This window comes from Caloenas nicobarica, chromosome 13 (assembly GCF_036013445.1).
Source record: "Caloenas nicobarica isolate bCalNic1 chromosome 13, bCalNic1.hap1, whole genome shotgun sequence".
NCBI lineage: Eukaryota > Metazoa > Chordata > Aves > Columbiformes > Columbidae > Caloenas > Caloenas nicobarica.
The window spans coordinates 9,488,048-9,630,870 of NC_088257.1; the positions used below are offsets into that span (position 1 = coordinate 9,488,048).

At 40.6% G+C, this 142,823-nt stretch overlaps 2 protein-coding genes across 2 annotated transcripts; both read left to right on the plus strand.

The window, feature by feature from the left end:
* Nucleotides 1-18,673: 18,673 nt before the first annotated feature.
* Nucleotides 18,674-88,374, plus strand: TRPC7 (transient receptor potential cation channel subfamily C member 7). The gene is made up of 11 exons (XM_065643976.1): nt 18,674-19,447; nt 41,856-42,038; nt 57,295-57,459; nt 63,014-63,230; nt 68,607-68,840; nt 70,555-70,819; nt 76,767-76,962; nt 79,751-79,972; nt 82,938-83,018; nt 87,419-87,494; nt 88,232-88,374. The coding sequence occupies exons 1-11, from the start codon at nt 18,695-18,697 to the stop codon at nt 88,372-88,374; spliced, it is 2,535 nt and encodes an 844-aa protein (XP_065500048.1). The 5' UTR covers nt 18,674-18,694.
* A 48,599-nt stretch (nt 88,375-136,973) lies between these two features.
* On the plus strand, nt 136,974-137,294 carry SMIM32 (small integral membrane protein 32). The gene has a single exon (XM_065644442.1). It carries the CDS (start codon nt 136,974-136,976, stop codon nt 137,292-137,294), a length of 321 nt encoding a protein of 106 aa, XP_065500514.1.
* The last annotated feature ends 5,529 nt before the right edge of the window (nt 137,295-142,823 follow it).

Below are 142,823 nucleotides of genomic sequence, written 5' to 3' on the forward strand. Positions count from 1 at the left end.
GCCACCATCAACTCAGTGGTCTTTCTCCCTACTGGGTTTAGGTTTATTTTAGAACTTGGGTCATATCATGGTGCCACTGAGCCGGAAATACTGTTAAATAGTCTCCTGGGCTTCCTATGTACTGCAATAGATGGACAAATTGACACATTATCCATTGAGTGTTCTCTTAAAATTCTGAACTGGGGGAGGAAATAATGTTAGATTTCCACTAGAATTTTGAAAAAGAAAGATTTCTCTCCTCTCCTATTATCACCTTGATAAATCTCTTTAAGATGTGCCTTCTTGCCAATCCAAGTTTCTGGGAAGAACAGTATAAGACAAATGGCTTTCATGAATCATCTCTTATTGACAGGACTGTCTATCTGTGTTTTGGGGAGATAAGGTCTTTCTACCTGGCTTTAGAAATTGGTTGAGGACTGAATGCATATAGCAAAAATTTACAGGATATTATTTTTCTACTGCTTTAAGATGCACATATACAAATAAATAAAACTAATCATAGATTATTTACTTAATGCTGTAGTTTGAGTCTCAGCCACAGACTTTATCTTAATACCATGAAGCCTCTCCTACAGACTGGGGTGAGCCCTAGTTGCCTCATCCAAATTACAGCACTGATGAAAACAGCCTTTTCAGTGATGTTGTTGACATAGTTGACATTGTTTTCCAAATGATGGGTCATTCCAAGATAAGGATGACTCCAAGAGCCATACAGGTCCACTTTGTGTCCTCCAGAAAACGTTGGCTCCTTTTTGCACACTGGTCATGTTAGGGTGTGCTAAAGTGAAAGCTGTGTTATACCATCAGGTAAATCTGTGCCACTCTCATAATGCTCAGTTGTTTAGTGTTTCTGAGAAGATATGAAAAAAATTATCTGGCTTCATTTGAAAATTTACTGATTTTTGGTGACTTTGTCACAAAGCTTTCACTGATTCCAGACAGCAAAAACAAGCCTTGTAAAGATCAGGAGAATGAGACCTGTCTCTTTGTTTAAATGATCACTGGAAAGAGGATTTCCATTTAATAATCTTTATTCCAGTCACCACCATAATAATAGATAAAACATCAGCAACCATGAATTATTCATTAAGCAATGAAAACCCACAATCTATTGCTAACCACAAGTCCAGAATCCACAGTAATTAGATTTGGGTAATTTTTTCAGGAAATACTTTTCCACAGCAGAGATCTACCCAGACAATTGTTTTGCAAAATACTGACTTGTCACTGGTTGGGATAAAAGGAGAGTTAGAATATCACGGTTTCCTGCTCATACAGTTAGTTGAGTCTCACTGTTCTAGAACTGAGACATCAATTTTTCTGGCTCAGCTTGAAAGAGAAACTTAAAAGTGACGTGTCAATGACTGTTGGCTTTAACAAGAACTGAGAGCAATTTGGGGTTTAAAGGTAAATGTCAGGACAGAGAAAGAAAGATTTAGGGTAAGATTATGATTACTACATTTCAGGGAAAAGCTTCTAAAGTTTTGGAACAAAAGCCAAGGCAAAAAGGAGCTGTCAGGCTTGTTTTGGGTCAAGAAGACAATAGGATGTGTAGACTGAATTATCTTGTGCTTATTTTGAAAGAAATTTGGAAGTGATCCAAATCCCTAAATGTTGGATTCTGGAGTTATCAAAGATGAGAGGTATATCTACACCTGGTGAATAAATTTGTTTCTAATCTTAGGCAGCAATTGTTAACTCTAACCCCTGAAGTTAAGTAAGATGAATCCCAGCCCTAGATGGCCTAGAAAGCAGGTAGAGGCTTCCTTCAGGGCTATGATGATGAGGGGTCTGAAACATCTTTCTTATGAGGAAAGGCTGAGAGAGCTGGGTCTGTTCAGCCAGGAGAAGAGAAGCTGAAAGGGGATCTTATCAATGTTTATAAATATCTCAAGGGTGGATGTTAAGAGAATGGGACCAGACTCTTTTCAGCGATGTCTGGTGACAGAATGAGGGGCAACAGGCAGAGACTGTTCCATGTAAACATGAGGAGAAACTTCTTTACTTTGAGGTGCCAGAGCCCTGGAACAGGCTGCCCAGAGAGGTTGTGGAGTCTCCTTCTCTGGAGACATTCAAAACCTGCATGGATGCATTCCTGCACAATCTGTTCTGGGTGAACCTGCTTTAGCAGGTGGAGTAGATGATCTCCAGAGATAATTTCCAACCCCAACCGTTCTGTGATTCTCCGATTCCAGCAGCAAGCTTCTTGGGCAGAAAGAAATGATGGAAAGGCAAAGCTCAAGATGAGTTGTGGGGATCAATGGCAGCTCCTTTCATTAGGTGGAAAAAACAGAAAGAAGGGTGACCTGCTGTGGGTGAAGGATTGCTGGGTAATTCCTGGAGGATCTCAGTTAATGGAGTTGCAGCTTAATTAAACCTCATCATCCATAGCTTGTCTTGAACAGTAAATAGAGGAGAGAGGCAAATAGTACAAACTCTATCCAGTAAGTGGCCTGTTCACATTAATGAGCGTGAACTGTGCAGTGACACGGTCAGCAGCGGGGTCAGGCTGGGCAGGAAAGGGGGATTCTTACCATGGCTGTTCTACCCAAGAAACAGGAATGGGCTGGTCAGGAGAGCTTTTTACAAGTACAAAGGAAAGAGCCCAAACCTGCTTAAAAAGTAATCTAAAGGGTTTTAGAAATAATACATGGCATAAGGACGGTCCCAGGCTAGAGCACTGTGGGTATGTAGTCCATGCGAAACTAGAAATTTCACTCTTTGGGCTCATTGCTTTAGTTTGGGGAGAAATTAAAACCTGGGGTCTGCTGAGAAGGCTCATATATAGTCACAACAAAGCAGGTTAGAAGAGCACAAACCAAACTGGCTAAAAGCAATAACTGAAATTTTAAAACCTGCCATTTCCAAAGTTTGCACTGTAAAACCAATGCATACACTGCCAGACTTTCATCTGCCCGACCTATGCTCGAGCAAAAAGAAATCTTTCATTTTTTTCCCACTCTTGTCACATATGCATTAGTCTGTGAACCTGCTTGTGTAGTTCCGGGACTCTTTGAAGAATAAGTAGTGTATCTGATCTCTGAGTCCAAGCCAAATGGCATAAGAAAAAAAAATAAGTAGGGACAGTTTTCACCACTGTTTCAATGATCAAATTTTTTTCCCCAAATAAATGTCTAGTTAAAAAAGAAGAAAATGTTCTCGTACCTATGTACTTAATCTGGTACTATCCCTTTCTGAAGGGCAGGGAAGGCTGTATGTAGCAGAGATATTAAATAACCACAGATGTGTTCTGGAAATAATTACTGATCTGGGATAAGTGTGTAGTATTTCATGTTACCTCATACTCAGCATGCAATACACTTTAGTAATGATGTTTGTTTGTTTTGTTGTTTTTGTTTGATTGTTTTTTAGTGTGATAGTCAATCCTCTTTCACTCAAAGTATTTGCATACTTTTAACCTATCAACAATGGAGACAAAGTTACTGAAAGCTCAGTCACCTCCTTCAGGATTCTTAAATGTTATAGTTGATTATTACACAGATTAAAAATCAAAGTCTGAAGTATTTATAACATCAATTAGGTTCACAAAAGATATGACATGAAATCCAGGATGTGAAAGGCCAGAGAGATTTCCAAATCTTTCAGCATTGTTTGAAAGATACGTAATGTTTTTACCATTTTCTTATGGTAATGTCGCATGAATGGTCTGTCTCTGTTCATAAATCTGATTTTCTTGCATCCTTCCTTGAAAAGTGGGAGCATGGCAAGTATAACTTTAAGTGAATTACAGCCGTGCTTGACATGGTGGAATGAAAGACCTATTTTCCCTGACTCTCAAAGGTGACAGTATTGACATTTTGTTTTTATCATGAAGAAAAGCATGAAGTTTCAAGGATGCTCAAATGCTGCTGCCTTTAAAATAAAGTGCATTTCAAATGCTCTGAGGGGTTCATTCAAAAAGCTCATTTTCCAGAATAGTAAACGGCAAGAAATATGTGCTCTAGGCACATGGAGAAAATAAAGTACATCGGAGGTAGTTTAATGCAATGGGATTCAAACTTATTTGAAGTCAATTGGCATACACACTGATTTACTGCAATGCATGCCCTGGTCTGGCAATATTACTTGGATTATATTGGTCCCCTGTTGAATGTTGAAGGAATTTGCACAGTAGTTAACCCCTTCATCCCCAAATTGCTAAATAAATGCTGAGAGACTGTTCTGGTTTTGATTTACTTGAGTACCAAACAGGAACCCTAGCAACAATACGAATGTCTAGCTGATCGTGACATTTTAGAATTGTAAAATTTCACACCTAATATTCCTGAGTAGAGAGGTGCAACATAGCTTCTGAACTGTTGCGTTATGGCAGAGTTAAATAACTCCCTGTGCTGAATCTGACACTTCCTATCTCTGACAATATCCTGTGGCACACTGGGATGTGTGCTTCAAGTTCATTCTGCATGTCGCCTCTCTTGAATCCATGATGAAACCATGAATGATGAGAGAGAAATTGTATCAGTACTGCAGGGCATGGCATTGCTGGGTGCAGTCCTGGTTCACAACAGATAGGGGAAAGGTGCTCTGATTTCCAAATATCGAAACTCATTGTGAGCTTAAAACTACTATATTTGAGCTCACTTCATTTAGCAGGGACTGCATTGAGAGTGATAAGGAAGATCTTACATAGTTTAAGTATTGGTGTACAGTACAGAAGATGAGGTAAAGGAAGAAGCGTAGCTCTATGCCTTTCCTGAGTTCCTCTTATCCAAGACAGAGGAAGCAAAGGCAATAGCCCAACTAGAAATGGATGCTTAAGAAAGGCAAGTAATTGACTGTTAGCCTTCAAAAAGAGATCTGATGTGAATTTAATTATCTGTAGTATTTCACTTACAGCACATAACAGAATTTAATGATGGAAGCTGGGTATCGGGTATCATGTATCTACTAATAATACTGATATCTATTCAAATTAGTCTCCAGATTGTTTATGTAATGCCTTCATTATGTGGGTGATTTTCAGACAGATATGAGGTTATTTTACTGGACAAATAAACTTGTCCTTAGAAGAAAAATAGACTTTGCTGATTTAGGAAATACACCCAGAAAGAGATCTATCAATTGTAAATTGTCTCTCAGGTTGATTTTTTTTTTTTTTTTTTTTTTGTTTTTTTTTGGAATGACTGAAAGTAAGGGCTTTGTTAGGCACATTTGAAGTTCACAGTCTAGCTGTCATGACATGGATATTCTTTATTAAAGTATTTTAGAAGGCCTGGCAATTGTCTATTTTCTGCAAACAATTTCTGACCATTGACAAAAGAAGATGCCTCAACACTTACCTTTTGTTCAATCAATGAGTAGATGTATCATGTCAAACACTTCAGAAAATGTATGGGATTTCTCCAGGCTAAATTTCGTGTACTTAATATATCTTTCTGTCATGAGCTTTCAGTGCTGGATCTGCCTACCCAAGATCTGAATCTTTTTACCTCCTCCAATGATTCTAGAGGCTACTGAGGGGGACTTTAGTCTCCTGTACAAAATTGTTAGCTATTTCAGGGCTTGTTTCCTTCGCATAAAGAGATTGAAGTGTGTATGAGCTAGTCTTTCATCATTGTCACTGTCTTAAAGCCAAAGAAGGCTATTGTACAGCCTTGCCCTCAAATACTGCTGATCACACTGTGCTATTTCCAAGAGTAACTGCTTTTGACCAATTACTGACTGTTCTGGAAAAGTTTCTAACAGCTTTGTCATTTCCGAAATATCTTAAATGGTTATTTCTGGGGTTTGGTTTGGTGTTGTGGTTTTTTTAGATTAACAGGTTTTTTAAGCACTGCTGGAAAGTTCACCTTCAGCTAGCTTGCTTTAGCTGATAACTGAGAGCACTGGCATCACATCAGCATCCATAAGCAGATGTGCTTTAGACAAGCTTGGTCTGGTGATAACACTGTTTACAATAACGCTTCAGAGAGGAAGAAAGGCCAAAATCAAGTCAGATTCAGAATAATATTTTCAGATGTTGTCTTTCAGGCCCGGGACACATAGTAGGATGCTTTAGGACACACAGGTTGCTAACTACAAAAGTCCACAGCATTGGTGCTAAAGTGTTCCAGCTCAGCTTTCACCAATGCAGTCTGAACCCTCTGCGTTTGCAAGTACTGAAGGGAAAATTTAATGGAAACCCTGATTTCAAGGACTAAGCTTTTCTGATTTGTAGCTTGGGGTATTGCTAAAGGCCTGTCTGAATCAGGGTAAGATTGAGTGAAGGAGATCATAATTCATCCTACATTGTGTATGCTTTCAAGTGCACAACATTTAAGTGGAAAATCTTTAAGATAAACACAGTTAATCTTGATTCTGTTTCTCAGCTTCTTCAAACACTTGAAGAAATTGAAAAGCTATCCCAAAGTGTTATCTAATTTCCCCTGTGAAAGATAGAAATTGTGAAGTGTAGCATCCTCTGGGCTCTCAGGACCTTGTCTCTGCACAAGAGGCTCATAAGGACCACACTGGCCATAAGGAGGACTTGTGTCCTCATGCTCTCTGGCCTTGATGATGGTCCGTGTGGAGTTCAAACCTACTGTTAATTACTCTACAACACTAAGCTACTCTAAATGACCATTGATGAAAAGTGGGTGAAGAGAAAGCCAGCTTTGATGGTATGCCTGTTTAAGTATTCATTTTTTGTGTTGGAGACAGATATTCTCCCATTTCTCCTCAGTTTCTATATCTTCCTCAAGAAAAACTTTGCTTAACTAAATCCTTCCGGATTTGACCTGTTACATGATACTTCTGGACAAAGTAATATTTGAGATATAAATACTTCAGGACACATCAGAGAAATATTAAGATGGGACATCATTGTTAGAGTAAGGCATATGCTCTGACTTTTAAATGCAATTAGAGTAGAACCCAGAAAGAGAAGGTATCATGGGGAAAAATGGCCATGGGGTTTGTAACCAAACATACTTGGGAAGCATGCAGGAAGTGTTGCATAAAATCTGATTAAAAATGACAGCAGAGGGAAAGAATTCAGAAGGGAAATGAGAAAAGTTCAAGGCTAAATTAATAGATGCCCAAGTGTAAGAGTGGCCATCTGGCAACTCATCCCTAACCTGTACCCTCAGGAGGAAGGAAGCAATGGTTTAGATGCAGAAAAGATGAGCAAAAATAATCAAACACTAAACAAATAGAAATAGAATAAAGAAAATTAGAAAAGTTCTGGAAAGCTTTGGTAAAGTTTGGGAAGAAGCAATGAAAATGGAGGAGAATAAAAAGGTTGTTTCACAGACTTCTGTCCAGAAACCTTTAACAAAGCTGCAAGGCAATCTGTCCAGCTGCTGTGGTATGAAAAGAAAATAAAGGACAGGGTGATGTATAGTGTTTTTTCAGACCCCAATGTGATCCTGACCTGCAGAATCACCAGGAATTAAGAGTATAAAGAATTTATGTTAATACAGAGGAAAGCTCTGTTCTTCATATTTGTGGTAGTCACAAGCATGCATCTGTGTGGCTTTGAACATAAGCTCCAAGTAGAAGAGTAGGTGAATACAGATTTGAGCGGGTACTTAGAGTTAAGTGTTCATTCAGTTGTTGTGTTGAATGAGAGTCTAAGTAAACATGGAGAAATTGAAACTTTTTTTTTTGTAAAGTGTTGTCTGAGGTTTGCAGAGGTTCAACATCATACTGGTTGGTGGCAAACAGCAGCAAAAACTCAAATATATGCACATGCACTTCTATTAGCAGCAAAGGATATACAGTAGGTAGTTTCACACAGAGAATGAAGAACAATCACTGCTGTTAAAATAAACATCAAAAAGATATAGGTACAATGCTCTGTGTAGCCATATCTACCAAGATATGTGCAGAAATATCACTGTCTATGATGTGACCTTTACAAAACCTAGTCATAACTTTTAGAAAAAAAATGAGTCTGTAATAAAAGGAAGGGCACAGGTTATGTTTATTAAAAGAAAGGAATAGAATTTCTGTCTTTCCACCTTTAAATCTCCCTAGCTTTTGAACTTATAAATAAATATTTTTTCTATATTTATAACTTTAATCTATAATGGGAATGAGATTCTATAAGAAACACATTTATTTGTATTCCAGGGTTTCTTCTAATTCAAATGTTAACTGTCCAATTTATTAACTGAAGACTTTTTTTTGTACGTAAAGATCATTTACTTTTAATGGGAAAAAATGCACCAGATCTGATTATCATATAAATTGTTCTTGAAATAAAATGGGTTAAAAGAAATAGGCACTTGTCAGACCAGTCTTATTACTGTTGGTATCTTAAATCAATCCCTCACTTCTGTTCCCCTGCTGCTTCTCTTACCTGAGGGGTATCACTTACTTATGATCAAATTTATCTTTGTTTGGAGTAGATTGCTGATGGTCCTGGTAAAGTTATCCTGAAATAGTTAGGTCAGTAAGGGAAGTAGTTAAAACGGAAAAAAAAAGTGTCACTGTAGTGAATAAAACCATCTCTTAAATACAATGCTTCACAGCTGGACAGGGAGTAATCAGAATGTATTCCATTTATTATCTTTTCTAATATGAGGACAGTTTGGCATTTATTTCACTTTTTTCATATGGAAGGATATTAGATGAGATTGTACAGCCAACAGGGTTACTATTCATAGACATCCTTGTAAGCTGCCAGTCATCACCACCAATAGCTCTGGAGAATGGAAAATTCATAAGATGGTAAAAATAACATGAAGAGGTAAAGCAATATTTTGCCTTTTGTACCTGGGTCAAAGCGGGTTCAGGTGGGTACCATTCCAGAAATAATTAGAAATACACTCTATATGTGTCGTAATTATCTTCTTGAATTTTTAAAGAGTATGCAAGACAGGCCTATGTGCTAGTATCTGGTGATGAGTAGTAGAACATTGGTACAACTAGTTCTATGTGTGTTTGGTAGGAAACAATATATGCTTTTGGTTGCCCGCATCTCTCACAGGTTATAAGTAGCGGCCAGTTTCAGCCCTTCCTCCTTCCCCACCTTGCTTGCATTGGCTTCTCCAAAAGCACAGCAGAACTCTGCTGCTTTTTTCCTGATCCTTTGCTTGTCAGGTCAGGTCTGGGGAACAGGAGCAGGGAGCAGTGCAAAAATGGAAAAAGGATGGAACCCTATCAAGCTTGTTTGAGTTGTTAATGCTTTTGCTTGGTTGTTTACATTTTAGTGGAGGCACTTAGTTTGAAAAGTTGATGCTTAATACATACATGTGTTTGAAGGAAGGATCAAGTCAAGGTTATCAGTGACTAGATGAAATAATAGTCTCTGGGCAAAGGGATTTTGTAATGAAAAAGTCTTTATCAGTGGAAGCAAAAATTCTTCTCCCAAATCATTGCTGAACTTCTACTTGTGCTCTGGTTGTGATAGCAGTAAAGTGGTCAAACAGTGGAAATGATTAAGAGAAAGCAGAGAGGACTCTGATGAATAACCAGAGAATTAACTATGTTAAAAATTAATCAGAAGTTCAATACCATGATTTGAGTCTTGTTGTTCCATTTCATTTAAGCTTTTCCCAAACAAAAAAATCTTTCTTCAGTCTTTTTTGGTGGCATATGGATAACTGTCTGAAACATCAGACCTGAGCAAACAAAAGTAAAGATTTACATTCATTTTAAAGCCTTCTCATGCAATTCCCTTTCTGCAATATGCCTGGGAACACAATAATATTTGAGGATAAAGAACTCAAAAGCTTTCAAGACTACAAACGTTGAGAAGAATTGGAAGTCTCCATATTTCGTTCAATGTCATGACATAGCTAGACAATTCCATGACTTCTAAAATTGATTGTTTCCACATTTTTGTTCCTGCAGAGAAATGTGTGCTTGCTTGGTTTTGGTAGGATGCAACATTTACTATGTGTTTCATTTAGTTTTAAAGATGTGGGTGAGGTGAAGCAAAAAACAACTCAATTCTTACATACAAGAGCTGTTCTTGCTCCCAATGAGTTAAGGACATTCTTGGTACAGCCAACAACAATGCAAATAGTTGATGATATGCAGGAAAAAAAACCCCTACATTTTCTATATTCTTTTAGTCAATAAGACTTTAGTCAGAAAGGTTTTGTATAATATTAGAAATAAATTTCTCAGCACACTCTCTTAATGTGAAACTATTGCAATACCAAAATGCAAAGCTAATAAAGATGAAAAGCCACTTGCAGAAGTTCAGAACCTTGTCATAAATGCCTTCTAAGAGAGACAGGTGTAAGAGTTTTTGGTTCTGTATCTATGGGTTTCCACTAATTCTGAGATATGCCTTAACTGAAACATACAACAGTAGTTTGAATATTTTTCATCTGCATTGATAATAACAGACTATCGACTTCCTCAGTCCCTTTTTTCCCCTCTCACTTTTTTGCTTCACATGTGGTAATCTGACATAATTAATTGCAATTGGGAGTACTGTCAGTATTTTATCAGCTGCAGTTTTATGGAGTGGGTAAGCTGTTGATTATTAAGGTTATTAAGAATGTCCTCCTGATGACTCTGAGTGGTAGACATTGCTGAGGCTTGAGTAGTTTTTGTTTAGGAAAAAAAAAATGAAAAAAGATACGCATGAAAATATAAGTGGTGACTATTTTCCAGTGGAGTTAGAACTAAGAAGCACCAGGAGACATAATTGCAGCTGTACAAACACATGGAATAGTAACTCAGAATGTTGATTCCATACCTGAAAATTCTATATGGGAGAAAGATTACATATGTTTAGTCAAATCGATCACATGTTCAACCCTAAACTGACTCTTTTTTTGGATAACCTAGCAATACTGTCTATGAATAAAATAAATTTTAAAATGCTGATTTTGTCTAATCTTCAGTGTCCACCTACCCAATTAAAAAAAAAAAAAAAAGTGAATTAATAGACCTTTTGCAAGTATTCCTAAGCCTTAGAAAATAAATAAATTCTTTTAATGCAAGACCCTGTAAATTTATTTGATTTTTCATTAGTTTGTTATTGTGACACGCAAGTATTGAATGGCAGAGAATAAAACTCTGAAGGGGGAAGGTCCAGACAAATACCACAGTAGTTGGAGGGCTATTTTTTTGCTTAGAAAAAGTTGTTCAAAAGCAAAAGAGAGGGGTTGCTCTTACCCTCTATCTGTGTTAGCTACCTAAAGCAGAGATTTGTGTGTTTGCAGCAATACATCATTTCAAGTTTATTTCATCAGCACAAGTGAGTGGAGTCTGCACTGACGGACTATTTTGCATGTTGATTTCACTTACCCCCCTCCACTCCCACCACACACGCACACCCCTTCTCAGCCACCCCCTAAGAGACGATCTCTCTTTGCGAAGGCAGAGAACGATCTCAACCTAGGCACGGCAGCCGAGGAGAAGCGAGAGTAACCACTCCCAGCAGAGGGGCGGCACAGCCGGATGAGGCAGACGTGCGACGTGTGAGAGGGAAAGCCCCCGACGGAGCCCCCCGCCCCGCTGGGCAGCCTGCAGGCAGCCCTGCCCTCTCCGGGAGCGCTCTCTCGCCACGCCTGCTTTGGGGCAGCTCTGGGGAGGGCGCAGGGGCACTCGCCCAGCTCCGGCCGAGAAGGGGGCGCACCGAAACAAACATCAAATCCACACCTCCAGGAGGACAACGGCGTGGGAAGAGGGGGAGGGAAGACGGGGAGGACAACGCAACTCACATGCCAACCTCGCAGCAGGCTCTTCCTCCAGGAAGCGAAGCCCCGGCGCTCCCGGGGAGCTCTGCCCCAGCGGCACCGAGGGGATGAGGATGAGGCGCCGCCTCGACCGAACCGGCGACGGCTGCAGCATCGCGGACAGCGCCCGCCCCGACCGGCCGCGCTGAGCGGCGTTTCAGCACCGCGGACAGCGGCAGCGCCATGGGGGGCCGCGCCCGCGCCGCGCCTCGGCACTGAAGCGGAGCCGGCCCCGCCGCGCACATGTAAGCTGGTGGGCAGCCCTTGGGGCTCTGCCTCTTCCAGAGCCGGCTCTCAGCTCCTCCGAGAAGCGCCTTGGCTCTAATGCTGGTCTCCCGTTATGCACTGGGAAGTTTTGTTGGGGTTAGAGGTGTCTCGGTGCGACTCAGTCTCCTAGAAGCCTGAGTATGGGCTGGCGTGAGTGAGGTGGGTGGTTGCGTGTGAAATTGGTTCGGCTTTCTGTGCTTTCAATTTGTGCAAACATGCTAGGTCTCGGTGTACCTCAAAGGGGTTGTTATTTATTACCAGCCACATGGTTTGGAGCCATGCTCTTGTCTTGTCTTGTAGCGGGGTGAATTTTTTAAGGGTTTACTTTTCCTGGAAACAGTGTGGCCAAATGCAAAATTAGGAAAAATGAGGTGTAAATAAGGAAAACTATATAATGCCTGTTGCAGCTTGTTGCATCTAGTGGTTGTCAGGAGTCGTTCTCTCCACGTTTTTTCTTGTCCTGAAATAAGTATGAAGTAAGCAATGAAAAGGGTGCAGCAATAGGGAAAAACGAAATACAGCCAGAACCGAGGTCAGTTCTTTTCAGAGCTTTTTCTTCTTCTTTTTAATAGAACTGTTCGTTGAAAATCGGCATTGCACTGCCCCCTGCTTGCACAATTAGAAAAAATTTTCGTTGCTCTCATCAGTAGTAAAAATTTATGAATGAACAGTTATTCGTCTCTTGTGTTTTCAGTATGATCTGAGCCTGAGTTTTGAAGTGCTTCAACAGTGAAGGGTGAATTATTCTTAGTTCCCAAAGCCAGAGGGGGAAAAAAAAAAAAAGAAAAAAGAAAAAAAAATAGTAGGACCGATTCTTGTCATGGCAGTTCATTTGATGGCCAAATATGTTAATGAATGACAATGGGAGAGAATATAAGAATAGTCTTGATTTTAGTATATCTATCTCAAATGTGTTCTATGATGCCTTTGCAATCATCAGTCATCTTCACAACTATATATTAAGGGGAACCAAAGAAGGAAGGAAAAAAACCCAACCCAGTACATACATTGTAAAACAAGAAGAAATGGAATACTAGAACCAAGGTGATTATCTTATAATCTCTCCTGCTGTAATGTCTTGTATTGATGCATTACATTGCTTTGGAATGGGAAAGAAAATTCTGATGCTTAGGTTGTAAGAAGGGAAAGGGTGAGGTGACTGAGAAGCAGTGGATGGGGTTTTGTGAAAGATAGCTGGTAGAAAGCCAAATTCTATTTCCTTTTTTCGAACCACAGGGCAGAGCTGCCTCCTTTCTAACAGGGATCAGGGAAGATGTGAAAATTCAGATGCTGATAAAGATTTGGTTGTCTGTCTTCAATGTTTCTGGGTTATTGACCTCAGATCTCATGCTTCATGACAAGAAGACCACGGGAGTGTCAGTGTGTATTATTCATCAGCATCCTTTAACGACATGAGAACCCTGAGAGACATTCCTGAATGTATCTCACCTGCTATTACTTAAAGAGATTTGAGAAGGTGTGGCTTTGCTGTCTGCACCTGCACTTCCACAAGGAGAGAGGCGTCTCTTCAAATTCTGACCTTGAAATATCATTTTCTTTTATGAGCAGTGGGAATGATGAGGAGGGGATATTACTTCCTGCAACTGCCTTGTCAGACTACTCTATGAGTGAAAGAGTATCTGCCTGAATAGAGCTAAAAATTGTATTAATTGTCTATAGATACGTATGCAACTATTCATGTAGGAGAAGGGCCATGCTGCTAATGGTACTGAATTAGTACAAAATCCCACTTAAAAATTTCAAAGCATAGAAAACTTTGGAATAAGCTGCTGTAAGTCAACAGCAATGCTCAAAATGATACTGAGCTTTTATACATAGCAAGTCAGTGAAAAATTACACTTAAAACTTTTGTCTTAAAGGATACCATCTTGAGGTAAGATTTAGAAGGCTATTTAAGATATTGGAGAGAGAGTGTCAGAGATCTCTGGTGATATATGCCTATGAACCACTGGGAACACCACAGTAAACTATTGCATATAGGGTAGTAAATGTGTCCAATTGTATTCAGTGTTCCTGACCTGACATCTGGAGTCTGCTACAAAATATGTTGTAAAATTTTAACTAAAAGATGCAACATCCTATTACTTTTGCTCTGAAAAATTTGACTTACTCTTTTAAATGGATTCATTTCTGTCTCAATTGTTTATGGTTGTAGAATTTCATTTCCTCAATTTTTATTAATGTTTATAGCATGTCTTGGATCATCAGGTTTTCTTTGTGGAAGCAAGGGTTAACAGAGGAAAATGGCCTATTTGATATATAGGAGCTGTGGCAATTCCAAAGAGGCCTCAGGGAGTCTGCAGCCTTTGTGTGCCTTGATTCTTTTTAGAAATACTGGTGTAAGTAGAAAGAAAAATAAGTGAAGTGTCAATCTGACGTTTTCTGAGGCTCTGCAGGAACCAAGAGAAATGTTTTCAAAACGGCTTTCAGAAACTTGAATTTCCCTTTTAACAAGACAGAGCCAATGTCTCTTCAAAGCCTATTCTGATGGTCGCTTTACCCAACATGGGGCATAGTAACGGTTACTTATCCTAAGTTTCTTCTGTAGTTTCTGGACAAAGGGGACTGTTGAAAGGGCACAGGGAGACTGCTGCCAAACTCTCTCTGCTGTGTGTAAGCAAACCCAAAGAGTAGGCAGAGACCGTAAGTTCTTAAGACTTCCTTTGTAAATGTTCTGCTCAATTTTTAGGTTTTAAGACAAGTAAAGGTTGACATCACCCGGGAACTCAAGAATTCTCACAGTACCTAATACCTATTGATTTCAATACCTATTCAGACTTCAGATTTTTAAAAACTTAAGTAGATACTATTCAACCTGTCCTACGTGCTTTTAAAGTTCTGCTTCAAAGCCATGTGTAAAAACTCTAATTTAGCCTCCAAGCCTTAGCTCTGTGTGGTAGCCCTGCCCTTCCATAGGTTCTTGTGTGGAACTAGAGAGCCAGCAGAAGGTCCTGTGTGGTGTAGTCTGAAGCACTGTGGAAAGGAGGATCAAGAAGAAAGGACGTTTTCTGGGATATGCTCAATCTGAAGCAGGACAGTTTTCTTCCTATGTCTACCTTGCCCTACATATCTGGCACTCAGACCAGATAAGAGAGTATGGCTGCAAAACCAGAGAGCTTTGATTTCAAGTGTTTTCAGTGACACCACATTAAAAATAAATCTTAAGTTACACCATGTTCCCCCTTCAGATGCTGAGTGTCTCAGTGCCTAATACTATCAGTGCAAGTTGCCAGGCCCTACTCTTAGCCACTTTAATTAGAAGCTGAGATGCTCCCAGAGGATGATTTGCTAAGAGCTAAATCACCTTTCAGAAATTGCTCTTCTTCTGCACTCACCACAGGAGTCCAGACGTCTTTTGGCTTCCTCAGCTGTGTAAAGCTAGATGCGCTTTGTTGGTTTTCTTTTCACAGAACATTTTCTTGCCAACAACATTTCATACATTGGCGGGCTTTCCTAGAAAAACACAGTATTTAATTGCAGTGCCTGATGAGTTTGATCACTAGCTGTCTCAATAAAATATGCAAATACAGAGTAATTTCAATGCAAAGCACCTTTAAACTGAAAAGCAGAATAGAAAAAGGTGCTGAGTACAGTCATGACGTTACAGTAGGGTTCAGTTTCCAAGATCTTCAACTATTGTGTATATTACTTTTTGCACTACCACGTCTCTATCATGCATCAGTGCTCAGGTCAAACATACTATAACTTTCTTTTCAGAACAAGAGTTGATAGCTGAGCATTTCTCATGAAATCATTCAAAGTTGAAAGTATAATTTTTAATTCATCTCCAGTTCTCTATAAAGATGACAAAGTGCAATGGTTGAGATATTGATCTTCCCTGCTTATGAGCAAGACTGGGGGTCATAATTCATCAAAGGTGAAGACCTCTGAATTATGGTGTCCTTGCCCTCACCTGCAGGCAGTGGAGATCAACTCTGTGCTGCAGGGACATCCCTGCAGAACATTTATTTTAAGATAAATGTTATGTAGTAATTATCCTTCTAGAGGGCAGATATTATTTCTATTTCCTCTTTTTCTGATGTAATTTCTGTTGGTAGAAACAGTGTATGAAACCAGTGTTCTCTCTGAACTGAAGAAAGTTAAATGAAGGTCTTTTTTTGGCATGTTATTGCAAATACAACAAACCAGTGTTAATTAGCTCTAGGCCAAACTCTAGCCTCCTTTCTCAGGCAAAAATCTTAGAACTGGGTAAATGGTAATATTTTATGTAGTTTTATGTGTACTTTGAGTGTCACTACAAGCTTATCTGTCCCACCTATCTGGGCTCTCCTTTAGAGGTAATAAAACTTCCTCAACACATCTCATGAGAGAAAAACTTTCTAAGAAAAAAAGAGTAAAGTATCAAGAATTATACTTGGACATCAGGCAAAATATCTCATAGATTCCTCATTGCTGGAAGCAATCCATATTTCTGAGTTGCTTCCAGTACTGACCATTAAATATAACAACAAATATAAGGTTGCCAAATATCTTACCATATATGGTTCCTGAACATCAAAAAAGCCCAGTGGAATTCCTTCACCTTGAAGCAGCTATTGCAATTAACTGCCCTAAAATATTTAGGTATTTGCAATCCTGGCACACTCATGGGTCATCACTGAGCAGCTCCAAGAGCTGGATTGGTTTTCATTTGATACCATCAACACTTGCTTAAGCTATGACCAGCTCATCATTTTGAGTTGCTTAACATTTTAAGAGGTTTCATTTAACATCCAGGAAATCCCAAGCCTGCAAATGTGTAAAGTGCTTTCTGGTACTATAATTCCCCGTTTAACAAAGTCACAGTTTAGAAGTATTAATTTGTATATATATATATAATTGTATATATAAGTACAAGTCCTTACTTGTAGTCAATAAGACTTCAGTGCAAGTTTAAAACTTAAATGCTGTCCTAAATAATTAAGGACATGGGCTCCATTTTAGGTAAGCACTTTTGCATATGGTTAAATACTTCATTTTAGGCACGTGTTAGTTCTCTTGGCCTCACTGGGACTGCTTCTGAGATGAAAGTTAATTGCTGGGGACGTTGAGTGTGTGTGCGTGCACCTGCATACGTGTTTGCAAAATTTGGACTCCACTGAAATCAATGGAACTTGTACTGTTGACTTCAAAGGTGCTCCAATTTTCCCCCAGGCATTTCACTGCTTTAGAGACCTCTGTCTCCCTGTCAGTATTAGCTATGTTAGTGGTATATTTTTTTAGCTGTTTTTGCTTTCTCGCAGAAAACTTCATGCAGTCTTGGGAATTAATTTACTTAACCATATCTCCTTCCTTATTCTTACATCCCTCATCTCTGTGTGCTTCTTCAACTTTCAATCAAGAAGGAAGGGATTAGATTTAAGATTGATATATCACTTTATCTCAGTGGAGCATGGGATGATATGTTCAGTTTCTTCCAGCTTTTATTACCTTGTTATACTGATGCATCAAAGCTTAGGGGAGGGAGATTCTTAATTGTGAACCACTCTTTCAACTGTGTATGATCAGAAAATTGCTTTCTTAGGATTTGTTTAAATTTTAATGTAGCTGCTAAAATTTTGCTGTCAAGTTTTTTGCAGCTCTTCAGTACTAGCTTTCTGTTCTAGATCAGTAAAAAAGTGATGAATTAAAATGGCAGGTGCATATATATGTGTTAGTTCCATAAGAATAGCTACCTTGAGAATTTCTGTGTCCTGGCACTTTAGGTATTTTGGGTGTTTCATATACCCTCTGTTTTCCCAGGTTTTCGCTTCATTGCCTTATTCTTGTATTGTCCTGAAGAACACATTATTGAAGGCAATGTATCTACTCTGCTTTGTGTCCTGGCACCTTTCCCTCTTGTCATTCATGACAGCACTTTCAAACTCCAGTAGTATTTTTTCAGAGCAACACATGAATTTTTCATTGACCGAAGGTCAAAACTGACTTGGAGAACAGATGGAGCATGGAAAGATGAACTTTTGCCACCCACTGAGCATTAACACCTGCTTATTTGTTACATCTGCCCACTGCAGCTTAGAGGCTCCTGAAAATTTTACCCGAGTGATTTAGGACTTGCTACTGGACCGAATGCAAATGCTTTTTGTGAAAGAGGTGTTGTTTTTACCTTTTCACTCAGGCTGAACATTCTGTGGGCCTAGGCACTCCACATGCTTAAACTCTAGATGTGGGACTATGATTTTGTTGGGATGCTACTGCAATAAAATGAAAAAAGAAGAGCAACATCAAAATGGCACTGAATTCAAAGTGTGAATGTTTCAAAAAGACAAATTTAAGACTTCAGTTCATACACTGGAGTGTTTCTTCCCCCTTGAGCCCAGTTCCACATAGCGAAGTTTTCTTTGGGGGTTCCAGAGAAGGTAGAAAAAGAATAATTTTTCTCCATCCCACCAACTTCAAGTGAAGACACTTCAGCCACATAATCAGCTGGGAAACTAACGATCATTTCTGATCTGCCTTCTGTTTGTGGTCAGATACCTCTGTTCTTGTTGTTTTGCAGTAGCTGTCTGAGAGATGCTTACTGGGGAGGGATGTGACACTAAATCAGGAATTATTGTTGTGTTTTACAAGACTAGCCTCTGGATTTGGTTACTTGTATTTAGAGTATCTACCAGCTGTATTTCCCTAAGAAAAGGTAGCAAGATCAGATCATAATGAGACATTTCTAGCTTTATTTCAGGTTATGTGAGGTTATGACTCTCTGAGAGTATAACCAACCTTCCTTTCTGGTTTTCTGCAGGTTGAGAAACAGCAATTACAAAACCATGCATCGAAGGCACACAACCCTTCGGGAGAAGGGCCGGAGGCAGGCCATCCGGGGCCCAGCCTACATGTTCAATGAGAAAGGCACCAGCCTGACTGCAGAAGAGGAACGCTTTCTCGATTCTGCAGAATATGGCAACATTCCCGTTGTGCGAAAAATGCTGGAGGAATCCAAAACCTTGAACTTTAATTGTGTCGATTATATGGGACAAAATGCCTTACAGTTAGCTGTAGGGAATGAGCATCTGGAAGTGACGGAGCTCCTCCTCAAAAAGGAGAATCTCGCTCGAGTTGGAGATGCGCTTTTGTTAGCCATCAGCAAGGGATATGTGCGCATTGTAGAAGCAATATTGAACCATCCAGCCTTTGCACAGGGACAGCGTCTCACACTCAGCCCCCTCGAGCAGGAACTGAGAGATGATGATTTTTATGCCTACGATGAAGATGGAACTCGGTTCTCCCATGACATTACCCCTATCATACTTGCTGCCCACTGCCAGGAGTATGAAATTGTTCACATCTTACTTCTAAAAGGCGCGCGGATTGAAAGGCCACATGACTATTTTTGCAAATGCAATGAATGCATTGAGAAGCAGAGGAAAGATTCCTTTAGTCACTCTCGATCGAGAATGAATGCCTACAAAGGATTAGCCAGTGCTGCTTATTTGTCTCTTTCCAGTGAAGACCCTGTCCTTACCGCTCTAGAGCTAAGCAATGAACTGGCCAGACTAGCCAACATTGAAACAGAATTTAAGGTAATTCACCACTGTGCCTTTTCCTTGGGCTGAATGTGTTCAGGGTACTGTATTTTTACATGTTTGATCAAGTCTTGGTTTGCCATTTGAGGGGGTGGGGGAGGAGACAGGAGCTACAGAAACTGTCAGATTTGTTAACTACACGTAGATTCAGACCACTGTGCATTCTCCACTTAATAAATATTTGGAACTGAATATTGTGTATTATAGCAGATCCATCCTTACTCAGAGTTTCTATGTTGCATGCTGTGATTGCTTAGAATCTCTAGTTTGCAGCAGGAATAAAAATCAGATTATTACAAAAATGGGACTCATTTTTTTGGTAAGAAAGGTAAGTCTTTTCATTTGAGCAATCTATTCCAGAGGCAGAGCTCTAGAGGTTGGTTTAATGACTTAAGAATCCAGTGCTTCTAAGTCTGTTACAGTGATAAAAAGTATAAATTAAACAATTTGGGTTCTCTGTTTAACGATTTAAATTGCATTGCATCTTAATGTTTTAGTACTGCATCTGTATATGATGAATTTCATGAAAAAGGAGATAAATGATCAAGAGATTTTTATGAAGTTTATCATCATGCCAAACAAAATATTGGAACTTGCAGAACTCTCTTACAAGTTATTCAAGATTTCTATTACCATAATGAGTTTGTAAATGTCCGATGCCATTTGCATTATTTTTCTAAGTCATTTGCATGACATAAATAGCATTGTCTCCCTTTCTAAAATAAATTAGTCATGAAAAAACTCATTTTCAGTGGCTCAGTCATCAACATAAGACTGTTTTCTGACTTATGACTATTGTGCAGCCACAACCACGATCAGTGATGCTAGGGTAATAAAATCTATGTTATGAGTAAACTGGGGTAGGATGCCTGCCAGGAATCCATTATTTTTAATTTAGAAAACTATTCAAGTGTTAAAGTATCCATTTCAGGATTCGTAGCTATACTCTCTCCAATTTAAAAGTGACAAGAAAGCATGTTCTCAAGTTGTTGCCTTTGAAACTCTGTAATAAGTCTCTTAACGAGGAAAAAAATACCCAAACCACTGACCACCTTTGGCAATAAAATTAGGGCAAAACCTTGCAGAGTCTTTTTCCCCATGTGAATCAGAATTGGAAGGACACAACAATTTAAAAGGGAGTTTTTATTTACATGGTATTCAGTCCTATTGAAGCAACCTCATTGGGTTCAATGAGTGTCTTGCTCATGTGAGGGTTATTCTAGTGCAAAAGCACTGTGGACTCACACCTACAATTAACAACATTAATATCTCATTAATCTCCCAGCTTCTTTTCAGTAGAAAAATATATGTTGTGTGCAGCATGAGCTGCCTCAGTATTGCATGCCTGTCAGTTCTGATAAGTGTCTTGCTGCAGAAAAGTGAATCTGTTTCTACCAGAATCCCTTCTTTTGTTCCTAGAGCTGCCAGCATGGTCTAGACTGGCACTGGCAGGTTCATGAATCCTCCAGGATCAAACAAGCAATGAAATGTTAAATAGCTTTGTGGTGGTTATATCTCACCAGCATTGACAAATATATGCGTGTAAATCAATACTGGAAAAATCATTAGAAACCCTTTGCCAAATTACTGTATTTCCAGGAGGGCTTTCCAATTTCATTGCCTTGTTGGAAGGTTCTGTGCAAGCCACGTTTACCTGCGTTAGTGAAGTACCTCAGAATTACACATACCACTACTTTACTTCAAATTTGTAACTTTCCTTTGTTATATTAATGCTTGCAGAAATAAGAAACATCTCAAGATTATAATGTATTCTCACTGTAGAAAAAAGTCAGATGTATGTATAAATGCAAAAATATTTATTCTTATTAACACAATCAGTGTGATGTAGAACAGGCTATTAGTAAGAGTAGGGTTGTTTCACAGAACATGACATTTTGAGAATGTATTTCTAGAAAAGAATACAGTTGTTGAAAATGTATATAAGTAATCCACAAATGATGAAAATTTATGAAATCAAACAAGCTTCACAGGAATTTTTTTGCTGACTTAAAATAATACTTTCCCAGACTTTTAAATTTTTATTGCCAAAGTTCTGTAATTACAATTAGTGGTCAACAGATTTACAAAATTATTACTTGGGATTATATCAAAATAGTTATTTATATACAATCTTAGCAATACAGTTTTCAGAAGGTACAAAAAGTCCTTGAAACGGAAGAACATGAGTAAGATTTTAATGATGTAGGTGGATGAAGAGTAATTAAGGGTTAGATAACCTACCTCTGAAGAAACTCCTAGCAAGAGCTAATTAAAATATAAATGTAGCGCCTCTCACCTGCTGCTTGCTGCCCTAAAACTCTTATGCAATAGCACTGTTCGGCACCTGTGACTGAGGAGCCAGCACATGCACTATGTTTTAAGAGAACATGAAATTTTTTTAGGAGAGTTGCCTCTTTGTACAGGTATGAAAGGTGGAACAAAACAGCCACATGAACCACTTTAGAGAAAAGTTGCATTAACTGTGGTTGGCCGCAGTTTGAGAGAAACTCCAATGATGATTAGTAGGTGAAAATAATTTTAGCAATTCTTTTTTACAGCTGCAGAAGCTGAATAGATTGTTCTCACTCTAAATTGGTAAGATTCTGTCATACACTGCAGTTCTTATAAAATGCTTTTGCACAAGCATTGCACATCACAGTAGTATGGGATTGTTCTTAACGTGAAGATGGGAGTCTGGACATATGTTTGATCACACTGCTGGCCTTCAGCAGCCTTTCTGTTCACTGATCAATAGGTCTTTAATAGCAAGAGTAGATGTTCTGGCTGCCAGTCTTGAGTGGATATACTGCCCAGCTGAACTCCTTTCTTGATGTGTTGATTTTGGCTCAAAAGCAAGGCCAAGATAGGCAGCTAGTATATGGCTTCCCACATGCTGAAAAGAATAATAACAGTGGAGACTTGGAGCTGGGAGAAAGAGGGAAGCTGTCAGAGCCAATCAATACTGACAGTTTTACCGGAGCAGATACTCCGCAAGGGTGAATCAGTGCTTTTTCACTAGAGCTTAGGTGAGGCCACAGAATATGAGGTTCTGTCCCAGTATTCAGAACAAATATATAATGTGGAACAACTGTCCCAGTATTCAGAACAAATATATAATGTGGAACAATGTTGCTGTGCCATGATTTCAAGCAAATTCAGCTTTTGCAATGCTTATTGAAGAGAAAAAAAAAAGTGTAATAATGTTACATTCACATAGAAATAATTTCATTTTTTTTCCCTTAAATCGTCTAGCATCAAGCTCTTGCAAAAAAAAGTTTTCTTATTAATGGGAGAAAATAAATTGTTTTAAAAGGTGTAGTCCTTGAGTCTAGAAATAATCAGCCTTCCTTCCCCAAAATAAGATGGAAAATATTGAACTGGTTGTTTCTACTGAAAATACTACCAATGTGATTGTATTAAATGTTGTGGCAATCAGCCTAGAAATGGAACAGACAGGAAACCCCTCAGAGGTGGATCTTTGAAATTTCAGAAAAGAAGTAAATGTCAGAGTCACTATGCATGTTTGCAGGTCTTTATGCAATGATATCGTTCCGTGGTGGGGGAAGCCCAAGTTGAAAAAACAACCGTGATTCAGTCCTTTGCTGTTTGAAAAATCAAAATTAAGAACCAGTTTATGACTTTCTTATTCTTTTCAGTTTTCATTTTGTGTTTAGAAAAAAAGGCAACACAGATTGGAGAAAGGGCAGTACAGATTGGGAGCCTGATTTAGTCCAGTGGAGTGGGCCCTTGGTCTGTATGACTGTTGGAAAGCGAGGGGAACTGTCCTCCCTGTGTGGGCTAGACAGATTCTAGCTCTGCTAGGCTGACATTATATGTTTTATTCCTCAAAACAGCTTCATATTTTAATCACTGGCCTAATACTGTTTTCCACGCTCCATGAAAAACTACAAAGCACACTTACTTTGTCCTATATTTCTGTTTAAATTTTACTTTTGATTTTTAATTGAAATAAATTCAGTTTCCCACCCCGTTGTGCCTACAGTCTGCAGAAGCATGGTCGCTAACGAAATGCCATCTTGGAATTTAGCGAAATTATAGCTTAATACTTCCCAATCAGTTTGTGTATAGAATCATATTGTGTTAAGATATTTTACAGCTTCTAAGAAGAGCTGAGTGCTGAACACAGCTAACTATAGAAGGAGATGTTGAGCATATGAAGCTATTGCCCAATTTACTCAAATTGAAAAAAATCTGTGTATGCTACACTTTCTTTCAAAGCTGGCAGACCTTGAGCCTGAATCATAGAGCAAATAATCCTTCTCTCATTTTCCAGTGTATTGTGTGTATTTCGGTCGCGCAAGTAAGCTTGAATTCACTTCCAGAGTGAATAACATTGGCAGGAATTGTTCACATGAAGAAGTCATCACCCCTGAGCCAGGCCAATGAGAGCTGCCCTCCTCTTTATTTGAGAGAAATTGATCTTCTTCATGTCACTTTGCTGTGAAACCATATGCAGATGTCTTCCCAGGTACCAGCTGTCCCCAGCCAGGTCACTTATTTCTAAGACTGGAATATTAAAAGTAGAGTCAACAGAATAATTTTTATATGTCCATTGAATCCCTTAGGAAATTACATTTCTAGGAAACAGTCTTCAGGAAATGCCCTTGCAACTGTCTTTAACAGCTATATGAGATTTAATATTACAATACATGTCCTGGAAATAGTGAGTAAAATGCAGAATAATAGCTCTGTTTATTCTTTTTTAAAGCTGTGACTGTGCACTCCTGTGTCTGATGAGATCCCACTCTACACACAGGTCTATTTTACAGACTTGCACGCTCTCAAATTAGACTACATGCTTGCATATGTCAGGAAACGTCCTTGTGATTAAGACAATCAGCCAATTCATTCCATTTAGCAATCCAGACAAATTAAATTATAGAATTGCAAAGAAGGCTATGAAAAGATCGCACCAACCATAAGTGGTAAATAAGATCTTGACTCCTGTTGATTAAAATGTTACTGAAGGCATGACCAAAACCACCACCTGGAAGACACATCATGTATAGTCTTTGTTTATCAATCCTACCAACATGTTTAGTTCATTTACTACAGCATAACATATTTTTATTTTGAAATTATATGCCTCTTGCTGTCACTTTTCTTGTAACTGATGTGCTTTCTCTAAAAAATGTTGGGATCCAGAAGCAGATCCTAGCTGTGATCCTGCTTTTTAGTGCAGGTGAGATCATCTCCAGGCTCAGCTGGCTGATGGGCCACAACTGGCTATTTGTGGGGAGTGATGGCTTATGTGGAGACGCCTACAGAGATACGTCTGCTAGGAACTGCTTCTTGTTTCACTGGGGCTGCAGTAATGTAAAGCAGCTGGGCACAAATCCCTAAATTCTCATGATGCTGAAAGGGTGGCAAAACAGCCCTGGAGACTCCACGACTTCTGTTAGGGATGATCTGACATTTCTGCAGCACAGCTCTTACTTCAGTAAGTCAGCTCCATCTTTTTTCTACCCATATATAAATGGTTAACTTCACAGGACATGCTTGCCCCAAATTTCTTAAGAGAAATGACCTTGTAAATTTTCTCAGTATTTCTGGCTTTATCTCTGTAAATAAGAAATTGGGATCAGATCCTGCACTTTGAGGATGACGTTGTACTGCTCTTGCAAAGTAACAAGCACTGGCAGATCTGGTTATATCTTGCTGAGAAGCTGCAGCTTTTTAGAGTTTGTGGCTCTGCAGCATTGAAGATGATCTCCTAACCTCTTCATTTCTCAGGCCATCTGCAAACCATGGGTGTTGCTGAGGATAAATATATCAGAGGTTCCAAACTGCTTACTTTACCCATACTGATTGCTAAACTTGGTAAAATTTGGTTTAATGAATAAAGTATAACACTTCAAATACAAAATAAATAGGAGGTTTTATTTTAAAATATGTAAGAAAATAACAGGGGATGGTAATAAATATAGATGAAATAAAATATAAATATTATGTTGAAGGTCTAAGAAAACCTAGAAAGATGAGCTGACTGCGAAAGTTGAACTCTGCGGTCCTATCTGGGAGACACTTTGGCATGAGAAATACATGCTGCATGGAGTTAAAACAAACATACAAAACATTATTAGAATATTGCTTTATGAAATGAGTCATAAGAAAGTTGGAAAGGGCAGAAAACATTGGGAGGCAAAATAGTAGGAAGGGGAAATATTTCGTGAAAATGGAGGATAGCGGTGAACTTGGAAAGAGAAAACTCTTGAAAACTGTCAGGCTGTACACCAGTAAGACTGCATTTAAAAACTCTGCTTCCTACCCAAATTGAACAAACTCTTAGACTTGTTTGATCTCAGGACTGAGTGATTGGAGACAGCTCCTGGAACTCTTCTTCCATTAAAAAAAAAAATTTTTGTGGGAACCTCCTTAATTAGTCTCAAGAACACTCTTGTAAATCGATCACTTAATTTTTCTTCTCTGACCCACTCTTCCTTGAGTAATCCTTTTATCCCTTCATAATCTCTTGTCTCAACATCCTCTCTGGTAGACTTCTTGCTTCTGATATGTTTGGGAACACCTTTTACGAGCCATATTTATTATTTCAGCAAGATGCTCTTCGAGACTTTTGTGTTTTTATCTGGCCTTGCTTTAGATTTTAATTTAAATTTACAGTTTTTCTGCTCTTTTTTATTATTTTCTTCCAGACAGGACTTGTGCTTTTTTAAAAAAAGTTGTCTTTTTACTTGTACAACCTCCTTTTATTCTGCTGTTTCACTTTGCTGAATTTCAGGAAGAGAAGACAGAAGGGAACTTCATAAATCTGGCCTGGTAGGCAGAATATATTAACTCCCTTTTACTACTGTTTTTATTTTCTCCTGCACATGTATCATCAGTCTTACCTAATTCCACCTCTGAAAACTAAGCCTCAGCATTATAGCTACTTTTGAGTATATGGATGGTCGCTATTTCCAAGTGATTGTCTCTTGTACTGGGATCTGTACCCTGTTGTGAAGCAACTGCTATCCCTTTCCTGTGAGATTTTTGACAATCACTTCAAAAAGCAGCTGCTTGGGAGTGAAAACCACCTCTTCCCACTGCATCCCTTTCCCCTGCCACCCCTTGTGACCCTCAGTGCTGAATTTCTAATTAAGAGAGCAGGCCAGTGGGTTACTTATCTTTATTCCAAACTAATGCCTGGTGACACCGGGCTTTGATGTGGCTGGGCAAGAACATCCCTTTCAGACCTTTTTGTGTTGCAGTCTATGTTCTGATTCGCTTATTCGCTTTTTCTCCTCCTGGCTCTATGCTATTTCAGTACTTTCAGCTTCTCTAAGGGAAATCTTTACTGCTTTTGAAGCCGTGTTGAATCTCAAAGTCAAAAGGATGACTCGCTTTACAATATGTAAAATTACAGATTTAATTAAATATGCATGATACCTGAGAAAGAATAAAAATGTATACATTGCTAAATGCACTTACGCTGTTAGTCCACAGCCAAAAGAGCTCTGCATTTATTTAGAACATGATGAAAACTAATATTTCTAAAAATATGCTGGTAATCAATAATATTCTTTTCAGGTTTTTTTTGGATATGAACTTTCCAGGTCAGTCTTTAATGAGAACATTATTTTTTCTAATAGGTGGTGTCAGTGATGTGGTTTAAGGTTTTTAGCCTTAAAAAAGAACTCTTTGTTCTTTTTTTTGTCTCCCTCTTGACTGAATGTCAGTTTTCTCTACTGCCTTGAAAACGTGCGCTTAAAAAGCTTTTTTTTTTTTTAATTTTCACTTGTGCAAAGCAAATGCACAAGAAGGTACAATCAAATCTCCAACTCATAATACAGGAAAGAGTCAAGTACCAATCAACTAAGAAAACAAATTTCTTATTATTAAAAGTTTTACCTGTTGTTGGAACAAATTAGGTGTTAAAATAGGAGAGGAAATTAAAAATTACCATAGAAATAGCCTGAGAGAAGGAGAATATATTCAAGCCTTGTAGTGAAGTTTGTGTTTAGCTGAGTGAGACTCACTCCGTACATGAGGAACTCATTCCCCATGCTTTTCTTTTTCAGAGACAAATCCACTAATATTAGATGCTACATTGGGTTTGTCTTGTGAGTTAAATTAAATGCAGATATGTTTTGCATGGATGTGTAGTAGAGACTGTGGAAAATGGATGTAGAGAACCCTCCCGATCTAAAAAAAAAATCTCAACTTTGTGACTCTTGTATTGTTCTCTTTAATATTTATAAATTAAGAAATATCCTCTATATTTTGATAGCTATTAATATTATTGCAAATGCTCTTTCTATGTCTGTTCGGTGATTAAATCATTTTCTGCCTGGCACATTGCCCAAGAAAAATAGTTTTAAAATGTTGTACAAGAAGAAAATCTCCAAAGCTTTCCAGAGTGGTTTAGAACCGATGCCAAAGCTGTGATGCCGGGAGCTGTATTGAAAATAATATACTTGTATCTGTGAATGTGAAGGTATGTTAACATCTGTCCGTGTTTATTCAGAATAAAGCAGAGTAGTAGATGCCGTGATTCATAGTGAAGGGTATAACTCAGCCATCTACAACCCACATCTGCACCTGGAAAAAATAAGACCATTATTCATGGAAGTTGTAACTCTAGTGACAGTACCAGCTGCTGAAGAGTCACATAAAACTGGATCCTGGCAACCGCCTACAAGGACATTTAACCTACTTTATGGATGATTGAGTGATATTGTTATTAAAATCTCCCAGCTAACTTTGGTCAAAAAAGAAAAAGAAAACCTCTTTAAAAGTTGACTAAATACTTTCTGCAGGAAAATGTTCTCTTCGCTTTCCCAGAGGAACAAGCCCAAGTCTCTCTTTTGAAAGACTGGAGGAAAAAAAGGATTATTTCAACACATCAAAACAGAGACAATGTGTCAGTGTAAGAAAATTTAATATTTTAATTAATGCCTTAATGGTTTCGCTCCCCTCAAAAATTGATGGGAGGGAGCTTTGGCGTTTGGCCTGGCAAGATAGAAGCAACCCTGGAAATATTTGAATGTCCCAGAGAGTGCAGCTGTGATACTTTTGCTTCCCTTGGTGCTACTGCAAGTGAGGCTTTTGGCAGTGCCAGTTTGCACACCATCAGTGCAAGGTTTATTACCCTTTATGGCTCCTTGGGAAGTACTTTCTCGTCCTAATCAGTTAAGGATGAACAGCGTTGCCACTGTGGCACTTACAGCTTGCTGCTTCCAGTTTGATTGCACATAACAGCCCTAATACTACAGCAGGATTCCAGTTTAGGAGAGCAACAAATATGATCATAAAAAAATAAAATAACATGGAATCCCCTTAGAATCATTAGTGAAAGACACCAGGTTGACTCACAAGCTGGGAGGGAAAGGGAGAGCAATGGAAACGGTTCACATAACTAAGCAGCACAGCAGCTGCTCACCACTGTCAAGCATTTCCGAAGCATTTTTGTGTAGTTTTAAGATGAACAATGTGACATTTTAGCCAGGTAGAAAGATAAGTGCAAAATCTGGAACCAGTTGGAGTTATGCATATTTCAGTTGCTTTAAGGTCAGTTTGCTCCTGGGATTTCAGTGTTTCCTTACAAATGAAGGAAATGCACTCCATCAAGAGTGCACTTCTGTCAAGTCGCAAAATGCCTATTAATGGACACGTTTTTAAGGCACCTAGAGGGCAGGAATGGAAAGGATGGTGAGCAGAGTTAATTCCCTTACACATAAATAATCCTGGGAGGAATCTGCAACAAAAGAGGGAAAAAACAAGCAATATTAATGTGTTTGTTCCTCCCCTGCCAGAAATGTCTGATACTAAATTTATTATTCTGAAGCTTCACCATTTCAGTAAATGGATTGCACTTGGGCTGTCAGTCCGCATAAATGGCTGGTGATTCTTATTTTTCTTCATCTTGCAGCCTGCTGTAGTGATTACATTAAGTTCAGATTTTCTGTATAGTTCTTAAACCCTAGATATGATAGAGGAATTGAGAAATTATTTTGTGTTATGTAAAGTGATTTTTAGAAATTATTCTGAACTGCCAAGGCCTATTGGCATCTAATATTACCAAGCAATGATCTTCAGGAAATATACGTGTGTGTGTGTGACAACTTACATAAAGTATCTCGGATAATATTTAGAAAAAAAGGAGTTTATAGTTGAGGGATCTCCTTTTCTTCATTCTTGAACCTCAACTTTTGATAGTGAATATAAGGGGATTTTTTTGTTTGTTTTATCATTTACCTTATATGCAGACAGGCTCTGGATATCTTGTAGTCAGGGTAAAGCATAATAAAGCTTGTAATATGTTAATAAGGAATGTAAAGTATCTCAACTAAGTAGAAGGAAAAAAAAACCTGACATTTTGAGATAATTTGTTGTATGTGGAAGGGATTTTTATGAAAGCAAGGTTAAACACAGGGTTATATTAAGTTAAAGTTACTGTGATGTAAAAGCAAGTGAAATAAGATTACATTTAATTAATATAGTGCCCACATGTGTTGTGGAGTCATATACACCTCATATAGCTGAGAAAAGGTCAGTGGTTAGCTAGTGTAAGATTTAAGTGGTATTTAACTGGCTTTTGGGAGCTCTTTTAGTGAAAGTGATGCTGTGATACCTGTTCCTTACCCTATTTCTGCTTCTTGGAGACAGGGAGTTAAGAAAATTGTTGGTTTTAGTGATGACTTTGATTTTAGGAATGAAGATTATTTGCTTTCATTGTGTTAGTCTTTTGTGTGCAAGCACTACTCCTCTACAACAGCTTTTTGAGTACAGATGCTCAGAAGGATGAACCTAACAGACAGAATGACTGTCACAAACCCAGCAGACAACAACAAATGGTTTAGAAATACTTTCAAAATGTAGTTAAACATAAACACTTCAGCTTACCAAAATGTTATTACTTTCACATTTTGTATTTTCTAGCAGCTTTAACACGGGAGAAAAGCCCCAGCAGACAGCAAAATCATGGCTCACTTGACCATCATATCATCTTCTGATTTGTTGAAACTATGATTTCATCTTCACCCCTTGAAAGAAATATGTACAGTGAAGCTGTACATATGTACAGTGGATCTGATCCGAGGCTCACCACTGCTTATGGGTTCCTCTCTTTATATAAATGAGGGACGATGGATCAGATGTTGGATTAAGAGATCCATCACAGCAAACTAATCCATCAGCAGTTGTGTTGGTAGGTAGGATTTATGCTCTACCACAACCTTTCCCAACAATCTGGCCAATCCCACAGAAATGTACCTTTGTTTCTGCAGTGTCTAAGCAATAAAGAGGAGACAAACTCCTCTGTGCCACCTCTTGCTGTGCTGCCAATGTCCCAGCCCAGGTGACAGGAGACTTTTGGTGTGTGCAGGCAGACAGAGGCTGCTACGACAGAGCCAAACCGCCCGGGGCTGGGCTCAGCCGTGCTCCTCGCTGCCGCTCCGGAGGGAAGCAGCTCACGTTTCTCTGCCAGGTTTGCTGCCAGCTGCTGGGAGCACTGTGATAAGTAGGGGAAGTAATTTGGCCAGTTGCCTGTGTTTAGCTAGCAGTGATAGAGAGTTTTCCTTTCTTACCCACTGAGCATGCAAGACAAAATTAGTCCAGGTATTCAGAGTGGTGCACCTCCTCCATGGGAAGGCAGAGAGGGCTCCTGCTACCTGCAGCTGGCCGCTTTGGAAGGAAAGACGTGTTGGCCGTTTCCATCCTCGTCACTGGATCCTCTGAAAGTACAGAGCTTGTGTGACATTGAGCTTGCCCTTACTAGCACGCTCACCTTTCATCTTAGAGAGTTTTCTCAGAGCACTTAGTGATATAAAATCACACGGTAATATAATTATCAAGAGGGGGTATATGCTAGAGCACCAAAGACAAAGACTTTTTTCCAGAAAGATGAAATAAAATTATTGGTGAGGAAAACAGATGGAAAATGATGCTATTGCAATATCAGCCAAATACAATATTGGTAAGCTTTGTGTTTAATTAGTAACACCAAGTGCCCAAGCGTTCAGCTAATCCCAGCATTGGTTTTTAGGGAATAGTTAGGAGAGAGGCAGTTTATTAGGAGCAAGATGACTGGTTTCCAAAGACTGCTGCTCACTATTCACATTGGGCAAGGATATCTACTGGAACTATAAACGAGCATAATTAGGACTATTGCTCTGAATAGAAAAGTAATACTAGATCAGCAGATGGGAGAATGGAGTCAGGTACATTTATCCAAGGCACTGTAGGGAATTAATATCATAATAATGAATGTAAATGAAGTAATACATTCTGAGGAGCTCAAGTCCAACATTAAAGAGGATGCAGATGGGAAGTGACTTAGTTTATCCCTCATTGTGTTGTTAATTGTTGTTATTGTAGATAATTATAATGAACCCATCCTCACTGTGTCTAGGCAGACTATACACAGGATTGTGGATAAACAGGAATGATATACAAATAATTTTACATTGCCACAAAATGGTGCTAGGTGCTTTAGTGTCTCTAGTTTTTGGCATTTACATGGTAAAAAATGACAATTTCCTGGAATATAATATGTTGCAGAGAACTTTATGTCAGTGCAGCATTGAAATTGCTCATTGCCAAGTGTGTCATTTCATTGTCAGTATCCAAGCCTCGGGATCTGGACTAATTTCAGAACAGAGAAATGTAATGATACAGTTTTAATATTCATATTTCTGCTTAAGAAAGTGCTACAGTATCACTTCTAAGTCTTTTCTTAGAGAGAGGATAATGTCTATCTGATCAAGAGTGCTCAGTGCCAGGACTCTGTAATTGGGATCATATTTTTCTGAAGTGCTCAGTTGCTGCTTGAGTGATGTGGGGATGGGAATTTCATCCCCTCTGGTGCTTGTGACTAGTTTTCCAAGGAGCTGTTTTTGCTGGACATTGAGAAGCTGGCTGTGGTAGTTGGCTGTTTGAGACCTGGAAGACATATGGGCTTTTTTAGTTGTCAATGTAGTTGCATCATGGCTCTCAGTTAAACCAGCAGTCACTTGCAGGTTGGATTTAGAAGGAATCTTTCCTGATATACAGGTGCAGTTTGCAGCCAAAAGTCCCATGGGAGATGGGACTCGTAGCACCTTTGAACATATAAATGTTTTCCTCAAGCAAGCTGAAAGTGCCAGATTTAGTTCAGCTTTAGGGGGAAAATGTAGCTGTGTTAAGCAAACAATTGCTTTACATTTAAATCCATTATTTTCTCCCTATTCTTCCCATCTGGTTTTCAGGTTTCAAGCAGCTGAGCTGCTGAAAAAAGCCACACAGTTGGAGGACAGTAGCTAATGCATTTAGCACAAGGAGACTATTCAGTCGCAAATTGTATAGGGAATGTGGCTCTTCCCCAGTGGAACTTCTAACAGACAGGTCAGGAATGTCATAAACATGGGAAAATGCCAGAGAAAAAAAGTGTGGATGGCATGTAAAATGAAAAGCTTGGCCCAGAGGTAACTTCTGTGCTTTAATAGGTCTAGCACATCAGAACTGCAGATTTGCTGTCCATTGTCTTGTAAGTGCTCTATTGTAAACAGAATGGGTGACGAACAAAAAGAATTTACCCTAACATTACATATGCTTTGTGAAATGCATTTGGGGGTAAAAGAGGAATTCTTTCTGCATGACAGTAAAAGTAAGGTTGAAATAAAGGTTCCGCTAATGCAAGGAGCATTTTCATTTTCAACAATAAGAAAAGCAGTTTCTCAGTGTCGCGTTCCCACACAAGGAGAAAGCCAATATTTGAAAATAATGGAGAGAGATTGGGAGCTTTGCACTGCATCCACATGGGCTTGATTTTACTGCTGAAATTAACAGATCCTAAACTCTTCTTCATCAAGAGAATTACCAGAGTATTATTTTGAAATATGTAGTTTGTATTTAATAAAGAGAAGCTGTTGACAGGACACAGGGAGACAGACGTTCTCCTTCACTGAAGGTGTGTTTCCTGCATTTTACATGCCAAAGCATTTAGTTAATACCTCTGTCCCTGTTAATACCTGTCCTGTTTATGTGACATCCAGGGACTTGACAGTTTATCTTCTGAAAACAGGTGTTTCAGCGTAAACATTCAAATGAGCTTGGGAAAATCTGCAAGAAGGCAAAACCCCCACCTTTTAATTAGTTGAGGAATGAAAAGCATGTGGCTTATTTGTGACATGAGTTTGAAAACCAGCTGAGATGATATGAAAGAGAAGTACCTCAAGTATCAAATGCCATCTTATGCTGAAAAGCTGCTATGCCAACCTTGATATTTAAATACTCTATTTTAAAAAACTTACTGTCAAACAACATAATTTCTGTTCTATATATATTTAAATGACTTCAGAGACTTGGAATAGGGTGATAGTTATACACTGAATAGCACTGGTGTTTCTGCACACACGTGTGCTACGCAGATGCTCAGTAATGGTACTTGTCAGGAAGAAGGTGACATTGTGGGAAAGGAGTAGAAGAGACGGAGATGTTCTTATGGCAAATTCTTAGACCCACATTTAAAAAAAGGTTGTACTCTGTTCAGAGTGAGAACTTTAAATAAGTCAAGTGATCCACTAATTTCAGTGTAGAGAAGAGTTCACACGTACAGGAAACTTTTTAAAAGTTTCAAACAGAAAAAAAATCAATATATGTAATAAAATAATTGAGAGTGAACTGATTCTGAAGTTTCTTGTGCTAGGGAATCTAAAACTTTGGCTAAAAAGTCAGGAATGTTGTTAAATCTCAGTCCTTAGCTTTCTCCTTGGATTTTGTGAATGGATTCCTGGCTTAACTTCCCCAAATAGTCCATCCATTAATTTTAGATTAAAAAAGAAAAAAACCGAAAAAACCCAAAATAAACCCAAAACATTTTAAAGAATTGTTTCAAGGGGATATCAAAGTGAAGTATGTTGCATTTTTCAAAGTTTTTATTGATGGAAAGAGCTTGCAAAATTTATTCTTTGGTTTTGGTCCCACAGAAGTTGTGTTTATCACAAAACCAAATAATTTCCCAGAAGCAATTATTGGTAGATACATAACAACTAGAGTGCAAAAGAGTAGAAACCAAACAGGGAGGTGCAAACCTATCCTTTCTGCTGCTTTTACAGTTCCCACTTTAAAGTTCTTAGAACATTAGTACTGAAGGTTACACGTATGCCTGGAGCTGTGAAAGATGCTATAAAAGTACAGTAACAAATGTTAAGGGCTTTTCTAACTCCACCATAGATCATTAACACCATCTTGGCTAGCTTCTTTAATGATTTGATATATCTCCCAGAGAATAGGTAGAAGTTGAAATCCAAAGTTGAGGGTTTGATTGATTTCTTACTGCTCTATCCTCTTGTTGGAGGATATGCTGTCTCAGAGATCAGCTTCTGTGGTACATATGACGAGATGAATTGCAGCTAGAAAGTTCAACCTATTGAACAGAAAAAAGGCACACAGAAAAATTCTTATGGTAAATTAGTCAGTGCAACTGGCATTGAAATCTCTGTAATGAGGCAAGCGATGTTATTTTCAGGGCTCATTGGAAGCCACACAATGTTTGGTCCTCGGTCAAAGCATATGGCTGTTTTCTGGACTTCTTTGGCCAAAAATAATGTAAACACAGGCAGCACTGTCTGCTTTGTCCTTGGCCTCTTTCATTGGACACATTTCTTGGTGTCTCTGGACAAAACACCCTTTGCCTGGAGGCATTGCCCCTCTGCACCACCATGCTGCAGCCTGGCACTCTTCAGACAGCAAACGCTTGCCACGTTTATCCTGGCTTTGTTTAGAAAGGTCCAAATTGCTTGGGAAGCAAGACAGACACACTTCTGAAATGTCAAACTCTTGTATTTAAACAAGTTGCTTGTATCATGCTTGCTGGGGGTGAAAAAGTCAAGGTCTGGATCATTGAAAAAATGAACCAGCAGCATCTGTTGTGACCTCCAGATATACTTAGCAACATGCATCTGAGTAGGGAAATGTTTTAAATGAACACTTGGCTTTATTTCAGAGACATGCACACTCAATATGACACAGTACACCTAGAGCTCCAAAAAAATCACTGATGTGCTGCCACTTAAGAAGCAAGAGAACATAAACTGACTGGATGTTGTGCTTTCTGGAAAATTAACTGTACAGGCTTGGCATAGTCTATGCATGTAGGCATTTAGTCTGGAAACAATAGAAATGCACTCAGCTGTGTTCAAACATATCAGCAGTTATACGCACCGTCGACAGAGCACTTTGGAAGGAATGTTCAGTGCACTTCAGATGATAACGTGATTACAAGAGCAGGATCAGTGCAGGGCCCTTTCTCAGCATCTTGTCTCATCGCCGTCGCTCCCACAGGCCTTGTGCTTTTTGTCATTCCTAAACATATGGCCAGTCACAGACAGTGTAAATACCCAGAAGGAAATCTGTCCTACAACTTCAAAACTGGCTTGTGCATATTTCATGTGAAATCTAATTGGTAAATATTTATAAGCACTTTGAATATTTGACATGATTGTTTATTTAAAAAATTCATTTCAAATCTAGCATGTAATATCACTGGCTTTCTGCCCCTCTTCTTTCTCTCACCTTTGTTTTCTTCCTACAAACTTTTTAATTTGGGGGAGTTTTCATTTTTACAGAATTACTTTTCTGTTTTCTTTTTTTTCTGCTGCTTCTCTTCAAATCATAAACTAATCTATGCAATATTTCTCTCCATGATATGTGCATGTGTGATGTAGAGTTATATACAAAGAGCCAAGAACTTCAAGGAAACAGAAAGTGAGGCTCTGTGCAACATGCCTACAGCTTCCATTTGCACAGCAAATATAATGCTGCCTAGAAATGCCAGATTTTCTGCTGAATATGCAGCTCCTGCATTGCTCAGAGACAGGAGGTTGGATGCAGCAGATTGTGCTGTGCAGTTTCTGAGAATGCTCTGACAGCACACAGAGGCTTTCTGGTGCTGTGATAGCCCCACTCACAGATGCTGGACATTCATGTCCGTTAGTTCCAGAAGTCTTGGACTGGTGTGGAAGCCCTCAAATTCCAGTGAAGCAGATTTATAAGACAATATACAATGGACAGAACTACTGAAAAATAGTGGCTTTAATACCTAGTTCAACCATCACATGCCTGCTCCTCTTTTCCTCCTTATATTTGGCAAAAAAATATGTGTATTGGTAAGCAGCATTAGGCTACTCTTTTTTTTTTTTTTCTCCTAGAAGAAGTCTGTAAGTTAAATAATTCTGAGCCAGATACGTGGCTATATATTCAAAGGCAAACTCCTCTGTGACAGTAACTTTTCTGATCAGAAGTCTGACCCTGAAGCTTCTTTACAGGCTAACAGAAGAATTAGTTGTATACAGGAGAGCAGTAAAAACAGTGAATCTTGGAATTACCTCTGGTTAGAATATCTAGTGATGGGCTGTGATTTCTGCACTGCTCTTTATGGATGTTATTTGGAAGGAATTATTAGAGTGGATTTAATTAAATTTCCTAAATGCTGATGTATGTAGTGATTTTCATAAACAGTGCACTTCTATAGGTTGTTGGGTAGTTGTGTGTCATGCACCATCCTGTGGGTCTGTAGGCCCATTTCCAGGAACAACTGTGCAGTGAATAATCTACAACAATTATAACCAAAAACCTGCAGGTTGACAAACTCATCCCACTTTGAAATCCCTGAAGCCTGGAAGAAGATTGCTTCAGTGCTTCACTGATACAACTCTTGCAAGTATTTCATCAGCATCAGCACGGCTTAAACATAAACCCAAGTGTGTTCCTGAATGTGTGACTGGGAAGGTAGTTTTTAATTGCATATAAAGTGGTTTAATGCTCTTAGTTTCTGAACTGTTGGCTCCACTGCATTTTCTGGTGAAAGCTCATCTGCACTGAGGGGTTCAGCAAATCTCAGACCTGCTCACTATATGTTGCAACATCAAGGTCAGACTTTGTCCAAAATGCACCTGCAGCGCTCGCATTTCAGAGCTAGGCTCCCATGGTTGACGTTCTTTTTCAATTCTTGACTCTGATTGCTTTTTGAATAGTTTTTTGTCTGTTTGGTTGGGTTGTTTTGTTTTCTTTCATTATCTAGCCAAGATAGGTCCTGGTCTTACTTTTTCTCGTTTCACTTCTTACTCAGACTGCATCCCTCTGACCTGAAACAGCTCTTTTCTGAAGAAAACTGGGTGGTTGTGAACAGATGTGGAGACATGACAGAGTTCATTTAGAACATAATCAACAGATAATAATAGGGTACTCAGAGAAATTGCAGTGAATGACAAGTACCATCAGCCTTTTCAAAACAGCAAAATTAGACATTTTTAACTCCATATGTGCAACAGTGCTAGAAGAAGCAGGAAATGACTAATTTGGAATCCTTTTATTATGTTCTAGTTTTTAAAAAATGATATTGTAACATTCTCAAGCATTATCCTGATGCTTCTCTACTTGCTGTCTCTAAAGGAAATAAAATACTGTTCCATGTGTTATTTGAAGCAGGCTAGCTCTCTTGTGTAATTAGTCATATCCTTCACCTTCCTCCCTGAGGCCTGACGATGTTCAGCTTGTAAGGATGATGCCCTGGCAGCCCTCATGTATGATTTGCAGTTTTCGTTACTGTAAAGATCCATCTGTTTTATGAAACCCATACTCCTCAGACTTGTATAAAGTGATAGCTGATCAGAGCACACAGGAAGGTGTGGGTTGTTGTTATTGCCTGTGTCTGTTTCTGCTGAGAGGACTGAGCTGGATTTCGTGTCTCCAGACATGAGTTTCTGGTTGCGGTGGGAGGCAGGACCTCTGCCTGGCACACCTGCAGCCCACCGCCTGGCCAGGCTTGCAACCAGGGTGGTTCCTCCAGAAACATGTCTAGACAGGGAAGGCCATGAAGTGCCTGGTTTGGGGGTCAAACCCGGCTGGCAGAGGCCATGGGGAATTGAGGCCTGGCCCATTGCACCCCCAAGACACAGCGGCCAGCTGTGCCTGGCAGAGTCACCAGGAGTCTTCAGGGCTCTGATCTTCCAAAACCTTGACGTAACAAAAAATAACTGGAAATGTGTTCTGGTTCTTCTTCACCTCTTCCTCTTGACTCTTCCACCTCTCAGTAACCCTTGCCCTGGGGCTGCAGCCTTCTGTCCTATACAAGAACAAGCCCCACCACTGTCACAGCTCTCCTTTGTGCAGGCTCTGCAGGGTCTCAGGTGCTTCCAAATGTATGAAATCCAGGGAGTTTATACAATATTGGCACGTACACCAATATAGCTTGCATGCCACTTGCAAATCTTGGCTTCCTTGAGTGTTTTACTGTGTCATGACTCGCAATCCAATGTTTTATATGCAGGTAGATCATTTCTGCGTGCATCACCAAAGCTACATGATGCAAGCCAGAGTCAGGAGAAGCTTGGCTGTCAGCATGCTGATAATCTCAGGTTTTAGTAAAGATGCCTTCAGTAACTTGTGCTTGCAAAGGGAGAGACACTGACATTAGGACAGTCACCGAGCGGCTGTGTTCTCACCATCAGACTGAACAGGATTTTCTATGCTGAATATGAGCATTAAGGAAGCCAGAAAAAAGATGACAAATGCTTTTGTAAGAGGGATCATCAGAAGATACAGCAGGTTCAGTGATCATTGAGGCTTGTCTTAACACATGAGCAACATCTCCTGAGAGCAGTAAGCTGCTCTCCTGTCTGGATGAAGACTGGCTGGGAGGCTTTTTTTTTTTTTTTTTTAATACAGCCTATATCTTGGGTAGATTGTGTTGCTGCTTGTGTCTACTTAAAAGCTGGAGTAAATAATTTTGAACAGAAAAATCATTCATAGGCTCTGCAAATGTACAGAACCAGTAAAAATATTAGGCTTGAAGATGTGAATAAGGTTGGATCTTGAAGGAGTTTGCCAGCTGGGAGCCTGCCATTTACATATGCTTTAGAAGTGCTTTACTAGTTGCTAACTAAACTGCTTGCTTTTAAGAAAGCCGAAGAGGGAAAGTAATCGGAGCTAATATATACTAGTTCTTCAGATGATGTGGAAATGATGATGAGAATTACCTAAAATGTGCTGGCTAAGAGATAAACTTGCAAACTCTGCAAACCCTACATAGAGAATGGTATTAAAGCTTAACAGAGTTCTCATCCTTGGTTTTATTTTGGGGTGTGTGTGTTAGTCATTGTTTCTTTGTTGGTTTTTGGTTGGTTGGTTGGTTTTGTTGTTTTTTGGGGAGGGGTTTTGTTTGTTTTTTAAACCTGCTGGGCTAATTAAGTGTCTCCATTACCTATGGCAGCTCAGCATTTCATTCCCAGGCTACATCTATTTTCAGATCTATCTATATTTGCTTCACAAGTCCTGTAGTTACTTCCAGGCTATTTTTGTTTGGGCATCTATTCTCTCAGTGAACAGACAAGCCTTCTATTTATTGAAATTCTTCTTGGTACAGTGAAGATTAAAGCATAGAATTGATTAAAGAGGAGCACTTTGAATCTATAAAGTACAATCTGTCTTTCATTTACATTTCAGACTATACTTCACCCCATATTTGATAACATTCACTCTACAAATCCTGCCTCCACAAAATACTTAGGTACTAGATTTAGATGCAGACGTATGATCATTTTCTTCCTGAACCTTGAGGACATCTTAAATCTCAGTGCACTAAATTGGCACATTTATAGAAGCTCCAGTTTTCTGCAAAGAAACTGGTGCCCCACTTTCTGCAATGGGGCATGAAACTGCTCCACAAGAGATAAACACCTCTTTGCTGTTATGGTCTCCTTTTGATGAAGATTTGAATTTCTTGCTGACCTCTGCTCATGAACACCCCAATTAGAACATGAGGTCCGATTACAGCTCTTGAGGAAGATAGGGGAAACACAGATTTCAAACTTTTTTGGAAGATATAAGAGGATGTAAACACAGAAGCTTCACCTTGCAGAAAGTCTTACCACTAAAACACAGGCTATATCCCAGCTTTCCTCCTCAGCCACTTCTCATGAACACCTACCAGAAATGGCATCTTCCCATTGCTGCGAGAATGGTCAATCCCAGCCCTGAAGGGCTTTCTGATTCCCTGTGACTATTGAATTTTTCTGTGCTCAGTGAAACAGCTCCTCATAGCTCTCAGCATGCAGGACGGCACAGTAAGCAAAGTTGGAATACACCGACATTAGAAGTAACCTCAAATCTGTGCCAAAGTCATTAAACCAACTTAATTAAAAAAAAAAAAAAAATCATTATCAAGAGCATCTCAATTCTGAAGGGGAAAAACCGTCCAAAGAAATTCAACGACCTCTAATAACACTGTATTTTATACTGTGCTCTTCTGCCTAATTAATGAATGTTTGCACAGTGCTTTGAGATCTTTGCCTAACAAGGAAGGCTAATATGTTGCTATGTGTAAATGTTAGAATTAATAATTTAGAAAATATAGGAGTAGAAAAACAGGTTACTCTTATCATTTCATCAAAGCCAGGTTTAACCATCATCTTTTTTTGGTTGCTTGCTTAATTAGATAAGCTGCTGAATTTAATTAACTCATCAAACCTAATTTGAAAAGATCTCTCGAGTCAGTAAGAGCTTGTCTTATACTTATTATTTCTATTTGTTGCATCGAGTCTTTAATATCACCATTTTATTAGGATATTAATGGTAGACTTAATTGTGTTCTAATTTACTGCATTTACTCAGGTGGTGGCATTTTCCTCATTTTTTTGGTATCTGCATGTGAAAATCAATCAGTTTAATTTAGGGCAGTGAAATTGCTCTTCTAGCCCTCTATCAAGTCAGGTACATGCTATCTCTTTTCCCATAAGCGTAATTCGGGTTTGCAAGGTGAAATTATTTCATAGGAAATCATGCTGAGTTTCTGAAGTCCCATTTACTGAAAAAGTGTTATGACAAAAATTATCTTCTGGATGCTCTTTTGGGACTGTTTAACCAAATTGTTAGGTAATACATTTGAAACTGAAATTGGTATTACGACTTTATAATTAATTTGGACACATCTGTGTGTGATGCTCCAGCCTGTCATACTGGACTGAAATTCCTTGAAAGTTACTAAAGAAAGAATTGCTAGCAAAGACTCTAAATGGTAAAATTTGCTGTAAATTCTAAACCATTAGCAGGATCTTTGGCCATTTCTTCACATTCCTTGAAGATTTGTCATAGAGAGAGAGAGAAGAGGTCAAGCAATTGCTTAAAATGAAAATTTCTCTGTAAATTATTCTTCTTCTGTAAAGCACATTCTACTGTAATATTAACTATGTAGCTGATAGAAAGATTACTATTAATTCTGGAGGAGTTAATGTATATTTGTGAAAAGCTAGCTACATCCTTCGTGAAATCAAATGCTTTCTTACAACTCTAGCCAGTAGTTTTGCACCAGTAACTTTGCTCACGATTTTCTCTCTTGCTTTTTTTGTCTGTTTGAGGTGTGCTTTCAAGTGCATAATTAACTAACTCATATTTCTCTGTTTTCCCTTAGAACGACTATCGGAAGCTGTCTATGCAATGCAAGGACTTTGTCGTGGGTGTGCTGGACTTGTGCAGAGACACTGAAGAAGTAGAGGCAATTCTCAACGGAGATGTGAACATCCATCTGTGCCCTGAGCATCACCGGCCAAGTCTGAGCAGGATTAAACTTGCTATTAAATATGAAGTCAAAAAGGTAAGCTATTTTTTTGGTTCCCTGGTGGATACATCTTCACATCTAAATTACGCTTCCTTGATGTCACCTGGAAAATAATAAATGAGAGATTTCAGCGGGACCAGGACTATCCCTAGGATTTTAACATTTTATGGCCTGATTTACATTTTCTTACATGCTTCAATGTGGAGAAGGATATTTTCAAAGGACGTTACAGAAGGTGTAGCATTTATTTTGAAGTTATAGGCTTGAATGTATAGATGACCCAAGGAACTGCCCATAGCGCACGGCGCTTCTTGTGTGGGTCATGACTATGAATCTCTGAAGACTTCAGCAGGAGTGAAAAGTTGTTACTATACCAAACTTAGAATCTTCCGTCCTTCACTTATGATTCACATGAAGTTGAGGGATGAACCTAGCAGATGTTGTGGTATCTTTGGCCACAAACTATAAAAGCAGATAATATAGTCCAGATCTTCAGCATTCCCAAACCATCTGTCTTTCCTCCAAACTAGATCTTCTGCTTAGGCTGAGAAAAGAGCTGGATGCTGCAGCCTAAACTGAAGTCAGCAGACCAAGTCTCCAGTCTCACCTGTGTGCTCTCAAATGCTGCCTGACCTTTTAGCTCAGATCCACATCTTGTGTTAGTCTCCAGAAACACTTGCAACCATCAAAAATGTTATATTTTTCTGTAATGATATAGAAATAACATATAAAAAGTAGCAATTTTGTCGTAAACAAGAACTTTTACTGCAGCGCAATGGAAAGTGGAATTCAAAATTTAAAAAAAAAAAAAATCATTCAGAGTGAGATCGAGACCTCAAAAATCAACTTCTGATAAACTTGGAATTTTTTTGAAAGCATGTGTAAATAGATAAACATTGATACAAATGTTTATCCTATATTCCCAGCTTCCAGTCTCATAAAGCTCAATTCTCTAAGAATTCAGATTTCTAACCAATCTATAAAACAGAAGGAATATACATATTTTAAGGAAAACCATGAAGACTGAATTACTTTTGGAAGTATCTGAAACAAGCATTCAGCTTTGCGAAAGTATGTTCTGTGAATGGAAAATTTGATTCTGGCAAATCCCAGGCCTGGGTGGTCGCAATTAATTGTTCCTACAATATGCATTGATGGAAACTGGGCTCATGCTATGAGATTTGAAGAGTGTTCCAAATTTTCAAGCTAACATCTGCTCTTTTTCCCCTCCCAAACCCACCACCTGCTTCGGTTTACCTCTTGACTGTGCTGCTGTGCTGGCCAGAGAAGGTCTTTTCCTGTTATGAAAGCCATTAATTAAAGCAAATCTTAAAACTATTACATGAAATGAATTGCTTTCGTGCAGGAGCACTTGGTACGGAGCCAAATATTTCCTCCTAGGATATCGTGTCTCTGCATTGTTCTGTCACCAAAACTGAGGATAACATTTCGGTTCACTCTTATTTAGATGCCTTTCAACAAGCTGGATCAAGTTTATTTATTGAAGCTGTTGCTTTAGTAACAGGAGGCCAAACTTGCTGTGGTGCTCTTTCAGAAAACGAACTCCTCTAAAAGACACTGACAGCACATAATCAAGGAGTAGCCCTCAGTGACTCATGGTCTGAAAATTATCTTTAAGTTGGCCAGAACATCAAGCCTTTTTAATGTATGAAGCCTTCTGCACTATTTTGTGTGTTTATTCTTCTAAATATTTGTGTCATCCTTTAGATACCAAGACCATTAACCAGAGCTGAATTGCTGTTAGTTATTGTGCTTTTTTGAGTCCATTCATCCTAGCTTAGTCGGTTGCAGGGGAGGATTTCCTCCATTTCTTACATTTTATACGTATTACTTCATAATGCATGAATGCTGACCCAAAGTGTCTGTGGCAGGTCATATACAGTTGATCTTTTTCTGTATAAATATCTTCCTGTGCCCAGGAAAGCTGAGTACCCTTTCTGGATCACAGCAACCTGTTGCTCACTGATGGTAACTGTTTAATTACAGAGCATAAACATGAGCATTTGTCAGCCTCATGTTGACTCTCAGGTTAGCACTTTTCAGAATATTCTTTTCAGTAGACCATATATGTCTATGTGTAAGATGAGGATTTAACTGCTAACTGGAAAGTAAGCTAGTTTCATTTGTGGGAGGCAGAGACACATTCAGATAAATGGCTTTGGTTATTGGCAGTGACTTATGATAATAGACTGATATTTATCACACTGGCTGAACAAAGAGATTCTGTTATGGTAACACAGTAATGATTTCCTTAAGAGGCAATAGATTTCAGGTACAAGTTTTTTATCCAGATGAGAGGTGTTTAGGCTTATGTATACAAACCCTGTGCTTCGAAATCTATTTTCATTTTAATAAAATACTATCATAGAGAGGGGTGAGATGGAGGGTGAAGCACTTTAGATATTTAATAAATCAATTCTTGGGCAGATTCTGTAAATTTCAAGGCACTTTTTCAAAGCTGATGCAATGACTTGCGGGCATACGCGAGATCACGTTTGGCGGTCCAAGTGTGAAAGGCAGACGAGGCAGGTGCCCAAAGTGACTTCCCACCCACAGCACCCAAAAGCCCATCACTTGGTCTGACAGTGCTCCCTGCCCAGGCCAAGTCCAAGTGCTGAGACATGGGTGGCTCTAACTCACCCAGAAACAGCTCCAGCGATGCGGAGACCTTTCCAGCTTTTTAACTGCACTCTAGAACTGGAATAATGCACAAATAGTTGTGTTTGCCACTTCTTTTTGTCCTGGAAGTTTAGTTGGCAGGGTAGGAATAATGAAGGGACTACAGCTGTGCCTTCCACCTCTGCTACCAGAACCTCCCCACCTTTATCATTAGCATCAGTGTTCAGATGTTTGATTTTGTATTATCGGCAAGCTCTAGATGAACCAAAGAAATAAAGGCGTGCTTCCTTGAATGAGTATGGAGCTCCTAAAGTATTTTATACTGGTTCTTCTCCATAAACTGCAAGAGGAATCTTAGACAAGACAGTTTCAGGGACTTCATAATGGTCTGAGAAAACAAAAAAACAAAACAAAACTGGTGTTAGTTTTTATGTCATTTTGTTTTGGTTTTTAATTAAGTTAGTATTCAGATTAAATATTTGCATTTGCATCTGAAATTTTAGGAAATATTTGATTTTTAAAAAAAAATATCAAGTTCTGTCATTAGCTTCTTAATACACGCTTCCATATTAGTAATTTAAGTGCCTGCGGTAGGCTTTTTTGATGAAAATTTGCAGAGAACAATTTATACTGTGTTCTACACAGTAAATCTGCAACTGGTACCTACAACAGGATTTTGCCCAGGCCGTAAATGATCTTTCTCTGCACTTTTTCATTTGTGCTTCCCATTAGGATTCTCTGTTACTTTGCCCCTTCGCTACTCCAAAAAAGCAGTTCAACTGAAAGGCCACTAAGGCCACTGCTTCGTTGATCACTACCTTTTTTTCTAATTTACAAAACTGGGGATGAATCTTGGAAAGTCATTCAAGAATGCATCAAAAGTTGTAGACTTCACTTGCCTGTCTCTCTTTTTTTTTTTCCCTTTTTATTTTTTCTTTTTTTTTTCCTTCTTTTTTCCTTTTTTTTTTTTTTCCTGCAAAGCGTGCTGCTAGCACATACGAGATGCTGGTGAAAAAGCAAGTTTAAAGCTCTAATATAATTGAAGATTAGAGAAGGTCGTATAGAAGGTCACTGAAGAATTAAGAAACTCTGCTTGTACATATTTCGCAGCAAGGAGAAAGCTAAAATTACAGTAGTTTACAAAGTGGTCTTTAAAAACACCTTATTACTATAATTCTCTACCCTTCCTGAAAGAACTAAATAATCACTCTGTACCCTAGGATTCTTGGAAAACTGTACTCAAATGTCCTCCATTCAAGTTTTCCAGAGTAATTTCTCACCTCAAATTAACCATCTTAATGATTCACAATTCCTCGAAAATTATTACAGTAGGAACAGTTTGTCAAGAGCAAAACAAACAATTTGCAAACATTTGAGCATTTACCAAGTCCTGGATGCCTTCCAAGAAATGGACTTTTAGCCCTTGTTATGGGATGGTTGCAAATTTACTATTGTCTCCCCTGATATTATTTAGCTGTGGTTCACATTTGCATATTCGAGTCAAGAACTGATTTCTTTCTTCTCCAGATGTGTAGGGTCTTGGGCAAAGGGAGGAGAAAGGTTGGGTGCAGGAAGAGCATCAGAGCACCCTGCTGATGCTGGAGCGAGGCTGTTCAGGGAGTTTCTTCAGAGATTGTAGGAGAGTGCAGGGGAATCATCACAGTGTGAGAACAAACACTGTGGTGGAGTCCAGCAGCTACTCATGGAAATGGCAAAATTAAAAGTAGCATTAAGGCGAAACAGGAATTATTTAGGTTGGGTGTTTCTCATGGATTGTAACCAAAAGTGGCTTGAGTCACTGAATTGGAGTTCTGGTCCCAAGAAAATAAAATTCATTTTGAGCTTCTTGAGCCAAAGATACTCTCAGCTGGTTTTTGTGCAGGCTCACAACATCTAAGTGTTCTTGATTGAAATTTGCAGAATATTTTTTTTTCTTTTTCTTGAAATATTTAAGTAATTTTGTTTTATATCAGATACTGGAAATAGAGGGATAGTACAAGTTTTCCCTGTGTGTGAACTCATTTCTAATTAATCCAGGGTGTGATTTCTAGCTGTGACAGGCATAGGTACAGGGTCTGGGACAACTCTGTCTTGGATTCTTCCTTTGGACGACCAACAGCGAGAAAATGCAAGTTTTGATGTACCACAACAAAACTATTTACTGGTGTATATTTGCTTTACATTTTTGTCTGTGCTGCTATGCTCCGTATTGTCACCCTCTAATGCTAGCAGGGGGCTTATATGTCAACATTTACCGTTAGATCTAAAGCTGTTGCTTCTCTGTGGGAGGTGACATTCATTCTCCTTCTTTCACAATGTCAGAATTACAGTTGCTGTATTCTCTCAATTGCAAATGTTGAGTGTCCACCTTTGTTTTCTCAGCAGCTCAGTTCATAGCTATCACAAAGGCAGGGCACCTTTCTCTTTCACGAGTTTTAATTTAATTAACAGTAAGACATACAAATTGGGTTTGAAAAAAAAATTAATAAGAATTAAACAGAACACCAGATGGCTGTGTAAATCCTATTTAATAGAGAGCTGGAACAGGAACTTTTCTCATAACTATATTATTAATAATTAACATATGGAGGATGCTCCGGACAGAATACTCATGGCTGCATTAGATTATAATTTTTCACTGCATTCGTCACACAACTCAGGCGCTCAAGGGCATGAGAAGTCCCAGCTCTCGTCATCTGCTGCAACAACCTGTGCTCCCCATTCATTTGCTCGGAGGATGTGGTTTTACCCTGTACAATAGCTCATGCATGAAATGCCTTCCAGGGTGCTTCTCACCATTGAATGGGGCTCCAGCTGCAGCATTTCCACCCCTAATGGGAGCTAGAGAGGTTAGTCCCTGGATGGGCCAAAGAACCAGCCCTGCTCCTGCTGAGGAGACAGCTCTGCCCCTCAAAATGTGCAGTAGCAGACACTGCCCCGAACACAGGCTGGGGCAGAGCTCAGCTAACACACCCCGAGGAAGGTTAAGTGGAAAAGCTTGGTGTTTGCAAGAGAAGCGTGAGAAAATAAGCTGGAGAACAGAGGGCAGGAGAAGACAAGAAGTTGTGAATCTCCTCCCTTTGGAGAGCAAGGAGTATATCTATGCCACATGCCATGTGGTTAGCTATGGCTCTGCAAGCTCTCTGTGCTCTCAGTTTGCAGCTATTCTGCAAATTCCTGCAAATTCCAGCAATGCCATGCCCTGGGGAGGGACCGCTGTAGAGGTTGCACTGGGACACACCACCCACCGCCTCACACACAATCTGTGCAGGAGCCTTTGCTGGAAAACTACATTTCAGTAACCCAACTGAAATGTTTGAGTTCCGCAGCTTTCAGAGCTGTCTAGATCACAAAAAGTCTCTCTTGTGGCTGTTTGTCCTTCTTTGGAACAAAACTAAGTTTAGGAATTTCCCATGAGCACTGATCTTTCTGTACCCCAGTGGTTGTAGCATGCACAGATATGGTTTGAAGCAGGACAGGGTTATGTTTCACCATCTAAACACGAAGGCTCAAGGAGGTGAACTCCTCAAGAAAAAAGGCTTTCAGGATGTTGGCTTTTGGGTTTTGTTTCTGTAATCCGTGGTTAATTTTTTTCTGCTCTTTAGTTTCAGGAATATTTAACTGAGTTTGGTGGAATCATTGATGGCTTGGACTGTGGTGGCGGGATGAAAGGTGTCTCTTCCGTCCATTGCTGGAGAGCCAGTTGATACTGTACAAATGTAGTTTAATTTCTGTGTAAACAGTGTAAACTCTGTGGTCCATATATTATCCATATAATTTTTCTTTTGCATTTTTAATTGCATATTACAGACATTTTGTCAGAGATTGGAAAGGAAAGGAATTACTTCTCTTCCTCACAGAAAGTGTTTCTATGTCTCTAAGTATTTCATTAGCAAGGTTCCTTCCTCCCACTAAAATCTGTAGTTCTGGTGATTTCCTTCTGCCCAGATGTTTTAATTTCTTTTCCAAGATGAATCTAATTTTGCTGTTTCCTGCCCATACATCCATCCTTTCAAGGCTTGAATGAATCATTTCTCCATCCTGAGTGGTGTTTGTAATATTCCCAATTTACAGTAATATGCAGACTTCATTATTTTCATTTGCAAAGTGCCACAGGGTCTTAGATGTCCATCAAGACACTGACAAGAGAGCAGAAGAACATATCAAATCCATTGCATGGATGCCCGTCACAGATGAAAGGACTTAAAATTACCTTTATTAATAATAACATTCTCTTAGAGCAATTAATATGTCCTACTATAAGACTGACCTTAGTTGCCTTCAATTTTTACTTCAGCTATTCTCTCTGTAGGCAGCTGACCTGCTAATGTGCATTTTGGGTGGAAAGTCAGATGGGGTTGAGTACAACCGTTCAAAAAAAATAACAACATTCAGTATTTCAAGTTACTGGTGTTCAAATTTGGATATCTGCATGGGTACTGACTCAGGGTGCAGCTCTCCTACATGGGGTTCTTGTCAGACACCTGTAGATGTCTACATTAGAGTACATTTTTGGGACTCGATATGTCATGGTGAGAGTCCCATCCTATGAGGGAGTATTTCTACCCACCAGCTCTGCTGGCGGTGAAGCCATCTATAGAAGAGGCCTCTGAGTTTGAGCACCAGCCCAGCCTTTCCTCACCACACAGCCAAAGGGAAAATAGTCTACTGATTCTCCTGGGGGAGGAAGAGGCTATAGCATTTTAAATTTCTCCTTCTGTGCCCACTGTGGTTATTTTTTTATAGATATCAAAGGGAGCTTTTTTTGTGTTATATTTTCAGGTGAATGATTAAATAATAAGGATTTCCACATGGTTCTGCTCATGGAATGTTAGAGGCTTGGACTTCCAATTCATTTGCTTTTTGTCAGATAAATAATTCAGTGATAAGATTTATTCATACATGTAAAAAGAGAAGACAGACATTAGCAACAAATCTCTTCAGAAACCATGCAGCTCACTAGAATATGAAACTGAAGTTTGCTCAAGAGCCAATCGCCTTGTTTACTATGCTATAGGAGAATGCTGAGCACAAAAAAGAGCCTCTATCCTTGTCCCAGAGAAGTAAAATTGTAAAGAAACTTTAGGTAGAACAAGGTTTAAATTGAACCAATTTAAGAATTTGTGTGAACTCTACATTTTCTAATTATACACCTCCAATATATCAGACTTAATTTTACATAACATGAATTGAAAATGTAACAGAGCAACAAAAAATCCCCCTCCATTCCCTCCACTACTAAGAGGATTATTAATTTTGTGTTTTCGCTCAGCAACGGAGAGCATTTCTGCCAATAGGTGAATTGCATTTGAAATGGTCCTGGCAGTTTTATTCATCCCATTACTTTTGTTTTCTATTAGACTAATTTGTTTTTATTTTGTTTTATTTTGTGCCTGCTCACCATTCTGATGCCTGATCAAATTGTATTTCCATCCACACTGCTTATTCTGATGGGACCACACCATCTCCTTACAGAGCTGTACCACACGGGTGGTTTGGGGCAATTACACAGGAATTGGGACACTGGGATGACCTTCACTGTCTTGGTTCTGTCTTCTCATCACCCTGCAAAGTGACGCCTTGATCCTGTTAATGTTCTCACAGATTCAGCAGGGAGCAGAAGAGCTATCCCAAACAACACGCTTGCTTTTATAGGGCAGACTGAGTCACAGGAAAGAGATGTGGTTGTAAATTGTAGCTATGATAAGGTTTTCAGTGTTCAAAATCAGATTTTAGATAACTCAGGCCAACCAGCAAGTGGATCCAGATACTGGATTTCCATAAAATTGGGGAATATGTGAGTGTCTTTGGATTTGGTGCAAGCAAGTATTTCCCCACTGCCAAATGGCTCTAATATGAAAGATACTTTGGTTCAGAAACGTGTACGTGAAAGATTTTACAAAAGGTATAATTTATTATTAAAACCATAATAAGTACTTCTGGGTTTATGCCTTAGAAGTAACTCAGAGACTGAGGCTGCACAATTTTGTTTAGTTTTGTTTTTTCTTCCCCTAATAATTACAGCTAATCTGGGTTCTACCTACAAATACAAACCTTTTGCCTTTGCTACCAGGTTTATAAAGGCTGACGTTAGACTCCGGATATCAGGTCTGAATATTCAGCATGACTGTCACAAAACTCATCTACAGGATGAGCAAGAACCTCATGAATATGTGTGTGATGCCATTAGACAGTCAAATGAGCCCCAGGGATGGGGGAAATCTGCAGAAATCCCCAGGGCAGGAACGTTTCCTTGATTCATGTTATCTATGTGTGTCTGCAGCAACACAAATATCATGTAGTGTTTATTTTTATGCAATGGTCAAATAATATTGAAAGGAGTCTTGAACAGTCAAATTTTCTTTCACCTAAGTTGAACGGGGTTCCATGAAATTACTTTTTTTTGCCTCTGATTGAAGGAATTTGGACCTGCTGATTTATTCTCCTTTGTAAGGTTACTCTGGTGCAAAGCGTTTTAAAAACTGGGCCTGTAGCCATGGATAGAATTTAACTATAATTATACCAGGTCTATTTTGTGAAAAGGTCAGAGTCTCAAAACATGGATATTTGGATTGGAACTTCACTTATTATTTTTAATTCATAAATAGTAGGGCAAGTAGTTTTCTCTTTCTTTCTGAGACTTTCTACAGTTTTATGTGCACCCCTTATCAGGCACAACAGCAAACAGTGAGCCACATTCCAGCTATATTTACTCTCTGATAACCTCATTTGTCATAGTTTAATGGCACAAGAACTTGCTAAAGGCAACTTTTTTTTCCTCATTCCGGATCATGAAATAAAAGTATTATATCCCATCTGCTTCTGTTAAGGTCTCTCAGAATAGTTTCTTCAAAACAAAGGGCCCTTTGTTCACTTGGAGGATCACAGAACAGAGTACAAGGTGAAGATAAGAACAGTAATACGCATATATTGGCCTTTTCCTATACTTTGTATTTCCTAGCAAGCTTCAGTAATTTCCACTGAGCTTTGCCATCTCCTGTTCTGCATCAGGTGAAACAATTCTATAAGTAGAAGGGTCTTTTATGGGATCAAAAAACTGTTCTGACATATTTTTCAATTTTTTCAAGTTTTTGTTTTGTTTTTCAAAAAAAAGTATGTTTTGATTCAAGCAAATTATTTTATTTAGATTCTTTGTTTGGGTTTTGAGACTTAAAAATACTTAAAATATCAAAGGAATCTTCAAAAATGAGAAGTGGTTTGAAAGCAAAGTAGTTATGTTTCCGTTTAATATTTTCATTGCCTTTTTCTTCTGTCTTGTGCATGTGGGCATGTTTTTACCCTTTAATTCATCTGAACCTCTTTGGTGAAATGGCAGTATAGCTTTTATCCTTCGGGGCACAGCAGTAATATCCTGCTTCCACATTTCCCTAAGTTTCTTCCACCTTTGTCAATGTTGGCTGGTACTCCCAATGTATCTTCAGCAACCCACTAAAAAGGGATAATTTCATATCTCCTTTGAAGATTTCACTGGCAGAAACGCGACATTGGTTTTGCCCAAGCGCAGCACCCACCGCTGCACAGCAAATTCCAGCCCACCTTCCCAACCAGGGCTGGCTTTGGTCCTGCTGGAAACACCCGCCCAGAGACCTCAGTTCTGCCTATGTTTGTCCATGAGGTGTGTCATTAGGTCTTCTTAATCATACTTAGGTACTTTCATCTTTACAGAGGACAAATGTGTGATTCAGATGCCGCTATGGATGGCTCCTTGCAGAAGCGCTGCTCATATGCTACTTGGAGACACCCCCGGCAAAATGGGAGAAGCCACACGTACAATCCCTTTAACCCCCCCTGCATTTTCCCATGTAATTCAGCAGCACGGGGTGACAATTGACTCAAAAATGTCATTAAAACAGTTTCAGCCTTTTCACTAGGATCTCCGGCATTTGAAGCATTATGCACCCAAACAGGGGTTCCTGCAAGCAGGTGCTGCATCTTATTAATAAAATGTGTTAATCAATATAGGCTTGCAGAAGCAGTGAGCTACATCAAAAGACAAATGTTTAATAATGAACCCTGAAAGGTTGTTCAAAGGGCACGTGCACAGCTACATGATGGAAAGAAAAATGGCTCATCCCTGCCCCGCCAGTGTCTCTTGACATTACCAACGTTCTCCTGAAAATATATTTATGTAGCTCCTTTTCTAGCTCTCACTCACTGATTACACACACTGCTGCTCATCTGAATTGCAGCTTTTGTTTGCTGAGGTTTGACAGTGTTATAAGGATTACAGCAAAGGGACAGGCTGGAAAGGACCCAACGGGAGTATCTCTGTGAAAGCAGGGAAGTTAAAGTCACAAGTTTGCGTCGTTAGTTCTGACATGCAAGTTTTTAAAGCGTTTTTCACTGGTTTACTGATAAGATTTTCCTTCCTACCTCAGCCTCTCGTTATTTTGTGTAGGGTGCATTAGCAAAGCAAGATGATCCTGTCTGAGTGGTTATTTTGCCTTGATGGTAGATTTCTGCACTCACAAGAGAATTAGAATTATTTCAGTAATAAAAAGGATACTGGTTTTTTTCTGCATGATTAATTCCAGCCCTCTGAGGCTGACCTCTGCCTTTTACCTGTCTTGCAGTAAGTGTCCTTATTTCTGTTGAGACCATTTTTCTGTCCAAGATAGATTTTTTTCTTTGATTTTTTTTTTTTCCCCTGTTTAATATCTGTGCATTGTCTGATACTCTAAGGAAATTCTTGGATTTTTTTCACCTGGCTATAGCTTATCTTTTATGTGCCACGGGATAAGAGAGATGCCCTTCAGGTAGGGACCATGGGGTGTTTTGCACAGAGGATTTAAACAGTGCTTAACCACTGACAACTTAGGCATCCACAGTGCTAATGCTGAACAGCACCAGTAACCAGGGTGCTCATCACAGACTCTTTCTCTGTCTGATATAACAGAAACTAAATAATGAAAGTCTCTCTATTAGTGTTTTCTGTCAGAAGTAACTTTCTATACAGTTATAGAACTATAAAGGTACTTTATTGTATGTATAGTGGAACTCATGCATTTTTGAACAAGTATACTAAGGAAAAAAATCTCACTCTGTCATGAGAGCTGTAAAGTGTTTTCCCACAATGCACATGCATGATAAGCTACAAGGAAGAGCTGTCATACATCAAATTAGACAGCAATGTGGAAAAGTTGTTGTTCAACATGGTATCCACAGTAGTCTTTAAAACATTCTCTTTATTTCTATGTGTAAAACAATTCACTTGGGCGCTTTGAATTACCACTGAAGGTTTTGAAAGATTTTTTCCATATTCTGGGCAAATATTCATCTCATTTATTTAATTCTCTGTAGCACAGAACAGTGGCTTCCGGAGGTGTTAATGCTTTCCTGTGTCTTTTGGTGGCTCTCAAAAGTGCCACTTTAGCAGCTTTGTTATTTGACCTGCCTCTTCAGATTGATGTCTGATTTTTTAAAAAATTTTTGTTAGCCTTTTTTAACTTATTAAAAAAGTGTGCAACTGATAGGCCGGAAGGAAGTGCAATTTTCTTCCTAAATCACAGAGGTATATGCATGGTATAAGGAAAACCCACAGCCATTTACTGGGGTCCCTGTGCCGTGGGACCAGAAAAGCTGCCGCTGCGGTTTCCGAATGCAGAAGCATCACAAAGCATTTTGCTTGAGCTCCCAGATTCTGATGCATTTACCTTTATCAGCTTGGAAAGGGGTCACTCTGAATGAGATAAAGCACTTAATGCTTTTAAATAGCTCTTTTTGGACCCACACAACCCCCTCCACTGCCAGTGCTTCCATTTCAATTAGCGATATCTTGCCCTTCTGCACAGCCCCAGCCACACCAATCTGCTTGTAACACCTTCTGCCTTTCTCTTCTTCTGGGATGCAGCACAGGAGCAGCCACATTTGCCCATAAAAGCCTTCCAGCCTCCTTTTCCAGCAGTGAAGAAAAGGGAAATAACATCTAATCAGAACTTTGAGAACACATTGCAACGTTTAGGCCTCTGAAATGGAATATGCCACACCACCATTTTTCATTACACTTTGAAGTATTCTGCCTTGAAGCTTTTATCTCAAACTCCGTTCTCTTCTGTGTCTACAACACTAAGCAAAACATTAGCGTAATCTTTAACTTGGTGTCGGTGCCCATTCCCAGAGAAGAAAGTTAAATGGTTCTGTAACATCTCTGACGAGACCTAAGACCAATTACTGAAATTTTGGTAGAGAGAGGGTTGGCGTTGTCCAAGGGTCGCTGTGTATTTCATTAATATCTCATGGAGCAAACATGATGAAAAACTGTGCTGCTTGCTGTAAGCAAATAACAGATCAAAACTCATTCACGCTCTTAATTTTCTTATCCTGATCTTATTTTTCCCTCATTTTTGTAATAATCAGAGTAAGGTGAACACCATCAATGCTCTATGGTATGCTGCCAATCTTTATTGCCTTAAACAAAATAAGTTGTTCCAATGAACTGGGTTTTATGGCAATTCCTTCTCAATTTTCCTATATTTGCAGTTTTATTGTAGCTGTTCCCAGACTGAGTGAAACAATGAACAGATTAAAATGTCTGATGAAGTCTCTGAAATGCCAACCAGCGAAAGTCTTTGACAGTCTCATTGCCAAGGACAACTGAATTTCTTTGTCTGAACCAATTCCCATAATGTGGTGAACAAATACAAGAGCAGGAGGAGGCCTGGCTGTTGCTTTTGCCCTTCATCTCAGAAGTCTGCAAATCTACCAGTGTAATTTTCCTTTCCACGAGTTGCTACAATTGCTGTCGAATTCATCATATCTGAAAGTAAAATTTACAAAAGGATTCAATTCTCTGTCTAGCTTCCTTCTATTTCATCCTTCTGTCCCTTTGCCACAAAGATAATAAGCCCTGGCAACATTAGCACAAACGTAAACACTGAGCATTAGGAAATCCCTCCTTGCAATACTGCTGTCATCACCTTAAGCCTAAACTTGAAATGCTCAGAATGACTAGGATTGACAATTTATAGATTATCTTTTTTGAAAGCAGCATAAAAGCAAGCTTATTAAAATGTTAATATTTCCAGGAAAAAAACTATAAATACAAAAGAGGTTAAAAGTACTAATCAAAGCTCTTCACTGTGATTGATTTATTCAGTGGAAGGGGTAAAGTCTTATTTTCTATTTTTCCTTTTTGAGAAATGCAGTCCCCAAAGCCTAATTCATCTGAAGAAACACAGTTTAAATAGCTGCTAATGTGCTGTTAAAGAAGAAAATGCACTATTCCACAGCAATCCTAATTACTGTGCAACTGTATTTCATTCTGCCCTAGCAATAAACTAATCATTGAAACTCACAGTAACGGCTTTGTTATTATGCAAACATCTAGAAGAGTCCATTAAATTCCCGATTTGACCGTCATTTCATAGACAGTGAAGATGAAAGAACAGTTTGAGTTTTCTCTACTTTTCAGTCCCAGTAGAACTCCAGATGACAGCCAGAATTCCCCCAGCTGCTGAAGCTGAAGCAGGGACACAGGGCAGCTGCCAGATGTGGTCCATGTCCACCCTGCCAGGCCGGGGCCACCACAGCCACCAAAACCCCCAGTACCCTCTGCTTTCCTCCTCTTTACCCTCTCCATCCTCCCCCTTGCCTCCAGAAAGTTCAGCTTTTTGTAACAGTGGAGGGTTTTCCATTTCCCTCCTAAGAATATTTATTCAGCCACAGAACTAATAAATGAAACACTCAGTTCTGCTAATGCAATCAGCTACATTAGCAACGTATTTATTTTTCATCTTTTCTTTCAGTTATTTTACCTTTTAATTATCTTCCTTTGTGATTAAAGATAGTCACATGCTAAATTCAATCACCCTGAAGAACAATATGAAATAAAGAAGTTTAAGCTTTTATTATAAATCTCTTCTGTGGGATCCAGTGGTGCTGTAATTTTACCATTAAGAATTTGCCCTTTTCAGTTGTCTGCTGCTCACCTTTTTTTTTTTCCTCTGAACAATAAACTGAAGAAGAGTCTCAGTTACAGGATACAAAACACGTACTTTCTGTACCAGAGCACCACAGCTTTTCCTCCTGCTTTTAGATACGTCTTTTTGTCCGATCAGTAAAGAATGAGCTGTCACTTTTGGAAGGTACTCTGAGATAAAGCATTTAAAGTAGCAAAATACCAGCCAGACCTCTTATAGTTTACAGGAGGAGAAGCATGAAGAATGGTTCACTTTGGCTCCATATGCAGTGAATAGAGCAATATAATATTAGTGCTGTGGTGAGCTACCATTTCAAGGGCCTATGTCTTTAGGAAGTTATCAGAGTTTTGGAGTTTTTTCAGCTTGACATCAAATTGCCTCTCTGTTTCTTTTCTGAATCTCAGTGTAGCTTGTCTTACCTTAGGAGGCTCTTTGTCAGTGCTGGCCACTGATGGATGTTGGGGTTTGGCCCGGATGGTCTGCTGTCTAACAAAACTCTTTTCTAGAGAAGATGAGAAGCAGAACACATTCTGCCACCACCTGGGGATTTTGGGTGACTAGTTTGTAGTTTTCTGTTTGTGACACCATAAGCTGCGTTGGACAACAAAGATGAGCTCTGTCTTGTTCTACTGGCAAATTCAGCAGGTTATTCACTGAAATCTCGTCCTCTTCAGACAATGCTACTGATACTTCTATTTCTGTTTCTCTTACAGTTTGTTGCTCACCCCAACTGCCAGCAGCAATTGCTCACCATGTGGTATGAAAACCTCTCAGGCTTACGGCAGCAATCTATAGCTGTGAAGTTCTTGGCTGTCTTTGGGGTCTCCATTGGCCTGCCCTTCCTTGCCATAGCCTACTGGATCGCTCCCTGCAGCAAGGTACAAACTCATGAAGGTTTTTATGGTCATTTCTATCCAGGGCCTGGAGTGAAGTCCCAAGTTTTTCTGTAATGCTGTTGGGAAGTGATTCATGCCTTCCTCTAAGATTGCCCCAGAGGACAGCAAGCTTGAGGTGTTGCTTGATATACACAAATGGAGTTATTAGATATGGTCTGACATTCATCTTTAGAGGTAAAAAAGGAAGTGGCGTAGAAAAGGGTGAGACAGTGCATGGCAAGAAAATAATAGGAACAGGAAATGAATTGGAAATAACAACATGGGAGTGGGGTGAAGAAAGAAGGATGACCAAAATGGGAAATAACTAAAGGAAATTATCTTTGTTGCCCTTTTAGTTAACTCTGATGTTTAAACTCTCATTCAATTTAGGTACATTTTGTTGCAGGTTCCTCCCTTCTTCAGGGCTCCTTTCTTCATTTGCTTCTTCTTTTCGATCTCTTATTTTTAGTCAGTGGAGCATTTTTATTGCACATGTGCCTGAAACTCTGGCAAACCCCAGCTTCGTGCTGCAGAGAAGACTAGACTTAATTGTACAATCTTTATGGTTTTGAGGGAAAAGATTATGAAACTTGGAAAAATGCTACGTACCTGAATACGGCTGTGTTATGTCTCACAGCATCAGATGAAGTGGGAGAGTTTTTACGAGACCTAGAGGTCAAAGGACCAGAGCCAACCATTAGCTTAGGTAAATGCTTGAATTCTCTGTGGTATGAAATCTGTAGTGAGGTTTCCATCCTGAAAGAGTCTGCTCAAGCAAGTGGAGATAAATAGGCGTGTGGATGAGTGATAAATAGCTTTTTCACTACTCTTGCCACAGAAGAAAGGGGCGGCAGGGGAGGAGATCATTTCACATTCAGCAATAGCCAGCAACATCATTCATTACAAGGTAGAGATCTTCAGAAAGAGGCTTATTAGAGGTACTTAAATTTGATCAAAACGACCCGTGGCACTGGTAACATATTCAGTCTTGAAAGCATCTTCTCCCGCTTCCTTTAAAAGCCAGTGAGGAATCCCTTCTAAATTTGTCAAGCCCAGGAAATTATAGATCCATGGATGGGTATTAAGGAAAGACTATAATTTGAAAATATTTATGTTAGTGCAATCAGACAAACCGTTTGAAAACAGTCTTCCAGAACATCTGAGATAATAAAACATGTTTAATGCTTGATGTTCTCCAAAATGCCTCTGAGAAAAGTACTTTCTCTTGGAGCAATTGAGAATGTAACTTCATTTTCTCAAGGTTTACATCAACACAAAACCCCACAGCTTTTATGAATCCTGGACAGGACTCTGGAGTTCTACACAGAGGAGTCCATGTGAAAGCTGGGCTGTGTCGCGGGTGGTTTTAGTTAGGTCATAGTGGGAATTCAGGTGTGGAATTATCGCGTTGACTCTGTTATGTCAGACTTCAGCCTAGCAGGAATTTATGAAGCTGTTTAATTTCTTTCACCTCTGTTGAATGTGCTGGGAGTTGGCAGGTCAGCCAACAGCAATATTTGTGGGGTATTCTCTGATTTACTGAGGTTGCATTTGAATATAGCAATAGGTGGGGAGAACAATTAGATGAGAAATAAGTGGAGAAACTGAGAAGCCCAAAAACTAAGGGGAAGAAAACTGAGACAAAAAATTCAAAATAAATCAGTTTTAAAGCAGAAATTAGAAATTATTGAGAAAGTTATTTGGTTTTAATTTCATTTAAAAAATGGAGGGAAGGGGACTTTTCGTGGACTGTGATTTCATTACACTAAACCTTTCGTGCATTCTCATTTTTCGATGTTGCTTTCTTTCCACCCCACTTTAGACTCTGAAAAACCACATATAACCTTCTATCATAAAGTCAAATGTAAAGTTATTTCAGATGGAATTGTCTTTTAATGCATGAGTTTGCATTGATCAGAACAATGTAGTCTTGATTTTTGATTGGGGCCTGTGACAGAAATAACTGAATCATGAATGCATTTTTCCTCCGTGAATTGGTACCTCACCCAAAATCATCATTATTAGGTTCAAGGGCTGAGGACTGATGCGTGTATCCTCTCATAGTGGTACTGCAGACAATTTTACACAGGCAGCAGGATGGTGATGTTAACAGAAGATTTGTGTGTGATGCTCTGAGCAGCCCAGGTTTGTTCTGGTCAATTTTACAAGTGTTTTGTTTGGGTTTAAGTCATGGAAACAATCTTGATGCTACACAACTGGGTAATGAAATAATTTTACCATAGTAATAATCAGCTAAGATATTTAACTTAAATCAAATCAAATCAGGGCTTACTTAAAAGACACTCGGATGCCCAGGCATGAGTTAGGGACTCATGTCTGGGCTAAGACAGTGAGAAAAATGAAGGAAATCTCTGTAATGTGGAATACTGCTTATAGGAGTTGTTCTGGCCAATAGTATTGTGTATCACATTCTTGAGATGTATTGGTCAAATTTTGCAGTTTCACATAGGGTAATAGAGTAATTCATACCTCAAAATAATTCCATCATTGATGTATCATAGCAAGGCAAATCTTTTCAAGCCTTTAGCCTGTGTTTCCTAACAGAAAATTTTCTTCAATCAGGCTCTGCGGGGTTAGAATGTACCATACCAAATACCACCCTTGAAAATTTAGTAAATAGTATAACTAGTGTTTACAACTGAATACTTAAGTCTTATCTTGCATTCAGTTGCACACAGCCATCTTTATTAAAAGCAGTTTTAGTGTCAGTTGTTCATTCACCTCTTGATGCACAAACTGTTGATAAGACCCGTGAAGTGTAAGTCCATCTTATTCTGAAATATCTCTGTTGACTCATCTATCTCATGGAGGCTGTGACTCTGAAATGAAATGTTGGTGCCCAAAATTGTTTTGCCAGTGATCAAAAGAGAAGATAAGAGATAGAATGGAAGAACTGCATAGTCTGCTGCCCAAAAATATAATGACAGGAGCAAGCAGGACTCTTTGGACTGTCTGCAGAACTCCGAGAAGTATTTTCTTTCTTCTCTGGGAGGCTGAAGTACACATTCAAATGTTACATCACTAACAGAGATCATTTATACCCAGCTCTCATCGCCTGGGTTGTTCTCTGGCTTTCATGTAGCCATGCTGGGGATTTATGGACCGTAGCTCCCGCTGGGACACAGCCAGCATCATTTAAGCACTGGAACTTTAATGGTTCACTCCACCTAAAGCTGTACCTGTACCTTTTTACTCTGGGTATTTTCCTCCCTAGTTAAGCTACATACAATTTCTATAACGATATTTTTCATGCTTTCTACCATGAGCATTGTACTGAAAATAGTAATGTTTTTTTCGTTATGATATTTCTAAATTCATTTGTTGATGTCTCTTACAGTCGAGATTAACCTGCATTTAGAAACTTTGATTCACTGTCACATATTATATATTTTCTTTTTGACATCTCTGTATGCTTCATTAAGTTCGTATAATACAGATAAGATACTAAGTCATGAAATGAGCTATTGTCTTAAGAATGAACCTTTATATTCACACTCTATCAAGGTTTCTGTTTTAACAGTGACAGTCAGGCACTTCCCTGTGATCCTGGTTTGATGAAACACAATATTTTGATTTGAAAAAGTAATTGAGAAATTGATACATCCAAGTAGTTACACATGTTGAGTTTAACTGTACCATCTTGCTTGAAAAATATATCTTATTTTCATAAAGCATCAGGGTGACTGGAGGAACTGATGCTTGATTAATTTTTTACAGAATGTTCTAGTCAACACTTTCATCTCCTGTAGCTCTTAGCTGAAAATCAGGTTTCTGAGAAGATATGAAAAGTATCAGCTCAAGAAAGTTTTACACAGTAATAAAAAGGATAACATACTGGTGTAACACTGACTAAATGCAGACTTTTGTTAAATCAGTAGAGAATTAAGTGAAATTACCCACAGAATTCATTTGGTTCTGTAATGCATGGGATTATTCCTCTGATAACCAAGGCTGTGCTACTTTAATCTCAGATCTCTTCTTTTTTCTTTTTTTTTTTAATTTCTATAGACAGCAGAAAAGGTCTAATTATTCGGAGAGAATTCATGGTTCAATAGAAAGTACTTTTTCTCTTTTAGTGAATTCAGGTTAGAAATGAGTCTTGTACAGACTGCAAATGCACTTTCTTAAAACTTTATTGGTAAGGTCCCATATGCCAATAGTTTTTGTTATAATTTGCTCTTGCTCTTTGAGCTCTCTTAGACAGGTCACGTGAGGAAAATATCTGAGATTATTCCTGTATGGGACATTGTTCAAACTTATCCCATCACCCCATCAGCTCTGTACTGAAAACGTAAGTTCTGCTACAAAATGTAAATCTACCCAACACCAGCCATAAAAAGCTGTTGAGAACTAACACTACACCAAGGTTTGCAGCAAAGGAGTGAACCAGCATCACAAGTGTTGGGATTGGTTCACTCCTTTGTTAGACCTAAAGACCCCTCCTGTTAAAATATTTCTTGCTTTGCAATAATCAGAGACCTGGGCTCCTTTAAACAAAGCTGCTATTGGAAATAAGTAAGAAAACAGAAGATTTCCTTTTTCAGTCCCTTTTCATAATTCTTATGAAGCTTTATGATCAAGTAGGTTGATATTAAGACAATTTTGAGGATACCTAGTCATCAAGGTAAGTTAATCAGTGAGTAATATGCTGCAAAAAAAACTCCAAAATACCCATTGCTTTGACGAGGTTTCGGGAAGGGCACATGTGGGATGCGCTTTCATTGCTGTCTGTTGTATCCAATGCAACTGGCATTGATCCTTGCACTCCTAAAAATGCTTCTACTCTGACACCTTTCTGTACTAATGTTTTCTTAAATCACAGAAAATGTAAAAGGAAAATAGTGTTATTTTAACTAATTAACAGACAGAGATTTCAAGAAGAACGGAACAAATATTAGCTCTAGTGAAGAGACCTGCTGCTCTGACTCTTGGCTTAATGTATTGAAATAAATCCTTGTATTCTGGGGAGTGAATCTCCAGCTTTTGTAGTAATTATGAGAGAAGACTATCATACCGAAGCACATTAAAAGCATTACTAAAGAAACTTTAAACAGGCTGTTTCCTACACAGCGTTAATGAACCAAGAATTCAACATTAATAAAATATTCTAATATATAACGATGGTGTACAGAAGAGAAGTAAGCCCATCTTCAGGATTTATATTGACACACATGAGTACATTCATAAAACGCATATACACACAAACATGTCTCTTATATAAATGTCCTGTCTCTTCATTTTCCACTTACCATATGGCCAGGACAATTAGATAGTATATGTGGCTAGAAAGGAGAAATATAAGACGCTGCCATGCATAGAAAATTATCCAAAGGGCATAATTTGAACTGTAAAGCATAATGTCTAGTAATAGCAAAGAACAACTTGAACAAATCCAAGCCCCATTTATTTCATGATCTAGAATTCATTTCTGAATTCTTTTCACCTTGGGCAAATGGTTCAAACTTTTATAGGAAAAAAACATCCAGGAGATGAATGAGGGAAAAAAATCTTATGTCTCGTATATGTTCTGTTGCAGTTGGGACGGACCCTTCGAAGTCCTTTCATGAAGTTTGTGGCACACGCAGTTTCTTTCACAATCTTCCTTGGACTGCTAGTAGTGAATGCTTCAGATCGGTTTGAAGGAGTAAAAAATCTCCCCAACGAGACCATCACGGATCATCCAAAACAAATATTTCGAGTCAAAACAACTCAGTTCTCATGGACAGAATTGCTGATCATGAAATGGGTATTGGGTAAGCAAAAAAAAATTGTCTACAGTTCCTCCAGGGAAATTCAACATGACTAGGAATAGTATGACAGGCAGTTATAAGACAGATTTAAAAAAAAAAAAAAAGTCCCAAACCAAGCACAAACAAGCAAACAAACAAAACCCACCATGAAGCTAAATGAGAAGTTGGTGGAAGTAGTTTGATTAAAACAGGATCAAAGACAACTTCGATCTTTGTCACTGCTTTTGAAAATATGGAATGATGCTTAGCAAATTCTCACTTTCCTGATTTTCTGCTTTCCATGGTGAATGCTATAGACATTGTCTGTTTGCCTCTGTTTAATCATTGCATCTTAAAGAAGGAAATATAGTCATAGAAACTTATAGCTTCACTAGAGGACATTGCTCCATCTAATGCAAGCAGAAAAAAGTGTGTCCCTTGGGATATGGGCGACCTCTTTATTACCCTGTCGTGAGATCCTATTGTAATTCACTGAAACAGTTTCTTCAGATGCAAAAAGAGTATATTGTTATTTGCTTTTTTGTAACACATTCTAAGATCTAGTGATGAAAACTGCTAGATAAATACAAATTGAATTCTATTAAATTTATAGTATGAATTTTTACTGGTGAGAGGATAGCGCAGCAATCAAATCTTTTAAAAGAAATGAAGCTATCCAACAATTATAAAGTAGGGATTCATGTGGATGAACCCTTTAAGTTGAAAAGTATATTACATGTGCAAGAGTTTTAGGCAAATTCAGATGTATTATTTTTCTTACAGGCACAATTTATTCTGGCAGGTCAGCTACCTTGAACCACTAATCTCAACAAGCTCAGAAGGATTTATTGGGAAATGGAGCTTATCAATTCTTCAGAATCTTTATCTACCTCTTCTGTATCTATTTTTACTCACCACCATGATTTTGATTCTTTTCTTGCAGTGAATAATTTCACTGTTCCATAAGAACCGATGGCGTTAAACCGCCCTGAAAATAGAATAGGGCTGCTCTATCTGATGACTTCCTGGCCACCATTTCTTTGTTCCCTGTCCCCTTAATAATCAGAATCCCATACAGGATATTAGGCTAGGAAATACTGAATAAATGCCAGACTGGATAGAGTAAGTCTGTAAGATATATTTTTAAAATTATATTAAAGCAGTTGGACAAGATTATTAGATTTTAGACTAGGTATTCTTTTCTTATAGGCAGTAGGTATCTGTCTGCCTGGTGAGTTCCTGAGAGATGAAGAAAACACTTCATTTAAAGCGAAGGTTTTCACTTTTCTGGGAGAAGAAAGGTGATTCATTATACAGACTTCTGAATATAATGAGATTTTCTAATGACTGCCTACATCAGCACTGACAATCTTCTCTGGCCATTTTACCCGTCTGCCTACATAAAGCTCCACACAATGTTTCAGCAATACTAAGGTGAAAGTTTTGTGCACATGGCCTGCAGACAACTGGCAACTTCCCGAGCCCCATATGTGACCCTAAACTTTAAAGACTCTAACAGGACTAAGGGTGGTGGACTGCCCAGCCTTTTGGTGCAAAAATCTTATAAGTATTATAAATATGTATACATAAGTAGAAACATAATTACATAAAAGTAAATGCTGTAGATAAATATCACAGGTAAAGTTGCTAAGACATGCTTTTTCAAAGAGGTAAATGTAAGTAGAGAGTAAGTGTATGTTGAAGGATAATAAATCTAGCTCTCGCGTACTAAATATACATAGCTATATTTAATCCTACTTGGCAATACCTGCAGTTGCTGTCTTCAGACTCAACAGTGTAGGTGTACTACCTACATTTCTATTCATAGTACAATCAAAAAGTGTAATTCTATTTATTCTCAGCTTGTAAACCCATTCCTTCTCTTTCTGTTCTTTCTCCTTTCTCCTTCATACCATGGCAGTGATGATGGATGCTGATGACACATTACTTGTTCCAACCATAGCACATCATTTTTGAGAAATTAGTTTACAAGTCCTTGATCTTAGTTCTTTTTTTGGGGAGAAAATTGGCTGTCTGAGTTATCTGGCTGTCAACCATAAAATTATGACGCATATTCAGAATAGCATTATTTGAGGATAATGTGCTCCATTAGCATAGCATAGTGAGGCGACGAGTGAGCACAACCTGTAATAGCACTCTCTGCAATTAATCTTGCTGGAGATATGAAAATTGACTCACCTGTGTATGTTTTTAAGAGAAAACTACCAGCAGGAGAATTTCAGCCTGGAATTGTGCAAAAAGATACCATTGTCATCTCCTGCTCTCAACTATTTGTAATGCATGCAGGTAATGGAGTTAACCAAGCAGAGGTAATGACCTTCATCCAGGCAAGCACCTCATTCTGCTCCAAGAATCCATATCAGAGGCTTTATTTTCCATTGGTCTGCACCTCTGGAAAGGCTGTAGACCATTGCTGTATCAACCAGGTAGTGTTGATAGCCCATTTAACAACTCCATAAACAGCCAGATAAACGTTAGCATTTTAAGTGGGAAAATGACTCTTTGTTATGAATGACCATCCAAGGGCTGCAGATGATAAATGTGTCAGCAGAGAGAAATACTGCAATGCTCTGAAAGGAGAACTTGCCCCTTTTACATAGGGCACGGCAATTTTGGCTCATGCATCTCTGGCTCATTGTATGCCTTGGGTACCTCTCTCCCTGCAGCAGGGTCTTCCCACCTCTTGCCTTCAAATGAGGAAGGCTGGGATTCTCCTGATGAGCAATATGGACAAAAGTGTGCACTGGAAGCAAGGAGGTTTCATTTAGAAAGACAAAATCCCCACTGGAAAAGCAAATGAGGTAGCAGTTAAGCCCTGGGTAGAGACGCAGTCTGAGCACAATCCTCTCTCTTAATCCAACAGCCTTTGGCGGATCAAGCAAGGTTCAAAGGCAGATCTGCAGCATCAGCTGCTCATGATTTATGTACCATGCCAGTGGATATTAAAATCTGACAAACTGTTCCTTTTTGTGCACAGGTGGTGAACAGCACTTCTTGCACACTTCCATTTTTCTTCCAGATGGGCTGTGCCTGTAGTTTGACTCTCCTTCCCCAGCTGAAACCAGAAACGCCCATCAAGGTGACATTTCTGATGATCCTTGCTGTGAGAGAACAGGCACAAGAGACCTGCAGAAGCTTGAGAGTAGAAGCTGCTCATGTCCCACCTCTCTGTGTGTCAAACTCAGGAGAACAATCTCTCCTAGAGCTGTCGGGGACCTCAGAAACACCGTAATGAAATGCAATCACATCCTGGCAGATCTGCTTTGCCTATTTCTCTTCCCTTATTTCTGTTCTTACACCTTATCTTATGACCCATCCCCTGAATTTTAGCTGCTTTTTTCTTCTTGGTATTTTTACCTAAGGAGGAGCTCTGATTTACTCCCTCACAATGTATATACAATTACCCAGCAGTACTGTCCGAATAACTACTCTGACTTTTCTGCTTGTCCTGAATAGACATTTTTCCTTACATATGGATAAAAAATGATTGCCACACAGTTGGCACAAAGAATAATGTAAATTATAGGCCAATAGTGTGATACTTTCACAGAGCTATTCTAATTTTAGTCAGTCTACTCAGTTTTAGACACTCCTTACTTCATTAATCTGTGACTTAGGTATATTAAGTGATCAAGATTAGAAATAAATTTGGATAAAACAGTTAATATTTAAGCCAGAAAAGACATTTCTGGGTCTCAGTGAACAAGTACTCTGGTCGGCAGTGTTACCACGCATGTGATATTTCTTGAAGTGCTTTAGTACCTTCATATGACACACACGCATAATGCGTACAGCTGATGTCTCCTATCTATCACTTCTGGGATACCTTTTTTTTTAGCTAGAGATGTTTCTTTAATATTTCATCTTCTCTCTGGGACAGTTCCTGAGAAACTAATTCTTCTACTTTCTGCCTTAGACAATTTATTATTAAATCTTACTCATGGTGAATGACAGCTTGGGATGAAGTTCCTGCTTTTACTCTGCCAAGCACCCAGTGTCAAGGAGAAGAGCTGGGAGTGCTCAGCACTCAGCGGACTTCAGGCTCCCTCCCAAGTCAGATCTATATGGGGCAGAACCTATGTCAGGGTACAGCTCCAAGGACCTTCCTGGAGGTTCCAGGGATGTGGAGGTCACAGGCCAGCGATGCCTCAGCCACCAGTGGTATCAATAACTTAGCTTTCCTTTTTCTCTCAAATCCTTCCCAGTGCACAAGGACTGGCAGCAGCAGCTCCTCATTCCTCCAGCCTCTGGCTAGATTCACAGTGACTTGTTTCCTTCCCTATAACCCAGCCTTCGACTGCGCCTCTTGGGATACCATGAACTTCTAGGAATATCTGAAGCAGCTGAGCAAATGCATTTACATGTCACACCATGAGAGCTTCCAGCAAAGAGGATGAAGAAGAAGTCACAAAAAGGACAAGGTTGTAGGAGGCCACACGGAAATCAGCAGACACTGCTCCTGTTTGATTAACTGTGAATTTTGCTGCTGCTATGGAAACAGGATTGGGTAGACTGCAGGAAATATTCATCAGTGGGTTAAATATTCCAATATTTTAGCTATTCAGAAGCAAGATTTTGGCCCTGGAGCCCTGCTGTGATGGAAAGTTGAGCAAGCTGGTGAATTTGACTTGTGCTCTTCACTCCAGTTTGCCTGTTGAATTCACCTGTCCTCCCCAGCACTCCCCAGTAGAACATGGATGTCAAAACATTTGAATTTTCTGGGCATGGCATTTAGGTTTATCTGTAAGTCTGTTGTCAGAAAGATCCTAAATTCAGACTAAACTCAGGGCTTTCAAAGTGGTAGATCAGATCTTAATGTATGGAAATTCATTATTATTTAATGTAAGGGCAGAACTGTCTTACCTTTTCTCTGATCATACTGTATTTACTCCTGGGTCAGATTTTCTCATGCAAAGATCTGTTTCTGTTCTCAAAATGGACCCACACACTGGTTTAGGGAAGGAGGAAAACATCAGTAAAGCAAGTGATATCATTTTCAGTGGCACAGTTTAGCAAAGAGATTTTGAGGACAAGGGAGGAAATCTACATTTTTTCCAAACAGATCAGCAGTAGCATTTTCTAATGGCTTCAGTATTTCTGAACCATGCTTTCTCTGACATCACCAGAAATCTACTTTACTATTGACTCATACAGTGAAATTTTGAAATTTCTACCTCCTATGCACAAAAGGACACATGAGCTTGAAGTTTTTAACATTTTTTTAAGAAAAGATGACGTGAAACATCTTCAAGAAATTCAGCTTAATTGAAGAATATTTGCTTTAGTCTTAGAAGCTACTGTAGGTCAGGAAAAGGGTCCATCTGAATATAGAAATGCCTTCTGTGTTTAACGGTGAAACGTGCTCTGGCCTTTCTGCAGGCATGATATGGTCAGAGTGCAAGGAGATCTGGGAAGAGGGGCCACGCGAATACGTGCTACATCTCTGGAACCTGCTGGATTTTGGGATGCTGTCCATCTTCGTGGCATCATTCACCGCCAGGTTCATGGCTTTTCTCAAAGCGACTGAAGCGCAACAGTACGTAGATCAGTACGTTCAAGATGATGACCTCAATAATGTCACCCTTCCCCCTGAAGTTGCTTATTTTACTTATGGTAAGATGCTTTTTGCTTTCTAATGCTTCCTGTTCTTTTAAGCTAACGTGTAGCATGCTGAAAGCAGCTTGCTTTTTGTGATATTAATGAAGGGGTTTTTTTCTAATTAAACTAAAGTATTCTTCTCAGATATACCCATTCCAGCCATCTTTCTAAACAGTCAGAAAGGAATTAAGATCCAAGGCTCACTCAGTCTCTGATCTTGTACTAAGGCTACATTCAGGTCAATCACATCCTGACAAAATAGCTTGAGCAACAAATAATCAGGAACTAGGAGTGAGCAGAATATAATTTAAATTACAGATGAATGAAGCTGTGTGAACGAATATAGGACCATGAGCTGCATTTCTAACTGGTGGTGTGTAACGTCTGTTACATCCAACACCTGTATAATGGGAATACAAACACCAATTACACACATAAGCTGCTGCTCCTCCACAAAGAAAACCTTTATTTATCATTTCTAAGTGACAACATTTCAAAACGCAAGCAGTAGCATAGCTTTGACAACATTATTTTTGATGGCTGAAATGGTTTTTCTTTGACATTCAGAAATTAATAGAGTTTTGCACCCCAGTATGGGGACTGGATTCATTGTATATCTGTGCAAACTTTAGACGTAACCCTGAGCAAAATCCATGGGGATCACATGCCCTGACCCCACACCAGGATGCACAACCACAGGCTCACTGGTGGGTCCATGAGCTGGTCACACCGGCTCAGCCTCTTGGATGGTGTGTTCCCTCTGAAGGTGATGGGCAGAGCTTCCCCCTCCCTGCCGGGGCAAGCAAGAGGCCGCTGAGATGAATTTGTGGTTTTCATCTCTCTGGTTTGCTGCTGACCCATTTAAAGTGAGTTCATGACACAAAGGGGTAAAGGGTCCAGAACAGAATGTCACAACCAGATCCTGTGAATTCCTTCATCTGCTGCTTTTCCTTTGGTTGAGATTACTGCAAATAATGCCTAAGTTTACTGCTGTGTCCTTAAAGATGTCATGTTTTAGCTTCGAGTCACAATATCTTAATCAAGAAGCTCAGTGATGATATGACACTTATAAACTATATTAATATAAATGTTCAAATTTTCAGCAGATTAGATAAATGATGCATATCTAGTATCGACAAGAAGCTTTTTAAAGTAAAAATGTTAGAGTGACTAGACTGCAAGAATTAGTCTTGATTTAAATATAACACGAATATGATACACTTGATGTTTTTATCTGCTTTATCCAAAAAAATTCTAACTTTCTTGTCTAATGGTAAGGACAGAGATCTCAGTCTCCTTAATGCTTCCTTTCCAAATATTGACACAGTGTCATATATCCAAATCTATAGCCAAACTCCACTGTGTTGTAGTTTTGATTCTCCATCTCAAGGATTTCAGATGGAAAAGGCACAGCACAGTTGATGTCCAACTAGGAAACAGGAAATATCAAATTTGTTTAAAGCCATGCTATTAATTTTCTGCATGACTTTGGTAAATCCCAGTGACTTGTTCTTTTCTCATCTTTGACATGTGAAAAATACAACTAATTCTTCTCACCCCTATTTGTACAGTATGCTGACGACTTCCATGACCAGTTGTTCCAAACCTTTTTTTTTCCTTTGACTCCTGGCCAAAACCAAGACTCAGTCTCAAAAAAGGGTCATTTATCATCATAACTTCCATCTAACACTTTTCATTACTAATACCTAATGTACGTGTATTGTTTTAGCCAGGAACAAGTGGCTTCCCTCGGATCCTCAGATCATTTCAGAAGGACTGTATGCAATAGCTGTGGTACTCAGCTTCTCCCGCATTGCTTACATTCTTCCAGCCAACGAAAGCTTCGGCCCTCTGCAGATCTCTTTGGGGAGGACTGTGAAGGATATCTTCAAGTTCATGGTCATCTTCATCATGGTGTTCCTGGCCTTCATGATTGGAATGTTCAACCTTTACTCTTACTACCTTGGTGCAAAATACAACCCTGCATTTACAACGTAAGTACCTAAGGCTGCTCTTGCAGGACTCTATCCATTCTGCTTCATCACTGCTGCAAATTCTGCTCAGATAGTTTCTACTCCAGCTGTGTGGGGAGGCAACATCCACATTTTGCCAGGGAAACTTGTAGCACAGGCTCCAGCCCTGGCAGCCAGCTCAAGGACTGAGCATAGGAAGGCAAAAATGGTTATTTCTGGAAATGAAAATGACAGATCAGGAAAATGTTTTGTGAGATGTTCAGTTTAACGAGTCAAGAGAAGCAGTGGAGGAGCGGTTAGACCTAAGATTACTGTTCTTGAAACTGCAAGCCAAAATGTATGTAAGAGAAAGGAGGGTTTTGTTTATGTGAGGTCTGGTTTAGGATACCACCCGAGCAGAGCTGTGATTATAAGGTGCACATCTGCAGAGCCAGCTGCTAGTCACGATGCGAAACAAACCAGGATGTCTTGGCTGTGTTTTTTAAATCCTGGCTAGGAAGTTTTCAGCAAAGACCATGTGAAATCTGCACAGGGCATCATGCCAGGTGACTGGCCAGGCAGGTCAGTGGTTCTGCTTGGGTCACGCTTACCCACCAGAGCCCCTGTGGAGGTGGCCATGCTGGATGTCCTGCCTTTCCCTTGACAAGGAGGTTGGGAAAAGAAAGAGGTTGGCAAATGCTTCTGGAATGAGGTTCAGACTGAGGCTGCTTTTGAAAAGGGAAAGTCTACAACCCTGTGGAGGTAGCACAAAATGCAACCTTCGTTCTCTGGGAGCACAGGAACCCAAGCCCCAACCCTGTGGGGAACAAGCAGGGTCCTGAAGGAGCTTTCATAGGAGGGGACATCATAGTGCCCTGCTGTGTCTGAGGGACATGTCCCATGTAGCCGCAGGAAAGCCCCTTCCCTTACACTGCGATGTGGCACCAGCATAGCACCCTGGCAGTCAGGTTTGTGTCTCACAAAATCGCCATGACTTACTTTAGGGACACGGTGGGGACTTTTGTTCCCACACACCCATCTGTGAGGGAAGAGGAAAGCCTGGCAGAATGCTTTCCCCTTGCTGCGATCTGACTTCCAGGCAGCCACACTTGTAATGTCTGAGCCCGCAGCATTTGCCAGATACAGAGCAGACAGCAACTGGCATTTGATGTGTCATTTCTCTGTCACGTCACGGGGTGAGCTGGGGGCTTAGCTCTCAGCTCCTCTAGGAGAAATGACCTTTTCAGCATCATTTCTGTCCTGTGAGTAGCTGTTTCCTTCCAAATTCACAGGAGACAGTTTTACCACACCAACCTCTTGTGAGACGTGTATCTTGTAACATGATGTTTATTTTCTCTAATTGAGGGAAATATGCCTTCTAGACCTCTCCTCTAACCTCAGGATGTATTTTAATGGAAGGATTTATGAGGCCAGATGCAATTACATTTGTCCGTGCTCGGTAGTAAGGTAGAAGAAAATTGGGTGTGTGGGATGTGACTTGTTTCTTATTTGAAGAGAGGGAGATGCCCTTGAAGCACAAGACAATGAGAAGTTGAGTCGATACTCTTCTGATTGCCTGGTGGCACAGTAACCCTCAGTTATGGTAGCCCCCAGACACATAGCTAGAGCACATCACTGACAAATTCCAGTCTCTGATGCAATGCCATGTGGTAACTCTCTCATTAGCACTCATTACCTAAGTGGATCTTCCGGTAGTTACTATCTTTTGATGGAAATAATGAGCAAGCACTGACTAAAATGATGACTGTTCACTGGAGTAAATATTGCCTAAATGCCAAAGGGATGTCTGGACTGGGGAAAGCCTTGGCAAAAGGCAGTGAACTTCCTCCTAAACTTCAGCCTGGTGACTACTTATCCCATAGGGACTTACTGTTGTTATAAAGCAAATTTTCCATGAGCATAAGTTTTCCTTTTAAGAATTCAGAAGAGATTTTAAAATAGACTTACTTTCTTCTGATTATTTAAACACACAGGAGTATCAAATGATGATTAGTGAAAATGAGCCCTTTCATCATATGAAACAAAGAGAATAGATTAACATTCATCCCAAAAGCCCTTCTCAGATGTCTCATTCAACAAGCTAGAAACCCCAAGGTAGACGGTTTCAAACAATTTTAATAAGCTAATGACAAGGTTATATTGGCAGATGGGCAGCTACCAATTCTAGCAACGTTTCCTCCTCTAGTTTTTGTGCGCTGCCTGTGGGCCTTGCTGAAGGTGGTGGGCTCCTGCTGCCCTTAACTTATTCATGAAAAGAAGGAAGATTTCAGTATTAGAGCTGAATAAGTAACTCAGCTGTTGTGAAAATTCAGTGGAGCAAAGAATAACACTTACTTTGGTGTCCTCATAACCATTCTGTGACTTAAATGACTTCACTGAATGCATTTCCTGGCAGGCCTCGTTGTGACTTCTAATGAGGATGGGTGAAATTTTACAGAAAGCAATTTTTATATTCAGAATTGTGACTATTTGACTATGGGACCTGATTCTCAGAGATCATTTGGCTGGTCAGGACAGAAAAAAGACCCACTGGATTTGCGCACCAACTGACTGTGGCCAGTTTCAAAGGGCTCACTGGATAGTCCCAGTGAGAAACCTCACAGACAAACACCTACTCACTGACATCACTTTGAATTACACGTTTAAGAAAACCACAGCTTCCTAGGATAGCACATAGGCAGAAAAAAGAGTGTACATTTGTCCAGATAACAGTGGGAGGGAACTGCTTGCTTAGTTCTAATGATAATAATGAGTAAATGTTTGGTGTAACTTGCCTTTCGCCTTCCCTTGCTGTTGTACTTTTGAAATCCTGCGCTCCATTTTGCTTGTGTTGCCATCTGCAGAGCAAGCCAGTAGCACTCCAGTGGCCTCTGAACCAACTTAGCATGCAAAGTTTCTGTCGTTTCTTTCGTTTTAGTGTTCTGGATGCAAAGGAAATAAAAATGCAGTGAACTTTACATGACACTGTTAAATACAGAAATAATTTAGCTAACCATGGTATGCTTTCAAATTTTTTTTTCTAAGTTCTTGAATGCTGAAAAGTAGATCATTCTCAGGACTGCTGCAACCGACCACAGCTATGTTTATCTGTTTATTGTATGCTGTGTACAGAACACAGCTCTTGAAACAGCCTGTAATTAAGAACATGCTATGCAAACAAAATCAACATGCAGGCAAGACTGATTGCGTTCATCTTGCTTTCTGCATCACAAATCAGGCTGCAGGCTACAACGTGAGGTTTTCTGTCTCCCTCTCCCCAAAGGGAAATGTGACTCACTGTTTAGTGCCAGTGTTACTTCAAGGCTTGAAGGCTTTTTTCTTCTCATTTTGCTTTGTCAAAATGTGATATTTTTTAGATTATATTGACTGCACTGCTTTTTTGGCAGTGTTAAACCTCAACCAATCAATTTAAGGAAATAACTCAGTCTGAAAGGATGCCTTAAGCTTTCTTAAAGAGGAGGACACAAGACTGACATGAAATCATAGCCTTGCCATGATCTTTTTTGAGGAAGAACACACTGCTGTTAACAAAAGCGAGGAAAATCTGCAATGACATGATTGCTCCTGGTCTGTTTTCTTCCTTGATGCAAAATCTTTGTTTAACTTTCACAGGACTGTGTCTCTTGAAACAAACAAACCAACTCTCTCCTCCCTTCCCACTGCAACAGCCAGTTTTTCCACCGTGGAGAGAGTTCAGCGTAACCATCTCCACTAGGAGCATTGGCCAATCTGCCATTGTCAGATCTTCCTGCTGTCAGTCCAAGCAGGACTCCTGATTTTCTCCATTCCTTCATTTGTCTGCCTTTGAGAAGGATAAAACACCCGCTGACCTCGCAGGAAGGGGGTAAATTGCTTAGCTGGCAACGATGAGACACATCAGCCTCTTGGAATCTCTGAGAACTTGGCTCCAAACACCTTTGTTTCATGTTTTAGTGAGCTGTTCTCAAAATTAAAAAAAACTGATGTTCCCTGTGACCTGTTCAAAATCTCATACAATTTGGAAGTAATCAAAGAGCGAGAGAGAAAGAACTGTTCAGTGTTTTTGGAGGGTAGGTCTAGACCAGTAGGTTTCCTTAAAAAAGTTTCCTCTGCAAGACGGAGACCTGTGTCTGCCTGGAGGCATTGCTAAGCACAGTTTTGGGGTGCTGTAGGTCAGGTCCACCTCTCACACCACTCTCATACCATCCTCCCAGTCCCACCAGCACAGGCACTGGTCCCTCACCTGATGCTGAGAATAAGGACTATGGGCGTTTGTGCTGGAGCCCAGTGCCCTGTCCCTCGCCTGTCTCCTCCACAGTGCTCAGGGCAGTCAGGGCCACTTGCGGTCCTTAATTAACTTTCTAAGGAGAATCTGTCACCATCGCAGATCAAAGGTTAATGCTTAAGCTGTGGAAAAGAAGCAGAGTTGACATGTTGTATTAAAATCTGCCGGCAGGGTGGAAAACTAAGGGAACCTTTCCAAATTAAAGAAGGAAGGTTAATAGCAAGGTGCAGCTGGGTTCAAAGCTGGGGGATTATGGTTTGTATTAGTTTGATAAGTGACTTAGGTGGTGAGTTTCAAAACTAGAGACTTGCGGTGTTATATGTGATCTTTAACTAGAAAGCACAACCTTTAACAGAATAAGCACATGACTCAGGGTTACTCCCCACCAGTCAATGCAGTTATACTGACTGAGAATGATACCTAAATATTTACCTCAGTCTTACAACTACTTGTAAATGGAATATGGACTACCATAAGTTATGATGGGAGATAAATACCAGTTTGCTGTGGCAGAAAGGAATTGCCCAATGCTCTGTACCGGTCTTTCAAAGGATTGAAATTAATTTCTCTTGCTTTTATGCATGGTGTTATTGACACTGGAGTTGATATAAAGCTTATCGTTCCCTTAGGATATGTTGCAGTTTGTTTTTATAAACAGATTTAGGAGGATTAGGCTGCCACCCTAGTAAAAACCATTTCATCAAAGTAGTTTGTAAATGGCATTGTTTTCTTAGAAGGTGTTTACCTCCTGGCAGGCAGGGGGAGAGGGAGGTAATTAACTGTTAGAGTGCTAAGGATTGTTCAGTGAAGGCACAATTGCTCCTAAATTAAAAATTAAGCAAATTGCTACCAAAAGGTAGGTAGGCTGGTTGGTTGGTTCCTTCCTTCAGCTGTTCCACTTCTACCTGTTATGGCTTTGACTTCTCTGCATCAGATTCTCCCTTTGACCTGTCGGTCCAGCCCCACTTCTCTTTGCCGTTGGCTCATTGCCCTCTTTTTTTCCTATCTTTCAAGCTTTTTATAGTCTGCTGGTTCCTTTCTATTTTCAATCATCCCATTAAAATGTCTTTCTGCAACAACTTCTGCCACTCTTAATTTTCAAATTTTTGCTGCAAATCCTGGGGTGTCTGACTTGTTTGCAGTCCCAGAACAGAATGGGAAGAAAAATCAGACTATGGACTTGACTAAATCAGCACTGTGTGCTCTTTTTATATTAATGCCACAAATCAGAACCTTTCAGTTACTTCTCCTGGGTAAAAAGTAACGTTTTTCTTCAGCTCTGGAAACAATATATAAGAAGATCAAACTAAGTTCCTTCTTCCCTTTCCCTGAAAAATCTCTGTCAGTCCTTTCTGGATGAGAAAAGGGTGAGTGAGTACAAATAAAAAGCCCTACACAAAAAGTTTCAAACTGCAGGTTGCCCATGGAGAAGTCCTTACCAGGGACACAAAATCCCAGTGACAAATAATACAACAGATGGAGCAAATAAGGGGACACTGTAACTTTATAGTATTAATCAGAAATCATATTTCTTTATCAAATCAGGAAATATGATTTGGCACATCCCTGGGTGATGGATAATGGTTTACAAAGCCTGTGCCAAGGCATCATGTTTAGTTTGGTGGATTGTCACTTTTATTATTAGCATTTGACCTGGCTAACCTGATGTCAACTCTATAAAGTGATTGTTTGCTTTATTTTTAGGGTAGAAGAAAGTTTTAAAACCTTATTCTGGTCAATATTTGGCTTATCTGAAGTGATATCTGTGGTGCTGAAGTATGATCACAAATTCATTGAGAATATTGGATATGTACTCTATGGAGTATATAATGTGACTATGGTGGTGGTGCTGCTTAATATGCTAATAGCCATGATCAACAACTCCTATCAGGAAATTGAGGTAAGATAAGAAATTAGATTACAATTCATGTACTTAATTATCACTGATAAAGAAAATGTTAAAAAAAATAAGGAAGCTGTCATTTATTCCATATGCAAGATTAGTGCTGTTGAAACACAGATCTTACACTGAGTAAGACTTAAGGCTGTGTCTGTCCCCAAATTGCAATTTAATTAATAATTAAAAATGAATCATTTCTAGAACAACTTCAACTTCCTTGTTTTTAATGACCATCTGTGAGTAAATCAAATTTTCTTTACGTATATTTAATGACAGTAGTTTGCGATATTTTTACTCCTTGTGTCGGTTATGATGATTTATTTATGTGTGTTACCTTAGCTGTGTTGATGCTTATAACACATCAAGTAATATTTCATCTGGGTTTTTGCCCTGTTCTCTACTGGTTAAACATCCAAGCCAATCTAGGTCTGAAACTCATGTATGCATATTTAAAAATTCCTTATTTTCCAACTACCAGGTATATAACCTTGCTATATATATTTTTGAGGAGTGTCTATGTCTGCAAAACATGATTGCATGAACATTCACAAAAAGCAACTTTTAAAGGATATGAACACAGCCCTCAAGGGATATGAATAGGTTTGTGCAAAAAACCATTTGCAGCATTTACCCGACCTTGTTCAGTAGTATTGCTATTAATATTGTCAGCATGAATTTCCTAATGTTTTGGACATAAACAACTCCCTTCTAATGTAAATAAAAGCAGAAAAAACCCACAAATATTTGGAAAATGTTAGGGCTGAGTCATCTCTTCTGATTTGTTAAATGTCAAGTTTCTGTAGGTGGGTTTGTATTAATTATTTTTTCTAATCTCCCCTCAGAACCTGATACTACAAAAGGCCAGAACCAAAAATGTTTTCTCACTGTAATGTCTGATTAATCCATGTACTGTAGTGCAAATATAGCTCTATTGTGTGTGTGCTGTAACTAAATGTCAGAGACACCTTACATGTGTTCTCTGCCCCAGTAGCTTTCCTGTATGCAGACGGCAGAGTCATTGCCCCAAAAGTTTCTAATCACTTAAGATCAAGCATCTTCCTGAATCCTCTTCTACTGAAATGAGATTTACTTCTGAAGGGGTCTCAGCCTCATGCTGCCTTTTCTAGTTTATTGTAGGAGGCGGAGATGCTCTTGAAAGTTTCCACAGAAAAATCTCTAAAAATACTTGAATAGGTGGCCTATATTACAATAACTTTCTAGTCTAAACTTTGTGATGAACATTTTCCTGGAAAAACGCTTTATCATCCTTCCTGATGGCATAGAAATTTCCGAAACTACTTGTAACTATCAGCAAATTAAACAAGTGTGAGTAATTTGGCCCAGATCCTCCTACTTGAGGACTAGGAAAAACTAGTAAATCCCATACTAATTCCTTTCAGTCCTCAGTAATAGGGAGATTGAAGACACAGTGATCCTACTGAGTGAAGAGAAAGTCCCTTTTGGCAATGTGTTTGTCTGACTATAGCAACATCGATAATGACAGAGGATGGTCATTACTGAGGAGTGAAATTCCATTGTGGTCAGTGGGGACATGCTTTACCGTTAGTTGGAGTGATAAGGCCATATTCTCATAGTTTCCACTGAACATCTCTCTTCAGCTACTTCAGTTTTTCTTCTGTTTATGCTTCAAATATTAGCACTTCCTGCCAAATTTGCATTTATAGAAAGAAAAGATCCTTTTGCCTACCAGAAACCAGAACCACTTCCATCAGTGGCTCCTTAAGAGAAAATCATTAAAACATTTCACAATTAATTTCTACTGTAATTCACCTTAAGGCTTCTGTGAGGTACAACCCCAAGTAATGAGAAGACCAAATGACAGAAGTGAATGCTGCTCCATTGGCAAAGACATGTTGCCGTAACTTCGACAGAATTAAACTCTGTTGTGTTATGCCAGTTTTTGACTGGGTTTCAGAGGTATGGGGTAATCAGATGTTATTAATTTCAGCAGAACACAGATGTACATGAGTACAGGGTGTTGGCAGACCCACGCTTCTATTGATGCTGCTGGCCTCTATATAAACCGCTATGAAAACAGCTGCAGAGCAGCTGTGGCTCATCCTGTCTTTTGCCTGATAAATGGTCCTGATACATGGCCCATGGCCAAGCATATCCATAAAGTGTGTGCTAACCTTACCCTTGTACTTGGAAGTGATCCTGGCCCACCTTGGTAGTTCAGAAAGGAGATTCACAGGCACTGAGTGATGGATTTCTCTCCACCTTCATCGGTGGCAGGAGGTAAATAGTAAGAGAGTTAAGGCATATTGATCTAGAGATATGTGACAGTGAATGCAAACAGGAATTCAGCTAATGACAGAAGAAATCTTCTAAGGGAGGTTCCTGGCCAATGCAGTGGAAACAGTTAGCTGGCAGTTAGATAGCATTGCAGTTAATCAGGGAGTCTTTGTTGTTGTTGTGCACATAACAATTTCTTCTGCTTTCCATTACTCTGTACGTGCTCTGACACAAGCACTTGATTGTTACTGAAAGACAACCCCTTTGCCATCCAAGGAAACAGGAAATAGTCTAGTATTTGGAAGACTTATATTCTCTGTTTATCCACTGCTTTGCTCAATTTTTCCTTATTTTATGATCGCTACAGAGAAGCCTACAAATGCATTTTGTGTGCAGAGGTCTTGGCTTTGCAAACAGAAATCTGATTCTAATTAAATCCTACCTGTATATTTGTCCTTGTCATTGCTAAATTCCTTCCTATTTATTAATTATGTATTTGGGTGTTGCATTTTTTCTTTCTTCCCTTCCCAAGGAGGATGCGGATGTGGAGTGGAAGTTTGCACGAGCCAAGCTCTGGTTATCCTACTTTGACGAAGGAAGGACTTTACCTGCTCCTTTTAATCTAGTGCCAAGCCCTAAATCATTTTATTATCTCATACTGAGAATAAAAATGTGCCTCATAAAACTCTGCAAATCTAAGGCCAAAAACTGTGAAAATGATCTTGAGATGGGGATGCTGAATTCCAAACAACGGGTATGTTGTATCTCCACTTTTCTACTTGTTTGTAGAAAGGATTCACAACGAGGACTTTCTGGAGAGTGTTGCATGATACACAGGTAGATCAGAGACATGACAGCCTCTTGCTTAGCCTCATCGTTGTATATTAGTTGTATTACATTGCACCTAGAGGGTCCTCCCAGACTTGAGACCTCATTATATTAGGCACTGTCTGGACACAAGGGAAAAAGCAATTTTATAAAAGCAGGCAATCTTATAAGGGAGTTTCCCAAGGCCAAATAAACAAGGCCAAAGACCAGGGGCAGAAGCAGAGGCACAAACAGGATCCCAGCTTGTCTGGCTCCTTATCTACCCAGCATGCCTTTATGCCTCATCAAAACATCCGCCTTCCTTTAAGTGATTTCCAAATTAATTTTACTGTCATTACAACACTTACTGCCACTCCAGATTTGGGAACAAGTTTCTAAGCAGAGCTTAAGAACACCTCCTAAATACCTAAAGGTATAATTAAAAACCTCTCTACTTACGTCTGCCTAGTGATGTGTAGCCACGAATGGTACATCCTGCCTCAGCCACTGTCCCTTTGGTCATTTGAAATAGAAATTTGCTTTGGAAATACTGGTTACACAGCATCACCCTTTCTTCAGCACAGTGAGTGTCTGCATGGCAAAGCAAGAGAAATGCAAGAATATGGTTAGTGCCAGACCCTTCCAACAGAATTAACTTTGCTCCCCCATGGGAAAATGCCAGAGAAATTAGAGAAAGTGATGTTGCCTATGGAAATTACTATCTGCAACACAGTGCAGAGCATCACTGAGTTGAAGTGTTCTTAGGACATAAATTTATAACAACCACAATCCCATACACAGGGTAAATCCACCTACTTTACATTGGAGAAGAAAACACCCAAAACATTCACAGGAATTCAACCAAAGTTACTCAGCTTCTGTCACCAAATGCAGTGGATTCAAAGATGCAAGGATTCAGCTTTGCTTAAAAGATTCCTGGCCTTTATTTAATTTTCTCAGCTCAGGCTGGTTTTGAAACAAGAGAACAACAGTGGGAAGCCCTTCCTGGGGGAAAATAAAAGCCCTCTGAAATATGTTGTCTCTTATTACTTACAGTCACTGCATGTGAGAGACCGGTGTGGCTCCTTGGCAGGCTGACCAGCTTTTCTAGGGCATGGTGCTCTTCCCTCAGCCTGCTCTCAGATGCATCCATCCAGGCTTTAAAACCCCAGCTGGACAGGAGAGGGAAGAACTGGGGGACATTGGGACTCTCTAGCTGAGATATGGGCAGCCAGCCTCCAGTTTTAGGCTTGCAAAAGCAAGGAACTGTAATACGAGAGACTGAGAAGAAGGAAAGGAAGGTTGGAGGAGGCTTTGCAGAGTTTGCCTTTGTAAAGCACAGTCTGCTTTGGGGCTTTATCTGGATCTCTTGGTTCCCCCTGAAGGAGCAAACAGCTGAGCAATACAACTCATGGTGATTCATCTGGCTCCAGGCAAAGCCCATGGCTTTGGAGGAGATCACGCTCCCATGAATTTAAAAGAACTGCTCAAGTCTAATGTTCATTCAGTCTCTGCCAGCACCTAAATGGAAGGGAGAAGTATGTCCGTGGACTCTTCTCCATGTTATCAAATAATTTAACTACCCAACATAGTGAGCATTGCCAAGATAGACAAGCATTTGGAGGAATTTTAGTCTATAAATTCATTTAACACTGCTATTGATTACTGAAAGACCCACTAGAACAGTGGAGTCTTGAAATAAAATAAACACGTGTCCTTTAGCAAACTCAAATAATGATTTAAAAAGATAATATTTTTAAATCATTATTTGAATCTAACTACACAAAGCTCACTTTGTCTGAAATTTAATTTCTGCTTCAAAGCATAAACCAAAGTAATACAATTTTCTCTAAGCCCCTCTTTCCCCAAGCCATATGAGTGAAAGTGTCTGGATTACCCTTTTCCATGAAACTCATGCAATATTCATAGTTTCCACGGTTTTAACATAAACAATTAAGAATATCAATCATTTCTTGCTTACCTGTTGATTTTATTTACAGATCATCTCCAAACTGTCTCTGGAAGACCATGGCACACCTGATATGTAAAAAATAAATTTAAAAAAATACATTATTATTTCAGGCTTTAAAACCAATCATTATCAGCATCCTAACTTTAAAAAAATATAATAATAATAAAAAATAAATCACCTATTTCTCAGGATCACTTGTCCAGCCAGGGAAAGAAATCCCTTAATAAGGGCCTTCCCTGTACATATACTTGCATAGAGGTGCAAAAGTCTATGATAATAATTGGGTCCTCTGGTTCTACTATATGAATTAATTCCTTTCAGTAAGTAAATTTTTTTTGTTAGAATTTGAACCAAAAGTTCAGAGGTGGATAACAGAGTCAAGGAAACTTCTTACAAATATTGTGTGTAGTCTCCAGAAAATTCTCCTTGGAAGCTTCTAGAGTACAAAACTAGGAGATGTGAAGTCCTCTGATTAAAAAAAAAAATACTGTTCTATTTTTTAAAAGTACACATTTTGTTGAGATAAAAAGGTAGGAAATGGTACTGCTGTTTTAAAAGGACCAGTGAAAATCAATTGTTTCAGAATTTGATTTTGTACCACATTGATTTGTTCTCACTAAACATAAGTATTTATTTTTCTTCCTTTCTTAAACTGTGTTCTAAACTGATAATCATCAATTTAACACCTTCTTGTCTAACACTCATGTGAGAATAGCGTTTTTCCTAGATAATTTAGAATCCATTTTTTTCGCGTAATTTGGGGGGGGTTTGACCTTTTTCCATCTTTCAAGAGTTTACTTTTTAGGTCTGAATGTGCTGGCTTTTATTCTGTTCGTACAGCAAACCATTTCCTACTGTTTTTATAACTGCTTAGTTCGGGCTGTCTGGGTATGAGAAGCTCTCATTGATTTAACTGTATCATGGTGTTTTGTCATTTCAGAAAGTTCGTTTTCACTCTAGCACGCGAAATACAGAAAATTTTTCTGTGAAGAATGCTTATAACAAGCCCACAAGATATCAGGTAATCACAGCATGAAAGCAAGAGCCAGGGGTCAGGTTTGCCTCTTCCAGTTGATGCCAGGCTGGGGTTTGGCACAGGGCTGGGCTGGGACACTTCACCGAGACAAACACAGCCTGTCACTCATGGAAATACCCATGGTATTAGCATTTGTCATGCTAATTAATTCCACTCAAGGGTTTTTAATTTAATACAAGAAACATCATTCAAGCTTTAATCCTCCAGTCTTGCATTGACAGCGTTTCATTTGTCACGACACAGCATCATCTCTCCAGCCTTTGCATTAACATTTGCATGTGCGTTCTCTGGCAGTGATTTGTCCTACCGAGCAAACCCTGCAATGTGGTGTGGTTCAAAAATACCTGTGACTGCAGCGGTGGTACAGGGTTCCCCAGCCATCGTGAGAACACTGCCAGCTGTCTCAGCTGGAGTGTTTGAGCCTGCAGCTTCACTATTTATTGTGCAAATATATACAGTAGGGTAACACAATAAGCAAAATGTGCCCCACAGGACTGTTAACATATTTTTTAACATAAAAGGAATCTAATTGCTAGTGATATGTCTGAAGGAGCCAACATTGAAGAGAGTTGAGGAAAGTAATAGGTTGGATAAAATGTGCAATGGTGATTCTAGAATTGGTTTTGTCCTGTGTTGGTAAAGTATCCAGCACAATGGACTACTAGTCCGTACAGCATACCAGTAATAAATTTCCGCTGGTTTAAAAAGTTGTCCAGGCTTCTCTATGCAAGGATAGAAGATGTATCTAAAAATCTGGTTTTGAAATGGGATACGTTCACTCTGGCATCTGGAATTAGTTGTCTTGATACCATCCAAGGCAAAGGGAAGAGATGATTATGTCCCACTCAAAGTGGCATTTCAGCATTTCTGACATTTTCTTGTCCATTCAAACCCCCAGGTAATGAAAAGATGTGTCAGCCTCTGCTGGACTCATTCTCTTCCTGTAGCTATTATTTCTAAATGAGATTGCCTAATGTAAATTATATGCTTATTTCCAAAGTTGAAAAAGCCAAAGACAGCTGTGAAAAATAGATAGAAAATGATAACTACCCGTTATTTTGCTTTAATAATGCACTTACCAGGCTTGTCTTCAAATGATCTTAGAAAGTTTCAGTTGCTGTAGAAGAAATTCCCCAAATAATATAAGGAGACTGTAACAGTTTTCATTATCTAAAGATAAAGAAGAACAAAGAGTTAGTCTGGGCAGCAAGATTTCTTCTACAACTGGGAAAACCTTTGAAGCTGTAGCTTCTTGCTGAACTGTTTTCTTTAGTTGTATTTTTCAAGTGATGTATCTGCAGCCTGTGTACTTGGAGTGTTATGTACATACAGACAGTGCTCTTGAGGGATAATAAAAATATGCATAATCTAAACATGCAATAATTTTAAAAGTAAGAGGAACAAGTCAACACACAGCTGCCATGATCTGAGAATAAACTAGTCTAGGCAAAACTATGCCTTTATCAAACCCTCTTGAGCTGAGACATTGCTAGAATGCTGTGCTAGGCTCACAGGTTTTTCCCACTTTAATCACTGCAGACTGTCATACTGTCAACAATGTCTTCACCTACAAAACTCAGGAAAGGATTTGTCAGGAAAAAAAAACCAAAGCAATAGTTTGTCCTGTTAAAGGCTCAGAAGTATATTTCTTTGCTGTTTGGAGAGACAAAATAGCAAAGAGGTGAGAAATGAGCAAATTCCTTTGCTCGCTTCACTCTTGAGCTCTTCTGCTGTCCAACGGATAACATTTGCATTTGAGACCACCAGGTGTGAGATCTGATGCCCCAGTGAGTAGTTGTCCCCTCTGATCACTGCTGACTTGCATCTCATTTTGACCAGGGACACGAAGGTGCAAAGAAATTCCTCCCGTTAGTGCTGCCCTGGGACCTCCCACACTCATGCCAAACGACATCTGCAGTGTCCATAAATGCAGCATCAAGAAGAAACCTGTCAATTAAATAGCAGTATTAATGCCTGCAACAATGTCATCTTCGAAGGCACATATAAGTGAAGTCCAGAATAAAACACTATAAATAGTGGAGTGCAAAGAAAACATAGCCTCCAAATTAAAGACAAGGAACTAGGTCCAGCAGTATTTATCAGACCCAAAAAGCCAGTGGCTGAACCAGATATTGTGCTCCAAATCTCACCAGTCCCATTTCAGTGCCTTGGCCACAGATCTGTCCTTTTCTTCTCATTTTCCTCTGTGCCAGAAGGTATGGAAGGTGTTCAGATAGCTGATGGCAAATGCAGAGCTTGAAGTTTGTGCCAATGAATACATTAAAAAGATTGAATTCAGTGAAGAGTTATAATTTACAAATGCATGACCTGTTCCTAGAACCTATTGTCTTAAGACTATTTTAAGACCAACACTAAGTAACTAAGTGTTGCATGGTATAAAAGATCTCTAAGACCTGAAGAATTTCAATTAACTTTTAGAGAATGAGGGAACAGGTTTTTTTAATAGAAATCAGATGTAGTTTAATTGTTTCAAGTTTAGCATTCATTACAAAGAGGCTGTCTGTAAATTTTGTTCAGCATTTACCTGCAGTAACCAGGATTATTTTGCCAAGAGGCTTTTTCATCTATTGTAGCTGAAAGGAGCAGTACTGCGGAGAAGGGGAGAAGCAAGGCTTGGAAGCCACGGAGCAATATGGAGGCAAAAAATAATTACTTTCCTAAAGCTATTGGCAGAAATATCTACTAAATGGCTAGGTAGACTCATTAAAAGTGGTCACTTTTTAATCTTTAGTTTCTGTAGACAAATCTGACTACAATATGCATTTGATAGACAAGGCAGCCTTAAGCTTGCAACTTCTGTCACACATAATGCTTAATGTAGGATAGCATTTGAGTAGTGTCCATCAAAAATACAAGCTGTATGGGAACTGGAGTAGATAGATGTCATTGTATTTTCCAGGTAATAAGAGCATTCACCGTGTAATGATTCTTTGTTTTAGTCTAAATTCCCTCTGTCATCCATTCTGGAAAAAACAATTTTTTGGGGATCCAAGATTTCCCTACTTCCCCCAAACATTACTTCATTTATGTTTTCTCAGGTGACAACCCTACCTCCCTCTGGATTCTACTACCTTGGCCATCTTCAACACACCGTACGTGCGCTGTATCTCATCTCTGTTGCCTTAATGACCCACCTGGTTAGCCAGATGCCTCTTTGTTACAAGGACTGTCTTAAACATCCCATACTCCATGACTGCATGACATATACAAATGACTGGATCCTTCTTTGATGTTCACATGCCTTTTGCACTGCTATAATCTGTATTTGGATACTGAGAAAAAAAGAGCAGAAATTCATATTTCACACTCTTTGCAGCATTTTTCAGAGATGGTCAGAGACATGTGATTGCTACAGAGCAATAATGTAAGTGAGCCCATGCTGGCAGAGGCTTTTCCCTCAACACTGGCCATCTGGTCAATGAAAGACATTTGTGTATCTGTTCTTAGATGCTCACTGAGCTCTCCTCTGTTTGCAGAGGATGCACCTAATTCGTTGTCTCTGATAGAGCAACCCTTTTTTATGTTTACCATAGTTAAGATTTTTTATTTCCCCATTGACGAGTGTCTTTTCTGCAGGGAAGAACTGGCAATGACACAGGCCTTCAGCTGTAACCCAGTGTGTAGCCCAAGACTGACAATCTTACTTTCCTACTAGATAAATGTAACTTATGTATTTTTGGAACAATATCACATTGCAAGCTCATATCCATAATCATCTTCTGCTGTTTCCATATATGCTGTTCCTTACTAACAATCTTCTCCAATATTATAATTCTACATGGCTCTTTTTTTTCTCCTTAAAATCTGCCATTTCCCTAAGAAACTACTCTCACAACCCAAATTCTCCACTTCTGTTCAAACTCTCTTTTCTCTGTCCTTCGCTAAATCTATTTTTTCTTCTAAAACCATAATTGCAAGGCAGAGTCTTTCTGTTAACCTCAGGTCAGATGTTTAGTTCACCATCATGAGTGAATTTGCTAACATCACTAATTAACCACTTATTTCTTCCTGTAAAGTGGTTTTTTTTATTGATACGTTAAACATCAACATGCTAAAGGCAGGCTCTGGATCTCATTTCTTAGCTTGCTATTGGATCATCTGTTTTTTCTTTCTGTCTGTGGGACATACTCTGCATTCATGTGCATCCCACAAAATACCCCAAAGGGCCTCGTATGGGGGCTCATTATGGAATGGCTGTCAATCAACTATTGTAGTACGGAGTTCAATAAAAAATATCTTCGCATCCTCTGAAGCCAAGTTTCATCCATAGTGAAACTGGGTATTTGAATTGCTCATAATAAGTCAAGAATTAAGGCAATGAGGATAAGGTCACGTTAAGATAAGTGTTTCTGTTCTCTTTTTAGAAAATAATGAAACGTCTGATTAAGCGGTATGTACTGAAGGCTCAGGTTGACCGAGAAAATGATGAGGTCAATGAAGGCAAGTGGATTTTTATAATTCACACAGATTAGAGCATATAATATTATTGCTATTGATACGGCCAGTAAGAGGGTTGAGCTTAGATAACATCCTCTGTAGACACAGAGGATGCTTATGCTTGCACTACGGCGAGCAGTGGTGACTCTGAGCCACCCTTATGTGCTTGAAATCCTAGGTCCTTAATTTTCCTTAGCAGGGCACATATACCATAGGATCTGTCTTTACATATTCCTGCTCTGCCCTATAGTTCTACCTCTCCTGGCTTTATAGCATCCATTATATTGCCAACACATAACCTTGTCCTGGGTTTTAAGCAAAGTAATTTATGATTGTCCTGCCTGTCCCAAGAACTTTTTTTGAATTGGATCAAGATTTGTATGGCCATGGTGTATTATAGGATTTATATGTAGATGGAAAAGAACCTCCTTCTAACACCTCTTAACTACTACCCTCCTGCAAATGTCCTGTGTAGGTGGAGATCAATATGTGGAGAGAGAACAGGCTTGAGAACAAAAAATTAACTTTCCATACATACTTGTTGTCAGTACCACTACTGCAAGTATAGGTTATTTCTTGTAAGTCAGTCATATGTTAAGTGCACAAATGCAGGGACATCATATGGAGCTCCACAAACACTTATGACCAAGGACACTGAAATTAATTCTTTCTCAGGTCTTAAAACTAGAGTTTAATTATTTGGTTCAATATTGCTAACAGAAAAATTTTCCTCCTTTTAGGAGAACTTAAAGAGATTAAGCAAGATATTTCCAGTCTCCGCTATGAACTCTTAGAGGAAAAGTCTCAAGCTACTGGTGAGCTGGCAAGACTAATACAGCAGCTGAGCGACAAATTTGGGAAGAACTTAAATAAGGACATTTGATGGCGAACACAGAGAAAGGCAACTGATTTTCTAAACATTATTCACTCTCAACCAGCATCTTAGGAGGGCAAAAACCAGGCAAAGGATGGGTACTGCACACTCAGCTTCTACTAACTAGCAAGTATTAGTAGGAGCTCTTTGCATCATTCCTGTGCTTGGTGAGTTACCAGTTAAATATTTATGATGCAAAAGCGATTTACTGGTAAAAATATATGCCCTTTGACATCAGAAATAGATGTACCATAGGGAAGGCACCTTCTAGTTAAAGGCAAAAAAAAAAAGACAGATCTTCATCCATCTGACTCTAGTGACGACAATGCAACTGTACTCATTTATACCGATGGAGACTGTACTGATCAGAATTGGCTGAAGTCTGAAGAAACAAATGTGCCAAGCATATTCCTTAAAAAATTTAAAAGATTCCTATCCTTGGGTATGTCTTCTCCTTTTATGTTTACACGGGCATCCATGAAGACAACTTTGAACAGCACTGTGGTTAATAAGTAAATGAGAAATCATCTACCGAGATGACCAAGGCAAAGTATGGCATGTAAAGGTCATCTACCTTCTAGACTGGATGACAGCACTGGAAAAAATGGACTAAGCTTGTTGGGTAAAGCATCCTTTCACCCCTTTGCTAAAACGGGATAAAGGGATTCACAGCTAAAAAAACTCTCCACTTTTTCTAGCTGTATCAGCTAGTCCACTAACAGATACAGTCTCTTTGTACACACCTGGCCTCTCTTTTATCCTTAGATGATCCCAGCTTCAACAACACTGTACTGAAATATTCATAATGATGTGGAACTCACTTCCCAGGATTACCCAGAAATAATTTATATTGTGCTAATGCCTTCAGTTCAAGGAACGACATTAATCCAGCGACAGCGATGCAACTGAGCTCAGCTTCAGGATTCCAGAGGTGTCAGACAGCAAGCCATAGAGTAGAGATAAATCACGAAGAACTTAGCCCAGTAGTTTCAAACATTTAAATCAATATGAAAAGGCTTCGATTCCACTGAGAACATTCTGACAAAAAACGGAAAAACCCTTGTAGAAATTATTATGTGTTCAGCTCTTTCAAAGGATGTGGAAGGCATTAAAACTGTTTTAAAGGCTGCAGTAATACAAGAACTTGGATTGCACTTTCACAGCTGGAAAGTGATGAGTCTGCTCAACACAACTGCAAACTTGGATTGCTTGGGTTTTTACATTTAGCAACATGATTTCAACTACTTAAAGCACACCTTACGACTTGGGAACCACTGAACTGTACTGTTTGTTTACAAGAGACACCTATAAGATGAACGTTACGTTTAGGTGTCAGCTGAGAAAAACAAGCAGAACCAGAAGGTGACCTGTGATCAGTTCTTAAGTGCCAGATGAGAACACAGCCTAATAGAATAATAGTTATATTTATTAAAAAAAAAAAAAAAAAAGAAAAGAAAAAAAAGAAATGTGTACTGTATGTAGATCTGTTTAGAGAAAAATACTGTATTTTTACCTTTAATAATATTATCTTGTATACTATAATATTTTTACCAAAAAATGGGGAAAAAATAAAATTACCTCATAATATTTTGTTGTACGTTGAGTGAAATATTTGCCTGATCTTTTGATTATCCAAACATGGATTTTTTTTTTTTTTTCTTTTCTGTGATGTGTGAACAACGAGATCATTATATGAAGCAATTTCGTTGTAGGAATTCTGAAGCCTGAAAGAGTAAAAAAGCAAAACTTAAACTAAAATGCATTTTTTAAGAACAAAACTAAGAAATTAAAGGTTCTGTGACTGAGTATAATCTGCAAAAATTACTCCTACAAAGAGCGTAATATTTTCTAGGACTTCAAAAATAGACTAAAAGATGTATTAAAAAAATACTGTTAACCTGCTTCCTCCCCTTTTGCATTTACATTCCAGGAATTATCAAGGCACAGAGACTTCTTGTATAAATATTAATGACAAGCAAAATCCCACTTTATCAGAGTGCTTTCCTCATCTAGTCCCAAGAACACACGCAAGAAAGCTACGCACTATGTATTAATGTGCTATAACCAGAAACTATGTTATATTCACAGCTTATTTTCCAAACTGTCTAGAAGAAATTAAAATTAAGAAGCCTTACTAAAGGAACCCTGAGAGAACTTAGAGAGTTTGAAGAGGAAAAATCAAAGTCAGTGGGTCCCAGATTGGATTAGACCTGAGACATGCAGGTCCCTGTCCCACCTCCCATCACTGGTGGGACCTCATCACAGGCCAGTGTCACACCCACCCACCTGTTGAGTTAGCCAGATTTGATCCAGTCTGCAACAGCTCTTTTGGCTTTGAAATATAGGATTTAATATTTCTTGGACAAATTCACACTGCAAAGGAATGGAACTTCACCCAATCTCTCTGTAGATACAGAATTATATGTTTTTATGGGAAACATGTTAGAGAGAGGTCAGACAAAGATGAATCTAAGCTGAAGTCATCCCCACAAGGGTGAATATGCTCCAAGAGACCATCCTAATTCTGCAAATCCTGCAGACGAATCAAACTAGAACTTAAATAGACACCCTGAGGAAGATCAGAAGAAAGCCATTAACTAGCCAATATTGATTTATTGACTGCCCAGGTCTTCAGACAATTGTTTCACCCCATGCAAAGACCAAACCACTCAGCTCCTGCTAACAGAAAGGCAGCAAACAGCAGAAAGCATTAATGTGACCTGAAACAGCTGAACTGAGGTGCAAATCCTCAAATAAAGGAGCTGCCCGAGGGCATCTGGCATCATGCCACTGCTTTCAGCAGCACGGGATGGGATTTGCAGCCCACAGGGCAGAGATGATGTTTCATACACAGCTTTGCTCTCACAGCTGGACTAATTCTGCCTGTAACTTTCCAGAGAACAACTAACAACTACTGTCCCCAGGTCCCACAAAGCCAGGTTTAAAAGTAAATAAGAAGCAAGAACAGTGTCATGAAAAGTGGCTTAGAAGACTGCCTGCATCCTGAGCAGAGCTCAAAGCAGATTAAGTTGTCAGAGCTAGGCTTTATTTTTAATTAATCTACATGAGAAAAGCATTTCCAGCAAGTCAAAAGAAATTACCCTAATTAAAAGATGTAAGAGATTAAGGATCACTCAACAAGGACAAGCCAGGACACAGTCCATCACCAGTAACGTAGGAGACCTGAGCAGTGTGGACAGGGTTTCAAACACATCCCCAGCAGATCTCTGCTGCCCCAGGGCCAGGTCTGTGCTGCAGCCCTGGGCTGCATGTGGGGCGGGAGGGGGCAGCATCAGTCCCACATCGTGCAGCACAGCACCTCTGCTGCCTCTCACACCCCAAGCAGGAACCTGGCAAACAGGTCTTTTCATTCCTCAGTTGGTTTGTGTTTGCCTCCCTGACCAACCAACAGCCAGGGAAACGACAGCCATGACTTCATAGCCAAGGCTCCCAGGACTGTCTTGCAAGATGGTTTTCAGGTGGGGAGGGTAGAAGTTTCCTCTATCCAGACATTATAAACACTTCCCTTGTGACCCAGCCTGACCCCCAAAAGTAGGTCTGCCCTTGCTTTGACCACAAGTTTCTCCCCACTACAGAGTTAGAGATGCTACGATCAGTAGGTCCCATTGCTCCAGTCTTCACCCACTTGGTTCACAGCCGTGGTTTTACCCGGCAGTGACCAGCCTGTAAACCCTGCAGGTGGGAAACCTGATGCTGGACACAGGCTGCATGAACTATGGCCTTAAAGAATTTACGTTTTTAGTAAAAAATGATAGAGAGGGCACAGGAGAAATAGCCCTAGCTTCCAGTGAGGGAAGGGAGGTGCAGAGAAATTCAGGGATTGGCCCTAATGAGCTGGAAGTCAGGGGCCAAAAAAGGATGCGTGATTTTCTGAGTCTTATTTGGGGCTACACATACCCATTAGCTTCACCTTCTCTTGGTCCCTGTCCTGCATCTTAGTAGGCCACATACCCTGGTGTGAGGGATAAAACCTGCCAATGTCCAGTGCAAGCAGCACAAGAGCAACAGTAGGAAAAAAGAATCACTGCCTCAGTTATCATCTATCATTTTGGGAAGTGATTCCCTTAATCTCTGGGAGGTTTTAATGGCTCCATATCAATAATGAGATAAGTCTTCACTATAGTTTAATTTAAATAAACCCAAATAAAAAGGGAGATAATAACCTAAGGGGCAAAATAACTAAACTGGTTCTGGAATTTGTAATACCTCTAGTAGCAAGCAAAAGGGCACTCACCTAAGGTCATTTGAGGCAGATATTTAACACAAACCTGCAGTGTGATAAAGGGGATTTGGAAGGGCTTAAAAGGTTAATGAATAGTGAACAAGCTTGTTAATAGATAACTGATGTTTGCTATAATACAGACTAATATTTAATTCCCTCGCTAATGATTAATTATTCTGCTGCAAGGGTTTAATTAGGGCTTACGCAGCAGGAGCGCAGGGGGATCTGGTGCTGAGATGAATTTCCTCACTGCAGTTGCTGGCCCCGACTCTGGGCTCCGCTCCAGCAGCTGCCCCTGCGATGGGCACAGCTTTCGATGGCACAGGGGTGTCGAGGAAGCAGGAGGCTGACGGCTGAGACCTTCCTTAGGATGAAGGTCATTCTCCTGTACATCCAAACAGGTGGCGCACAGACTCCATAGCAAGTTTCTTTTGAAAACAAGCAAACAAATCCCCAAAGCAAACCTCTGCCTGTTACCCGGGGGCTGACAGCATCGTGCACTGCAGCTGTGCCCTCCCCTCAGAGCAGGTCTCCCAGTCTCCTTATACTGGTACCCAGCGTCACTTCTGATTGTGAGGACTGTGGAACTGGCAGTGTGATAACTCACTCCAAGGTTTTTATCTGAAAATGAGAGCTTCTACCAAATTAAAAAGCTGATTTTATGCAAAAGTGTTTTCTGTATGAAAACGTGCTTCGGGCCAAATTTGCATGATGATTCCCAAACACAAATAACAGAAGTGCATTCATCCTATAAAGAAAATTGTTGGGCACATGCAGCCTGTTCAAGTAACACTTAGGCAAAGCTTTACCTAAAGAGTTGTCAACAATTTCATTCAAGGGGCAGTCACTAAGCACATCTAATGGCAGTTCTCCAGCTCATGGCTTTCTGGTAGTATCTGATTTCTTAATAACAAAGCAGTGTTATTGAGATTAAAGCATGACAGTGAACAAGCAACCTCATCAGCAACAATACTCACTGCTGAGTAAAAAGACACAACCTGAGGGAGACTTCTGTACTTATTTAACACTCTTAACCGTCTGTTGTGTACCTAATAACACCTAACTTGGTCCCTGCTACTATCTAGCCATTACACCAGAACATATTTTTCATGACGGCCACAGTCACCTTGTCTGCTCTGATAGGTATTGTCATGGGAAATCCCATGCAGGTGACAGCAGAGGTAGCTCTTCCTGGGCACACGAGCTGCAGAGAGAAATGGGGTCCTGCAGCAAACCAGCTACCACTGTCCTAAAGGGGAGGATGGAGGAGATGATGTTATGGACCTGAACCACAAACCTTCAGCAGGTTTTGCTTGCAGGGTGGGAGCAGAAGTCTGCCGGCACAAAGCCAGGGCAGTGAGGGCAGGAGATTTGCACCCATGGCAGCTGAGCTGTAGCATGGAGACTGCGGTGTCTATCACCTGGCTGTGCCTCATCACCCTTTTGCAGAAATCATAGTCCGCGCACTCTGGGTTTTGTTGATTTGTTGTTTTTTTTTTTTAACCCCTAACAAAATATTTGTGCGGTTCATGTTCTGCAGCCTCCCTAAGGAGAAAATGATGACGAGGAAAAGGTGTAACTAAAACTACAATGAAATTAGAGGAAAAAGTGTCACAGATGGGTGTCAGCAGGCAAAATTAAAATAACAGCCCTTCCTTGACTGGAGTTACAGCCACACAGAATGAACTGCTGTCTCTAAACATCTTTTTCCACAAGCTGTGCAGACACACTAACTAGCTCAGAGGTAACTCAGAGGTTTAAAGGTGGCATAGACATACCTATATAGCCTGCTAAAAGCCAACCCTGAACCTAAATGCTGGGTATAGCCCAGAGATAGCATCATCAGCTAATAGGAATAATTGCGCCTGGTAATGTCAAGTGATGCAACGGCCTGCAATAACCCCGCAAACCCTGTTACCTATTACCCCTAGGCAGTCTGAGAGGGGAGAAACTATTTTCCCTTATCTCAGGAGGGTTTTTTCTGGGTTTTTAACTGTAAAAGTTCAAATCTCTTGTCCATGCAGAAATCTGCAAGGTGTTTCCCTACATATTCTCCATGCTTTGGGGTAAAGGCTGTGGGTGTCTCATAGGGATTTTAGTGGACACGTCCGTTCCCCAGGGGAAAACACAAACCATAGGATTCCCAAGCTGGGAATGGAGGAGGACCCGTCCTTGCTGGTTGCAGTCGGAGCCAGCAGGCTGTGCTCATGAACAAGTAATCCACAGCTCTGCCTCTGGGATACTCTAAAATAACGCCAAAGCTACAGGAGGGGAAAAAAAAAAAAATCCTCTTTCTGCAGCGTTTTTCTTCAGCTCATTATAGCAACCTGCCTACATGCTTTAACAACGCATAAAGCCACAAGAATCTGGCTCTTATTAAACTGTATTATTAAACCAAAGAAATGTTGAAATGCCGCTTTCTTGTTAGAAGGAAAGACGATACTTCTTCAGCTGACTGATGCACTCAGATAGGCTTTCTTTGTACTGTCTTACTCTTTTTTTGGTAAATGTTTACCTAGCTCTGAGGGGAGCACATCTTTCCATATCTCACACTCATTCATAGGTGCACAAAATAAAGACAGAAATCTCGACAAGCAATTTTTTTCCTTCAGCTGAATTTTGTGTTTAGGATCTACTGTGGCCAAATCACCATCTGCTCTTACCCCAAACTGGAGATTCAGCTATTTATATTTATTTTTAAAATACAAAAATTAGGTTCTCCTCCAATCTGTACCAAAATCTGTAAGCCAAAACCGAACTGCTTTAAACTTGAAAACAAAATAACGCTTCTGTTATCACCTCACATAATATTAATAATCAGGGTTTTCTTCATCCATGCTTCAAATTTTAGTAGTATTTCTAACAAAATGTGGAGAATACCTATATCTGAGGTACCAAGGCACTTGTGATAGCAAAGTGACAGCTCTTTTCAAATTGTGATAGAGAATCCCTCCAGCATGCATCTTTCTTGGAGCTGGAACTCCTTTAGCCTTTACTCTTTCTAGGCATAAAGTCTGTCCTTGATTAAAGACAACACCTCAGTCATAACCTAAACTTCCATAAGTACAGGAGTTTACTTCTTGCTATTCTTCCTGCGGTGGTGAGTCAGAAATCTTTGTGTTGTGACAGCTTAAACCAACAAACTTGTTGCTCCCAGATGCAATTAAGAGACAGGGAAAAGCTCAAGAGTCAAGTGCACCTCTCCTGTGCCAGAGCCAATGTAACCTCCTTCCTGAAATTTAGGTCTCCAGTGACACCAAGATGCACTGTCAGCAACTCCTCTGAGGGCTGAGTGAGAGACAAGAGTGGTACAGAATTACTAGGATGACATAACCACCACGCTCTTCAACTTTAATTGGGATTTCATGATAAAAAAGCTGACTAGTCCCAGGTACGGAAGTTCAACTGCTTCTTGAAAAAAACAATACAGCAAAGACACATAAAAAGCGTGCCGTAAGTGAATTAGTGAATATCAGAAAAATAAAAACTAGTCTATCAACAGCTCTGTGTGTCAGTCCCATCGCTTCACACCCTCCCCACAGCCCTTCTGCTCTGCAGTGCGAGGATTGCAGGGACCCGCAGCCACCCCCATGACATGGGCACGACCGTGTGTCAGTGACATACACAGCATAAACCACAGCCTGCACCTTGTTCAGGCAGAGAACTGCGGTTCAGAAACATATTGTTATCATCTAAGCCAACCAATTCCAGCAACTCGCTTTGAAAATACCACCCACATTCTATAAAAAAAAATCAGATTTCAAATGCAGCCCACAGAGATTAATGAGAGTTTCAATTTATGCCTCAAGAGCTTCTAATAGTTTTATTTTTCTGCTATACCACTATAATCTTCCTATACCTGAAGGTTGGTCAAATACTTCCAGCTAGGGAAAGGGCTTGATTTCACAGTTAATAAAAATTGCATTCAGGAAAAAAAAAAAAAAAGAAGCAATTGCTTTTACTCAGGCTGTATTTTAACACAAAGTTTAGTAATGTAAATTGGCATGTAGTAGACAAACTAAGTTTCAGGAGGTATTTTTCCTCAGTTAAAGCTCCTACGATGTGCAAGTGGGCTCGGTGTGAGGCAGACACAGGGCAGCGTGGATGTGCATCCCCCCTGGGTGTCCTGGCACCTATGGGGGAGCATTCCTTACTGAAAGGTTTTTGCTTGAGGATGGAAGTCCAGAGACATAAAGCAGTGGCAGCAGCCAACAAGACCCTTCCAGCATTCCTCAGCTGGACAGACCTTGTGATAATTCCTCACCACTCAGGCAGTAAATGCTGCTGAAAGCCACCCCACTGAGCATACCGGTTAAAAGCAACCAGGCACAGCTCTGTGCTTACCAGGCACTTCAGCATGAGAGCTAAACAAGCACGTTAGTTTGGGCAGAGCAGGCTGGAAAACATCTCTGTGAATTTATATTTTATTGCACTGCGGACACAGGCAGCCCAAGCAGAGCACCTGGGTTTCGCTTTCCTCTCATAGTGTCACTTTTCAGATTTCATTTTTTCTAAGTTTGAATTGGAGATGCTAGGGGAAAGAAGGGGAAAGAATCCCATGTATTTCCTGAAAAAGCCAAATAACCTTGTTCTCCCAGACTATGAGAAAATCTCTCTGTCCTTTCCACCTCCTCTCAAAAAGAAAAGAGAGAAAGTTTATCTTCACTTAACACTGAGTATCTCCTGTTATATATTATATTTCTGAGTGATTCCAGTACCTATAAAGCTGTAGGACAAAAAAAGACATTCTTCCTCTCTACACATTATGTGAGACACCCTCAAATATTAGTACGTCTCAAGACTGTTCCATAGACCAGGACCAGAACGATGGTGTGAACCACCCCTGTCTGATGTGTGCGATATTCTTACTTCTACGCGTGCATCTGTTTGTGTTGCATTGTGCATAATTCAGCACAATTGTACACATTTCTTGGTTAACGTACTCAAAATAAGCATTACTCAGTTTGATGACTAGGTCTTCACTTACAGCCATCTGGATGGCTTATTTTAGGAAGTGATTTGGAAGAACATCGCTTTATTCATATTGTTATGAGGGCTCTGTGGGAACACAAGGGCTGCAGGGATCCAGCTCCCAAGCATGTTTTGCCCTTCATTAACCTTCAGGTTTACCTTAGTAGTTCCTACATCTTTTGAAGGAGGAGGATAACATTTATCATTAACCACAACACGCTCTTATCATCAACCTTTGAACAGCAACACCAAAAAGGCCACCTGGCTCCGGAGATGACTCACCATACACCCTTACACACCACGAGCACGTGTCAACCTGCACTGGACTGCAGCCAGATAACTGAACTACGCTTAACATTAATGCCAATTAATATTCAAATGACTCACTCAGACCTTTTCTGGAAGTGTCTCCTTTTGGTATACCACTTGCTGCAGCTGGAGCTGTGCCCGGCAATGGCAGGAGGAAAAAGTGTGGTTGATGATAAATGAAGATAAATATCTTCCTGCATTTGAAGGCAGCTTCTGAGATCCTGCACTAGCAGCTCAGGACCCAAGATGGCTGGCAGACATCACTTGACACTGAAAACATTGTCACTGATGAATGCACCTGAGATATTCCAGTAAAAGCTGACCTCAATTCAGCTGAGCTCAAAGGGTGTCAGGTGGAGCATTGAGAAGGGTTGTGCTGCCTTACCCTGGTCAGGAAAGGTGATCCAATGCCACTGACATAGGTCTGAGAGGCTGCAAACCTCCTGCAACGCAATAAAAGGAGAGACGCTGCAAAATTAGAAGGGGTTCTTATGTATTTCAACCAAGCCTCACAGCACCTAAATGATTTACTGTACATTTGTTGCATTATTTATTGTGTCCCTTTTACCTACACATGCAAGAAACATGCATCATCCTAAATCCAATGGTTTCTTCCAATTTTCTTCCAAAAGACAGATTGCCATGTTATTTTCAAGGTGTATATGTTTTCCCTTGGGTGAAGAAGTCCCCTTGGGTGAAAAGGTCCTAATCAGCCCCTGATTAGGACAAGAACATGCCTAGAAACCACGGCAGAATGAGCTGAAATGATCACAAAAGGTCACTGAAAGAGTCATTATTATAAACTTTGTCTGATCACTGTGGGTAAGCAGCTGTCTTGCAAACCACAGGGTACTTACGTGCCCCGGAGCCTGTTGCAGGACCCTCCTGCAGGTTCTTTCTCCTTGGAAGAGCCCATAGAGATTCTGGAGCGTTTCTGATCTCTGAACGAATGAAGTCTTTGGGGACTGGCTCTGCTTTCCTACACTGGCTCCTACCACGTGGGGCAAAGCTTCTGCTTGTTTCCCCCGAGCCAACGCTACTGTTTAGAAAATGTTTCCATCTGTAATTACTGCACAATGGGGCAAAGTGAAGGTGCTTCAATCACATATTCATTATATCACCCCTGCTTTGAAGATAACTCTGCAGACTGACAGCATCTGTTTTAATCCCCAGGTAGCGCAAATGAATACAGGAACTAGTAGTTTAACACAACACTACCTGTGGTCTCATATTCCTTTAATAGCTAATAATAGAGCAAAACTACAAAATACAGCAATGATCCCGCAGCTGCAAACTACCCATTAAACCAACACAAGACATGTAAAGGATCGCTGTTAGCACCCTCAAAGCCAGTGAATGCCCTCCCATCTGCACAAAGGATTGCGGATTTCATTTATTTCTCCAATACCTACCAGAGCAGAAAAAGTATTGCATTTTAAAAGGGTATCAAAAATCATCACTGTCAGGACCAGGGTGGGACCTCTTAAATTGTCAGATTTCACTGCAGAGACTGCATGACATTTCTGCAGGTCTTTCCTAATCCTACCATATTAGAAAGTTTTAGGACCGCTTGCAATTTGATCTGTAAAGGAATTGTTAGTTGGGAAAAATAAGCAAGGCTACCCATTATATTTCACAAAGAACAAAACAAAAAAATAACAAGATAGAGGGTAGATTTGGCTTGCTGAAACAGATGGTTAATCCCTCGACTACATTGCAAGCATCAGGAAGACACATCAATTTCTTTCCCACTGTGGATTTTAAAAAAAAGAAACAGAAGCAAATAAGAAAGACTGATACTATGAGTCTGCAAGGGTGTCTGTAATCTCAAGCGAGATATTTTTGCCTGTAGTTCTTGCTGCGTGGTCTCTAGGGACGCATTCTTAGCTGCCATTAATGGGCATGGAAAATCAATCCAGCCATGTGTATTTGTTGCCTGGGTCTCTCTTTTCCTTCCTCTTCTCTTGCACAGAGGTGTTGTAGACTGACAAATTGCTTCTTGGGATGATATGTGCTAACTCTACAGTCCCTCCAGTAAAATCACTTTTTGTTAATCCTCTCTGGTGCAAAGGTTTATGAAGGCACTTGTGATTCCTGGATCTCTGCCTTTGGCTACACCTGTGATTAATACCATTCCCTCAGTCTTACACACTTAATTTTAAGAATATGGTGGGAGAAAACTTGAATTTGTCAGACCCCAGGAGTCTAAAGTATTTTCAGTGCCACATCTTTCCTATGTGGCATGAGATCATCCTCATTGATGATACATTATTTTATCCAGACCTTACGTTTCAAATAACAATCTTCTAGGGGTCCCTTGTATCATTTTTTTGTTAAACATGGATAAACACACTCATGCTTTTTTGCTGCTGTTTCCCTTGACACTCCATCCTTTTTTGACTGTATCCTCCTCCTTATTTTTCTCTTATTTAAACCTGGATAGTTTACTTTTCTTTTTTATTGCTATTCATTTTTTCACTTATTTCTTTCTGTTCTTTGCAATTCTCTGGTGCTGGTGACAGCATCCCAAAGAGGGCAGGACAGAGCTCCCCTCTTGCAGGACATGCGGGCTGGGTACCGTTCCTTGCTCTTTATTAGACATCCATTAAAGGCTGAAATGTGACTTTGAATGTGCTGATGTGTAACACACACATTCAAAAACCCCTGGAGGAGTAAGGCTGATAGGAGACATAGGCAGAGGAACATCAAGTCAGCAAGTCCCAGTGTGGCTCAGCCAAGGGCCAGACACCCATCAGCTCACCCTGTCTCTGCCATGGGCTCTACAGCAGCGAGTGTCACTCCTTTCTTTGGCAACCTGAGGAGTGCAATGAACACCGGGTTAGAATATTCCTTGCAGAAATCGTTTTATTGTCTGTACTCTGCAGGACTTCGTGTGCTGAGAACTGACTATTATCACTGCAGGATAAAAGGGAAGAAAGACAGCTTTCATGAACAAATGGACACTCAGCAGCAGACATCAAATAAATCTCCTAGAAGGCACCTTATATAGATCCCAGCAAATCCGCAGCACAAATCAGAATTGTGACCATCCTGTATATAGTTAAGAAAGAGCTAACCTGCCATTTGTCTTCTCTCCCAGTGGTGTCTTCTCCAGTCCAGCATAAGATGGATTTGCTTGACAGTAGCAGAAACAGATAGGAACCTACAGTTCAGATAAACAATGTAAACAGCAAAACAATAAAATCATTACATGGATTGTAATGCAGTGTGCCCAGGTGGCCAAGAAGGCCACCAGTATCTTGGCTTATGCTAGCACTAGTGTGGCCAGTAGGACCAGGGTTGTAACAATCCCCTGGACTGGGCACTAGCGAGGCTAAACCTTGAATCCTGGGGTCAGTTTTGGGCCCCTCACAACATGAATGACATTGAGGTGCTGGAGCAAATTCAGAGAAGGGCAATAGAGCTGGTGAAGGGGCTGGAGCACAAGTGAGCGGCAGAGAGACCTGGGGAGTTCAGCCTGGAGAACGGGAGCTGAGGGGAGACCTTCTGATCTCTGGACTACCTGAAAGGAGCTTGGAGCACAGAGGGCGTTGGTCTCTTCTCCCAAGTAACAAGCAATAGGACAAGAAGAAATGGCCTCAAGCTGCACCGAGAGGTTTAAATAGGATATTAGGAACAATTTCTTCACCAAAAGGGTTGTCAGGCATTGGAACAGGCTGCTCAGGGAAGAGGTGAATTCACCATCCCTGGAGGTATTTAAAAGATGTGTAGATGTGGTGCTTGGGATCATGGTTTAGTGGTGGACTTTGCGGTGTTAGGTTAATGGTTAGACTTGATCTTAAAGGTCCTTTCCAACCTAAATGATTCTATGATCCTGTGATAGCACTTACCAGGGGAATAAGAGCAGTAACGGTGGTGTAGCCAGGATGGCGCAACTCCACAAGCAAGAGTTTGTAAGTGTCCCAGGGAAGGGACTTTCTACCCAAAACCTTGTGTTTTCCTAGGATTATCATCTGGTCTAGTGAAAGGCTCCACCTTTCCCTACAGATTTGGCATCAGTCATGGACGATACTTGATGCTGGTTTAAGCGAGTGCTAATCCTCAACTCTTGCCACATGAAGAGGTGTCCTGGTTGGACGCTGCTGCAGGCATGAGGCAGAGGAGGAGCACATCCAGCCTTGGCTCTTTGACAGTGCAAAACAATGGACAAAATGAATCTGACTTAATGACACTATCCAAAAAGAAAATGCTCATGTGTCTGAGGATTTAAATTATTCTATCAGATGTTGCTCCTGGCATGAACTGTTGGCATGGAGACTGATGCGAAATGTAATACAACATAAATAAAATATTAATGACATAGGGGAAACCAGTAGTGATTTAAAGAGATACTGAGCTGCCAACAAAGCTACAGTCTGGAGCTCATCATACAAAGAGCAAGGAAAACTATGAATGAAGTTATAAAGGTCAATGGGGAACAGTCCCATTCTGCCTAAGTCTTCTGGCCATCAAAAACACTCAGAAAAGTCTGGTTTGGCAGAGGGATGAAGTTTAAAAATTCCTAAAACTGTTTTTCCTTTTTCCAAAACAGAATTGAAGGGAAGGCTCCTGCATCACAAGCAGCAGGGCCAGGCCTGCAGGCTGTGGGACCTAGTGTAGAAATGCACCAGACACATCACACCGAGATCAGAAAAATGCCGTCACAGCTCTTGCCTCACAGTCTTGGGTTGTCTTTGCAAGAAAATTGATACCCAGAGGGGAGGAGAAAGGATTCTGCTGAGGTGGGGGTGCCCAGAGCGAGGAGGCATTGCTGGTTGTATTAGTATGGATGTAGACTGGGAGGTTCAGAATCACGTCCCTACTCCAATAAGACAATTGTTCCAACAGGTTCAGCTGAGTGAGAAACTAATGCCAGATTAGCAAAAGCAGAGTTAGAATGTTCACTGGAGGGAAAAGCAGCACGAAAAATGTATCCCAGTCTCTCGCGTCCCGAGAAATCACCTTTCCCAGTAGATATGTTGCTAGTGGTGCACTCCCAGGCTGAGAAAATGACATTTTTCTTCTGCAAGGTTATTTTGTTTAAAAATTCCCAACAATCCCTGATTCTGAATTCTTACATTAAATTATATTTGAACACACACTTCCAAAACATGCAAAGATAATGAGCATGATGGAAAATGCTAAGCAAAATCTGATACTTATATGAGCTTTTCAGAGGCTCAGATAATTGCAAAGCTGTTGATAAACTGTCAGCAGAGGGGCAGAAATGATCAGAACAGTTCCTGAGCTGGTGCAACCACAAAATATCTCAGAGCCAGACCAACTTCATTGAAATAGTTGGCTTAGGTGGATTTACATCACTGGACATGGAGGCAGAAATTAATCCCAAACCAGCAAATTTCATATTTAATAATATCTAAAATAATGGGACTTAAGTCCTCTCTACTTACATCCCTTTTCTCTTTGCAAGACTTTGTGATCCACATCTCTTGCTCCAAATCCTCTTACTGGTTGTCTGTAAACAATATTAAAAAATAAATACATTTTCTGAAGCTGGATAACTTGCCATTTACATAAATCATAAAAATTTCTCTTGCATGAATTGGAAGAGCAAGAGCGAGTGATCTGGGAATAACTTAAGTCTATCTGAACTAAATATCTGAGAGCGAGCTGGAGATGAAAGACTCACAGATTCAGTGCAAAGAATTAGTCATGATTTAAAAGCCCTGTCTCCAGGAGATAAAATTTTCCCAAGTAACTAATATAAATGCTGAATTTGTGACACAGAACTTACAGCATTTCTTATTGAATACTCTGTGCATCACAGAGAAACATCACAAATACCTCTGGAGAAGGACACTATGTTGGGTGACAATGGAAACCAAAGCATAATCACTGGCGATTTGTTTATTGTCATTAAATTGCTATTCAAAATGTACTGGAGACAACACCCTCGAGAATCACAGGGAAAAAAATTCAAGGGCATTTTTGTGTTCGTAGGTGCAAACAAATCAACTGTGTATCTGTGCATGTGCAAAACTGGTCACAGTGCCTTTTGCACAAACTTGTATAATTGTATCTAAAATATTTAAAGCACGATCTTATTGTAGAAAGATTACACAGGCAAAAAAAATACTAGGAACATTATATTGAGACAGCATACATGGAACAAAATAAGTTCACGTTTCTGTCAGTTATTCAGTGAATGAGAAGTAATGTTTGGGCTGGTCCACGGCTGTATCGGTTTATTACGCACTATCTAGAATGATGCATGAGGTGCTTATTGACTCATGAGGATGTGGGGAAATGCAGGAGAATGGTGTGGAAGTGCTCCTTAAAGTGTTTAGCACATGCACCCATTGTGCTTGTTTTCCTTCTATTGTCTCTTGGGCAAGCCAGGAGGCTGGGCCGTTCTCCGAGAGAGGATGTCTGAAGTCAACATCAAAAATATTTTCCTGGGAAGTGGATGCTGAGTTTATAAACAAAAGAACTCTCAGCCAGGGGCCAAGTGTACTCATTGCCTGGTTAACGTCACCTCTGCACCTTCCATAGTCCCTCTGAAATCACCCCACAGAGAATAAGCCTCCTGCCTTAGCTGCTGTGGATGGGCATCTGCAAAGGGCTGTGCTTTGCAGTAGTGATGCTGAATACCTGTTCCTCTACACCTTCTCCATATAAGTGCCTGCTAAGGACTCTATATTTTAGACTGAAACTGTCTTTATTCAGAAATATCTACTGTGTAATTCTGACGTCATCACAGAAGAAAAAGACAAAGACAACCACCAGGATGTCTTCTTCAGAGCACCAGTCACTGTTAAAAAACAAAGGAAAAAAAAAAAGGAATACAGAAAACTTATCTAGTGGAAACAAACACCCACTCATTATTTCTTTCAGACTGTGCCCATGACCCTTAGTCTGACCTTAAAAAGGGTCCTTATCTCCTTGTGCCTTGCATTCTTCTCTTTTCTACAATGCCCCTACAATCTTCCTTCTCCTACACTCTTTCCAGCAGTTCCCTGCACTGCAAGCTCCTCTCTGTCCTAACTGCCCACCTACGGTTGGACTCTTGAGACACTAATCCCCCTCAGATCAGTCTTGCTGGTGTTGTTATCACGCTATCACGTCACATTGTATTTCCATCACTACAGCTTCAGATGTTACCTTATTCCCATTAAGTGCTAGCAAGCTCATTTGTGAAGGCACTTGCAATTAGGTAAATAATTGCAAACACATTTATAATAATCCACCTAGGACGCAGAGCATGAGGCTGCTCAGGAAAAGCTCATTTCCAGGCAGGTGGGTCTCAACTGCACTGGGTGCATTCTCACTGCAGAAGCTGAGGGTGGTTAGAGATGGATACCTGGGAGGAATTATTCCAGCTCTACTCCCAGCCTGACCCATTTTCCTACAACCTCATTGAACACTGAAAACAGTCAGCACAGAGGGCAGCCCCTCCACCGCTGACCCGGGGGACTCATACATTCCCATGATGTATTTTTCTGGAGCAGGGCCCCATAGAAGTATATTTTCCCAGCTATCATCTGCTGTACTGGGCAGAGCATCAAACACATCCATTGGGGGGGCTGTTGATTAAAATAATATACATGGCAGCACTAAGACATAAACACTGGAAGAGAAAACCAGCAAATATTCAGTTGTGAATAGCAACAGCAAGGCAAGAGTGTGTGAGAAGTGCAAATGAACAGTCTCAGCAGCATTTCCTATTTTTCTTAACTGCTTTGTAACATCATATAAAAGCAAGATCTTTCAGCAACCAGAAACTATTCCCTAAGCTGCCTGCTGAGCAGACCAGAGACACTCACCAGCACCAGGAAACCCACAGTCCTCTGCTGTCAGCTTCCTAAATAGCATCTCTACTGATCTCTTCAGGCATTGCAGTAGTGTGCCATTTTTAAACAGCGGTTCAAACACCTTATAAGCACCCATGTTTTGTCCGACATCTCCACAGGAGACTTGCCTGGGGGAATTTAAGAAGTTATTTGCATCCTTTCCTTCCATCCTAGCCCTACTGCTGTTTACTGTCACCTGGAGATGGGGACAACACCAGCACACCTCCCTCACCCTCCATGCTGGCTCAGCTCATGGGGTATCAGTCACTAATTGTACTAATGAAGGTTGTTAGAATAAGCCAGCTGATTCTGTGCAGAAATAGTAGCCCTTATGTAGACAACTTCGGCTATGACAGCAGTTACATCAGCCAAGGAGTCATAGCAAGCATCAAGTGGAGACGGTTTCTGCAGCTGTTTCAGCAAGATCACAGGAGACCTCCGGGCTATGCCCTTTAAATGTTTCTCTCATTGAACATTCAAAAGCTGAGGGTTCAGACATATTCTTTATCCCTCATTTCATTTCAGCCGACCCAATAGCACACTAAGGGAGCTGATCTGCTTTTTGAATGCCAAATTTTGCAACTGTGGCAACATGCAAATGTGTTTCATTTCCCCCTTCTTGGGGAAACAAACCGAAATACAAAACCACAAGAAGAAGAGTTTGAATGTCCAGTGAATCTGGCAGTGAGGAAGCAATATCAGCTGGGAAGGACTCATCAGAAGTGCCTAACACAAATTCTCTGCAAGGGATTGACAGCTTCAAAGATTTATACATGTTAATCTACTTAGCTAAATTGCTATAAGCTTGGCTCAGCTTTTAAGACTTGCTATAAGCTACCAAACAACACTGCCTGATTAGTTTTAGTCATTCCAGCACAACTTTCTGAGTCAGAAGAATTTGGTCTTTCTACTGCAGAAAATGATGGTTCCAGTTTGTAGGACTAATGCTCGTACACAAGGAAAAGTCAGAACCTGAGGTGGACCTCAATGTATTTTCACCTCATGCACCCTTCTGAGCTACGCGGGTTTGTTTTCTTTAATGATCAAACACCAGTACTTTAATAGATACAAGCTTTATCGCAGCAGAACAAAATGTTCACCTCTTTAACTAATTATGCTTGTATAGTCTATGTTCATTTCACTGATGATTCTCACCCTAGTCTTTTCACACATTATTTCCCTGGGTGGTTGCAACCTATTTTCCAAAGATAATGTAAAAGTCTCCTCGAGTCATGCAACAGAATTCCTCCAGGTAAATAGGAAAAACTTTCCCGACTGCTCTGTGGCTGCTCTCCAGTGAAAGCCGTGCCTCTCCTTTCTGCTGCTCTGTTTGCATTGCGGACGACAGCACAGAGCTTTTGCTGAAAGTGCTCTTGCTCTGCAGCATTTCACCCTCCCACATCCAGCCTCTCCTCAGTGTGTATTTCCCCGCTCCAGACGCAGCAGACCTGCGGGTACCTGGGAAGGCAGAGCAGACGCCACGCTTCATCCCCCAGCCCAGCGGAGCAAAATGAGCGGTTTGGCTTCAGTCCCGCTCCAACCCGCCTGCAGACTTTGAGCCCGGCGCTTTTGATGGTGGAAGGTAAGGACAGCAACTCTGCATTCACTGCTTTAGTCATTGTGGCATAAATAATTTCTGTGTCCCTGTACCTACTGGGAATAGCTACAGGAACATACTGGCAGCATCCAGTCATTTCTGAAAGAGCCCCACAAGAGCTTTCCCATGTTCTCTCACTCCTTTGCCAACCAAAGTGTCCACCTGTCCTTGCTGGCTGTGAGACATATTCTGGACATACAGAAGAGCCCTGGACTTTCTGTCCAGAAGGCAGCCCCCAAACTTGCAAAAACACACACAAAAAAGTAATTCAGTAATGAGGAGCTTAAATGCACTAACATACACTTAAATGCAGAAGCCGCGTTGCTAATAGAAACAGATGCTCCGTTTCTAAAGAGGAAGGTCCTCTGGTAGCTGATGCCAACACGGCCTCATCCTGCATGGTGCTGACTGCTCAATGGGAGAAGAGAACCACTTAGGGGGTGCTGAGCATCTTTCCACAAAAGCCCTATTAAAAATAGGCAGTGTCTGTTTCGAAAGCAGATTTTGATTTGCCTATAGTGTGAAATAGTTACAGGAGGGAGGAAAACATTCCCCCATCAATAGGACATTTGTGCAAATTCTCTGATGTGAGAATAGTCACTAGTTTGCAGCACATAAGCAATGTCACACCTTCAGTCTCACATCTAAATATATCGTGATGACTCTTTGGCACTATTGTCCATTTGCTTCAACATCGAAGAGTAGAAATCCCATGGGATTTAAATAATACTGAGGAATTTATGTAAGCATTTATCAAACGGCACGTGGGCTGCACAGCTCAAGCTGTCCCTGTGTCTGTAGTCACCTGGGAATCCCAAGGGATCCCTGAAGGCTTTTCTGCAGAGCTGGAAAATTATGGAAACTCATTCTGTTGTGACATGGAAACCTGCTATTCCTATTCACAAGCTTTTGGATGTTGAAAAGTTATCCTAATTTTCCAGTAATAGCAGATCATCTGAAAAAAAAAGATTTTATCTCTTCCTACAGACCTTGTAGTGCCTGAATATGGTTTAGTCTTGATGACACTTGACGGGTTATTTGAAAATATAAAATCTGAAATGATGATATCAGCACTAAATCTGGTTTGAATGGTAGATTCTCGTCTAATTTCTACAGATGTAGTGACAAGCAACAAGAACGACTCTGATTTTACTGAGTTGGTTTTGCTTTGTTTGTTTATTTGTTTTTCTCTATATAGAGATGGTGTGAAGAGCTATTACATTTTTCTTCCTCTGCCCTCAGATCCGCCTGACATTTCTCATAAAATAGCATCCGCTCTTTATTCTGCTGGGAACTAAACAGAGAACAGAAACCATGGCTAAATGCAGGCTTGCCTCCCCCGTAGCTATGGGAGAAGACACAAGGTCCTTGCAGGACAAAGAGCCACCACGAAAGCTCATCTGCTTGGCCAGGGAAGCCCCTGAGGGCTGTGGGTTTGGGTCAGAGCACTCCTCTGATGTCCCCACCACACTGGTGCTTTATGGACAGCTGTTTTACTGTGAATTGTATTCACCATGGAGGTACTGAGGAGTTCCTCCCGGTTGCCAGAGGAAAGATGTGTTTACCTTTTATTTGTCATGGAAAAAACACAGTGGGACAAAGGCAGTGTGTATGTGTCCTCAGGACACACCTGCTGCTGGTGGCCAGTTTGCTGGCCGGGCAGAAGTCTCCAAGCCCTCACCTCAGCTGGCCACCTCCTGTGATGACTGGTAAGAAACCTGGGAGATCTCACCTTTGAGGTCTTTCTGGGGTGAAGGCAGCTGTGGGACACAGACAGACAGAGGACAGGGGACACCTGACCACAACCAGAACTGGGCGAGATCTCCAGGGCCATCTCCCCCATCTCCACCCCCAAAAAGCAACAACCACACCAATGTCACTCCTGGCAAATGCTTCTCCAGCCTACCCTTAGAGATCCCAGCGACAATCTCTCCAGACTCACCCCCACCAGTCACTCAGCTGTCTTTTGCCACCCTCCTTCCCAATCAATCATGTTTTGTCTGTCTTCTTCGGTTTTGTTCGGCTCCTTTTTCTGTTCCCTCCCTGCCTGCTGTTTCTCTAATTCCTGACACTGATTTGTTTCGCTTCCAGCTTTGAGACTCATCTGATCTTTTCAACACCTTTTGTTCCCGCTCACCCTTCTCTTCTTTTCCCCTCCCAGATCCTTCTCACGTCAGTCTCAAGCACAGATCAGGCTGTGAAAGGCAATCAGCTCTGAAAGCCTTTCCAAACTGTATTTTCCTTCCTGGAAAGAATCCCAAAACCAAATAAAAAATGTTTATTTTAATTAGTGAGAGACCACTGGCCTAGTATTAAAATCACCTTCTACTGACAGTACGTACTTAACTGACTGGTGATTTGCTCAGTCAATGAGGCTGCTGGATTCTTTCATTAAGTCCAGCCAAGAAAAGAAGTACCACAACAGAATTGACTCCACACGTAAGCAGCACTTGTAATTATGGCAGCACATCTGTAGTTAAGGTTAAGCTAGTTTGCTTCTGCAAGCCGTGATTTTCCAGGCTTCTAACCTGGCAAAAATGGGACCTGCCGGTGCAGGAACGCACTCTTAAGCCAAATGAATTGGCGATTAAGGTAACTTCCCACCTATTGTGTTAGTCTTCCTATTAGATAACTGCAGTGAAGCAGGGAGCTTGACTCCCGCAGTGGGGTGTGCAGATACATCACTGGGAGTGCTGGAAGTCCTTCTCCAATCTCTGGGTGTCATGCCTATGGCGGGGTCCACCTCAGACTTCCTTAATGGACAAAAATGAACTGTGACCCAACCTGAAGTTTTTCTGACTCCCTAGGGCAGGACAATTCACTTGTTTAACCTTTGCAAGCACCTTCTATTAGTATCAGTAATTACTTAGTTTCCCTATTAAAGTTTTTAGATTGTTTGGAAGCAGGTTTTTTTGTTTGTTTGTTTGTTTGTTAAAGATGGAAGCAATCTCTTACAATGAGAATCCAGTTAACATCTGTAAATGTCAGCACATTGCATTTCCCCACTGGCTGGACAAATACACTAATACAATCTCCCAGTAGTTGATAAGTAGTTGAGGTGTCTCACTTTTACCATCATCATGTAGTATACCCACCGGTGACCTTTATCATGTCACAGTACCTGTGTCTTTGTATCCTCCAAGCATTGGGTAAGCTTCCAGGAGATGCACTGAATGATTATTAATGCAAGTTCCATGTGTTCATCAGGAGATATCCATCCAGCCCTCTGATGCCTCTGTCTGTGAGGGGATGGGGGAAACAGTATTCATTGCCTGCATCTGATCCAAGAGGAGACACAGCCCTGAGCTTGGGAAAGCAGACAGACTTGTTTCACTGCAAGGCACCATGTGCTGCAGCTGCCAAAATCCCCCAGGCAAGATGGTCCCTGGGGACTTACCTTCAAGCCTGGCACAGCCCAGACCCGGGGAGGTGCTGGGGGGAGGGCTGGTGACAGGGCCAACCCCCCACAAGCAGCGGAGGCTCATCTCTTCCTTGCAGCCACCTCTGGGATGAACCCAGCAAACGAGCTGGGTTGCTTTGTAATTCGTCTTTAAACCTGCGCCGTGTTGCCCCAGGTGGTCATCCTGGCCACCGCGTTGCCCCAGGTGGTCATCCTGGCCCAAACACCTCCAAATGATACCCCTCAGAACAGTTTTTCCAGACAGTGTTTGCAATACGCCCACTCGTAAAACAGGTGATGCTGCTTTTGGTGGAACTGCTGCAAGTTCGCATCATGCTCCATCAAATCTGCTCAAAGATAGAAAAGTTTCTAACCTGTCTACTAAATTGTTGGTGGCAGACTTAAACAAATACCTCTTTTTTTTTTTTTTTTTTCTTTCGAAGTTTCTTTTAAAGCTTCTGGATTCAACATGAATACTCATCCTTGTTTAAGAAAAGAAGCCTAGATCTGAGACATCACTCAGCCTTCTGTTGGCTGACACTTCCCTATGGACTGAGACAGGCTCACTTGCTAAAGTCCCACTGCCACACAACAGCAGATACGGTTTCGTTTGTTGTTCAGAAGTTATATCTGCATAACAAGGCTACAGAAGGCAAGCAAGAGCCTTTAGTAGAATAATTATTGTAAAATGTGTGCAGGTTTGTCACAATGGGCTCTTCTCAAAATCAGCATGATGGCAAATTTCTTTTAAAAATTAATCCTTTAAAACAAACCCCAATAACGTCCCATCTATTTGCCAGCCAGCGCACCGATAATCACACATTCAAAAGAAACAGCCACCCTTTGTCACTCTCAAGCATCAACAGAGAAATGTTTGTAGCCACTTTGCTACACGCCCCCACAAAAGGAGAAGGATTTCCAAGGGCTGCGTTTGCATCTCACGTTTCTCCCAGCGAGGCACCAGGTACCGTCTCAGGGCCAGCAACCATCAAGGTGAAACCCCTGTTTCTGACAAGCTGCTCAGTAAAGGTCAGCCACTTAGGAATGAAGCCATATACATCACCGACACAAAGAGAATACAAATGACAGGCAGTTCTGGGACACAGCAGTCCCTGCGCTGCACATGCCACAGGATCTGTCAGCAGTGGTCCCGATTTTTAATTTGCCTTGTGCCCCCAGTGAAGAGAAGCAGAATAAATCAGAGAGTCAGGATGGGAGGTCATCCGTACACATTTCTTCTGCTCCATATCAGACCAGAACCATATTTGAGGCTTTCTAGGAAAAGGTTTAGACAGGAATTCACTTGTTTCATGTGTCACATTGAACACTGAGCATACAGCCTCATGTGCAGCTTATGCCACACTGACACTGCACAGGCTGAGCTACCACCTGGCCCTAGAAACAGGGACACACATCCAGGGCTGTCCCCTCCCCTTTCCACGCTGGTGTCTGTGATGTCCCGTTTCAGCCAATTTTGTCCGTCACTTGTCAGGAAGAAGGCATCTCTTCATTTCTTATGAACCAGAGGAAATCCTCTTAGAAGCAAATGCCATGATGACATGTTCCCAAAGATGCCACACATTGTCCCACAGGGAAGGTGCCATGTGTCACCTTGCAGTGGGTACAGCTGTGATGACTTTCCATGGCTCTGATGGACCTGTGAAGTTCTTAGCTGGCTCAAGCATCACTCCATGAATTATCTTTCTCCTGATAAACACACACACATAGACACACAGATATACATACACACATTATACAAAAATACAGATATATTGTAAAAAATAAATGACATTATTGGCCCTGAGGATGCATTACTGATTACCTGGAATAATGAAAGAAAGCAGCAATTTATTTTTTCCTACAGGACAAGGGTATTTAACAAAATAACAATTTAAACGTTATTTATAGGGTACCCTTGTCTCCAAAACCTCTTACAGCAGAAATAAATTAAGGCGCATCCATCAAGAGCAAATGCTGCTGTTCCAGTCTCCTCTGGCACAGTTTTGTACCAGACTAGGCAATTTCCCAAGATTTCACCCAGCACCTGGTGCTGATCCGATCTCAGCTGCCTTTGGCCATGCTCAGCTGCCTGGTTAATGCACCTTTCCTGCACAAGCGGTGCAGATGAAGTCAGCACAACATTAAGGTAATCTGGAGCTGCCTGATTCAGATAATCAAAGTCAGATCCCCAGGGCTTGTCTCCACTTAGAAATTGGTGCAAAACATCCAGGATGTGAATTGTCAGTGCCGCAAGCATTTGCATCAAGTCTCCTGCTCCCCACTAAAATTAATTTCTCCCAGTTCAGCCTAACCCAGTTCCCAAACTGAACTGAATTCAGCAACACGAAGGTAATTTTGGAGAGCAGCGAAGGTGTTGTGGTGGAAATTAGTGCAAAAAGCTGCAACTCACCAGTACTGGCTCTACCTGCTCTCTCAGACATTCTAGATGAGTCTTCGGACATATTTCTATTTGAAGGTAGGAGAGTCATCTTCCCTCATTTCCTACCCACTATCTTATTTTAAGTAATGAATCACAGATTTTATTTTTTCCTCTTTTTCCCTTACAAAGGTGAAAATGCAGACCAAGCTTTTCTAGTCCATCAAAGCTCCAGGCTTCTGCAATGTCAGCAGCAAATAACCTCCTCTGCTATGAAACATTATTTTACCATTGCTAAATGTCATTTGTCATAGAAAAATGACACTTTTCTGATTCCTTAAAATGATCCCCATGGTGATACACCTTGTTTTTTCCCTAATCAGCAAATTCCTTTTTGACATTCAGAAATAAGGGAAATATTCCACTCTGAAATTTCAGGATTAACTGGAGGTCATATCCAGGATGTCTGTGAACCTCCTGAACCATGAAGGAGGTGAGAAGACCATGCATTGTGTTGATGTTGGGTCAGAGAAAGATAATTTTATATACTTTTATAAAACAACACGAGACCTTGGAAATTATTTCTGTTTCAAAAATGACAGAGAAAAGCAAAGCAGCAAACAAAACTGCCCCAGAGCTGATGGCATGTCACCAGTGCAGCCTGCACCATGTCCTTCAGCTGACAGCAGTTCCATTAGCAGCCGAGCGTGTTATATTTGCTCCAAGGTGCCTTGAACACCTCGGATTGACAGCTCTTCAGTTGCTTTATTGGGCCTGTTAGAGATAGTAGCAGGGAATCAATTAGCAGTCAGAATATTTAAGTTATATGTAACCGTGTGGACAAACACCCCAAAGCAACTCTCAGCCCCCTGCAGAGCCTCCACCAGTGTTTTATCACCCCCCCAAGGCTGGAAGCATTTTAAGCTAGGAGTCAGAGACCACAATAAATAAGGACAATTTGGGCAACTTGTGTGAGAAGTTGCTCTGTCTTGTAGATGGAGCCGTTAAATCTGGTCTGTCCAGAGGAGGGATTTGCTGTGGAGCAGCTCGACCTTCACCCAGCCAAGTTACCCCCCAAATGTCACGTTTTTCGAAGTTCTCACCTGATGTGAAAAACCTTTCTGGACTTGGGAAGAGAGAGATTTCTGGGTCAGTCCTGTCAGTCAAGGGCCTTTTACAGGCAGCAAATTAATTTCCAACATAAAAGCAGAAAATACGAAAACTCAAGGGGACACAGAAGGTAGAAAACCTAGGAAATAATTGCTCACTTGGCCAGAGTGCTGGCAGCAGATTCCTTTGCGAGCTTATTCGAACCGTACATGGTTATCCAAGACTTTTCTCTTGTAACCGATAAAATAATCAATACCTACCCACTTGTGAAGTTTAGTGAAAAGAATGAACTGGCAAATATTTATAGCAAAAGCCATGGCACATTAGGTATTCCAAAGGACTTATGTAAGTGCCACTTCCTTTAATGTGGCTTTAGAGGAAACACTTTAAGAAGCTTTATCAGCATAAAACATATTCTGAAATTCATGAAAATGAATAATTTGAATAGCAAAGTCAAAGCCATCTGAGCGGAATTACTTAACCCTGCTGGACAGTATTTTTCACTAACTATAATGGTTAATCTGTCAGTTGAGAGAGGCAAATTCTCTTCTATTGTCAAATGCAATGAAACAAAGGAGGAAACTTCTCCAGCTGGTGGGAACTTCATGAAAATAAAAGAAATATGGCAAGTTTTATGGAATAAAGCCCATTCTTCAAAATAAAACTAATTAGCCCCAACTAAGCTGAGGAAACTGAGTCAGAGCAATTTCCTTGTGACTGAACTAAGTGCTGGGTTTTAGTCTGGCCTCAGCCTTCATCTCCTGAGTGGGTATTTTCTTTGGACCAGGCCCTATGGGACTGGCATGAATTTCACACCCATTCAGTGGATGACTCCAACATATATTTTTAGCATACAAATGGCAGAGCCTAAGGCGTGGATTTTCTTCCAGCGGTCCCTGCAGGGGCCAGAGCAGCAGTCTCACCCTGCTCTGCATTCCTGAATTTGCCCAATTAAAAGTATGAATTAAACACACATTTATGTATGGAGATGTTACACTGCCATTCTTGCAAAGAGTACCCAAACCCCACTTACCACAGTAGATTAATTTAGAAGAAACTCCCTCTATCTTGGGTCTTGACGATAATTTTGTGCTTTAAAGAGTTGTTTGGGGTAGTTAAGGGCAACTCAGGCTTGGGATGCATCCCTCTGTAGCTACGAGCCAGCTCCTGGTAGCAATCATTCCTTCATGGAGAATTCACTTTCCTGCTGTCATCAAACACAACTCTATTAGCAACCAGCAAATTATTCCCCCTGCTAGCCAAACCAAACAATTTTTGCTTAAAACCAACTACGTCTTCAAGTTTCCTCCTACCAAGGGCTGCAAACAAAAGTCTCTTATCTATCCTAAATTCGGTTAACCCCTCTGTGGCCAGTTTCTTATACATTCTCTAATCTTTGCTGAGACCAGGGACATCAGCTGTTTATCCTGTTACATTAAATGGGTCCTTCTCAGTTCCCAGTTTAGAGGAATCTACAAGTGCCACTGGCACTACCCCTGGGCTGTCCGTAGCCTCCTCCCAGCCACGGCTTCTTGCTGACTTCTGCTCCTCCCTTCTCTCAGGCTGTCATTGTATGGTACAGACTTCCCAGAGTTCATTTTGGATCACAAGACTTTACCTGAATCCTTTTTTTTTTTTCTGGCATTTCTCACCTGCTGAATTTTGGGGCTCTACATCATGAGAAACCACCACGTCAAAGCAAAAGTGGTTGCCAAGGCTTTTTGAGTTTCAAATGAAAGCCACAAAGACAAACAAACAATGCAGGATTTGACTCTTCTGAGTTAGAACAGGTGAAGATTTGTAGCCTACTAAAACCTAAGATGAAATGAAACCTCCAGCCTTTTTATGCAACTAAAATGGATCCTTCCCCCTCAGCAGATTGAAACCACTATAACTCCCAAATTCTCTTTGTAATCTACTTAGCCAACAGCCATTTCTACTTTATAGATATAATTTGCTTTAATTACAAAACTGTGAACTCTGAGAAACACGGTGTCCACCTGTCACTGTCTTCCACACCCTCCAACACAGAACTGATGATGTAATTTTTCATAGAAATATTCCTTACTATCCATCATGAACTCCTTGGGGCAAGGAATGACTTTTTTTCTCTTTTTGTGTGTTGTGCCTGGCACAGCAGAGGCCAGATTTGCATTAAGAAGCATCTAATAGGATCTACAGCATAATGCAATATAAGAAGTGATAACAAGCAGAGTGGTAAATGCTGCCATTTAGTGCATACTATCCTTGTAGTTCCCTGTCATCAGCTTTTTATTGAACAGGCTTGTCCTCACAGTTTCTCGCAGATCTAAAAGTTTATCTCTATCATTATGCCCATCTGGGTGTCTATTTAATGCTTTTCTTCTGTAATTCCTCTGTTCCTGTCCCTCTTTCTCAGTCTGCTTCAGGTAGTTGGGGACTACATTCCTGTTTATCCTTTTCTTTTCTTCTTTCCTTTGTTTGATATTTCCTTTGCTGCTTCACTTCCCAGCTTGGTAAGCAACAAGGACAGCCAAGTGCTTCTGAAAGCCAACAGGTAATACGCAACCGCAGAGAGGCAGATTGGCCCCAAAACCAGAGATGATGCTCACAAAACCCCTTCTGCTTCCTCCGCTGTTTAAGCACCTAAAACCAAACACTTTTCAGAGCACGTCACTGCCAACTCTTCCTCAGCTCTCATCGGCATCTACTCAGGCCCCATTTGCAATTCTCCTTCCAGACCAAAACACACAAAACAAGAAGGCAGCTTTGCTCTGACCTGCACGCTCCTGTTAACGCCTCTCCCATGGACCTGTCTCCCACCAGACCTGACAGCAAAAGGACTGAGGACTTTCACATCCCAAGATTGTCATCTCAGGTTTTAGCTTGCATCGCTCTCGGTCCTCTTCCCGTCTGCGCCACCTCCTGCCACTTCCATCTTCAGTCCGCACATTTCAAAACACACAGCAGGAGCTAATATAAGGCTGCTCGCCTGTATTTCTATTAATCATCTTCCCCTCGTCCCATCTGCCACCTCTCTTCTTCAGTCTGGCCCACCCAGCTCCCAAATTTATAGTACTCACAATGCAGAAGAGTTAATCAAATCCCATCTTTCAGCAAAATCTCCAGCATCTGCTGTTCTGTATTTGGTTCCCAGCACGGGCTGCTCAGTCCCAGCCTCATCTCTGTTGTTTGTACCACGGTTCCCATTAGATCAAATGAAGAGCGTAATTAATTAATTGGCACCCAAACTTGAGAGTTCCACATGCATCATTAGGAATAATCAAAATAGCTCTGTCATATGTGTAAATATCTTTTGACTATGTCATCTCGTTACAGTTATTATTTGCCTGGCAGCAGCAGCGCGGAGCCCCAGCTCACCCCAGGATCTCATCACTGTAGGTCAGGAATAGGTGAGAGCTGCAGGCAAATAAATGGAAGGAAGGGAGAGCAAAACAGGGAAAGACAGGCAAATTTCTCCTTGGTCTATACCATGTGTACATTTGAGTAACATGCATATGAGTGTGGATTTTCTAAAAGAAGATATTAAAATTAAAGAAAGAAATAAATCAGAAGCAGCGTGGTCACCTCTACCAGGCTTACCTATTTTTTTTAAACAGAATTTCTCAACAGTTACTAGATTTCGAAGAAGATATTTTTAAAAGCATGACCACGATGTTTGGTCTATCACTGACGCTGGGGCCAGGGTTTTCTGGCATGACAACCAGAGGCAGGGCTGGGGCCAGGCAGCTCTGGGCACTGTCAGATGCGGAGGGTAAAGACTCAACAGCCCCAAACTGCCCTTTTATACCAGACTCAGTTGTGTTTCCTGAGTTTCTTCCATGTGTCCCCACTTAGGGAATACCTTGTCCTGCATAGCATCTGTTTGCATTTACCACTCCTGGATTTCAGCAGGTACCGGTGCACAGAGACGCATCAGCCCTTTTTGTACCAACGTCGCTGCTCTGCCAACAGCAGCTCAGTGAAGCGCTGAGCCTGGGGACACTGATGGAAAACCAATTACCCACGGATCCCACTGCTGCTTTCTTTTGGAGGATGGTACCTCAGGTGTCTACTTATTTGACATTCATTATTTTTTCTGGAGCCCAGCTGCTTTAGCTCTGCCTGTCATTTCTTTTCCTTGCAGTGCAAATCAGCCAGATGCGTACATAGCTCTGGAACAAAGCAGCCATTTCTTCCTGCACAGCAAAGCCTGATGCCTCCTGCTGAAGATTATTCATGTGCCTACTGTTCTCAGCAGCAGGGATGTAAAGGGAGAGGCTTGGGGTATGTTTAATAAAAATATATCTTATACTGTTTACTGACCAAAGAGTTGTTCAACAGATGCTCTATCCTTAGCTATGTTTGAATTATTCCCTAAGCAAACAATACAAACTGCACACTTCATCTTACCCAATACAAAAAATAAACAAAGCATGCAAAATATATGATCCTGGTGTAAGATCCCATACAAAAAACACTGACTTCTCCGTTGCTTAAATATTTTCTGCACAATGTTTGCTTAGTAATTCATTCTTCTACTGGCTACAACAAATTAAATGTCAAAATCTGTTTATCATCTTATGAATTTTCAAGAGTAATAGTGAGGCTTCTATTTTAGCTTAAATAATGTTGTAAGGTTGTTGGTGAGATACCTCTTGATGGATTGTATAATTAAAGCCAAATACAGAGATTTAAGGGAAAAAAAAAGCAAGAGCTGCTTTTTTCCCCCTTTTTCTTAATTTACCAAAGAGGCATGTGAATACTGCTATCAGCACTATTGTTCCTAAAACCAGAGCAGTGCAGATGCTGCCATGAAGACCAATAAAAATCACTTTTCACCTTGACCTTTGAAACCCAGAGCTATGTCAGACATACCAGAGAGCAGATCAGGGAGCAGGAGCCAGCGTACCTGAGGAAGGATCTGACCCATTGCCCACCATGGTCCTTTGTCACGTATCAGCCCAAGCTGGGGTCTCCATGGCTGCTAGAGAGCCTGGAATGAGATCCTACCCTGTTTCCCCGAAAACAAGACCTACCCCAAAAATAAGGCCTGGCATGATTTTTCAGGATTTTTGAGAATGTTTGAAATATAAGCCCTACTCCAAAAATAAGCCCTAGTTACAGTTCATTAAAAAGTCTATTTAAATAGTGTCCAGGCAGCTATACATGTGAAAAAGTAATAAGGTTTGGAGCAAAAATTAATATAAGATCCTGTCTTATGTTGGGGGAAACAGGATAGCTAACAGTCTTCACATGTACTTAGTATAAGTGTTTCCCACTAATTAAATTATTTGCTCACAAGCTGTAAATGGACTAAGCTTGGCAAAGGCCTTTCATATCTCTATAGCCACCTTATGTTAATTCACAAACAAATTATACCAATTTATTTCTCATGAGACTTAAAAGGCAGAGGAAGGAAGAATCAATTTAGAAACATCCTGGCATGGCTGCCAGGAGCTTCCTATCATTTTCACTGCAAAAGCAGAAGTTGAGCTGTTCTCTTGCTTTCTTGAAGCTCAAAAACAAGTGACACTTAATGTCATCCTTCAAAGCCCAAGAGCCACCATACCCCGACTGCCAGCAGTTTCAGTTGATTGCTACATGCTTGGAGCTCACCTGGGACAAAACCATGAATTTTTCTATTGAGACTTTTGTAACAGGGACAGGGACAAGTTCCTGCTTTGCTTTCACCCCTGACAGACTTAAAATCATCAGCAGCAAGGAGCAAAGAGGCAAACAGGAGCCCGTTTCCTAGTGCGTCTAACTCAGGTGCTGCAACAGGGCTTGAGCTGGGGAAGTTTCAATATTGACATTTTGGATCTGTCTCACCATGTCACTTCCCACCAAATATATTTAAAGAGAAGTTGAACAAAAGAATAAAACATGAGGGAGGTAATGAGGCTGATTCATGGTGGTGTTTCTCTAAATTTAGGTAATTCCTCTCAAAACTCCACTGCAGAAAATGCAGAAAAACTGAATGCAGAGACCAGCAGCAGAGCAATTTATGTGAATAGTGATTCAGGAGCAGCCATGCAGCCCTTGAGGGAAGAAAGGAGATGGCCTCAATTTATCAATTACTAATTCAATGAACAAATTAGCAAAATGGAGAGGGACCAGGGGTAAATAAATAATGCACTGGTTGCTGCTTAGCTCTGCTGTTCCTGCTGGAGGAGCTGAGCTGGGCAGCGTGGGTTGGGCTTTCAGCAAATGGTGCAGGTGGGTCCATGGGATGAGATGGCTGAAGAATAAGAGATGCCCTTGAGGAGAGATCAAAAGTGCAGCTATTCAGATAACTGGGCTGTTTCTCTGGCTCTTGGCCTATACAAACCAGTGTGGAGAAGGTGGATCAGTCATAGAGACTGTAGCATATGGACTTTTATGTTTAACGAGCTTTCTGCCTGAAGATAAAAATGCATCTTTGAACAGTAAAAATAGCTGGCAGGATCCAGGTCAGCATCTCATGAGCCTTATGATAAATGTTTCTAAGAAGAGTTAGAAGGAGCTTCTGTTCCACACCGCACAGAGTTCACCTGACGGGCCAGCTGGGAGGGGACAGGAGTGATGGGAGATCCTGGAGGGTCCATGTTTCACGCTGGTTGGGAGAGCTCACGTGAGTTTTGTGCCAGCAGAAACATGGGGGAAAGCATTTGACTGCAAAAGCACCAAACCAAAGCATAAAAATCATGAGTGTGTTACCTGAACTGACTCCTCAGGAGTGCCTTTGATAAGAGCTTTGCAGCAAAGAAGCCCTCAGTTTCTTACGAAGCTGAAGATAAGGAATTTAGCAAGAATACATGGTAAATAGAAAAGAGTAACCTGCTTGGAGTTAAGTTCTTCAACCACAATCCAAATAACAACACTAAAATTAAAGTAAGAAAAGCAGGACAGTTGCCACGTGACCTCTGGGAGTTGCATGCATAAAAGGGTTGCTTCCTTTAAATAACAGTTTTACCAAAGTTTATTTCTTAGCAGCAATGCTAAGAGGGAGGGAGGGAGCAACTCTTGTAGCTCCTTCTCACTAAAAAAATGCCAAACTCAAGAGAAAATACCTATAACTGAGAGAAAGAGGATTTACTTTAGTTTTCTTTGCATCCATGTACATTGCTGAGTCTCATCCTGGTGAATTATGAGAGATCGCTCAGTCCGGGGCCTCTTTACAGTCTTCTGGAATTAGCTCCATTAACAAGTCATGGAAAGATTCCATTCCACTCATTTCCCTGTTCCTGTGATTTGCTCACATCACGAGGAACTGCTGTGAGCCTGCTTTCCAATGACCTGCAGCAGCTACGTGATTTCACCTGCCAAATGCTGCTGGGGAGTTTATTGTCGATGAAACAGGCACACACTGGGCTGGTCCATTACGATGCATGAGCTGGAAAATGCTTTCAAAATGCTATGAATAGAAATATAGATTAGGAGAAGAAATACACTGTAAAATGCCTCTTTGAACATGACTGTCAACTAAGCCAGTAGTACAAATACTTTTATGATACGTTCGCTTGTGAAAGAGACTGTGAAAGTGATTTTTCTGTGAATACTGGTATATTTTCTTCTGCAAGATGCTACTGCATCAATACAGATCCCGAAGTAGGAGCAACCCCCCTTACCTTGAATATCAAAATGTACAATCATGCATTGCCTGCAAAGGAAATAAGGATAACTTGGTATTGCATAACTATCGCCTCATTATCAGCATGACTCACTTATTATTTTTACTGCATAGCTTGTTCCTGTGTCAGCCCCACAGTTTTCTCTAAATAAGAGGTTTATATTCCCCTTCTTGTAAATCAAACTCAGAACAAAGAAAATTTTTGCAAAATATGTTTTGCTGACCTTCTGCCGTTGCCTTCGTGTCAGTCTGTCTCAGCCAAATTCCTGTGTGTCCCCTTGGAGAGTTAAACTCCTTCCACCAAAATTACACGCTGACTTTACAGACCCCTTGTTTTTCACTATTCCATTAGAGAGTAGAAACAACGGCATAAGGCTTATCTAAACAGTGACCCCAAAACATGAGAAACTTGCAACCTCTGTCTGCACAGACAGTCTATGAACTGAAAAAGGGCTCAGTTACTTGTCTAACAGAAATATTTACCCAGCTCTAGGGAAAAAACTCAGCCACAGATTTTTATCTAACAACCTCTCTGGTGACAGTTTAATATGGAATTTGGACCCCAAAGGGTAATTGAATTTCAACAAGCTTTTCCTACAAAGAATACTGAAATTGCACTTTCTCCTAGCTGATGGATACTTTTGTTGTTTATGGTGTAATACTCTTTTAGCATATAGGAGGTTACTTGTATTTTACGCATTTACAGACATGGGTCCAAACGCATACACAGGTATTGTGTGTACCGCTGAGATGTTGCAAAGAAAAAATGCTGAGATTTTCACATCTTGGGAGAGGTTTTAACCAGCTCCCAAATGTCACATGGCAGTTAAAATGGAACTATACTCATGTTTTTATTCAAATAACTACTCTAAAATTACAAAAGATAAGTACCACCTTTCAGCATGAATAAACTTGAATACATACTAAAAATAATCCTACGTTAACTCCTGAAGTTACTGCCTTCTGAAAGGTATAAATGGATAGAGTTTGCTGTTAGATGCTTTACATAACGATATGTCAGAAAATTCAATAGAATGAAAATTGTGTACCCAAAAAGCGAATCTGCAGCATTTTGAGAGGTAGTTTCACCTAACATAAATAAATAAATAAACAAGTCTTTTAGCTAAGCACAAGATTTTTAACACAATTCACTTTTTCACTCTGATTAGATGGTATCAAAATTTCAAGGGATGGACGAAGAGGTCTGAAACACAGTTTAGGGATCAGGACAACTTGGACAGGTCAATCAGCTCTTGCTGGTTGTTCTTCTGTTAGATGGACAAGGTGGATCTCCCATGAAGGTGTACACAGGTTGTGTAGCATCACCTCCCAAACTTCTTTTTGCTAAACGACCCAGATCAGGCTCTGAGACATTCTTCCAGATTACAAAACATTTCTGTAGCTTTTGATTATAAAGATCCTTCATGGCATTAAAATCTAATAATCTGCACTGAATAAGCCTCACGATTGTCCCAGTGAGTGGTAATGATATGTCTGTGTGCTGTGATCAGAACCTTGGTTGTGAGCTGTAAATGCAAAATCCGATGGGCTTAACTAAAAGAAGAATTTGAATATGTGTTTGAATATGTGATTTTCAAGACAGATCAGCAAACATCAGGTTCTTTAAAAATATATTCTAACCAAAACTGTGACAGTGGAAACAGTTACATGTTGGGTCTTCTGCAGATTCGTCCCATTCCATTTACTTTATTGTAGCAGTCCAACTCAATGTTCATTATTGGCAGGACAGAACGCCATTTTTTTTTTTTACTAAAAGATCTATTCTGCATGTAACCTTACAGATCTCCTTGCTGTGAGTTTGCTTTACTCTGATGACTTCACCTCTCTGGAAGTGTAAGTGCCTGCCTCATTTGGACATAAAATACCGCACATTGAGAGGGGGAGGATTTTTGAAAGTCCACAGCTTACCCTTCTGTCTTCTGACATGCATCAGAAATTTTCCCCTGACTCCAACAGGAGCAGAGTTGGACCAGCACAGGCTTCCTTTTACAGCCAGTCCCTGCAGTCACACATTTGTAAATAATTCTTAGCTGTGGATATTTATGCTGCAAACATCTCATCTTTTATCAGTAAATACCTTTCAAAGCCAAGCCTTTGCTGCATCACAAGCTTGAATTCAAGAAGCAGATTTTAGGCGTTTGTTGAAGAGCCAAAAAATGAATGTACAGTTAAAGATTCTTGTCTTTGGGAACAGTCATTTGCCATCATTTTCTTTCTCTTTACTTACATCTTTCAGCAGAGCTGAACAATTTTATGTCTTACATAATGTAGACTGGATAATTACCAAATGTCCCACGTGTTGTAGGTCTTCCCATGGCTGTTGACACTTAATCCCTTGTCTGTTCTTTCTTCATGAGCAGACATCCTACCAAGTTCTGATGCACGTAATATATTGGGTAGAGGAAAAGGGTTCCTTTTCAGTAACAAAAAAAGGAAAGGAAGGAAAAAGAAAAAAAAAAAAATAAAGGAAGATAAATGTTTTGAACTAGCAGAGCAAAACATTCTAATTGAGCAGACAAAAAAAAACAGTCCAAAAAAGTATCAAAATCTCTCACGAGATGGCAAAATTTATCCAGCTCTCAGTTTGAGGGGTGGATGCTGAGGGCAGTCCGGAATCTGGAACAGAGACAAGGAATTACACAAACAGCAACCGCAGGAGCAGAGGGGTTATTTACGTGAGACTGATTTACAAGGAAACCATTTTGGGCCCGTTCGCTAGTGATTGACACTTCAGATCCCAAGGTGAAGAATTCCTGAGGCTCTGACAGGCTCATGTTTGGGGGAAGGTAATGAGAGCGTTTTGTGAGCAAAGTAGGTCACAGCTCAGCAAGAGAGGCACGTTGTCACATTGAACTATGAAGACGCAGAGCTTCCAAGAGGCTTTTTTTTTTTCCCCTGCAGTTATTTCGTTTAGCCAAGTATAATCTGTATTTTAAGCAAAACAAGATGGTAGTAATTTATGGGTCACCACATTGTTCTTGCAATGGCTTTGTGAAAGAGGAAAGTGATTGCACTGTCTCACTACAAAAGATGGTGATTTGAGTAAGTAAGTTCAATTGTCTGAATAATATTCTGCAAATGAGCGTAAAAAATTATATCAGAGAACAAAGCATGAGTCACACAGAACTACTCAATAAGAAACAGCAAATCGACTTTCATAGGATTTGGGTAACGTGGATATCTCCTGAAGTTACGCTTAGATGCAGCTGCAGTCATCATGGAGACAAGACACACACAGCAATAAAAAACCCCAGTCGGTTCAAGAGTAATAAGTTGAAAAATTGAGGTGACAAAAACCAAACTAAAACCAAAACTCAGCCATGTCATATTTCTGATAGCTTGCATAAACTCTTCAAAGTGAGCCCAGAAATCATGCACAGAGATCTGAGGAATGTAATTTTTTGCCCCCTCTCCTGTCAGGAGCAAGAGACTCATGACAGGAATGATTGAGGCTGGATTTTGACACTTGAGAGTACATAGAGTAGGTGTAGAAAAGATTACAGTTATGCACACAGATGGAAGAAGTAGATCACTGGAGAACAGAAGAGTGACAGTATTAAGACAGATAAAGTAATTTATTTTATAGGAAACTGTTATACAGTGAGAATCATGGGTCTTTTTTTTTTTTCCCAACCGAATGAAAAGGAGAGAATATCTGATTTTCTTCCACATGATACACAAGATGTGTCATGTGCTTCTGATGGTGTCAGAGAGAAAGAAAACGGTTTAGAGAGTAGGCAACCATTTGGATTTCTACCTGATTGACAATGTGCAAGTCAGGGAATTGGCCCAGCATCAATGAGTATCTACTTAATTTTGGCAGTAAATACCACCAACACTGCAGAAAAACAGTCATGTAACAGGTTCAGAATCAATAATTTGTCCTGTATTTAAAGAGTCACCACTGAATGAATAATAATGTTACTAAATGCCTGTCCCGGGCTTCCCATTGTAGAAGCTGGAATAACATCTAGGTTTAGGAATGGCTTTTTCCAGTGTTTCTCAGAGATTATTTAATCTAGTGACCAAACATAAAAAACCCCAAAATGCTGACAGTCACTCACTGGGAGTTACCCACATCTCTTCTGGGAGAACATCCTACCAAATCTGGCAAAATATGGTCTTTAGCTCTGAATTAAAGGACTTTGTGTGGCTTTGCAGTTTTTAACATAAAAATTCAGTTTTTAACATAAAAATGGTTTGTATTGCAGCACGCTGACACCAAATCCTCTCTTATAGCCAACCCAGGATTTTCACATAAATTAAAAGCTCCAATCTAGAATTATCTTATCCAATCTAAAATTATATTAGAAAAGAATGGAAGAAAAAGAAAATCTTTAAGGAGGAGAAGCACCTTGAGGTAGCTCAAAATTATTTCAGGAATTAATTGATCCAGAAGTAATTCGCAATTTTACTTAAGCACCAGATAAACAATTATTTATCTTATAAAGTAAGAGCTCAAATGTATGTTAAAAGGAGAGCAGAATACTTGTACAAAATATATGGGTTTTTTCCTGCTAATCTTCCATAATGTTATCTGTACAACACATCCAGACAGTACAAAGGTAGCAGAACCTTTCAGAGTCTTTGTATATTCTTCTTCTGCACATTAGAGACAGAGACATTAAGAGCTGAAAAAATCATCCAAAAAAAAAAAAAAGTATGGGCCTAAATTCCCTTCATTTCAGTGGCCTACATATTTTCTGAGGAGCTAAGTCCAGAGACACCAGATGGTCGTTTTTCTCAGATATTTAGGCACCTACACATGCAAATAGGTGCCCAGCAGTATTTTCAATCGTGTCCAAACACTTCGCTCTCTAAGTATCTATTAAAAATATTGATGCAACTTTTTCATCCTACGAATTTTTTCTAAAATACCCAAGGGAAAAAAATACTTCTATGGAAATCTGTCAGTAATTGAAAAGATGTGCACCTCCAGGCTACCAGGCGGGTACCACATAGATCTGTGATATTCCAGACGAATGCAATACTAGACAGGGCAAAACAATGACAGTGGCTCTGGGCATAACCTGGCACTGGAAGAGTTAAAAACTCCAGTTAAAACCAGAAAAAAGCAAACAAACAACAACAAAAATAACCCCCACACACACACAAAAACCCCCACCAAAAATAGCCAAAGAGCCACATCTCTTTGTATCCCAACCGTGCAGTTATCCCTGGCTGTGCACACAGAGCATCTGTGCTCCTGAGGTTCAACAGCCAAACGTCCCCGACCCTCCCCACCCTCCAGGATTCCCCAAAAACGGATGGGGGCACAAAAACACACTTGGGAAGCCTGATTTCAAGAGATTCGGCTGAAATATACCCTATAAACATTCAGCAAAGAGTCTCAAAGCATGAAAAAGAGAAGACTCAGGCAGCTCAGAGTGGAGAAAAACAGAAGTACAAATGCTAAACAAAAATACCAAGATTTATCCCCTTCTTTCTGCGAACGTGGATTTTGTGTACTCTAACACCAGCAGAGCTCCCTGTTAAACCAAACAGACTGTTCTGGGTTTTATTAAGGAGGAACAGGGTGTTTGGTTCTTAAAAATAATATATATTAAGAAGAATATTTGATAGGTTTTGTCCTAGATATATATATTTTTTTTTAGGTTCCTGACACTTCAGCAAATAAGTTTACAGCAAAATACAATGGAAGACTGTCTTGGGGAACAACCAAAGAGTTTTAAAATGCAACAAAAAGTTACATGGAAAATATCTCTTTGTTCTAATTCATAGTTTCGTCTCAAAGGAAAATAACATAGTTTTATTACTTTGATCTTCTAAAGAATTAGTTTCTTAACCTCATTAGTCATTTTGCCTAATTTTAAATACGGATGCCACAAAAGAGAAAACCCCAGAATTGTGAAAGGGACAGTCCTTTCTATATTTGTCAAAATTGCCCTGCTGAAGTTCAGTTCTGAAGTTCAGTTCAAAATTTCAGTTCAAGAGATCTTATGGCAGACAATCTCTTATAATGAATAAGCATTGATAATTAATGGCTAACCTAATGTAGCCTTTGAGAAGGATTGCAACCTTTCTCTTTAAGATCTCGACATAAAAATTTCTCTTTATGATCAAAACCTTTCTCTACTTAAAACTTTAGCAATGGGTTAAATGATAGCAAGAGTTAGATAATTCCACTATTAACCAAAGTTAAAAGTTCTTTAAGTTGCTGTTCTCAGAGACTGTACTAGCTGTGCTGATTATAAAGCATGAATTTTAATAACAATACTTATTTTTCACCAGCATAGGCTCAGAACTAATTAATATACAACGGGAATGTATTTACTTCTATCTAGGCAAGGAACATGACTGAGTAACAACAACTTCTTGCATCTTCTCAAAAAGAGGCAGCACTTGATAATGATGCTTTCGTCTGCAAAGTCAAAAGTCAGGTGAAGATTTATTTTACTAAGGGGGGGCATCAGCTGCAAATATTTTGAGGGGCTGAGATTTGAGGTATTTCTATTTGCTTTCTGCTTCATGCAGTTTTCCTTTTATGAGCACTGTTAGAGATGTGAAAAAGATAATATTGTTATCCTAACTGATACTGTTTATCAAGCTTTTCCAATTTATTTCCATTAACTTACAGCAATGAAACTAAACCAATCTGTTTGCTCCATGAAAGAGCAGATGCTCCAGAAGAAATAACGTTTTAGATTATTAAAATAACCCTTGCCACATGTTGATAGATTTTTATTTCTAAGTGTATTCAACAAGCACAAGTTTCAGACCATCTTTGCTGAGGGCATTTTACAGCTGGTGGTGGCCAGTGAGCACCAGGATGCCACGTACTCCCAGAGGAGCCACCACCCTACGATGGAGAACCTCTCCAAGGCTTCCTGAAGCAGGAGATGTTCCAGTGTGGTGCAATCCCATCCCACTTGGCAACCATGAGCTGCTCCCTTGCCTTGACTAATAATAATTACAGTCTGAGGCAACGAGAACCAAAGACGCCGAACCATTTGAGTTAACAAAGAGGATGAAGAGGACTTATGAGGTTAAGCTGTGCTAGAAGGAGAAGCAAGAAGATGAGTAAGAGTGGTTTTCCCTCCAGCAGGCGTTGCCGGCTGGGCCTGCTGCTCACAGATCTCCTTTCCCATCTCCGTCTGGCATCTGAGCTTTCCTCTTTCTTCTTCTACAAATGCGCAAATAACCTATAGCAAACCTTGCTTTCCATAAAGGCCTGACCAGCAACCTCCCACAGAAACAAGGAGAGGGTGCTTCTAGGTTTATGGGGAGCCTTAGGAATCCGGAACACGGGAAAAATTGACTGATTTCATTTGATTCAAGGCTGGGCCTGCTCCAGGCAGGGACATTTTGTAGTCGCTTACACAATTAAATGAAGCCTAAATATAGAGCATTGATACTATAGATCAAGTCCTTCTCCAGGATTCATACTCCACCACAGACTAAACAGACACAGAAACCTGATGTACATGTCTATGAACCTTTTTCACCCCTTTTGGGCAAATATGTTCAGTGAACAGTGCAAATCTTTCAGGTCAGCGCTGCTGTAGGAATTGAAACTACAAATTTACCCTTTCCTTGTACATCTGGCAGGTGGTTTTGCAGAAACAGGGAAGAGGCTGTTTTTCTTAATTAAGGATTTAATACAACAAAATTGGAACAAATCCTTTTATTCTGCCATCCTACAGGTGACTGCCTTCAGTTTGAGAGACAAGAGTTCAGCTGGTGGAAACCTTGGTTCTACTGAGGATTGACCATGCCCTGCCATGGGCTGGCCACCTGCTTCCAGAGACACTCCGTGTGTTTTACAGGAGGTTTCTATCTTAACACCAAAAAGACCTGTGAGTTAAAAACAACGAGCAATGTGATTTGTTAAGTCAGACTGTTACGAATGCCAAATGAGAAATTATAAAACTGATTTTCCTTATCAAGCAGCACACAAACAATTAAACCCCTCAATTCCCTGGTCTGCTGAGGAACACAGTGTTCAATCTTCCTTTAATTTTTTTTTGCAGTCATAAATGGAAATATGCCCTAAAGCGGTAGCCAGCCACACTGAGAATCTGGTAATTCCCAAAATACAGTTTATCTAAAACTCTGAAGTTTATAACCAGTCTGAGAAGGGTGATGTGCTGCTTCCTAATTTGTTCCTATCACCAAGGGGCACCCACAGACCTGCATGGCAGCCCTGTTTCTAGGATCATTGTTTCTCTGAGCTGATGCTGTGAGCAGGCTGAGCTCACACTGAGACCAACAATAAATAACCAACCCTGAGCAACACATCTGTTTCATTAACTCACGTAAGGAGGGAGGCAGACGCTCAGCAAACCCCAGCACAGCTTGGAGGTGAGGTTTGCCTGGCTGGGCAGAGGTCTTGGCTTAGAGCAATGGGATGAAGGTTTAACTCTACAGAGAGTGTCGACACCTATTAAGGTTTCAGCTCCATCGCTCCCAGGGTTCAGCTCCCTCTTCCACCCTGTTTCAGTTGGTTCTTCAGTCTTTTTTACTGTGTCAGACCACTTGGTAATTAATGCTCTGAACCCCTGCAGGGTAAAGGATTATCAAGTTCATTTTTCAAACAGGGGAGGGGTGGGGGTTGAAAAATAGACACCTTGTTGCACAGAATCTGATCAGAGAGATATCCAGGCTTGGCAGGCAGGGAGGTGGGAGCGCTCCTTGTCTGCAAAAGAAACTTCCATACATTTGTCTAGGGGCTCACCTTGGTTTAAAAACTCACCCTCATCACTTGGCGTTGATATCCCTCAAAATTTACAAACAACATAGACCATAAAAAAAAGGGGGGGGCGGGGGGGGCAAAAATCAATAACTAGAGAAGAAAGAGGAACCCTACCTACCTAACGTGTCATCTGCTGTCTGATAGACACATCCACAGCTTCCCATCACTGACAGATTATGCCCGGACGCGTGCAAGAAAGGAGGAAAAATTTCTGACACCAGACAGGAGAATTGTACAAGAAAGAAGTCATGAATAAAGACAGGCTCTACTAATAAAAGAACCCCTTGATGCTCTGTGAAGTTTCCTGAACAATCCTTGCCTCATCCCAAATGCCTAACGCTGGCAAAATTAAGGTAGCGAAAAGCAGGACAACGCCAGAGGAGGAGGATTTCTAGCTGAGAGTTTGACACTCTCAAAAGATTATAAGGACCCTCCCAGGCCCTTCCTGATCTGAATTTCCCTACAACGAAGCTGATTCTATAGTCAAACATGAAGTTTACAGCATACCAGTACAACAAGCAGGAGGAGGATTATACAGACAGGTGGGATGTGTTTTGTGCAGCAGCCTGGAGAAGGACTCCTTCTATTCTCTTTTAGAAAAGATGTGAATAGGAGGCAGATGAAAGCACAATTCCCACAGCCTCCCCAAATCCACTTCTGACCCCCAGAGTGTCCTCAGGATGGGACAGATGTTGCCTTTTATACATCCTGCAGGTTGGTAGGGATCTTTGGCACCAACAGCAAAATGTATTCCAAACTAAAACCTCAGTGAGCTGTAACACTTCGTCCCTTCTTAACTAAAATTCAGCCCCTAATATTTAAACGCCAGGAACATAGACACTGCCTACAGCATGTAGCCGTGTTAATGCATGTAGCTGTTCTTGGACACATCCCCCTCGGCAGTGACAGGCTGGACCAGGACTCAGCCCCAGGGAGCAGGGTCACACTGCAGAGATGGGACTAATACTATCACAAGCTGACACGTCCAGGAGCCCACAGAGCAGCAGCTCGGGTCTGTCTGAGGACAGCGCTGACACGCACCTGATGACCTGGGCAAAACCCTTCTCCTGCCCAGAGCTGGGCTGTCACAGAGCCCAGCACAGCATCCATGCCAGCGGCTCCTTTTGCAGAGCCGGCTCAGCTCGCAAACGTCATGACTAGAAATCAGTTGTCTAAGTGTAAAGGAGATACAAAGACAACCTTTCTCTGCAATTATACCTTTTGCTTTCACTTCCAAAACACCTTCCTGCTCATGTGCTACATGCGTGGATGTACTGATGCTGCATCTCCTGGAGCATCACCCACACGCTTCGGATGCATGAAGCTCACTTGTGCTTTCCCTTCTATATACACAAAGCAAGTTATTATAAAAAGGAAATAAATTGTTTAGGCTGTTTGTTTGTTTGTTTTCCAGGACACAGGGAACCCACATATCTACCACACAAGGACAAAAAACTTTTCACTCTGGGTGACGCTGCAAACCCAGCAAAACCCCTTGGAAGCTCTGTGGAGTTGCTGCATTGTGCTGGACCAGTGATGGGAGGGCAGGGAGGCTGGGACATCGCTGCTGTTCACCAGAGTTACTTCCCTGCATCCACCAGAGCAGTGCCAAATCTTACCTGGACGGCAGGAGGTGCAGGATGCTTATTTCCCATCCTCCGATGGGGCATGCCTTGATGAATCATGATGCTTCTCACAACCCAGAGAACGAAGGATTTGGACGCAACCCTGATAAAATACACACAAGCTCCATTTTTCACAAATTTATCTGGAAATTTTCTAAATTCTTCTGCTTCAGCTGGTGCAAACACGCCGCAAGAAAACTAAGGTTAGAAGTTAGTTTTAAATAACACACACAATCTCTTTTGAAGCAAAATATTTTCAAGACCTTTCTGCACTTGGGGCAATATCTTCAGGCATCCAGCCCCATATTTTAAGCACTGAAGGCAAGATCCCTGGATTAGAGGTCTCATACTTAGTTTTATTCTCTCACATTTGAAAATATGGTCCTCAATGTCTGATTCTCAGGCACCTGGAAGTAAGTATTTTCCTTTAGAGCGCTTAAAAAAAGGAATAATCTCTGTATATTATTTTTATTTTCTTTCCTCTGTATTGTTTTGAGGTTGCATTTTTGTGTCACTGGAAAGTTACAGCCCGTGATTTGTTGCTTTCTGGTCTGCTAATAAAAACATCCGCCTGTCTGCCGTTTGCTCCTAAGTGCAGAAGGATCATAACACAGATTGTAAATGGTTGCATTACTGAGAAAGATAATGTTTCTTTCCACTTTCATTTCCCTCAGTTGATATTTATCGTGGTAGGGGTTGTGTAGGCATATAAGAGAGAGATCATGCATTATTTACCAGTCTAGAAATGGGAAAAGGCTCCAGCCTTCCAGAGCGCAGCTGAACCCTGAGCAGTTCCCACCCGCTAAGATTTGCATTATGTTGGGAGTAGCTTGGCTGAAGGATTGTTAAAGCAAATACAATCATCGTGCCAGCCCGGGGAGCAGCAGCTCAGTGGTGCTGAGGGTCACAGGCTCCGTTTTCCCTTCTTTCTGCTCTGGATAGTTTATGCCACTATTTCAGTATTTCTATAAGACTGGACCAAGCTCAGGCCAGCACAGCAACCATAGATAAAACCCTTGGGGTCAGTTCGGGCTTCAGGAAGCTCCAACACCTCCGAGAGAAAACTTCTTGCTCTTAAATGTACTTGGGGGAAGACATGACCATAGGGGAGGGTGAGACAGGAGCAGGCGGAGAGCCTGTCCGGCCCCGGGATTGTCCCCATGATGCTACCATGGCCGACAATGCTGATCCAGCTTCCAAACGTGCCAGGAAGATGCAACACCAAAAAATTTATTATTGTTAAACTCCAGCCAGTGTCTGGAGGCTTTACATTTGTCCTTGCACCACTTTTGTCAGTGCACATTTAAAAAACTAACAAAACAAGTCATTAAATGCTGGAAAAGTTTTTTTTTTAAAAAAAACCAGCAACAATAACAACAAAGCTACTAAATAACAAGCTAATGAGGAAAAATTACAAAGAACTGAAGATTTTAAATGCTCTTGCAAAATAAGGAGAACGAGGGAAAGAATCAGCTCTTTCTTTTGTAATTAAGTATTATTTATGGCAATTTAGCTTTTTTGAGATTAAGCCTGGAAACAGCGCTGCAGAAAACACATCTAGTTTACTCCCAGGGCTTCTCATCAGTTTCTGTATCAGCCTCAGCCAGCCAAAAAGCAGGAGGAGTTTGGGGCACTCCCACACCTGCATCCACACAGAGCACTTGTAAAACACCCCGAGGATTTATCCCAGCGCCGGCTGGTTGGACTGTGACCATTGGGAACGGTTCTCAACTGGAGCTGAACTATGGTACCTTCAGGGCAGAAAACAAATCTTCCCAGAATGAGAGATAATGTTTTGCAGAAGTAAAAGGGAAAATATAAATAAAGATTCCAGCTCTGTGTCTGTGTGCAACCTGCACATGAACAGAGGTGGACAGAGGAAGCTGAGATGGGACAACCTTTGTGTGCAGGGAAGGGACATGCGGCCACGCGAGGTCACACGGGGGCAGTGACCTGGCAGAGCAAACAGCCTGTTTGTCCCCTCCCAGCAGCGAGGTGACTGTCCCATCGATGTGACTGTCCCATCCACCTTCGGGGACACCTCTGATGGCTCCAGTGAAGGATCTCTGGGGGCTGGAGGGAGGAGGATGAGCACACAGTCAGCGAGGAGCCACCTGGACAGAACCTTCCTCCTCCACTTCTGCGCAGCCTGACTCCAAGCCATCACACGAAACATCACAGGGCTACCAAAAAACACGCTTCTACGCAGGAACAAAACGCCCCCCGCAATTATGACATTCATGTGCATCCTCTGAGCTGGTTAGATTTGCAGAGGAGCTGTTTATAACAAACTTTTTGCTAAAGTATGTGAAACTTTAAGACTGTCCGCACTGTTTATAGGACTCAGCCCCCAGAGGCCTTCCTGCTTTTCCTGCAGACTAATAAAAACAATAAAGTAAATAAATAAAAAAGGATGCAAAGTTTGGTTAAACTCAAGAACAGTTCAGAGAGGAAAGAGCTGCAAACAGGATGGTCCTGGGAAGACATCCAGCCTACCAGACATCTATGTCGTGATGCTTCTCATAAACTCTCTGTTTTCAAGGAGACATGGTAGGTAAAACAGTTGCAAACTATACTGGCTTTTTTATGACTCTGTTGATTTTTCCAACCCCCGTGCTGGCTGCCCGCCTCCATGTCCTGTTCTTTGAACCCGAACAGAGTAAATAGATGTAACTACTTGGGCTCTGTGGGCAGGGGATGCGGCTCCAGGCAAGGAAGGAGCCCCTGAGCCATCCTGGAGGGCAGCATGTGGAAAAGGCAGCTCATCGAGCTGACAAAGGGGAAGGAAGGGAACAGCACAAAAACCCCCCACAAAACTAAACAAAACACAAACCCACCAAAACCCCCACACACAAACAAAAGAAACACTAGAGAAACAACAACCAGGAAAGCCTTAGAAGATGATCTCCTGAATTCAAAAGGTCCCCAAGACTTGGAAGTAAACACGTGGGTAGTGGCTTTTTGGCTTTTCTAAGGGCAGCTGCAGAAGGATGCGCCCGGGGATGTGACAGCTTTGGGCCGCCCCAGCAGAGTTGCTGGAGGCACAAAGGGTTTGACTGGAGCACCTGGAGCCCAGCAGGAGGTGAAGAACACGCTGACCAGGGCCCCAGGGGGTGTTGTTCTCTAGCAAAGACTTTATTTTATTTAAACCCAAATGACCAGAAGATTTCTTCCCTTTCCATTCTCCCTCTCCCAGCAGTAACATTTATTATGCTAATTGAAACATTTAACCACCCAGGACTGTTGGCTGCAATATCTCATCAAAAGCAGCTTTAACGTTTGCTTGGATCAGCACCCTAGGGCTGGAGAACATGTTTCACCCTCTCCTCTGCCCAGTTACCAAAGGCCCCTCTCTTTCCCCCTCCTCTCACCCCCAGCCCTGCCCTCTGGCCCTTTTTACAACTTGCGATGCGTTAAAATAAAGGTATTAACGGTGCTTATCTGATGCATGGGAGCGAGAGATTGTGCGAGCAAGCTGGCAAGCAGCCAGCAGCTAATAGCGGCATAAAAGCAATTTGATGGGGGAAAAAAAAATTAACATGCTAATTGTCAGGCTGGAGAGGGTGCTGAGGAGCATACAGAAGAAGAAGAAAAAAGACATTTTCTGATTACTCTAGATTTTAACAATAATGACGTGAGGAAGAAAGCAAGGTTCTCATGCAGTTTTCTTCTTTTTGTCCCATTCTCTGCTCCCCTCCCCCAGCTCAAAACCTCTAGCCGGAGCCTCAGGCACTCACAGGGATTTATCAGGGGATCTCTTCCTTTTGAGCATCGTGTCACTGGCAGCTGCACCACGGGCTGCGGAGCTGGTCGGCACCACCACGCAGTTCTCCCCTTCCCACGGCAGCAAGTGACGCCGCGATGGAGCTTCTGTCGGGGGGGAAAAGTGACATTTGACAGAACCCTGCCCAGTCCCACCTCGCAGCTCGGCTGAGCCCCGGGCAGAGAGGAGGTTTCCAAAGCACTGACCCCCCCTTCCCATTCACAGCGAGGCTTTTTTGGTGTTTCTTTTTTTAAACAGAAGGACATTGGTCCTTTTTTTTTTTTTCTTCCTTTTTCTTTTTCAATTTATTTTTCTCAAAGCGATCGAGAGGAGTGCCTGGAAAGCTCAAGCAGAAAGCTCAGCCTCTTAGTTACCTCCACAGCACACCTTTAAGTGGGATTAAGAAACTCAACTAATGCTTCCCAGCACCAGGATTTCAGCAGCACGGAGCCTGCCGAGGCACAGAACCGCGACGGCAAATTCAGCTCAATCTCCAAGCAGCAGCTGCCTCTCCCCGCAGATGCCGTTTAACCCCGGATTTTTGTGCATCCTACTTCAGAAAATCAGCTGGAAACCCATCGTGCCTTCCCTTGGCGGGCAGTGAGCGCTGCCGAACGGAGTCTTGGCTCCTTTGCCGGCTGCCAGTACCAGGCTGGGCTGGGGGAGCCTCTGCCCATGCACGTGGAGCAACTTCTGGGGGCTCCCAGCAGATTCTTGGGGCTCCCAGCAGATTCTTGGGGCTCCCAGCAGGTCCTCGGGGCTGCCAGCCCATCCCAGCTGACCAGCAGATGATCCAGCGCATTACCCCACAAGAGGTGTGCTGGGGGAACGAGGGCCAGGACACAAGGTATTTGTATCATTTTTGATTAATATTTGTGGATAAATGCTGTAAATGTGAGCCAAGAAGATTTGAAGGAAAGTCACTGAGGCGTGCAAGTGAATTAATATGCATGTAGACAAAATGCGGCTGGTTTTCAGCCTCTTACAAACTGGAACATTGTTCCTTTCCTATGCCAAAGACTGACTGCGTTTGCTCTCCTGCTTTACTTCTACCGTGGAGGAAGCATAAGCAAGAACATGTATAGTGAATTGCTAAATTCAACCAGTGCCACCGAAGCTCACCTCATCATTCAGACCAACACGCCCTATCTGAGTGGCACACCGAGACCCGTGAGCTCCTCTGCTTTTTACATGTCGACAGCCAGGGCGTTGAAAGAAGGGGAAATAAATAAGCCAGACCTGGTGACTTACATCATTCTGTTTTTCTTTCTGCTCTTGACTGTGACACTCATTGTGCTCTTCATCAACTGCCAGCTGAAAAATTCTTTTTTTGCTACTCTTCCTTACGACAGATCGCTCAGAGAAGCGAGGAGCCCGTGGAGGACACAAGCGGTCTGAGATTAGAGAGAAACTCGGAATTACAACAGCATCAGGCACCAGGAGCCCTGTGGGATGCGGCGTTACTGCCACGTGTCAGTCAAGGGACGTGACCCTCTGTAGGAATAGGGAAAGAGTGCTGAAAAATATGCTGTATGCAAAGCTGAATAGCTGTAAATAAAAAGCTTTGTTATGAACTAAAGAGAAAATGCTTTAGCAAATTTATGCAGTTTCGTGCAAAAAAATTACCCTGCCATTCCAGATTAAGCTCTATATGTATGCAAATGTCATCATCCACCCATTCAGTGTCCATACAAGGATATTTGCATTAACAACAATCTCTGATTTGGGCATCTGGTGGAGCTTGTTACCCATGTTTATGAAATCATAGCATCAAATGTAAAGAACCCACAGTATATTTACCTAACGGCTCCACGCTGAGGATATGAGTTTACTTTCCAGACGCGTTTGTCTCAACTGCTGCTGAAACTGCGTGGTAAGGCAGCGGGAGTCCTGCCAGGCAGGAGGAGAAAACTAAAAATGTTTATTTAGCCTTTTGATTGTGATTCTGTTAAGGGTGGTTTTCATGTTTTGATGCATCATTGAACAGGTTTTAAGTTACCAGTTCTGTGAAACACTAAGTACCCAAGGAATTTGTTGTCGAGGTTCTTAAGCTACAAAGGAAATTATTTGCCACGGCATGACACCAAAATAATCAGGATGAAGAGAAGGAAGGAGAGAAAATAAATATCGTTAATAGTACGTAAACTAATGAAAGGGGAGAGCAGAGCGCTCCGAGTTCAGTGCGAGAAGCAGATAAACTTCTGAAAGCCATAAAAGACAGTTTGATAGGAGTAGTTGCTTGGATGCACAACATCCCTATTCCTTGCTCTTTATATACATCTAGAACAATTAAAAACATGGTTTATCAATACGGGAACAGTTGGATTCAACACAGATCACTGGCAAAAAACACCAGTTTAAATTAGCTATCAGATTTTTGTTTTAAAAGCTTCTGCGTAACCTTGTTACCTGACGTGCTATTTGATATACGCTGATTTTTAATAAGCTTGTGGTTACAGCAGAATTCCAGATCCTACTGCATGAACCTCCAACAGTATTTTTTATTTCCCACAAACAGTGGGCAAAGGGCTTAATTTTTTTTTTAACCCCAGTAGCTCAACATCCAACTGAATTGCAGCTATCCAGAAACATGAAGTCCTAAACCCTATTTTTGTTTCAGTTTTTGCTAGTGGATCACCTATCAGAAAAATGGGGTTCAAGTGGTGTCAGGTCCTCTGTCTCTAAATTAATTCTTAACATGCAGAGTACAGCAGAAGTGCTGTGTGTATATATGTACATAACTTCTATAATCCCAATGAACAGATTTTACAATGCAGTTATACATATACAGGCTCAAATACCCTCAAATACACAGATAAAACATGTATACCTGGGAGCCTGTTTGCAAACTTTTTTTTTTTTAACACAGGAATTGCACAGTTGATAACACTTCCATGTCATTGTCTTGGTTACCATGTTTTATTATGCTCAAGTAAGTTAAACTGCTATATAACAGGCTTAAATATTTTATTCCTCAAGAGTTGGCTATTTTTTAATTTCCTCTGAACCAAATTTAACTGGTGTCATTATTCTAATGTAGAAAGTGAGAATAAATTCAAGTGTGTTTATCTCAGCCCTTTTTGAATAAACCAAGTCTTATCAAATCAGGCATTTCTTAATGATTTTTAAGTATGACACCGTTTTCAGCTATCAGTTACAGAGTTACAGAGTCTAAGAATTTCTGCTGGCAAAGAACCTCAGGATCTGATAAAGCACATACTGCATTGCAGCCTACTGTACTTTATTTCAGTGTTCAAGAATAACCCTGGAATAACCCTGTTTTCCCCCCACAGCCTGATAGTTGAAGTGATACCCCAGAAGAACCTGTCATGCTTAGAGTGCTGGCTTATTTACTGGGAAAGCTTTTATGCATGCCCTGTGGTGCTCTCATCAATACCTAGAATTATTTCCATTGCAGAAGAAAGTTCTATTAATGACATTTTAACCAATATATGAAACATACGTATAGAAAACATCTGAGATATTCTCTTTCACCAGGGCCAAAATTCAAATTGACATGAAATCTATTTCCTGAGCACGGGCACTCCAGGAAAGGGACCAATGGGTATTTTATCCCTTGTAACTGGTTCTTTAGGTGCATGACACACATGGTCCCAAACATCCACTCCATCCCTTTCCCTCCTCACCTTCTGCTGGTCACACACCTGCCCCCGACACAAATACACCATTCACTGTGTCTTTAGAGCAAACCCCATTTCTCAATGTGCCTTTTCAAAAAAGCCTCTGGACACTCGCGGCCCTGCGGCCGTCTCCTGCTTGGTGGCTCCTCACGGCAGCCTGGAGGTTGATGAAGGACAAGACATGAAGGACAAGACAAACACCAGAAATGTGGGACACAATGCTGTGAGACGTGGGGTGGCCCCAGTTCAGAGCAGCTCCTAATTATATGCTTTGCTTTCAAAAAATGAGTAGCTCCCATAACGCTTTGGAGAGCATCCATACGCTTAAAATACACGGCTGCGTGCTCTGCTGAATCAGGACCTGTGTGTTAAGTAAGGTTTAACTCTTCTTCCTCTGGGCCAGGGAAACAACTCATCACTTCCACCTGGAAGCAGCAAAAATCTTCCGCACCCGATGCCACCCATTCGACAGCTTTGTCCCACACCAAAACCACCTCGTCCCTCCAGCAGGAGCCTGGTGGGCTCCAGTGATGTTCAACAACCCAGCAGCCCGTGACCCGTCCCAGGGATGTGCTGCCTTATCGCTCTCGTCCTGCTTCTCTTCTCTCCAGCACAGCATCAGCAACCACTCAAACAGCACCACAGAGAGTTCATTAATTAAATACCGAACTGATTGACCTGGTGTAAACCTGCTTTGCAGCTATAGCCGGTCTGGCTTGGTAGCAGTTTCCCCAGTCACAGACCTTTAAAGGAAACATTGGGGCTAGCACAGCAAAAAGTCTGCAGAGAAGATAATTCCATGCTGCGCTCCTCTCATATAATTTTCTATAGATCTGTGCCTTCAATTCTTGCACTAAAGTATTTTTAGTCTTCTCCTAGAGCAGAGCTCCTTCAACACATTCACACAGAACTGCTCGCTGTAGGATTGTCCAACAGCAACCGCTTGTTCTAGACCAGATGTGACCATCGCGCTCAGAAAACGGGACACTCCTCTGATGTTGGCTTCTCACCACCCTTAAAAGAGCAGATGATTTCCACGTATCCAGCACAAATTCAAGGTAGTAGTGAAAAAAATGTCTTAGCTGGCAAAGTATCTCTGCTGGGACAGGTTGCCTGTCTCATAATTTTTGGAATGAACTTTTAGACCGATTTTTTTTTTGTCATTTCAATGTTATACGCTGTCAGTTACTGCAATGTTTTGCTTTTAACTGGACCCCTACAACCACATTTTCCAGCCAATGAAACTGCGGTCTCAGACTCACCTTTGGAAGCAGAAAACAGGCGGATTAAGATAATCCCAAACCAGATCTTCCATTCAGTTTGCACTTAACTAGAGCTAAAAAATGTTGCTTAAAGAAATATTTGTATAGCACACTTGAACATGTGGCTCTGTAAGGCAGTTAACAAGAACAATATATTTCAAAATAATTTGATGCAGACTGCCTGGAAATTGTAGAACACCAAAGCACCTATTTGCTCCTTTTTTAATGTGAATGTGCCCTGAGAACTCAGCCAGAAGATTCTTATTCAGAGTCTTGAGGTCTTGACTGTGCTGGACTTCAAAGATCTCTCAGGACGGTTTTAGAGGAAAATACGGCTAAACATAGAGACATAGGGCAGAGAAAAAGCCAGACTATGTTTTAATCCACCTGGCTAGCATGGACTAAAGGCAGGACAGGCCATTTTCCCCAGCATGTCTGAAAATCTGGGCACACAGTCCCCTTCACCCGGGTAGGGGACAAACCACGTGATAATAGGCAAAAGGAACAGAGATTTCAAAATTATGTTTCTTACGAGGTTAAAGGACCCATCTTCCAACACACAGGAGCTGGAAAGTCATGGAAAAGAGCAACCGAACTGAGCATGTGGGAAAAGCAGCAAGACATTTAGACTCGAAGAATATTTGTCTTTTCAGTGGCTTTGGTGATGGTTTTACACTGTGGGGATTAATAGTGGTTTGGGGGTTTGTTTGTTTTCTTTTTTCTCTTTTTGTCCCCCCTGCCCCCCCCCCCCAAAAAAATCTACTTTGACTCTTCGCTGTTCCCACTCTATAGCTTGTGTAGGCTTCATTTTCCAGTTTAGGCAAGCTACTTCCCAGCATGCAGCTTTCTTTTGCTTCACTATTACATTTGCGAGTGGCTGGAGTGGGAATTCACACTCCACAGCTACAGACAAACCATCTTCACTGCACCTGTATGATAAACATACACAGGACGACATTTCATCACTTCAAAGTTTATACACGGATATCCAAAACTAAGGGGAACGATTATTTCTGCTCGATGTTACCAACCCAGAGTGCAAACGCTAATCAGCATAAGCCAGTTCTTTCGCCAATACTAATTAAGCATTAAGATGACAGAGTACCTAAAAATATTTACATTTAACCAGCCGGGTGACAATTCACAGGTACTTTGGGACCTTTTACAAATGCCCCAGTGCACAGGGGAGATAACTGGCTCAGCATCCTAAACCAGAAGATTAACAGTGCTTAAAATTTCAAAGGAAACTAGAGCCGGTGCCATCACGAGTGCAGTCCAGCGATTTTTTTTTTTTTTTTTTTTTTTTTTTTTTTTTTTAATGCTAGCAGCGTCCGGAAAACACCAGCTCTAAATAATATAAAATACCGAATTTGGCAAATTAAACAGAATCAACATTTCCATTCAACAAAGCGCTTGCTTCGGGAAAGCTATTTGGAAAAGCCTGGTTTAGGGCACTGACTCAACACGAATGTCCTCTGACCAGAGTACCTACAGTAAGCGTCAATTTCTCTAATTTCCTTAACTTCTGTGAAACAGTTTTTCTAGCTGAGTGTGACTTGTGGGGATGCTGTCAGAGAGGGAAGGTTTTGTGGCCAAACAGGGCAGGGAGCGCTCCAGGACAAGACCAGCAGATTTCTCTTGACACAGGACACCGACGTTTAATCACTTTAAATGCCAGTGAGATATTTGCTTTTTACGCAGCAGTGAACAGAAGTCACCTGTGACTCATTTAGCACACAATGCAGGTTGGAGTGGGGGTGGAAAAGGTGGGTTTTGCCTAAAGCTTTTTTTCCTCTGAAAAAACCCCATGAATTAACGATTTCACAGGTTACTTCGGCGAGCTAAGAGATGTAATTATCAACTGTTCCTATACTCCTAATTCCCCAGAAAGACTAGTAAGACTAACAAAAACTCTCCACTTCTATAAAATAATATTTTAAAGCTTTTAAATAACCAGGATTTTTTCTTTTTTTTTTTTTTTCCTTAACTTATATAGAAAGCTATTAATGCAAGTCCATAAAGTT

Bases quoted from the DNA above. Each gene is read 5' to 3' on its own strand.
- TRPC7 (XM_065643976.1), top strand. From the start codon at position 18,695: ATGCATCGAAGGCACACAACCCTTCGGGAGAAGGGCCGGAGGCAGGCC. The intron at 79,973-82,937 runs GTATGTTGTATC...TTGTCATTTCAG, and splicing joins TGCTGAATTCCAAACAACGG to AAAGTTCGTTTTCACTCTAG. The intron at 83,019-87,418 runs GTAATCACAGCA...TTCTCTTTTTAG, and splicing joins ACAAGCCCACAAGATATCAG to AAAATAATGAAACGTCTGAT.
- SMIM32 (XM_065644442.1), top strand. From the start codon at position 136,974: ATGTATAGTGAATTGCTAAATTCAACCAGTGCCACCGAAGCTCACCTC.